This window comes from Carya illinoinensis, chromosome 2, assembly GCF_018687715.1.
Source record: "Carya illinoinensis cultivar Pawnee chromosome 2, C.illinoinensisPawnee_v1, whole genome shotgun sequence".
Taxonomy (NCBI): domain Eukaryota; kingdom Viridiplantae; phylum Streptophyta; class Magnoliopsida; order Fagales; family Juglandaceae; genus Carya; species Carya illinoinensis.
The window spans coordinates 11,472,476-11,602,500 of record NC_056753.1 but is presented as its reverse complement, the minus strand read 5'-3'; the positions used below and the strand labels follow the sequence as shown (position 1 = coordinate 11,602,500).

At 35.2% G+C, this 130,025-nt stretch overlaps 5 protein-coding genes across 8 annotated transcripts; 1 reads left to right on the top strand and 4 right to left on the bottom strand.

Moving 5' to 3' along the window:
• Positions 1 to 3,140: 3,140 nt before the first annotated feature.
• On the top strand, positions 3,141 to 7,571 carry LOC122300119. Of its 2 annotated transcripts, XM_043110535.1 has the most exons (6): positions 3,367 to 3,410; positions 3,524 to 3,573; positions 3,676 to 3,739; positions 3,836 to 3,941; positions 4,050 to 4,108; positions 7,277 to 7,571. In XM_043110535.1, exons 1-6 carry the CDS (start codon positions 3,382 to 3,384, stop codon positions 7,326 to 7,328), a joined length of 360 nt encoding a protein of 119 aa, XP_042966469.1. In that variant the 5' UTR covers positions 3,367 to 3,381; the 3' UTR covers positions 7,329 to 7,571. The 2 variants fall into 2 exon arrangements, with proteins under 2 accessions (XP_042966468.1, XP_042966469.1); XM_043110534.1 differs by lacking the exon at positions 3,676 to 3,739 and having other exon boundaries at positions 3,141 to 3,410.
• A 4,091-nt stretch (positions 7,572 to 11,662) lies between these two features.
• On the bottom strand, positions 11,663 to 60,832 carry LOC122300118 (calcium-transporting ATPase 9, plasma membrane-type-like). Of its 3 annotated transcripts, XM_043110531.1 has the most exons (33): positions 60,459 to 60,832; positions 50,124 to 50,240; positions 49,993 to 50,032; positions 48,683 to 48,792; positions 48,456 to 48,587; positions 48,295 to 48,384; positions 42,041 to 42,110; positions 41,527 to 41,597; positions 41,362 to 41,445; positions 41,197 to 41,274; positions 41,047 to 41,118; positions 40,620 to 40,703; positions 40,446 to 40,528; positions 40,256 to 40,364; positions 40,106 to 40,161; positions 39,942 to 39,984; positions 39,753 to 39,836; positions 38,265 to 38,402; positions 32,761 to 32,823; positions 32,579 to 32,677; positions 31,343 to 31,453; positions 30,396 to 30,563; positions 29,769 to 29,828; positions 22,306 to 22,470; positions 21,983 to 22,099; positions 21,238 to 21,336; positions 19,040 to 19,177; positions 16,668 to 16,768; positions 15,422 to 15,467; positions 15,194 to 15,322; positions 12,742 to 12,849; positions 12,559 to 12,650; positions 11,663 to 12,048 (listed from the first exon to the last, which is right to left on the bottom strand). In XM_043110531.1, the coding sequence occupies exons 1-33, from the start codon at positions 60,669 to 60,671 to the stop codon at positions 11,943 to 11,945; spliced, it is 3,276 nt and encodes a 1,091-aa protein (XP_042966465.1). In that variant the 5' UTR covers positions 60,672 to 60,832; the 3' UTR covers positions 11,663 to 11,942. The 3 variants fall into 3 exon arrangements, with proteins under 3 accessions (XP_042966465.1, XP_042966467.1, XP_042966466.1); XM_043110533.1 differs by lacking the exon at positions 60,459 to 60,832 and having other exon boundaries at positions 49,993 to 50,028; positions 50,124 to 50,219; XM_043110532.1 differs by lacking the exons at positions 40,256 to 40,364; positions 40,446 to 40,528.
• Positions 60,833 to 83,953: 23,121 nt separating this feature from the next.
• Positions 83,954 to 85,572, bottom strand: LOC122300116 (phenolic glucoside malonyltransferase 1-like). The gene has a single exon (XM_043110530.1). The coding sequence runs from the start codon at positions 85,494 to 85,496 to the stop codon at positions 84,120 to 84,122; it is 1,377 nt and encodes a 458-aa protein (XP_042966464.1). The 5' UTR covers positions 85,497 to 85,572; the 3' UTR covers positions 83,954 to 84,119.
• Positions 85,573 to 97,435: 11,863 nt separating this feature from the next.
• Positions 97,436 to 99,105, bottom strand: LOC122300115 (60S acidic ribosomal protein P1-like). The gene is made up of 4 exons (XM_043110529.1): positions 98,965 to 99,105; positions 98,724 to 98,820; positions 97,890 to 98,099; positions 97,436 to 97,673 (listed from the first exon to the last, which is right to left on the bottom strand). Exons 2-4 carry the CDS (start codon positions 98,790 to 98,792, stop codon positions 97,617 to 97,619), a joined length of 336 nt encoding a protein of 111 aa, XP_042966463.1. The 5' UTR covers positions 98,793 to 98,820; positions 98,965 to 99,105; the 3' UTR covers positions 97,436 to 97,616.
• A 17,647-nt stretch (positions 99,106 to 116,752) lies between these two features.
• Positions 116,753 to 123,276, bottom strand: LOC122300114 (50S ribosomal protein L3, chloroplastic). Its single transcript, XM_043110528.1, has 2 exons — positions 122,598 to 123,276; positions 116,753 to 117,165 (listed from the first exon to the last, which is right to left on the bottom strand). The coding sequence occupies exons 1-2, from the start codon at positions 123,163 to 123,165 to the stop codon at positions 116,876 to 116,878; spliced, it is 858 nt and encodes a 285-aa protein (XP_042966462.1). The 5' UTR covers positions 123,166 to 123,276; the 3' UTR covers positions 116,753 to 116,875.
• Positions 123,277 to 130,025: the final 6,749 nt, after the last annotated feature.

The following is a 130,025-nucleotide window of genomic DNA, read 5'->3' as shown; positions in this document are numbered from 1 at the left end:
TGTTCTCCAGTCAAAAGTCACGGCCCTAGAATGAAAAATTCTTTTTTATATGGTGTGACGGCGGAAAACCTTAAATCTGTCAAAATACGATATTGGCTCGAGCGGGGTGTCGAGCGCACATCGAGCGTTCGACTTTGCCTGACTTCGCTCGAGCGTCCTATTGAGCGTTCGACTCTGCCTGATTTCGCTCGAGCGGCCAATGTCTCCGCTCGAGCGATCTTTGTTTTTCAGCAACCCGCTCGAGCTCCCTATCGAGCGGCAGTCGAGCGTTTGAATCTGCCTGAATTCGCTCGAGCGGCCAAAAGCCTCCGCTCGAGCGAACTTGTAAAATCTGTAATATTAAATTTTGCAAGTCATCATTGCTTATGTACTAGATTGAGGATGACGTTAAGGTTATGTGTATGCATGTAGGTTGCCATCTAACACGTACATGAATGGACTACATGAAATGAATATGGCATGAAATCTAGGTAAGTATTACGTTCATACTCTTCTAGAGTTTTCTAAATATATGAAAATGAAAATGAAATGCTTTTCTTTTACGAAATGAAATGGACAATATTTTAAGAAAGAATGCTAAGTATAAGTTTTCAAGTATGAGTATGTAACGGCCCTCCTTGACAACCCCTTTTTTATGCACCCTAAAGTATTAAGTATATGCATGTGAATGGATGTTATACGCAGTAAGTATTGGATGTATTTTCACGAAATGAAATGTAAGATTGACGCCTCATGCTTTAAGCGATATTTTAAAGGACGTGAAGAAAGATTTTAAAATGCCCCTATGAAAAATGATGCTTTTAAATGATGTCATGAACTGATGTTTTAAACGATACTTATGTCATGATTTCAAAGGCTGCTTTTAAATGTCGAGATTTGAGCTTATACTTTTAAATGATGCTTATGAACTGAATGGATTGAAAAGAATAATGAAAAGCACTGAAAGGACTGAATGAATGGAAGGACTGAATGTTTTATATATGAAAATACATAACGGTCACATGAATGTATGTATGGGTACCGAATGAATGAATGTGCAGATTATAATGCTGGATAAGTAGTACTGGTAATGCACCTAGTGCTGTATCCTGATGGAATTGATTCCTAACCCGTGGTTATGGGTGGAATCAAGGTCCAAAAGACTGTTAACCCTCGCACACGGGGCATAACAGTGTACTACGGCCAATGAAAGTGATAAGAAAGAATGTATGCATGCTAACAAAGAATGTATGTATGCTCAGACTCTTTAATAAATGAAGTCTTTCTTAAATCATTTTCTAAAGGTCTCACCCCAAGGACAGGAGTTACACTGACTCCTCCACTTTGACAAATTATAGAAAATTATAACACTCCCACAATGGTTTTTACTGTGGTGGAATCATTATGGACCTGAGCCTTTTCTTCTTCATGTCTCTCTCTAAGAAAGTTTTAAAAATTTCTCATCCCAAAATGATTATCCACCCACATTAAAACATTGATCGCTACTTCTCATTTTCTTCCTTAAAACAAAACTAAACTGAATCATGAAATGAGAATGTGTTATCAAACTTCATCCCTCTTTCAACACCATTATGTTCTTAACATGCTAAATCTTCATCAAGTGAGAAGTATAATTATGATCATGTTATAAAAATGTTTTAAAAAGTTATCAAAATCTCTAAAGTTCTAGTCCAGTGAAATAGATTTAAGATCCAATTAGCATCCATTACTAATAAGAAAGATTTAAAGAAATTAGTTGAGGTATTGTCATAAGTTTCAAATAGTGATAATGAAGAAGACTCATCACTTCATCAAGGCAGATTATCTCTATCACAACAAGCTACATCATCGCTAACTCAACCGGCCTCTCCTTCTCAGGCCAATTCATCTCTCCATTCAATCCGTCTAATGAACTCTCAAGATTTGTTCAATCTGAATGATTATGACTCTCAGATTATGATGTAACTCTAACATAAGCCTTAAGACAAAATTACAAGAAGAATTATTGTTGCTCTCTCAATTATTCCAGCTAGCTGACACTTAAGAAAAAAATACTTTCGACTAAAGGAAGCATTATTGGGTCCACTCGTCAGATATCAATTATTCACCGACGCATGAAGACAAACAACTTTGGGTGTCCATTCTTAGATTACTGTGTATAAAGTTACTGTTTTAAGTGTATATAAGAAGGAAGTCTAAAAATAAAGGAGGGCATTCAGAAAAATCTTATCCTATGCTCTTTCCTTCTCTCCATCTCACTTCTGAAACAATTCCCTTGTATGATATTTTCTTTATGTCTTTTCCCTCAAATCTTTAAGAATTAATCTTATTGTAATTATTATTTATATTTTTTATGCTTATCTTTTTATTAATTAATACATATGACTGGTTATATTGCCTATTATTAATATATAAAATACTATACTTATTACCTGGGCTACTAATCTATGAGCAACACTATGAACAAAATAATTATGCTAATCTATATTTACATATTATCAGTAAACAATTAGAGATAATTTAAAAAAAAAATTAAATTATATAAATTATTTATAAATTTTAATATTATATGAATTATATCTAAATTTAAGATTTATAAAAATGCCATCTAAATAAAAAATAATAATAATAAAATTATCGCTAACTAAAATGAAAGGGAATGTAATTTGAACAAAATGACTTGGAATTAGCCGAAACGGATTTAAAGGAGTAGAATTTGAAATAAAAATAGCTTAGAAATAACAAATAAAACAAAGTAAAGATATATTGTAATAAAGAAGATGCTGTTGTGCCGCTCCATTTGTATTGTTATACTGTACTGCTGAATTTTTTTTATTTAATAATTAAAAATATATATTTTTTATATTTAATAATTAATAAAATAATTAAAAAATGTGAAAGAATTTTTTTTTTTTAAATTACAACTGGGTGCTACGCCCTGCGGTATACCTCAAGCGGCATAATAGCTGCTTCCATTATAATTAAGAAATATTCTAAATATAAACTCATACATCACACGTTATCTATTTTTTTAATTTTTTTTATTAAATTTTTAATATATGAATAATGGATAGAAAAATTGAATTAATTTAAAAGGAGTAAATTTTATAAAAATTTAAAAAAATAAAAACTGAGACGTGTGGTTTATAGGCTCATGAGTAGTAATGTATTGTATATCTGGTACTACACCTAAACTAAAAATTCTGTAGCAGAATTCAAAACTATGCTCCGGTCCAGAAAGCCTGGTTCTGAATAGAAAGGCATACATACTAAAATCCGCAATTCAAAAACCCGATCTCAAAATGGCCACTAAGGAGCATCTTCTTCTGAATTCATCTTCATCATCGTCTTCGTCTTCTTCTTCTTTTGTGGTTTTTTTAGTTTGCAATCTGCTGTTGTCTCATGCAGTCATCGCCAAACACCCCATCTCCGTATGCCCAATCAATCCCTTCTCCTTTTTTCCCCTTTTTGCTTCGATCAGTTTAACCTCTCCTCCTCTTTGGCTTATACTAATTTTAGTAGTTTTCTTATTGGGAATACACAGGACACTGAGGTTAGGCAGAAGAAGAACGAGTGCTATGCTGATATTGAGAGGTACCCTTTTTTGTAATATAATATTTTTATTTTATCTTCTTTTTCTTTTTGAATCTGTGTTTAATTGTTGGGTTTATACGCTTCTTGATATTCCACATGCAGGATCACTGATCCTGACATGCAGGATCACTGATCCTGGGGATAAGATACACACTTCAATAGACTGGTAAAAAATTAATTAAAGGTCTAGTGTTTAGAGTTGATCACTTCAAAGACAGTAATCGGTTGACTAAGTGAATTTCTTTGCGCTTGTGGGGATTAGGGGATTGTGGGGATGGAAATGCAAGTCTTCAATGATAGCCAAGGAGAATTGTGCTCTGCAATGCCTTGCTCTGCCTTGTTACGAACTCATTTATGCAAGCGATCCGGTGAGATTGACTATATGGGTTGACTCATTCCTTTATTAAAGAGAATAGGATTCTATGACCTTTGTCCAGTTTTTGCTTAAAACCGTTGATTTTGGTTTTGAAATGTAGCTCGAGGAAGGTGAGAAAGATCTGGTTCGGAGCCAAGAGTTCAAGTACTGCATGCACAAGTAAGTTAGAGATTTGTGGGAACCGTAAATTTTATTTGTAAAGGTGCATATTATTATATCAGTGACCCCAGTTGATTTGGGATTAAGGCGTAGTTAAGATATATACATGGTGCCCACCGCTCAGAGAAATAACCCCTCCTTCCTCTCCATCTCTTGGGTAATCTCTTGCTGGGTTATCTGTGAAGCTATTGGCTTGTTCAGAACTGTGCTCTGAACATTTTTTTTCATAAGCATAGATATGGTCGGAAGATTTCATTTTGGGTGGGTGTTAAATATTTTTAGCTTTTTGAAAACTGTAACTAAAGTTGGCTGTTTTATGAGAACATAATGGCGGCTCTCAAAACAGATTCCCATTTTCAAGGTGCTAAAAACAAATGATTGAAAATATCGCACTTGTGAATTTTACTTTTCTTATCTAAAACCTGGTTAAAACTATTTCTTGAACACTTTTTTTTCATAAGCAGAGATATGGTCGGAAGATTTCATCTTGGGTGGGTGTTAAATATTTTTAGCTTTTTGAAAACTGTAACTAAAGTTGGCTGTTTTATGAGAACATAATGGCGGCTCTCAAAACCGATTCCCATTTTCAAGGTGCTAAAAACAAATGATTGAAAATATCTCACTTGTGAGTTTTACTTTTCTTATCTAAAACCTGGTTAAAACTATTTCTTGAACACAGACAAACAGCTTCCATATATCCTAGAAGGGTTTGGCCTACTATCGTTCCCTTTTAAGTTTTGTTTCTTCTCCCTCCTCTCCTTTCCCTTCCCCAAAAAAGCTGTCACCTATAACGTATTCTCTGTTCTCTGTCTGAATAAACTATTTAAATATGGCATAACCTTCAATTTATCTAAGATTACATGTTGTAGCATGTAAGTCATGAGAGTCTTCCTGTAAGCAGTGGCTTGCATTCGGAAAGGAATACTGATGAAGCCTTCAAGTTTAAGGTCCAACCTTTGGGAAGAATACTCACCTGTTTAGCTGTTGAATCCACGAGGGGTCATCTTGAGCTGAATATTTCTTTCATGCCATAGACCAACCACCCCACCCCAACCCACCCCCCCCCTTCCTTCTTCTTTTTTTTTTTTTTTAATTCTAAAACAAACTCAAACTCAGTGACGCATATATGTTTCAAATAAAGTAAAACTTTTGGTAGACCAACGGCCTTGTTTGGCCCTATTGTGAAGTGTTCTCTCTACCTTTTTCTTTGCCGCTTCCGGCTTCCAGTGTCTGTTCTTTGGTTGGAAAGAAACCATATAATTTTCATGGTATGGCTACACCATGCTCAACTTGGTTTTGCTTGTGGTCTTTCTATGCAATTGTAGTAGCATTATTTTTTATGGAATCTCATTTAAATGGGTAATTTTAAGCCAACGATATGTGACATAGAAGTAATTTTTTGCAGCATATGTTTTAATAGTTGACTTTCATTGGTGAGTGCATTGTTTGGGGATAACAAAAACCTAAAAAATTAGTGTTCTTTACCCAATGCTACCCTTCTTGGGTTGGTTAGGAAGAACCCTTATGCCAATCTGGTGTGGAATGGGTAGATGAGTTGGGTTTCCTAACGAGCCCTAATTCCATGACAGTGTTACCTAACTGCCCTTACTATGAAAATTCCCTAAGCGATGTTGGGTGTACAAATACCAAATTGCATTACCACCTTATAGCTCGCCCTCATTTTCTCATTTTGGTGGGTCTCTTTTGTCCGATTAGTAGATTTTACAACAATTCTTGCAATGCACTTATCGGCTCAAAGGAAGATAACGTGAAAATACAGCCAAATGAGCTCCAGATGGAAGCACTTTTTTGAGTTTGATTAGGAATTCTTCAGTTAATGGCAGTCTTGCAAAGGATGTTGACAGGTTTATTATGTCTATACAATTAATAAATTTTAATCCACTTCTCCTTTTACTAATAAAAGAAGCAAGTTTTAATCCACCTTCTTTTTAGCTAAATAGTTTTGGCATGTGGCGTTTTGTATTCGAGGTTTTAAAAGAAACAAGTTTTAATCCACCTTCTTTTTAGCTAAATAGTTTTGGCATGTGGGGTTTTGTATTCGAGGTTTACTCCCTAGGGTTTTGTCTAAAGGGTTCCCCACCTTACCAAGGTTTGGCATGTAACACCCCAACCCATTGGCTAGGGACGTCATGTACTTTTATAATTGAAGCCAGGTAAGAGACTTGCATAAATAAATAAATTACCTCTTTATAAAAGGACTTCTTAAATAAACCAAGTCTTATAATAAAGACAAAATTCAAAGTTTTAGTAATGAAAAAATAATAAAAGGCTAACTTAAATATGAATTAAAGTAATTTTAACAGATGCATATATGAAACTAATGCTAGACTGCTCTGTCTAAGTCTGGCCCCCCTGTTCATCCTGGTTGTGACGCCCCAAATACCGCTTGGGATTTGACAGAACTTGAAGTGTTAGGATATTTAATACAAGGTTACCAGCTCCCATTCATAACAGTTAAGGATGCAATGTACCTAGCATGGATCTAGCAAAATGCAATGTACCTAGCATGCATCTAGCAATGGAGGAATGGAATATTCCATGGATTTTCTTTCCATCCCGTTCCACCTTACCAAGCAAGGTGTTGGGAGTTCTAGGGATTAGACTTGAAAAAGACGGGGGCTCTTGATTTTTGAAACTTGGCAGCAGAGGAGTCCATGCATCATGGTATCAAAGTTTAACTGATTCTTGTTGTAGTTGTTAAGGCAGATTTTCTTGTTCACTAATGCTGCTTTATTTGAATTTTCTTGACTCATCGCTTGAAAGTGAGGTGAACTCTTCTGGGCTTGAACTAGTTGTCAGCAAAGGAAATATAATCCATCTCGTTATGGAATTTGGTCTCCATTGTACAGGAAATGGCATACTTGCGTTTGTTGATTTAAGAATTAGAGCAACTAATGGGTTTATAAAAAATATATGTGGAATCAATTATGTGTTTTATGTCTTCTATGCTTTTCTTCTAAACTGAACCAAAACTGGGTTAGAACATCTGAGTATAGGTTGACCTTATAAATTTTTGGCGCAAAACATTTGTTGGTCCCATAATTTCTTAATGGATTGTGTTGTTTGTCCATCATTTTTTCAGTATGCCAACTAGTGTGCTTAATCTTCTAGTTAGATACCAATTTATTTGATCTTCATTTATTGCAGGCTATCATTGGGGGAGAGCCTTGAGGGCATCAAGGGTTCCTTTGAATATTGAAGTATTGTATTGTGATTTTGTTATTATACTCTGCCCTTCTGTCATGTATTGGGGAAGTGAAGCATGAATACAGGGGAAGTTGAGATTGAAGTAATTGGGAAAGGGGGAAGGATAGATCCCTGATTCTTTGTAAGAGAGTAATGGTGCGTTTGGATTCTTGTAATTTATAAACAGTGTCATTTCATTCCTTGTAATAGAATAGCTGCTATAAATGGTGCAATTGTAGTTGGTATTAGTTAGTCATGGCAGAAGGTACATGATCCTACTCTCAATTAGCAGACTCATTGAATCATCTCAGACAATAGCAAGAGTTGGCAGCAGAAGCAAATTAAGAGACCGTCACCTTTTTGTTGCAGCAACAAGAAGCAACTCATGTAGACTAAGAGAACCGGGACAAATAAATCAATTAAGTCTTGCAACAAATATCTAGAATATCAATTAATAGCTCAGTTGAAACTGAAGCAGTGGGAAGAAATTGCCACAATAATCATACCTTTGGTCGAAATGGGGATGTCAATGGAGTTATAGGAGAAGTACGTCATTGCGACATATTGGACAAGAGTTTTACGAAAGGAATTAAGCTTGAATTTCCAAAATTTGGTGACTAGAACTCTTCAGCCTAGGTGTATAGAGCTAATTAGTATTTCTTGTATCATCAGGTTTAACCTAGTCAGAGAATTTTCATAGCTTCTTTTTACATGGACGAGGAAGCATTAGTGTTGTTTTAGGATGCTAGTGAGGCAGGGGTCTTTCTTATGTGGGAGGAATTTGTATAGGCAGTTCAAAGTAGATTTGGTTCATCTCCTTATGATGATCCTATGGAGGCTCTTACAAGATTAAAGCAGATTAATATAGTGATTGCTTGTAAGGCTGCATCTAAAACATTTTCTAATAGAATTAGAGTCATTTTAGAAAAGAACAAACTTGGTTGTTTTTTAAGTGGTTTGCTGGATGAAATTAAGTTACTTGTTAGGATGTTGAATCCTACTAACCTAAATGACGCATTTGGATTAGCCAAGATTCAGGAGCAATATGTGTTGAGAGGAGGCCATTGACAAATTGGGTTCTTGACAACCATTAACAGGGATCAATGATGAATATGCACAAACCTAGTCAATATAGTTCCATTTTGGCAACTACCAAAACACAACCTATAGCATAGTTGCCATATCAAAAAGTCACTGATGATGCAAGAATCTAGAAAGAAAGGTCTTTGCTATTTTTGTGAAGAAAAATGGCATCAAAGTCATAAATGTATTAAGCCAAGATTATATTTGTTAGAAGGAATTGAGTTACTTGATCAAATTGTGACTGAGTCAAAGGTGGAAAGTCAGGAAGATGCAGCACTTGTGGAAGGGGCAATTGATGATTAAGTAGATATTGCTTCTATTTCACTTCATGCTAAGGTGTGTGCACCAAGCCCTAAAACTATGCATAGGGTGGGTCAATTGAAGAAGAAATGGGTAGTTATCTTAGTTGATACTAGAAGTATCCAAAATTTTGTGGATACTTTAGTAACTTCTAAGTGTAACTTATCTTTTTAGAAGTTACATGCAATCCATGTGAAGGTGGCTAATGGAGATGTGTGCAGTGAAGGCAAATGTGCTCAGTCGGTATCCATATTCAAGGCACAACATTTATTACTATTTTTTTTACCCTATCATTGGGAGGTTGTGATGTTATATTAGGGTGTAGTGGTTGTCGGTACTTTCATATGCCTAGTGGAAGATGTCAGTACTTTCATATGCCTAATGGAACATGAATCAGTAATGCATGCCATTTGGAGCTATCCTTCTGCACAAGATGTGTGGGCAGAAAAAGGAAGTCTTCTTCAAAAAAATTCCAATTGTAGAAAATGATTTTATGCAATTTTGGTGGTCTTTGAGCAAAAAATGTGATAGACAACAGTTAGAACTAGTAAGGTCGATCATGAAAGAAATCTGGTTCAGAAGGAATAAATTCCCTTTTGAACAGATTTTGCTAGTCCAAAGTTGGTGGTAGAAACTGCAGTGAACAAAGTGGAAGAATTTAAAGAGGCTCAGTTGCAAGAGAAAAGGACAGACATGCTTCAATCTGCAGAAGTAACAAAGCAGTGGATAGTTCCAGATAGAGGGAAGGTAAAGGTGAATTTTGATGCAACTGCGGATAAGGTAAATAAGAAGGTTGGCTTGGGGGTGATAATAAGAGATTGGAATGGGCAGGTTATGGCCTCAGCATGCTTTCAAAATCAAATGTTAATCACCCAACTACTGCTGAGTGTATGGCTTTGTGGAAGGTAGTCGAGTTTTGGAGATTAAAGTTCACTCACAGGGAAGGGAATGCGCACACCAGTTAACTAAATTTGCACTACAATAGCTGGGGGATCAATGTTGGATTGAAGAGGGTCCTAATGTCATTGATAGTCATGTTTTGAATGCCAGATTATGTAACTTATCTTGACTAATGGCAAATATAATGTTGGTTCCAAAAAAAAAAAAGGGAATTAAAAAAATTAAAAAAAAAAGCCTGTACCACCTTTTTTAATATATAATCTGTAAGTTTTTTAAAAAAAAATTAATTACCACTTAGCTTTCGTCCTCAAAATAATTCTATTTTGTTTTCCAAAATTTTTGTTTTAATTTGATTTTTTATTCCACGTTCTGTGTTTTTAAATAGTTGTTTGATTTATTTAATGTTATTTTCATAACCGTTTGATCAATAGAATTGATGTGTGAAATATGTGTCAAACTTCAAACTTCAATTGGATTTGACATGACGATTAGGGTTATTCAGGGGATAATCAAAGGACCATTACTGATCAAAATGTAAAAATCATAAATCAAATTGTTAATTGGTTGGATTTGACCGCTTGGGGTCTAATTGGCCTGGTTCAATTTGGTTTTGGATAAAATTTAGGATCGAATTAGTATACACCGATTTTATATTTTTCAAAACCGATTACGCACCGGTTACTCTCATAAACCAGTACTCTAGTTTTACCGGTTTCTAGTCTGGTTCGATCCGATTTTTCGATTTTAATGTACTATATTATAGTATATAATACTATAGTGATAATATATTTTAATATATTATAATATATATTATAATTGTATTATAAACTATAGTTATTATAATATATAATATAGTGATATGTATATTATAATATACATATCATAATAGTATAATTATTAATATGCACTATATAATATTAGTATAACTATTAATACAATAAACAAAATAATATAAAATTTTAAAATTTAATATTATATTAATTAGTAATTTATCATATAATACAAAACTATTTTATATATAATTATATATTATATATAATTAAAAAAATTAAAATATATATAAACCGGTTTGCTTCAGTTTTAGAAAAAAAAAATCGAAATTGGATTGATTTTGATCGATTTTCAGAAAAATAAAATTGATATCGGACTAAACCAAACTCAGGATAAGATCAATGCCATCGATTTGATTTGATCCGATCCGATCTGGTCTGGTTTACCAATTTATCAATTTTTTTTAACCCCTATTGATCACGATGCTTAATCATGCATTAACTTGAAAAACTCAAGTGCGCTCTCGACAAATCATGGATCGAGTGAAAACGAAGCCCAAACTTGCCATGCAAACTATTTCATGCCCCGTAGCTTCGGCCTCGAGTACTCCTACGAGCAGGTAATAATTTTCCAGAACTAAACTTTTATGAAAGAATTTGAGCCATTTCTCAAGAGAACTCGTTGGCTAATACACACCAATTGCTGCCACTTCCAGCGACAACTAATGCGTGAAGGCCACTTTCTGATGAGAAGTGATACCCTTACAACCCATTCACCATTTATTTACTACTCTTGATAATATAATATTTTTTTAATATTTATATCCATCAAATCAAAACAAAAGTCAAATTAAAATTTAAAAAATATATTATTTTAATCTAAAATTGTAAACAAATTGTTAAGTGGTTGGTAGTCTATTATTTTTCCTTTCTGATTACGTCTTTCACTGCCACCATTACCAATGCATTGGTTATGAGTAATACTATATTCAATAATGAAATATATAAATATCCTACAATCGCTTTAAAAAAAAAGTTGAATCCACTACTAAAAAAATTAATTTTATTTTCTTGTGGATCCTATTTTTACTGTTTTTTTTTTGAAAGAGATTCTATGGCACTTGTATGCTCAATAACTGCAAGTATCCTTACTCAATTTTTTATTAGACACTTTTCATAAGTTCAAAAAAAATAAAATAAAATAAAATTTCCTGAAATCCGAAATTCCATATCTATTCAAATTGGTAAAAATAAATAAATAAATAAAGTTTCAAGGTAATTTAAAGCTCATATCTTGGCAATGGAAAACATTACTGTTAAACATATACTTTATCATATGAAGAAACTCAGTACGCTTACGTACATTTTTCATACCCAAAAAATGGTACGATTGTCACAAATGGATTGTTTATTGCATATGCAGTTTCTTTACAAAAAGAAGACACAAGCTGCATGGTCAGTATTAATAATTGACATATTCCAGATATTGTAAACAAGTATATCATTATTTCTTACTTTGTTCAAGTGCTTAATGTGGCATTGCTTTTAACATCTCGCCATAATTATTTGTAACTCTAAGCATTACGACGGTTTCTGCATCGCTGGATTGGCAAGCGGAAGTACTTGGCGAAAGAAGTTCTGGGAACTGGGATGAGCTTCCCAACCATAGCCAGAGGCCAGCTGTCAGAATTACAAGGGAAAAAGTTCAGGACCATAGCAACTGGAGTAAAATAATTTTTAGTAGCTTGCATGCATGTTAACTTCGGATCTGAAGCTTACATACTTTATTTTGTTCACCTATAGTAACAAATGTAATATGAGAACTAGTTCAGAGGTCTAATTAGGAACTAGTTCGCAGTTATTTCCCATTTTCCCTTTTTTGCTGCAAGAAAGGATAGACTATACAGTTTAAAGATCCCTCTGGTTGGCAGTTCTAAGGAAAATATCACAAACCATGGAATAACATTGAATAATATTTCATTTTGGATAAAAAAAGGTTTCCTACAGTTTAGATTAATTAAATGGTGTGGGACCTAAGTGGTGTTGAATGTAAACGTGATGCCACACAAATACACAATATAGGATGCATTGCAGAGGTTTCAGAAATTAGATGAAAACAAGACTCCAATTATTTTCATATCCAGACTTGAAGTATCTTATCAATAGCTACTGACAAATGACTGAACTAACCTGACAAGACCAATAACAATGGTTATAAGCCATTGCTTCCCATTGAGTTTTACTGTTGATGTAAATTTTCCAAGGAATTCAATGATGATTATCTACAAAATTGTTAAACAAGCATTATTAATAGCAAGTGATTGCACATGTGAAATACTGAGAGTTTGTTAAAACATTATAGTGGCTGGTTACCTGAAGTACTAAAGTCATTCCAACTATAACCATGAAGAGGTGGTTTCTGGTGACTCCACTAAAGACGTTTATTTCATCTGGTTTCCGAGCATTGAACTCGTTGAATATCTGTATTTGAAACATTTGAAAACTAAATGTTGCAATTTATATAGATAAGGAAAGTAAAAGTAAGTTAAAAGTACACAATTACGTAAAAGGTCAGTTTTTCTTATTTCATTGAAATCCATCTATGATATCCGATTAATTTAAAACCTTTTCAAATTGGATTTAATTGGTTCAAAATGTTGAATTTGAACCCAAGACTGAATTCACAAAGCACTCTTGTCAATGCTTAGCTAACTACTTATTTGACTAGACTGGCCCAAACATTAGTTTCTACTTTTCGACCCTGATATTCTAAGGTTTAGATTAGTTTCATAAGGTTCTAAAACACAAAGATCACAGTTATTCAATTAAAATATAATTTCGACAAGATTTCAGAAGTCAATTTGTGTTCAAACCCTAGTTTCCGACTCGTCTTTGGTGATTTAGGTGAGTTTTCTTTAAGTTGTCTTACGTTTTTCCTTCAAGATTCACATGTAGTTCTTGAATGACCATCCCAATGGATTCTTTTATCTTCATGAATGGCTTTGACAACACCAGTGCAAGAATCGATCTTTCACAAAAACTAGTGTGATTCTGTCATGACAACCATTTTGGCTACTCATGGTTCTTTCATAGTGTTTTTTTTTTAATCAGAATTCCTTTCCTCTCCAGTTTGTTGTTTGATTGTGTTGATGTTAAGTCAAGACTTTAGTATAAAATAAAAATGGAGAAAGATGCATTAAGTGTGTTGTTCTGCTGTCTATACAATCTGCCACCAATAAGTTCTGTAAACAACATGATTATGGCAATGTTGCTTGTTTTTATGATGTATGATTTTTAAACATAGTTTTGAAGTGGCACGTTAGAAATTGAAAGAGAGCTAGAATTGGTGAAAACAAAGTTTTACAAGCCATGTTGTCACTTAATGTTAGAAACTCGTATCATCAACAATTTGAGCTGAATAGTGAATACTTGATTAATTTATATGTCTTGAACAAGAGCTCAAATCAAACAAAGTAAAACAAAGCGAGCTCGAGCTCGGCTTGAAATTGAATTCAGTTTTTTAGGAAGATAAGATGATTTTATGTCGATGACATTGTGAATATAGTGAGTGGCGGGGTTATCAGGCTGAAACAATTTTTTACAGCAGTGGTTTTCACACCAAAGATTTGGGTAAACTTGCATACTTCCTTGGAATTGAGGTTGCAAGGGCAAAGATAGGCATCAACTATCTTAGAGGAAGTATGTACATGCTCAAGGAAGCTGGAATCTTGGATAGATGGAGGAGACTTGTTCTTGGATCATAGCAGAAACAATCAACTAGTTGGGAAACTCAATTATCTCACAATCACAATATCAGATATCTCATATGCAGTTAGTGTGGTGAGTCAGTTCTAAGACTTTCTGAGATTCACATTGGGACATTGCCATCCCTATTATTCGAGATACCAGAAGAATGCCCAGGGTGAGGTATACTGTTTAGGAAAATTGGTCAATCTCAGGGTAGAAGACTTCACGGTCGCATGAATCTAGAGTTGAGTCTTTACTAAGTAGATGTACTGAGTGTTTGTAGCAAAGTAGAAACTTCATATTTAATATGCTATTTTCATATCAAAGACTGAGTTTAATGTTTAAGTTTCTTTGAGAGGGTGTAACCTCTTAGAGGTTTTCATGACATGGTATGTTGTTTAGTCTATTAATAAAGTTTGCTTTGATTTTAAGTTTTGGTAGAATAAATATTTTTCTCACAATCACATATAAATTGCTTATGCATTCACCGTCTGAATCTCCTATAGAAGCAAGTTGATCGTCATAATCTAAAATCCGTCCCTAGCAACGGTTTGTTGTTTTCTGAACATGATCCCTTCTGAATACAAAGTAACAGAAATGCATATTAGGTTGGATCAGCTGATTGCAAGTCTAGTGGTCTACTTCAGGATATTGCACTTTTGTGGGAGACAATTGTGACTTGACAATGCTAAAAAACAAGATGGTCACTAGGCCAAGTTGCAAAATCATTGTTCAAAGCCATGGCACATGTAGTTTGTTATTATAGTTGAACATACTGTTGAAGGAAGAAGGGTATGACTCTAATGATACCGTAAGATGGTACTATGAAAATAAGGCGGCAATTAACATTGCACACAACTGGCCCGATAACATGATTGCAAGCGAAATATCTTTGTCACAACTTAGAATATACTTTGTAAAAGGAAGAATCTATTAGCACCTTTCACACGACTTTATTGTACCTATCTTAGGCTAGTATAAATAACTGGTTATTGGAATGAGAACCCAATTATGGTTCTTTTCCTCAGACAGTCACACTCTCAATATCCCCCCATGGGCGCGGGAATGAATTACTTACTTGGCAAAGGACAAATGCATTGAATATCACAGTGTTCTTCACTTGAGTTGGATTTTCTACATTGTCAAGATGAAGAATACTCGTGCCACAGAAGTTGAGAACAAGGAGAATGCTAACTTGATACACGGCCTGCAATGTCAAGTATATAAGTAGAACAGAACAGAAATTTATTACACATTTTATGTGGTGCTATCTTCCAATAAAATAAAGCTCATTGAGAACAGATACCTGAATGATTAGGTTCCTCCACATGACATTAGTTATAAGAGGTTCCCTGGGAAAATAGACACGAGATATCTCATCACTCCAAATCATATGACTTAAATAGTGGGTCAAGTAGACAATATGATCATACAAATATAGAAAAAGCATTCAAATATCTACATGAGGCTTCTCCAGTTTTAATTTACTAAAGAGATCCTAAACCCCATAGTTCTAAAACAAGCACGAATTAAGGGAGGGTAAAGAGAGGAAAAGAAATTAAAACAGAATGGGCTATGATTCTACACCTCCTTTCCATCCTCTCCTAACAGAAAAAGCACTCAGCTTAATAATGCACTAGTCCGAGAATGATGAAAATTCATAATTATTCATAATGGTTCAGAAAGCCAAGCCAAATCAGTAGACCTGCAGATTGTGGAATCAAACATTTGGAAATCAATTTAACCATAACATGGATCCTGCTTCCTCAAGAAACCATTGTGATAATGAACAGTATGTAAAAAGCCATTTGTCTTGAAATATTTATAAGGGTAATCACCCTGAGTATTTAACAAGTACAGGCAAAACCTACATTAAGGGCATGTTTGGGCATTATGAGAATTCTCAAAATTCTCAAAACTTATCATAATTTCATTTCCAAACGTCACTCAAACACAAAAAATTTTCAACTTTTTCATCTAAACATTATCTAATCATAATTCAAAACAAAAATCAAAACAACTTTTACAAACTTTAAAACAAAAATAATACTATAAAATAATATTCAAACAATGTTTTAACTTTATAATATTTTTGTTCAACTTTTTCTCTCGTCTTTCCCAAAAACCCATAAAATATCTTCACTCAAACCATTTTACTACTATTCACAAAATTTTGAGATACTCCAAGTGTCCAAACTGTTAATGGACAGCAACGCTGTCCATTATTGTTCATTATTCTTTCCTTATACAACTCTTTCCTTATTTCTCTTGTTACCATTTGACAGATTATAGCTTCCATGTATAGGGCTAGAATTAGGCATATACTTATTTGTTTCCATGTATAGAATTTTTTGTAAAGATTATATAACATACAGAACTCTCAAGGCCAAAGCATTCGGCCCTAAACTGACAACAATATGAACTAAAATTTATAAAACAGATATCATGGCCATAACATTAAAAATATCATGAAACCAAACTACATAGAACTTGAAAAGCACTGAATCTATAACTATATAACTACATAATCAGTAAAGAACATTAGCACAAACCTTCGGCCAACTGGTGATCTATGCATAAGGTGGTCGGTTGGTAGTTCTGTAGCCAAAGCAAGTGCTCCAAGAGTATCCATTATTAGATTAACCCATAGAAGCTGTAGCAAAGAGACACATGGAAATTTCATTCTTGGTAACTTGAAGGGACAATTGAGCGATGACATAAAAATTGGCCAACTGCAAGCAATCCAACTTCATGGTGGCATAGACAACCAATAAAACCCAGAGTACTAAATTATGGTGAAAGATTATGTGCCAGATGTTGTGTACTTGAAAACTTCCCCAGTGAAAAATGAACAAATAAAAGCATTTATAGCTCATTGTGATATCGAAAGATCAGGAAATAGATATATACATACATATATATACATATATCTATATATATAGAAGATAAACTTAAATTTCAATTGTTCCATCTTTGCCAGCTCTTTGTGTATTCCAAATTTTTTATGCACTGAGATCATGTAATCATCTTAAGATTGACAAAACACATTGATGTGAAGGAACTAATAGAGTGTGGGGCCCAACAATCTATTCTAGGAATAAAACAATGGTATGAAAAAAAGAAGGTTTTGTCAGTATATTCATCAGAAACTGAAATTTTCCGAGAATGCTCGTGCCAAAAGTACTGATAAATGCATATATTTTGGACCTCTGTTTTGAAGCTGTTACAGGACTTAGAATTAACCTATCTAAGTCTGAAATTGTTCCAGTGGGTATGGTCAGGAATATTTTTGATTTGGCTAATATCTTGGGATGTAAGGTTGCCTCTTTACCTTTGAAATATCTTGGATTACCTTTGGGTGCTCCTCATAAATCACTTTCCATATGGGACGGGGTCATTGAGAAAATTGGGAGGCGGCTATCGGGTTGGAAGAAACTCTATATATCAAAAAGGGGAAGAGTTACATTGATTAAGAGTACTTGGTCTAATCTCCCCATATGTGATATATTTCCTTTCTCCTTTTCCTTTACCCGCAGGGGCTGCAAAAAAAAAAAAAAAAATAGAGAGGATTTTTCAAAATTGCTTGTGGGATGGTTATGGGGAGGAAAGAAAATTTAATTTGGAGAATTGGAATAAGGTTTGTCAACCAGTTTCATGTAGAGGTTTGGGTGGGAGAAATTTAAAACCTTTCAATAAAGCTCTACTCGGGAAATGGCTTTGGAAGTACCATTTTGAGAGTAATTCATTATGGAGACAAATTGTGGATATTAAATATGGGAGGATGTGGGGGAGCTGGTGCACAAATCAAGTTAAGGGGGTGTATGGGGTGGGCTTGTGGAAGTCCATCCGGTTAGTATGGGGGGATTTTATTAAAAACATAAAATTTAAAATGGGGGATGGGGCAAATATTTATTTTTGGCATGATGCTTGGTGTGGGGATTCAGCTCTTAAGTACATTTATCCTAATTTATTTAGGATTGCTAGAGATAAAGGGGTTGCAGTGGCTGAGTCTCATAAGATTTCTAATAATATGCTTAAGTGGAATGTGGATTTCAACAGAGATGTGAAGGTGAGGTATCTGATTTTTTGGGAAGATTATATGATATGAAAATTGATCAGAATAGAGAGGGACAGCCTGCTGTGGTTGCAAACAAATAACTCCAGATTCACTGTAAAATCTTTTTATAAGGCATTAATTAGTCAGGGAGTTAAAGACTATCCCTGGAAATGTATTTGGAGGGCAAAGGTGCCTGCCAAGGTTGCATTTCTTCGTTTGGTGTCTCTTGCGATTAATCACAGATAATTTGAGGAAGAGAGGTTTATTTGTGGTTGACTGGTGTTTTATGTGTAAGGATGGTGATTCTGTTAACCATCTTTTTCTTCACTGCGAGGTGGCGACAATATTGTGGAATTAGATTTAGCAAGGGTAGGCATTGCTTGGGTGACGCCTATGCATGTGGTGGATTTTTTGACTTGCTGGCAAGGTTCAGAGGGATGTAGAGGCAGTACAGCAGTGTGGAGGATGATTCCATTATGTTTGTTTTGGTGCTTATGGCTAGAAAGAAATGGAAGGTGTTTTGAAGATTGTGAATGTTCTATAGGGGAGTTTAGGGATTTTTTCTTTAGCACTTTAAGTTTTTGGGTGAAGAATCTTGCAAGGGATGGGAACATTTGTAATGTTTTATTTTAGTTCTGTTTTGCTTTACCATGTATTTAGGTGTACTCAGTTGTATACATCCTGTGTACTTGGCTATGCCTATTTACTTGGAATAAAGTTTTTTATTATCTATCTAAAAAAAAAAAGATTCTTCGTCCGGTCCACATGTCATATTTGAGAATGCTCAAAGCAAGCTCATAACCAATTATTACAGTACCCACTATCTGAGGGTTAGAGAGGGAGGGAGAGAGAGAGAGAGAGAAGAACCTGCACTGCATTTAAAGGAACATCACCAGAGGATACTGCCGCCACAACATTAATCGCAAGAGCTGCGATGTTAACGGTGAGCTGGAATTGAATAAATTTCTGAATATTTGCATATACAGAACGTCCCCAGCGGACAACCTAGCCAGAGTAAATAAAGAAAATCCATACACATTACAAATACGAGAGATTGGGGATTGCTATAACTTTTCTACCATATTCAATCACATAAAGGAGAGGAAAAATTATAAAGAAAATATGTGCAACATAACTTATTATTAGTCACCAAAAATCTACAAGGTATTTGCACTGGACTCATTGGATCATATATAACATCACATGACTTACCTGAGACCATAGTGATAAACCCCATGTGAAAGAGGCAGCTACTTATTCCTTGATGGGATAATAAATAATCAGTAAACTCAACAGAGTCCCCATCCAGAAGCTTAGGCTGTTAAATTGTAGCACAACCAGTCCCTCTCCCCAACAAGAATTATAAAAAGGTTGACAGTAAATTTTGAAACCATCTTAACATGGATCCCTTACACAAATGAACTGATAGGAGAATTTCAAAATAGCAATTACTTCCAAGCTGATTGAACCAACAACAGATTAACAAGTCTGGTTATAACACGCCCAATCTAAGCATGTTTTAACATTATAAATGCATTCACACCACAAAAATAAAGGTTATGGTTTAGATGCCTGTTAAGAAACATTTGGATTATGAATGATTTTCAAGAAAGGGGAGAGTACTGGAATAGGAAACTAAGTGCAGGGTAGGGCTTTATATTATACATCAATTCCAAAAAAAGGTTGTTTTACGAATCAAGCAAGAAAAGAATTGAATTTGTAACTAATTAAAGTTTTAGGTCAACCCTAGAACATTTAATTGTAAAGATGATTTTTGCATGGATTTTAAATAAACATCAAATGATTTATATAGAAACTTGAAATTTTTAATGTGAGAGTATTTTCGAAGGGACAACAAATTGAAAAACCCATTGACCATGTACTGGTTACCTAGCAGGCCATGCATGGAGTGGGCAAGTTATTCCTACTTAAGCTAGGAAGTCCTAACCCTAACCTATTCTCCTATAAATAAGACCTTCAGCCTCCAATTTTATCACACGCCATCCCACCATATTGAGAGAAAAAGAGGCAGAAAATATCTTCAAGAGATCCAACCCGAGCCATCCCCCTCAAGCCAAACCTACCAAACCTAAATTCTCTTTTCTATTTCCTGATTCATGGAGCACAAAATTTTGAGAGAGGATTCTTCAACATATCATTAAGTTTTGAGCCTTTTGGTACCATATGTAAGGGAAGCAAATTAGACCACATCTAGAAGCCAACATCAAGAGGGATAGGAGGAGAAAGTGGGAGTTTTGAGTTATTCAGCCAGTGATCCTTCGGTAAGTGAAACCCGTTTTCAGGCTCCCGATAATTCAAAGTTAAAAATTTATTGTAGGGGTTTTAATGCTGGATGGAGAGAAACAACTTGCAGAAGAGGATTTTCATGTATGGGTGAATAGAAGGCAAGACATCATTCTCCAAGAAATATCATACAACGGTTTTCATTGCCCCATAACCAGAAACTATTATCCAAAAAAACTGTAATCTGGTGTGCCCTTACACTAGTTTACGTTTTCCACATTTTTTATCAAGCCACTTAAGAATTAAAACACACATGCATGAATCTGTCTTTCGAAACTGTATATATGTTCCGATATCCATCCAACATTGATATCGAGACCCTCTTGAGGTAGAGAAATGCTTAGTCTACAAAGAAATCCCACAAAATTAAACTTACAAAATGATGTGGCTAAATGTGGTGCACTAGATTGTAGAGCTCCTTTTATTGACCTAACGTCTCACATTGAATCACATCCATTTGTAAGTTTGCTTTTGTAAGATACCTTTGTAGATCTGCACTTCTCTTTAGGTTATCCCTGCTTCCTACATGTAAATCCTCTCAAAACTATCCCGTGTACTAATTCATATCAATTTAATATCCAAAAATGAACATGCATCTACAGCAACACCAAATTCATTGAATAGATAATTGAAGAATTGAGAATGGTTAAGTATATTATTGCTAAAAGGAGAAACGGTATTCAATGTAAAGATGGTAAAGATGATTTAACCACTATCTAATAATACCTGTATAAAGTACAAATGATAAGATGCCCACTGACCTTTACAACAGAAGCAAAATTATCATCCAAGATAATAATATCTGAACTTTCCTTTGCTACTTCAGTTCCTTGAATGCCCATAGAAAGACCAATATCTGCCTATAGTCCAAATGGTATAAATGTGATCAACTATGATGAGGAAGTCATTCTTGTGATAATGGAAAGTGTAGTAAATAAAAATTTTCGAACTACAACAGGAACAGCAAGAAATTGCTTACACAATGGCAAAATGCACATGAACACAAGCCCAATACGTTCAGAATCTTGGACATTTTTGTCAAAGTCTTACTTCAAATATATCCGAATCTATGCTTTACGCACACTTATGGTTACACTTTTGAATTGTAAAAATCTCAAGTTGAATAAACATCTATGATTTCTGATGCAACTAGACGTGTTCTTATGGCTAGGAATATTAATTGGTATAAGATACATGCTGGGCTTCTCCCATTCACACAAACAATATGCACTTGTAGCATTAAATGCGGGATTAATACACAGATAGGATACTGATTGTGTTTACAAATCAGACACTGGGCATGTATATCTTCATATCCATGTAATGAGAAATTTCCTAGTGAGATATATCTCAATCCAAACAACTTTGAATTTACATTCTGACAGCATGTATATCTTCATAACTTGCCGTTATTTATGAGCCACTTTCGCATGCCTTTAAGGTTAAAAAAAAAGGACATAAAAATTCAAAGCTACTTAAATGAATATCTTGATAAAGAAGCCAAACCTCATGAAGTGCAGGAGCATCATTGGTGCCATCTCCTGTTACACCAACAACTTCTCCCCCCTTACGAAGTGCTTGCACAAGCAAGAGCTTGTCATTAGGAGAAGACCTACCCATCACCTATACATCAGCCACAAATGATCTATTACAACATAGTATATTCCACGAAACTAAGTAATTAAGGAATATTTCTAGTTTGCAATCAAGAGCGCGCGACCGTTTCTTTTTTTTTTTTTTTTTTTTTTTTTTAAGGGGGCGGGGGTTAATTTATACTTAATGAACATCCTGCAAATTAATATAGAAAAACCATTCTACTTGAACCATACCGCAATTTTCTTGGCAAGTTCTTCTCTTTCTTTCTCAGATAATGCACGGAATTTTCTTCCCTCAATAATGTTAGGCTCAGTAGCTTCCTCACTTGAAGCAAGTATCCCACACTCCAAAGCTATTGCTTTCGCTGTTTGAAGATTGTCTCCTGTGACCATTCTCACCTATAAATTACAAATATGGTTCCCACAGGTAATTTTGGGATTTTTTTTTCATTATAAGTTATCTAAAGAAATACACAAACAAATAATCATAAAACAACATTCATAGACAATTGGTTTGATTTTAGATTAATTCCAAGTTGGATACGCATCGGACACATTTTTGTTTCTAATCAACAGCTTTGCATCAACTTATGCCTTTCAATCAACATTCTTATGGGAAAATATGGATGAGATGCTTCTTCTTTTTCAGTCATGTAAGCTGTCCTTTAAAAGGCTATAACTTCCTCAGTCGATGCAGTGCGATTTTCTTAGAGAGGAAGGATTGAGTTTTTATTTTTCCCTTTTTTAAAAATTAATAAAATTTTTTTATTAAAAAACATAAAAGAAATAGCCCAAGTACACAAGAACTATACAAGAGGAACAACTAATTAGAAATAGAAAAAGATACAAGAAAACGATAACTAAGGTCATTAAAATTTATAGCAATTGCCCAAAGAAACAAAGCATTGAAGGGGAAAGTTTTAAATTCTTATGTTGTCTGATCTCGATCCTCAAATATTCTATCATTCGTTCCCACTAAACACACCACACTAGGTAGATAGAACCATCTTCCACACTTTTACAATTTGTAAGCTGCCGTATAAACTTCTCCAACTTGAAAAGAGGTCTACAATCCTTTGACATAACCCAAGCCAGCCCAACTCTACACCAAAAATTCAATCCCACAAGGCTCTAACTATCTCCTAATAAAGTAAACAATAGTGTACAAAATTCCAATCTTTTTGCACATACAACACCAATGTATGACAATGATGCGATTTTATCTTAAATTATCCATGATGAGGATCTTGCCCAAGGAGGCCATCCAAGCGGGGAAAAAAAAAAAAAAAAATCCCACTGTGGGCACCTTAGTTTGTCAAATTATAACACCCTAATGGAAGACCCAAATCATATGGCCTATACTCCAAAAAGACTAGTCAATATTGAAACCTTATAAAGAGCAATAACTTCTCCTTCCTAAGCAATGTGAAATGCCATACACCACCTACCCTTATCTTTATCATATGGGGGGTATCACAATCTCCCCCCCTTAAATTCCCAATGTCCTCGTCGAGCCTGTCCTTCGTGCACTATTACCGCATATAATAAATGCTAATTCTTACCATGTATATTTATCTGTTGTACCATTTCAGGAGTGAGGGTGTTTGGTTTTGCTATGGCTGGAAAAGCAGGAGTAGGAACAACCTGCGAGGCAGCAGGCAAAGCAGCAGAACTGGAGGCACTAACCGAGGCATTATAAGTAGTTCCCTACTTACTTTTAGGTCGAATGGGACAAGCAGAGATGATATGGCCTTGCTTCTTGTAATGGTTACATAACTTCTGAGAACAATCACGAGCAATATGACCAAAGGCTTTACAACTAAAGCACTGGACAACACGCATGTCTCTACCCTTATTCCTCCCTTGGGTTGCATAGGCCACAGTAACAGGTGCACTAACATTAGCCCGATGTTCCATGGAAGCTTGAGTTACTAGACGATGCTACTCTCGAAAACTTTCACTCAAACAAGCATCTAGAGATGGGACGGGATCATGATTCATCAGATTAGAACGTGCAATGTCAAAATCAGATGCAGTTTCATCAAAAATTGATCTCGCTTGCTGGTTGCATGCATTGCTTGGACAACAGAGAGAGCCGCAACTAGAACATTAGCTTAAACAATGTCTGAATAGTTGGCCCAAAGTTTTTCAAAATCAGAAAAATAGTCCTCAATTGAGAGACTCCCCTGTGTGAAATTAGCCATCTCATACTCCAATTGAAATCGCCTAGCCATGTTGTCTTGATTGTAAACCTTGTTGAGATAATTCCACATGCCAGCGGCAGTTTTCTAAGGCCTTAAATTGAGAAAAAGTTGAGGCTCAATAGAGCTAAGGATCCAAGTCATAACCCGAGCATCCTTGATTTGCCATTTGGACAAAGCCTCTACATCTCTAGGTGCGAGATCACTCCCATCAATATGACCCCACAATTCTTTCCTTTTGACAAATAATTGAAATTGAAACTCCCAAGCAAAATAATTTTTGCCAGTAAAACAAATATGGAATGAGTCCAACTTATCTGATGACATGATGAACCGAAAATAAAATATCCGACTAGAAGGTTGCGCACCAAAACAAAAAACGCCGAAAAATGAATCCAAACCAGGAACCAAAATAGAAAGTGCCAAAATCCAGAACAGACCCAAAGAACTCGCACAGATTGCACCGAAATCTAGAACAGAGGCAAAAAAACTTGCCCAGACAGTGTCAAAAGCCACAAAGAAACCAAAAACAAGCCCAAATGATGCCAGAATCCCCAAAGGAACACCCCTGAGAGAAAAAAATTAACAGGCAAGGAATTAGTAACCTGAGGCACACAAATACCCCTCAAAGGAGAAGGGTTAGCATTATGAGGCACAATGACTTGATAAAATGATCGAACAATGAACTTCCTTTTCTTGGAAGGGGTCCAAAAAAATCTAATCTGACCTCCAAGAAAAGTTCTAGAAGAATACAAGAGATTAAGAACTTCTTCTAAAGGCATCAACTTCCCAAGCATGAGCCGCTCTATAGAAGCCATCATTCCATTTAGGGGACAAATTGGAAAACTCCAATGGGTCAGTCGTTGAGGCTTCCTACACACCCACAGGGTTATATACCCTTGGGAAGGTTTCCTTGAGGGGACCCCCATCTTTACACCATAAATCATGCCAAAATCTAGTCCTGAACCCATCAACTACCTCAAGTCTAGAATGACTAGAAAAACCCTCACTCTTCTAATATATTTCTACAACCCCAAAACTTGCGGTCCATGCACCTCATTAGAACACCTCTCACGGCAAGCATATCCAAATTTAGAATCCACCGCAGCTTTCTACCAGGCCTCCCTTTCATGTTTGTAATGACAAAGCAAAGTGATAAGCTCAATTCCATAGTAAGTGACTTGATGTACAGGTTTCTGGATGTCAAAGGCTTCATATAAAATGCATCTTATCCTAGGAAAAAACATTGATTTTCCCTCCAACCTTTAAAAAGCCTGTCACTTTCAGTGATTTGAACCTTCTCGCTACAAAATGGTTCCATTAATGCAGAACACCATCAATCAACCAAGCATCAGAAACAGTATCAATGTTACAAGTCATTGATTAGTTTAAACTAGAGAAAAATCAAACAGATCTATTGATAAAAATAAACCCAAAATTTTGGCCACAGTCATGGGGACTACATTGACCTCTTGCTGTCTCAATCGTAACAGAGAACGGAGTGGACAGTTAAAAGTCTATGCTACAAATGATCGTCTCCTATTCTATCAAACATCTATCTACAATTCTTATATGTGAACAAGATGTAAAAAGAAAAAAAATCATAGAAAGAAGGCTATCAAGGCATTTTGTTTTGTTCCAGAAAAGTATTACAAGAGCATGGTAAGCCAATTTCTTTTCATTATGCTATGGAGGGCATGCCTCAATCACGTCATAGTATATATATGCATATATAATGCAATTCATTTCATTAAAAGCACAGAGGAACACAACCCTATTATACAAGATGTATGCAAGAGATAAAACCTTCAATGAGTAAAAGAAGAACATCCATAATTCAGAAAATATTATAAAACAGAGACATTATACATCCCTGCCCATGTATAAAGTGATTTGTCCACCAATTTCTTCAGCTCTTCCACTGACATCTCACGATCTTCAAAGCATTTACTTCGCTCTCCATGTTGTCCAATTAAACATAATATGGTCATCCCGCAAGCAGATAAAACTGAGCATTCTTCCAATTGACTCTTCAAAATCTAGTAGTTCTATGAACCTCTCAATGTTTGGGTGTGTTGAGCAGAATGTTGAAGGCGGCGGTGGATAGGGGTTTCATCTTGTGCTTCTCGGTGGGCAGTTCTTCATGGCAGTATTAATGTTTCCCATTTACTCTTTGCGGATAAAACTTTGATCCTCTGTGAGACAAATTTTGATAAGATTCATTCTTTATGGGCACTTTTGCCATGTTTTGAAGCTGTATCCTGTTTAAAGGTGAATTTGTCAAAGTCTGAAATGGTCCCTGTAGGTTTGGTCAATAATTTAGGGGATTTAGCTGATATTTTGGGTTGCAAGGCTTCTTCTTGATTACCCATCAAAACAAATTTGGGGTTGCAAGGTTTCTACTTTGCGTATGAAGTATCTTGATCTTCCTTTGGGGGCACCTTATAAATCCAAGGCAATTTGGGACAGGGTTATAGAGAAAATTGAATGTAGATTGGCTGGTTGGAAAAGGATCTATATGTCCAAAGGTGGTAGAATCACCTTAATCAAGAGTACCTTATCTAATATCCCAACCTATTTCCTATTTCTATTTCCTTTGCCTTATCTAATATCCCAACCTATTTCCTATTTCTATTTCCTTTGCCTGTAGGAGTGGCTAACACAATGGAAAGGATATTTCGTGCTTTCTTGTGGGGTGGATTGGAGGATGAGAAGAAATTCCACTTGCTCAAGTGGGACAAGACTTGTACTCCTTTATCTTTGGGAGGTTTAGGGATTAGAAAATTGAAAACTTTCAATAAGGCACTCTTAGGGAAATGGTTATGGCGGTACCACCATACCATCAAGAAGGGGATGCTCTTTGGAGGATTGTTATTGATGCCAAACATGGGAGTATTTGGGCAGGTTGGTGCTCAAACAAAGTAAGAGGGGCATATGGTGTGGGAGTGAGGAAATTCATTTGTAATGTATTGGGGGAGCTCTCAGAAATTTCAGATTTGAAGTGGGTAGGGGTAATTGGATCCCTTTTTTGCATGACTTATGGTGTGGGTATGAGGCCTTGAAAAATGCTTTCCCTTCTCTCTTTAGAATTGCTTTGGATAAAGGCACTTCCGTGGCTGATTATATGGACAACAGTGCTGGTTTTATTCAGTGGTTGGTAAGCTTTATTAGAGATGTCCAGCATTGGGAGGTGGGGGACATCACTGATTTTTATGGCTTGCTCCATGCTTCAAATATAAAATCTGGAGGGGAGGATAGATTACTCTAGAATCAGCTTGGTAATAAGAAATTCTTGGTTAGATCTTTGTACAAGGCCTCGGCGTCACATTTTTCTACTGATTTTTTCCTTGGAAAAATATTTGGAGATGCAAAGTGCCTCTCAAGGTGGCTTTCTTCAAGTAGTTGGTTTCTCATGGGAAAAATTTTACTATTGATAAGCTGAGAAAGCATGATATCATTGCAATGGATTGGTACTTCACATGCAAAAGGTGTGGAGAATCGGCAGATCACCTTCTTCTCCATTGTGATGCCTTGGGGGATGAGGATTTTGCTAAGCTTGGCAATGCTTGGGTGATGCCCAGTAGGGTGATGAATCTTTTGGCTTGTTGGAGAGGGATTCAAGGAACTAGGAACTCGTCAAATAGCAGTCATTTGGAAGATGGTACCTCTTTCTCTTCTGTGGTGTATTTGGAATAAGAGGAATGGGCGCTATTTCAACAATAAAGAACTCTCAGTGGAAGGGATTAGAGGCTTCTTTTTTCATACTTTGTTGCTTTGGGCTTCCGTTATTGTAATGGATGGGATTAATCTTAATGACTTTAGTGCTCTTTTCCAGCTTTAGCTTGTAATTAGGTGCTTTTCTCTTGTATACTTCCTGTGTACTTGGGTATGCCTAATTATATGGTTTAATAAATTTCTTACTTATCAAACAAAAAATCTGGTAGTTCTGTGAACCATCTAGGAATGACCAATTCTACCACAAAAATTCTTAAAATCATATTCACAATGGAGAAGAAAGTGATCTGCAGATTCTCTGCACCTCTGGCACATGCAACACCAATCTACAACTATGACATTTCTCTTTATTAGATTATCCGAGGTCAAAATCTTTGCAAAAGCTGCTGTCTAGCCCTACAATACTTGAACTGTATGTAACAGCGAGGCATGAACCTCATGTGTTATCCACAGGAGTGTAACCGGTCCGGTTCGGTTTTGTACAATTTTTGGAACTGAACTAGTTACACTAGTTTTGCATTTTCAAGAACCGATTCTGCACTGATTACCCTACTAAACTGGTACTTTCAATTTTACCGATTCCGATCTGGTTTGGTCCGGTTTTCTGGTTTTAGTATAACTATATTATTATAAGTTATAGTGATTTAATATAATATTAATATTACTATATAAAAGTGATTTAATATAGTACTAGTATTAATATTAAATCAAGTGATTTAATATGGTTTTAGTATTAATAAACATTAGTATACTAATGTATACCAATTAATTAAAGCAAAATGTAATTACTATACTAATATATACTAGAATTACTAATGTATTATCTATTTATCAAAAGGATTCAAAGGAATATGTTGAGAATTTATTAGGCCTAAAAATGTAATTGATATATATATTTTATATTAATAATATATGATCAAACAAATGTTCATGTTTAATATTATAATTTTATGTTATAAATTAGAGCATAAAATTATTTCATATATAATTATATATATAATATTTTATATGATATTAAAAATTATTCATATATATATAAACACGAATCGGTCCGGTCCCGAAGAACCAGAACTGGACCGATTCTATCCGATTTGTAGAATCATGGAATCAGTCCAAAACCAAACCAATGGGTTCGGGCTGGGCCGGTTTTCTAGTTTAAACTTTCATCCCTAATAAATATCAGCCATGATTATGACAACTAGTGTGCACTGCTCCTGTTACCAGTACTGCAATCATATCGAATTATCAAGGATTTTACTAGCATAAGACCGACAAATAGTTTGATGAGAAAGCAAAACATGTCTATTTCTGAATAAATTAAAATATTGGACGATTTAAAATGTAGAAGAAAAGAATTCATGGAACACCATATAGAGATAGACATACAGTTACCATTACCATCCTAGACATTGAAGTGGAGTGTACTGCTCGTATATGGCTTCAAGTAAAAAACCTAAGTTTGTGCAACACTCATGAAAAAAAATCTCATTACTCCCATCCCTTGACCGAGGATTGCAGAACAGGTGAATAACAGGTAGCAAAATAGAACATTGAATTTAGTCCTAGAAGGATATGAATCTGTCAACAATACCTGAAACTGGAGATGCACTAGATACTCTACAAGGGTACATGTCCATATGATAATGGTTTCAGTGAACAATACAAATCAAGACATCATGACTATAGATAGAAAAAATGTGAACCAATTATTCGAAAAGGAAAAAATGTGAACCAATTATTCAAAAAGATGCAAGAGACTACCTTTATACCAGCATCTGTACACACTTTGACTGCGTCTTTCACACCAGGGCGACAGGGATCCTACACACAATCCAAAGGACAAGTACGTCGTGAATTTGTAATATTTGATGAAATTAGAAGGCACCAAGGGAATAATATTAGCATCATATGCAGCAGAATTAATTGTTTGGACTTCGTTGAATGCTATGATCGACAGACACGACATCAACAGATGCATCAGCATTACTACATCACCAACATTAGACAGGATTGGTGACCACTACCAACAAAGAACAAAGAACATCATAGCCATCAAAAACTGTGAACCACAATCCCATTTTGAGTATCTTGGATAGCGCTCCTTTTTTTGATAGAAAATAAACGGAAGAGAGAGACTAAGTAAATTAAAAAAATGTCCTAACCTTGCCCTAATACCAAGTAGTTTTTTTGTTTTAGAGATGGGGTTTAGAGAAAAGAAGAATTGGAATAGAGGAAAATGGTGGGTTGGGGCAAAATCACACACTACCCTCTTATATCTAACAGTTGTACATTCATTGGATATACTTGATTATACACTAACAATTCTCATAAAGGAAAGCAAGAACAATAATGCATGGTAAATTAATAATTTTGTTTCTTGATGTTTACCTTTATACCAACAATAGCGAGCAAAACAAGTCCATCTTCGGGTAAAACCCATTTAGCTAAACACTCCTCATCAGTAGGAACTTTGTCCAATTCATATGATCTATATGCAATGGCAACGCATCGCAAACTGCTTGCAGCCATGTTGTCAATAGCTGCATTAAAGAAGTCCTGGGGAAAACATTTGAGGCATAGTTTCAAAATTTAAGTACAAGTTTCAATGCTTCAAATGACATTCACCTTAAACAAAATGATATCAACCCATGCTAAGTCATTTAGTGTAACATATATTAATCAACAAGGTTTTGTTGAGACTTATAGTCCAAGACAAACTTGTAAAAGTTACATCTCATATGAGCTGTCTCAATGATCACAAAATATCTGGTGTATAACCATATCTCATGGTCAACAAGCGTTTGCATCAATGGTCACATAACAAACGCATAGCTTAACAAACCAATTCCTAGCAAAACCAATAAAGATTTCTTACCGACAAGATTAAAATATCATTTTTTTAGTTAGAACTGAAACTAATAATTTCTTTTCTAGTTCACATTACCTTGACAATCATGTCTGTTTTCTATATATTGTGCATTACCACCATCTTAAAGGAAAACTTCTGTTCAAATACTTTGAATTGCTTCATGATCTTTTGTGACGGGATATGATTGTGTTTATGCAACTAATGGCTAGCTATTTGCACACTCTGAATTACCACCATATTAAAGGACAACTTCTGTTCAGGTAACCAAAAGCCACGAGTCATGTACATAAAATAATGTATGCACTCTTCATCCATAACTTCTTGCATCTACATTTTCACTTAATTTACATCACTTCTGCTATTTAAATCCTTTGGGTTTTTATTTTATTTTTTCATTTTTTGATGCCACTGCTTTCACAGAAACTTCCTTCAGAGGTATTGTAAGCAAGCAACCACTGTTCCTGACCTTATCTTCTTCAATAGATTGCAGGGAACCATTTGAGTCAAGATACTCTTTACATGAGGCTAGAACAATCTCAGCTGCTCCCTTCCAGTGTATATGAACTTCAGATTCATTCTGCCACAAAAGTTATTTAGGAAAGCTCATGAGCAATTGCTAAATTGGGTGAATTAGGCAAACAAGAGAGATGCTCAACATGTAAAATTAACATGCAATGATACTAGTCCAATGGTCAATCATGAATATCCATGAATTCCATCTCTCCCTAGTCAATCATGCCTAGGTGTTGCTCTTGTATATGTCCCATGTACCTAGACTATGCCTAGTTCTCGTCAATAAAATTCTTATTTACTGTTTAAAAAAATACTACAAATCTTTTATCACTTCCATGTAAACCTTTAACCCAACTTCTGGAGTTGCCAAAGTTTCAGAGTAGTTAATTTGGTTTTTTTCAGTTGGTTTAAGTGGTAAACAATTCCTCTAAATGTAAGTGACAAGGCATATTAAACTTGACATGAACATCTTGTACTCTATCCATTTTGAGCTTAGATTACCATCTTATTTTCAAGGTTTTGAAAAGTTTGTATTAAATAATTAAACGGGTATGGTGGGATTATCAATTATAAAGTCGAATTAGATTTTTTCTTTAAAGTCCAATTTGAGCTTGGAAGGCATCCTTCTTGAAAAAACCTTTTTCGACAACCATTTGTTACGTTTTATCACACATTAATAGCATGCACAGATGTATCAAATTATGGGTCAAAAATACCCTTGGGATGATACTGATCGACGAAATTGATAAATTACCAATTGTTCCAAAAGTTTAACCCGATAGAGAAAAATAAATAAATTTAATGTCTTAACAGGTCGTATAGCACTCCTCTTCAAGTGTGGACCCAAGTTCTCCCTCAATAGCGAGGCCCAACACGGAAATTTCTCCTTCAAATGACAGAATGGGATCTATGTTCAATCTGATGATCACCTACCTTAAAACCATGTCTGAGAAGCTTAAGCTCACAGGAAACTATGAATCTAAGCACTCCAACAAAGCCCAACACAGTGGATTGGTCAGGATTAGTCTATTCTAATTAAAAGATATCATTTAACAGTGTGGCTCTAAGTTTCTCCAAAAGAAAAAAAGAAATAAACTGAATGCAGTTTAAGAAATTAATGTTAAATTTCCTAATCAAACATGATGAACACAGATATGAAAAAAAGGAGATCTTGGTATAAGTCAATTACCCGTTTTACAGCAACACCACCACGCTTTTTCTCTGAATTGAAAGGGAAGACATGGAGAACAACTGACTCTGATCTCACAACATCAAATTTCATTCCCAGCTACAGCACAAATCAATGCTGAAATGAACTCTAGTGTATAAGAAGAAACAACCTTGGACACTAGATCAAGTTAACAACGATACCATGATTGCCCAAGAAAGAATAGCCTTTTCTGTAGGAGATCCAGAAACCTCTGTATGTCCATCCTGCCATGGAAAAGTAATAGATAGAATTTAATCCTTTAGAAACAACCGTATAATGAATAGGAAAAAATAACTATGAAAGAGCAACCAGATAAATTCATGCAACTAAATATTAACTCGAAAATAAGGCCAGGCTTAAAGATTAAAATTATGCTAATCTCCTTCAAAAGCAAGGATATTCTAAGTAAATCATTTGGGTGATTGTAACACGGCCACCGTCATTTTATATTTCCCAACAAGTTGCATTACTTAGGAGGAAAAAAGCATTCTTATTACCTCTATAAAAATAGGGCCTATATAAAAATAAAGTCAGTTCTTTCCACCGTTACAAGCACCATGCAAAAATCCTAGATCAATTTAAGCATTTGTTCTGAAATTACCTCTATCACTTCCATTTTTAAGTCCTAAATTAATTGGGGAAAAAAACAAACTTAAAGATCAAGGTGCAAGAACTCTAATCAGGATCTTGAAGCACAGCTCTTGATTCTTGTGTATATGACACTCTGGAATTTTCATGCGGTTAATCAATAATTAAAGGCTTTCAGTGTTGTCACCTTGGACCAATACATCACCATATTCAACTTATTTTTGGGTGGTCTAGTTACATGGTCAATATGAGCCAAAATACACACCTGCAAAACCCCACCCAAAACCATCATCCACATTCTTAAAAGAACAAGCCACCAAGTATTCCCCAACATATTCCTCCACCAAACTAACTGCTCTCTTACCCCACATCACTATAATACCACCCAAAGCCCCTTAGATGAAAGAGAGGTCCATCCTGCATAAGAAAACCACAAAGTTCTTAAAATATTTCTGTCAATAAAACTTCAGCTCGGTCTCTTGCAAATAAATGACATCAACCTTCCATTTCCGAATCAAATTTTTCACATAGAGGCGCTTGCATGGGTCATTCATCCCCGAGCATTCCATAAAATAATCTTTGGCTTCTTAAAACACCATTATTCACCCTGTCTTTGTGCCTTCCCCTACTAGCACTTCCTTCCCTTGCATCGTAGTTAATAGAGTCTCTTATACTACCTTTCTTTTTTAGAATGAGATCTGGCGAAAAGAGGTTGTCCCACCTCGATAGCAATAAGAACAGCTTTAAATTGATCTTCAAAGCCCTAACAAGAAATCCCTACACAATCACAAATTTCATCCACCTTCTAAAGAATCCAATCCGAGTGTAAACCTTCCCATAAATGAGTCGAAGGCAATATAGAGATAGGACTAGGATCCTCCAATCCGTTTATAGAAGCACCTGCCCCAAACTCCTTGCATATTAGCTGCAAATCAAGCACCTCCATAGACTAATCATCTGAGAACTGCTCATCATCCGAAAGGTCCTCAGCATCATCCTTCAAAATACACAAAACCCTGGATGAGTCCTCATCTTCATTCACCAAAGAAAGCATCCTCTCACCATTTGCAATTGCAGTGACTTTTGAAAATTTCCTCATAAAAATTTCAGCACCATTTGGAGATAACTTTTTTTTTTTTTTATAGGTAAATGATAGTATTAATATGAATAGGTATAGCCCAAGTAAAACAAGAAGTTATACAAGAGATAAAACCTATCTAAGATGCTAAAGAAGACAAAAGAAAATTGTGCATATTTTGGCCATTAAAGTTTACAGCGATGGCCCAAAGGACTATAGAAGTGAAAAAAAGAGAGCGAAGCTCCACTAGTGTCCGCTCCTTGTCTTCGAATATCCACTCATTGCGCTCTCGCCATATGCACCACATAACACAGATTGGAACCATTTTCCACACGGCTTTGATCTGCGGTAATCCACCCTGCATCCCCCAACTAGCCAATAACTCAGTCACTGTAGCAGGCATCACCCAGTTTAACCCGATTCTGTTGAACACTTTGTACCACAAGGCTCTCGCTGTCTCACAATGTAGTAGCAGATGATCCACAGTCTCTCCGGCTTTCTTACACATACAGCACCAGTCTGCAATGATTACCTGGCATTTTCGCAAATTATTTGTCGTTAGAATCTTACCCAAGGCCGTTGACCAGACGAAAAAAAGTACTTTGGGAGGTGCCTTATTCCTCCACAAACTTTTCCAAGGGAACTGACTATTTGGTGTGGTTATAAGGGATTTATACAATGATCAAACTGAAAAGTTCCCCTTACCCGCAGGTGTCCACCACAACTTATTTTCTCGCATACCATTCAACTTCGTGGAATACACTAATCTGAAAAACGCCTCAAAACTGTCTACTTCCCAATCTTGAGCTGCTCTACTAAAGGTGACATTCCATTAGACTTGATCCCCTGAACGCACTAGAAAATCCGCCACCGAAGCTTTTGGCTCACATGCCACATGGAACACGGTAGGAAAAGCATCCTTCAGCGCCTTCTCCCCACACCAGATGTCCCTCCAAAATTTTATACTGGTCCCTTCCCCCACCAAGAATCTAGTGCGGTTTGCAAAAACTCCTGATCCTCGCCAATGTGTTTCCAAATCCCCACCCATAGGGGGCATTCCCATCTCTAGTACACCAACCACCCCACGTTCTCCCATGTCTGCAGTCAACGACTAATTTCTATAATGCTTCTGGTTCCATATTGTATCTCCAAAACCATTTACCAAGAAGTGCTCGGTTAAACGTCTTCAAGTTCTTTATTCCCAATCCACCTGATGAGAGTGGTCTGCATACCTTGTCCCACTTAACTAAGTGGAATTTGAATTTATTCCCCATCCCACTCCATAAGAAATCCCAGTAAAGTTTTTCAATGTGTGAAGCCACAGAGGTTGGGAGTTGGAATAAAGACAAGAAATAAGTTGGTAGATTAGAGAGAGTACTTTTGATAAGAGTCACACGACCTCCTTTTGACAAGTATAGTCTCTTCCACCCTGCCAATCTTTTTTCCACTTTCTCAATAACTGAATCACAGATTTTTAGGGATCGTGAAGTAGCCCCCAACGATATTCCCAAATATGTCATAGGGAGAGAACCCACCTTACAACCCAAAGTGTTAGCCAAATGCTGAATACTACTGATTCTACCGACTGGCACTAATTATGATTTATCAAAATTCATCCTTAAACCCGACGCTGCTTCAAAGCATAGAAGAAGGGCCTTTTAATGCCCTAAGTTGTTCTTTATCTGCTTCGCAAAAAATTAGTGTGTCGTCTGCAAAAAACAAGTGAGAGATAGAAATAAAGCCCCTATTCGAGTCGCCCACTGAGAAACCAGCCATAAAACCATTGGCAACCAAAGCAGTTAACATCCTACTTAGGGCCTCCATGATGATAACAAAGAGAAGTGGGGACAAAGGATCTCCCTGTCTTAAACCTTGAGAGCTGTCGAAGAAACCCTTCAGGCTGCAATTAATAAGGACTGAAAATTCTGCTGTTGAGATACACCATCTGATCCACATGCACCATTTCTCCCCGAAGCCACATCTTTGCAATAGATATAGGAGAAAGTTCCAGTTTACATGGTCGTAAGATTTTTCCATGTCTAGTTTGCAAATGATCCCTGCAATACCAGATTTTAGTCTACTATCCAAACATTCTGATGGGAACCAAGGTGTAGCTATCCTTAAAGATCCCTTGCAAATTCCAAATGGGCCAATTACAAGATCAAGAGCCAAGAAGATCAAGGAAGCAATGCAAGGATTGGTGCAATCCACTTGGGATGAAGTTAGGAAGAGCCCAACACTCAAGATGGGCTTGAGGAAAAAGAACCAGTTTTAATCCACTTGATACAAGCTATGGAAGACATGACTTAAAGATTGGGCCCATTGTTGTTAAGGCTTTCAATTTGTTTAACGGTATTTTATTATTAGTTTAAAAGAAGTGGGCTTGAGGATGCTTCACCCACATATGTCTTATTCCTAATGGACTAGGGTTATTTTTGGGAAGGCCTTGTATTTTTGGCCAAGGGTTTATTTGGAAAGTTATAATTTTATGTCTCACTAGGGTTTCAGAAGTTACTGTAGCGCGGCGTATGGCACTGTTCACGCTACAGTACCCGACGCATTGTTTACTTAGGGTTTTTGGGGATTGTCTATTTAAACCACTTGTAACCTCCTCATCTGAGAGGCAGACTATATGGAATTGTGATTGAGAGTTGAGTTATCTCCTCATGTTCTTCTTGAACTTCTGAACTTATCAAAGGTAAATCAAAACCTTTGTGGCGTTCTTCTTTTGTAATTTAGGTTCTTGAGACGGGTTCTTCAATGGGTCTAGATTTTGATATAATCTAGGTTCTTTGAATGAGTTCTCATCGGGTCTAGATTCTCCATCCATATACCTGAGTTTGGCTTTCTTGGGGTTGTTTTTCCAGTATTTTTGTTGGGTCTCAAAGCAAATCTATTGGGGTTCACATCACATTCAGTAGAAATAATTTTTCCTAGAACCTCCCCTAGTCTGTTAGCCAACACCTTAGCCAGAATTTTGTAGATTCCGTTGATAAGGCTAATGGGCCTAAAATCCTTCACTTCCGAGGCCCCATATTTCTTCGGAATAAGAGCAATAAAAGTATCATTCAGGCTTTTCTTGAATTTTCCAGCATGGAAAAATTCTTGAACCACGTTCATGATGTCTTCTTTCACAACCCCCCAACATGTTTGAAAAAACCCCATCGAAAAACCATCTGGTCCTGGCACTTTATCTTTCTCCATTTTCCTAATCACATCATGTACTTCATCTTCTTCAAAGGCTCTTTCTAACCATGATGCTACTTGTGGTTCAATAGAATCAAGGTCAAGCCCATCCACTTTTGGCCTCCATCCCTCTCATTCTAAAAAAAGATTATTAAAAACACTCACCACATGTTCTCTGATCACTGGAGCTTCTGTGCAGTCTCTACCATTGATTTTCAACATTTCAATGGTATTATTTCTCCTATGTGAGTTGGCCACCATTTGGATGGTATTATTATCTCCAAACTCTCCAAACTCACCATTTGGAGATAACTGATGCAAACAGAGGAGAGAGAAGGTCGATCGTCTTGAAGACAAGCAAAACCTTCATTCTGAGCAACAGCTGAAGTAACCATTGCCTCAACACATCTGGCCACACAAACCGAGGCTGGAACCTGTTCCAAGGTACTCGCCGGAGCGTCACCGGCGACCCTTTCTGCAACATCCAAACTTGGGCCATGAAACCCATGACCCAAGCCCATAATCACGCCCAAACCAAATCAACTTGGTTCGTCAGACCATTCATCTTTCCATAACCGCCGACAACTCAGCTCTAACAGCCCAGAGAACCCCTTTGACTTCCCCCACCCCCGAGCAACCATCAGGATACCAACTGACCCCACTAATCATTTGTCAAGAGGGTTTAGGCAAATAAGAATTTGTAAGCATACATTTAATTTTTCTTTCTAAAAACCACTCACAAACAATAACTAAGATTACAACCTATAAATTAATCTCTTGCTAGATACTGTAGAACAAAAGAGAGGCACTAACCTTGGATATAAAAACATTGCCTATGGTATTCTGTGCAATTCCCTCAATAAGTAAAGAGGATAACAATGGATGCAACTGTGAAGAGTCACCTGGTGATTTTATCTTCTTTCTCCCAGCATATGCCTCAACAATAGTCATCTGCAATGCACAAAATTGGAACATGCCTATATAATTAAAAAATTTTAACAGCACAAAATTAGGAGAAAAAAATCCAATTAGTTGCCCGTAATAAGTTTCAAAAAGAAATATAAAAGCCCCCAATGAATATATCATGCTAGTATAAACTTATTCAATAATCACCCCAGCAGCAAACTATTTGAAAAGCATAGACTATAAAAAACAAATCTCTTATATGAGGGGAACCATTTTAAATATAAACTGCCGAAATCCATGGCTGGTTTGCCCATCAACATGGTGGTGTTGACTAATTGAACATAACTAAAGATAGAGTTCGTTATCCATTGGTACACCTGGCACATTTGGAACAAGATTTTTCATAAATGAGTAGATTTATAAGAATAGTCTGGTCCCACCAAGCCTTGATAGGTCACTTACTTGTACATTATCCACAATCACTCTCTCCCCCACACCAAAAATAGGCTATAAAATAAAGTACGAAGAGGAGTAAATATTAGATTTTTACAAGCCCCAGCATTATCTTCTATGTTATGACCTTAGAGCATTCCCAATGACATGTAAAATCCTATGTGAAATAGATAAGCAAAACTGCTTTATCTATTTTAGCTAATGACTTTTGAAATGTACTCTACATCACCTTATCTACTCTTTCTCCATATAATTTAGTTATTCTTTCTTTATTCCTTCTAAAAAAAACTTTTGAGTCTTATTCCTTCTAAAAATTATGATAACCTCCTCTAACTACAAATAAATTTGCAATATCCCCATAAATTTGCAATTTCAACAATATACTGATGTGAGTGCAATGTTTAGTAGAGTTCTTATCATGATTATTTTTATCTCTATCAAAATACAATGTTCTCATAATACTGTAGCTTTTATCATGTTTAATAGAAGTGTTATCATTTGTTTCTAACTTTTTGAAAAGAAAACAGTGTAACTGTGAGAAAGATAAAGGGGTGAGAGTGAAATAGTGAGATGTTGTTAAATATAGTGAAGGAAAGGAAAGAAAGAATTTTTTTTTTTTTTAAATTATTAGATGAACAGTGCTTATTCACATGTAGTGAATTACTTCAGCACAAATAGGTTTGCAGTTATTTTACATTATCCGGAGACCCTTTTAAGTTATTGTTAGCCATTTTTATAAATGTAAAATGGCTAAACCATGGTCAGTGCTCTTAGATTGTACACAGCATTCCCATCCTGATAAAAATCTATGACAGTCTAATACATTAAATCTGGGTACTTGAAACTACATACAGCATTTATCTGAGAAGTATCTGAAGGCATCAAATGTCGAATAACGTCAGAACACGTGGAATATTTCAATGCTTACTAATGAGAACACACCTGATTCAGGGTTAATGTTCCCGTCTTATCACTGCAAATTGTAGTTGCAGAGCCCATAGTTTCACATGCTGAAAGTCTACGAACCTGCAAGTCTCCATTATTAGAAAAGGGATTAAAAAAAAGTAAACTGAAACAAAATCAATTGTGTTAAAGCAATATATGAGGAGAAAAATAGATACTGAAACTTGCCAAAGCTTTATCATCCATCATTTTCCGCATTGAGTATGCTAGGCTGCCACACAATTGACATACAGAAACAAAACGAAAACAATCATAGAGATTAAGAATATGAATAGATTAGCCTTAGCTCTATTATATTTGCTGTCCGAAACAAAGTAGTTGCTCATACATACGTCAATGTGACAGCCAAAGGAAGCCCTTCAGGCACTGCAACAACGACAATGGTAACCTAATACATGGGTTTACAATTAGACAAGACATAATATAAAAGCAAATATAATTGTTAAAAACCTACATTAAAAGAATTTAGAAACTGCACTTACTGCAATGGTAAATATTTTAATAACTTCATCTACTGCATCACTAATGCTAGTCTTGCCCCGGACAAATTGAGCATTTCCATTTGAATCTTTTGTGTGTCCAGTGAAGTATCTAAAAGTATAAATTCGATTATGGTAATGGGGCCATCAATTCTTTTAACAGAACATTAATTATTTAATGATAGAGGTTTACCTAACCAAGAGGACAGCAAGCACAAAAACAGCTACTGAAAGCCCAACTATGCCAATAAAAGTTGCAACTCCGTTCAAGCGTACCTTAACCATCACCCAAAAATTGTTGAGCTTTAAAATATAAAACACCACAAGCTACAGAGAAGCAACAAAGTTTAAGGGGATAAAGAAAAACCTGTAAGGGGGTCTCTTCACCAGTATCCTCTGAGATGCTCGCCATCAACAATCCCCATTCTGTATTGATGCCAACACCAGTCACCTGCGGATAGCTAAAATAGTTGAAGCTTCACAGAAAGAAAGATTAAATGATCATAGAACTATGATAAAAACTAGGATCAAAATCTTGACGAAAGGATTCTGGACACTCCTTGCATGTAAAATTTATGTGCTACAGTTGTAATTCAATACATGAACAGCAAAAAATGGAATGGGTTTTCACTAAAATTGTGGACACTAGCATCCAAAACATTGTGCAGTACATATTAAAATCAATTAAATGACGTTGATCAGTTTTAATACAGGAAAGTGCCTAATGCTCCATTCTAAAACATGAAATAAAAACATTTATGGCACTACGCAAAAGAAAATGACAATAATTTTACCAGCATGGTACCAACACCATCTGCTACTTTGCAGCCAGACATCAAAAAAGGGGCCTTTTGATCTTTGGTAACCTGCAAGAGATTCCATACTTAAGAATAATACAAAATAGATATTAAATGTGAAAATACTAGAAGATAGAAGTAACTCACAATCTTGCTTTCTCCAGTCATGCTTGATTCATCTATGGACAGAGAATGACCAGCAATTAAGATGCCATCAGCAGGAACCTATAGAAAGCCCCCCAAAGGAGTAAATATTTGAGAGGATAAAATTTAATTTTCCAGCAGAAGAAACTTAACCATTAAGCTCTTCACCTGATCGCCTATTTTCATAGGTACAACATCACCAACAACAATATCAAATATCGAAATCTTTACTGTTCTACCACCTCTCTTGACCTGTACATAGTTTCAAATGCATACAAAGAATTAAGCACCCGAACATGAAGAATAACATTTCCATTCCATAACTGTACACACCTCCAATTGTATATTTTGCTTTTCCTGATTTAAATTCTGAAACTGAAGAGACTGTCGATAATCACTAACAGCTGGTTAACCAAAAAAACAAAATAGAAATAATTGAAGAGTATCAGTAGCCTTGTAACAACAGATATTGAAGTGAAGGAAAAGCCGAAGCTTGCAACTTTAGTACATATATGTTACTCTAAGCAACACTCATAAAGATCCAGTAAAGGACCTCTAATAACATGAGAAATGATACTTGCAGTCGTGAGTGCGCAAGCGCCTCACAATCACTTTGAAAAAAGTGAATAAATAAGGAATGTACATGAAAAGAAATTAATTTTTTAATAGTAGACTCCACTGTTTTTCATATTACTACACGATCCTTGCACACTCCACGATTATATGTATTATTACACATTAGCCTCAGAACCCCACAAAATCAATAATTTTTTTTACTTTCCTTCCATCCAAATGGCTCAATGCACAGCTTTAAGTGTGGAAACAATGGCAAGATCAAATTCCATACCTGTGACTATTATCACAAGAAAAACAGCAAAGGCAATGCTTGCCCCATCATACCATCCTTCTTTCAGACCCTGTGAGATATATTTAAAAAAGAAGAACACCCAAGTAAAAAACAAAGAAATAAGAGTTCGAGGTAAAAATATGCCAACATAACCAGATGAACAAGCAACATAAGTGCAAGGGAATGGAGAGAGGAGAGAGGAAAGGAGGAAAAACAAGTATACTTTAATTGCAACAAAGCAAGTCATATTATATAGCATTCATTCAAGTGTAAGACGACCAAAATGTTTTGTTATTTTGCAAGCTGGGTTTTTTGTATCACTTCATGTAATGCCCCCATTTCAATGACTCATTGTTAAGGAAATTCATCCAAATTAAGGGTTAGGAGTGAGATAATGATGGGTGATTACACAGTGAAGGAAGGATGGAAGGAAACCAAACAAAAATAAATGAATAAATAACTCAGAAAACTTACCTTTTGCTCAACCTAGAGGTCTAGCAAGTTTCTAGTGAATTGTTCAGAAAATGCGAGAAAATAATGGAAATTTTGGAAGGCTAAGGAAATTTTATACTCTGATCTTTCTGATTTCACCTTTAAGGTGCTCTGATATTCTAGAAGGCTAGAATTTCGAAATACCTCTAAAGAGTTAATGGCAGGACGTGACTGACATTATAGTTAAATTAGTTACCGAACAAGCATATCTTCGTATCAAGTCCTAGGTTGATATTGTTTCTTTCAAGAAACAAAGTTAGTCCTTCTCAAAAAAAGGAAACAAAGTTAGGCTTTATTGATAGATGTTTAATTCAGTCTATGGGGTTGTTCTTTGGTGGGTTGGGATTATTTGTCGTCTATGGGAACTTCTGAAGGTGTTCTTTTAATGGGAGATACAATCGTGGTGGAGTCAATGGAGAATGTATAGGGAATTTCTCTCTAGCTTCTTCTTTTAAAACTGTGGAGGATGGGTGAGAGTGGGTGTGGGTATTTATAGTCCAAATTTAGATAAGGAAATGTGCCTTCTGTGGGGAGGAATTAGTAGGTTTGTATTTTCTCTAGGATGTGTCATGGAGTATGTGTTGGGATTTCAACGTTACCCGATTCGGGGATATGCAATTAGGTGAATCTAGTATTTCTTTGGCAATGTAAGAGTTTTATGAGTTTATTTTTTATTTGGATCTCTTGGATCTTCTTTTTGTAGGGGAGTGTATCCACTTGGTCCAACAGTCATGGTCGGTCGATATTAGATTGATTTCTTGTTTCTCCTTCTTGGAAGGTACATTATCCAGAACTGTGTCAAAAGAGATTGTTTTAAGTGTATTCGGATCACTTCCCTATTTTGTTGGATGGTGATGGTATTCATGGGGGTCAGAGGTTTTTTAATTTGAAAACATATGGTTAGGAATTGATAAGGTTAAGATCTGGTGGTCTTCTTATCAGTTCATAGGTACTCCGAGTTTCATTCTTGCCGATAAGCTTAGAACATTAAAGTTCGACTTAAAGAAGTGGAAAACAGAAGTTTTTGGGAATATTAACAGTCAAATAAATTCTCTTAGTGGGTTGGTTAAAGATAAAACTCTTGGTTCGGATGGATTTTCAATGGCCCTTTTCCAAGTTTTCTGAGAGATTGTGAATGAAGATGTGACTAGGGGGAGTTCAGTTCGGTCCGGTTCCAGGAGTTTTTGTAGACCAGACCGCACATATTCGGTCTAGGGTTGGACTAAACTCCCTAAAAACCAGGCCGGTCTGGTCTAGTCAGTCCGTTTGGTCCACCATGGATTTTTTTTTTTTTATTATCTAATGGCATTTTGTTTAATACTTATGTAAGTATATTTTGATATATTTAATATATACACATATAAGATACTATTATATATATATTTATATTAGTAATACACTAATATTATTAGTCTATTATATAGTAAATTAGTAATAGTTATTAACTTATTTACTATAACTAATAACTATATGTAATAATAATAATACTATATGTAATATACTAGTATTACTATATCTCTTCAAACTCCACACATTTATTAATACTCTATGTAATACTATATTAAATAATAGTAATACTCTTATTATTAATAGTCTATGTAATTAGTGATTTAATACTAACATATTACATATTAAGTTAACTATACTAATACTGTTATAAATTTATACATATATGATATATTATAATTTATACTGTAATTCTTATAATATGTTAATATATTAATATATACTAGTACTATATATTATAGTTATACATTAAAGAATATAATAATACATTAATACTAAATATATATAGTTATATACTTATAATGATTTAGTTATTATGAATTTATGATTAGTATAACTATAAAATAGTATTAGTATTAGACTATTGGTAATTTAGTATAGCTATATTATATTAGTTATTTTGAATCAGTCAGTTAGTATAACTATATTCTACATTATTAGTATTAATATAAATATTAGTATTAGTTATAGCTATATAGCCTATATTAGAATTGAGAGTCTTAGACTATATAATAGACGAATAGTATTAGTACAATTGTATAAGTATATTGTATATATAGCTATATATTAGTATTAGTTATACTCTGTTATAGTGATTTAGTATATTATAATTTCTATATTATAATTTATACTATAACTCTTATAATATGTTAATATATTAATATATACTAATACCGTATATTATAGTTATATATTAAAGAATATAATAATACATTCATATTAAATATATGTAGTTATACTTATAATGATTTAGTCATTAACTTATTATGATTAGTTTAACTATATAAACTATAATAGTATTAAACTAATATAGCTATATATTAGTAATATTAGTTATGGTGAATCAATGATTTAGTATAACTATATAAGTATTAACTATAGTGATTAGTATTAATTATAGTGATTAGTATAACTATATAAATTATATAATAGTCTATTAGTATTAATTGTAGACTATTAATATAACTATATATTAGTATTAGTTATAGTGATTTAGTATAACTAAATTAATATAAGTATAACTACAGTCTATATTAGACTATTAATATTTTTTATACCATATATAATTATATAATTAATTATATACAACTATTATATAAATAATAATTTTTTTTAAATTTCCAATTTGTTCGGTCTGGTCTGGGGTGAAAAACCCCTGAACTGGGACCGGACCGAATGAGTTTGGTCCCTTGAAAATTGGACCAAACGGGACCCAATCCGGTCCGGTTGCTTTCTTTGGTCTGGACCGGCCGATTCTCAACCCTAGATGTGACGCAAGCTTTTCAAGAGTTCTTTTCATTTAAAAAGTTTGAAAATCACTCAATGCTACTTTCATTTCTTTCAAACCTAATTAGTCTTGTTAGTGGAGTTTACAAGAAAATTTTGAAGGTACTTGTTAATTGCGTTAGCCATTGTGTTTCTACTACCCATTTTTTGGTGTTGGTTAATGATCACCCTACTGGTTTTTTCCATAACTCTCATGGTTTGAAACAAGAGGATTTTTTGTCCACTTTCTTTTTTGTCATTATTATAGAGACATTGGTCGAATGGTGGAGACCATTGTTGGAAGGGGGTTTCCTTTCTAGCTTCTCGGTTGGTAATGCTAATAATGGGTTTATTACACTTTCTCATCTTCTTTTTGCATATGACACTCTTAGTTTCTGTGATGCAAAACATGGTCAAATTCAAGCCTTAAGGGATGTGTTATTATGTTTTGAAGTTGTCTCAAGCCTTAAGGTGAATCTTGGAAAGTCGGAGATGGTTCTAGTTGGGGTGGTGCATTACATCAATACTTTAGCAAGTTTGTTGGGTTGTAAATTGCTTCATTACCTTTGAAATATTTAGGCCTCCTCTGGGGGGCACCTTTTAAGGCTAATGCTTTATGGAATGGGGTTGTTGAGAAAGTCGAAAAAAAGTTGGCTATTTGAAAGCTGTTGTTATATTTATCTAAAGGGGGTAGAACTACTTTAGTTAAGAGAACCCCTTCCAATCTCCCTACTTACTTTCATTCATTGTTTTCATTGTCTGCAAGGGTGGCCAACTGGATCGTGAAGTTGTTTCGTGCTTTCTTGTGGGGTGAATGTGAGAGAAAACTAAATTCCATCTTGTTAGTTGGAATAAAATTTGTTCTCTTATTTTAGGTGGAAGCTTGGGGGTTCGTAATTAGAGGGTTTTTAATAAAGTTTTATTGGAGAAGTGGTTATGGAGATATCAATAGGAAGGGGAGTCACTTTGGAGGAAGGTTATTGATCTGAAATATGGAAGTGCTTAGGAGGTTGGTGCTCTAATGAAGTAATGAAGTTGGGGGGGGGGGGGGGGGGGGGCTTATGATGTGGTTCTTTGGAAGTTCATTACAAAGGATTGGGAGACTTTTGTTAGCCATGTTAGTTTGATGTTGGTTTGGTGTGGTGATGGAGCCCTCCAAGGGCATTTTTGGCTATTTTTCAGTTGGTTTCTGATCGGAATACTTCGAATCTGATCTACTTGTTCGTTCTAATGTTCTCTATAGTTGGATATTTGCTTCACTAGAGCTGTTCAGGATTGGAAAATTGATGGAGTTTCAGCTTTCTTCAGCTTTTTATACTCTTCGAGGTTTGATGGTAATGATGGGGATAGGATGTTATGGAAGTCCAAGGGGTGTATAAAGTTCACTGTTTGATCTTGTCATAAGCTGTTGACTTTTCAAAATAGTCCTTATTTTCCTTGGAAGCGTATTTGAAGATTATGATATTGTAGTAAATGTGGACAATCAGAGCTTGACAACTTCTAAGAAGGAGTGAGATAATAAATGTTTTTAGTTCCTCGATTTTTCAAAAAATAAAGCACTTTCCCACTTTTCATTTTCACTCCAAATTCAAAAGTATCAATAGAGGTATGCTAGAGAGAGGTGAAAAAAAGAGATGCATTTTAGATGACAAGGAAGTACTCTTGATTAACTTTTGCTACCCTTAGTAGGATCTTCTACACTTTATGTAAGCTCACTTAATTTAATTATTAATTTAGTCCTTCTCTTTGACATGCTGGCCGGTGAATCTCTTGTCGTTATCATTCTTAACTAATTTCAGATGTGCATTGATCTAAGAAGAAGTTTAGCTCTCCATACTTCTATAATCTTTTTTCAACAATAATCAAATTGCGTTTGGGTAGTGAGGTCATCTAAGATATTCTGTGAATAGTAATAATAAAATATTAAATACTAGTGAATGGTAGTAAAAAGTAATGAAAAATAAGTGAAAAGTTATTATAAAATAATGAATAATAGTGGAGTTTCTTAAAATACTCTAATAAAATAATTTTATTTCATGCTAGGTAATTTTATAAAACCTTGTACATAATACGAACAAAGTGGATTCATTTTATATCTTAATACTCTCTCTCTCATGTATAAGCCAGACTCTCCCCCTCAATAGATGACCTAACACGTAGAATATTTAATTAAATATGGTAGAGTGTAGAGTCAGGGTTCAAACTCAATACCTCTAATCTGATATCATGTGAAATCACTACTTATTCTAAATTTTTTTTTAAACTACTAAGTTAGAATATGAGACGGTATGTCTAAATGGAGGGAGTAATACCAATACGGGTTGGAATGTACAAGCAAACTCGGGGATGGAATGATTGCCCAAACTCTGTGTTTCCTCTTCATAACCAACTCTTCAGTGCCCTCCAACATATTTGATAAACAACATCAATTGATATTCTCATTGAACAAAAATAACATTCGAGTGTTAATATGGAAAATTTGCAGTTTGCATTGCTATGTTTGGTTGTTGAACCAAACTCAACTCATCTTAAACCAATTCTTGATGTGACCTACTACTTTTTCAATTTTTCATAAAAAAGTTAAACTCATCTCAACTTAAAAAGTTAAACACATCTCAATAGAATCTATAGAATATTACTATTTATAACTCAACGGCCACAAGTGAAAGGACCTTATATCATATCATGTAGGTAAACTTGTGAACACACCTTTGGTGACCTTTCACACTTTCAAGATTCTATGTACTCTTGGTTCAGCAGATGATATTACCACAATGTGTGGTTGCCCATACTTAAATTCCTAGTTCCCTTCTTAGTTTTTATACGTACAGTAAGTATGGCAAGTATCATCAACTTTTCATTAAATAGAGCCTATTAAATTCCCCCAAAATTTAGGAGCTTCCTTGCATGTAAGAGAGAAATGGGTGCTCCACAAAATCAAAAGAAAAAATAAAATGCTAATGATAAAAAATGCAAAAGGCCAAGCGCACCTCTGTTTTTAATCCGAGAGCCAATGAAACCACTGCAGCTACGATCAAGATGATAAGGGTTAAATCTTGCCAGGCTTCCCAAAGGAACCTCTGCAGAAAACAGCACATGAGGAATGAAGTGATGAAAAACAAAATTAAGAAAGAAAAGCAATCTTCAGTACCAGGAAACTGCGCCCTTTCTTCCGAGGATATGTATTTGATCCAAATGAGCTCCTCCGTTTTAACAACTCAGTTTCATCCCCATTAATCCCTTTGTCTAGATTTGTTTTCAGTAATTCTGATAAGCCTTTAACCTGATTGAGAATGTGATCATTGCCACGAGTTAACCTTAAAATGCATAAGAAAATCATATCATCGAAGAAAATTCAATTCATGATAGATGACTTGCCCCTCCATAATGTTGTAAAGCAGAAATATTATGATCCCTGGTCATTGAAGCAAGTTCTTCAAGACCAATTGCATAATCAACAGTTGTAGTCGAGGGTGTTGCTGTGGGACCTAACAATAAATAATTCAAAAACAATGAGCGATCGAACAATTGGATGATATATATGGGCAGAATAATACTAGTATGTCTCCTCATTTTGATCGTTCATATATTTATTTATTTATTTGAATTTTGATTTTTGCTTACTGATTAAGGAAGTGCTTGTTAGCCTATTAGTATTTTTTTAATTTTTTAAAAATATTTAAACATGTTTAAAAGATATTTGAAATAAAAAGCAAAAAAAAAAAAAAAAAAAAAAAAGGAAAAAAAAAAGTACAATTTCAATAAGGGCACATCAAGTTAGCAAATTAAGGGGGCATAGTAGCATGCATTATCAACTAAATAAAGGTATATGAATGGAAATAGTCCATGGAGATTTCTTGAATTCAAGTTCTGATCTTACTAAACTATGTAAAAATGTGTTTATATTTCATTAACTGGAGAGGAATATAATTTTCATAAATACGCATGGTACCCTGCTAGTGACTAACTTATAACAAGCAAAAAATATATATACCATCTTTAGCTTTAAATAAAACCTATAAAAACTATAAAAAAAAAATACCTATATTGCTCTCAAACCCACCACAACATAGGAAGATATTAGAGTGGTCAGAGGGAATGAAATGAAGGAGGCAACAAGTACACGATTGACTCAAAAGAAAAGGTGGATTCATTTTCAGTCATATAATCAGCTGTAAAGTCGGCACATATATTGCACAAAAGGTATTCCCTCTCCCATATATTTCCTCAAGCCTAGGTGTTTGGTAATGATTATGTTGTTTTACTTGCAGGATTGGCTCCTCGGCATGCTTCCGATATATGTGATTTCAACTTTTACTTACATAAACCTTATGCGTTCATGATATTCATGTCATTTTCTTACATTGATAGTTGTCGTCTTGGGTTTTAACTTATTGATATTTCATTAAAATATTGCTGTGGTAGTCCCATCACAGTTTTGCCCCTCAGAACAGTAGACTTTGATACAAATATAGCTCAAAAGGGGTTACTTTGAGGAGGGACTGGTGTAGCCCGAGGAATAGATCAGTGGGGGCTTGTCCCCATTAAATTTATAACCTTTGTAAATTTGATTTTTATTATATTTGGTTTACAGAGTTTCTCATTCTTTATAAGCTATGATATGAATGATATGTAGTATCTATTCCAAACGGGAAGGGGGTCACAAGAATATTCAGAGAGTGATATACCAATTTCCCTTTCTCCAGCCAATCTGAAAAGTAATGCTGCCTAATACAAGAAGTAATCATTAATTAGAAATAAGAAAACAAATCTAATTAAAACACCAAACAGAAACATTTGTTAGCATTAAAAACATTACTCTTATGACTTGTGCATGGGATCTAATCATCCTTCTTCTATGCTCTTTATCTTCTTCCTTTACTAAGTCCAAAGTGTACCGAAATCTACGAGAAGCATTTAGTACTAGAGTTGCTTTCTGTGAAGAATAAAAGTTCTTTCAGTCATATCTCAAGCAAAAGACAGCAAAATAGAGAAATTTTAGGAATGGCAGAGTTCATGATGATCTACTCATGTCTTCATGTATTACGCACAAAATATCAAGATAGACCACTAGTCACATGAATGAGCAAGCAATATCATATATAACACCAAAAAAGAAAAAAGAAAAACTATCTTACCATAAGCAAAAAGAAAGACAATGGTAAACCAAAAAACCGTAGGAAAATGGATTGAAAGATTAAAATGGAACCGAGTTCTAATCCACCCACAAGCTAGCCCAATGCTTGCTCATAATGAGAACTTCGTACTTATACTAGACTACAGTGCTTAGGTGAAGGCCAAATACTTAAACATTAAAATTAATTTAAACATCTGATATTCATTTCCAGGATTTTACCACCAGGTTAAGAATAATACTTAATACTTAGAGAAACAACATTTTGCACTCCAACTACCATCCTTTGGAAATTTGAACAGTTGATCACAATTCGACCACGAAGATTGTGCCACGTATAGTTTTCATTGATAATAATAGTCAAATCTAAAATGAGGGTTCAAATATATTCTTCAATTCCATATTATTTACTTGATAATATGATATTGTATAAAATGTGAGAACCCCAGCAAAGACCTTAGAAGAACATATAAGAACATATCACTTAGTGCCAATATGATCTTTTATAAATCCTCTAGGAAATCTTTTATACTTGAGGGTAGGATAGTAGGGACAACTGTATTGGTATCAAGCGAGGGGACATATCATTTATCATGGCAATTTAATCTTAACTTTTATTGGAAACCTTATCAAGCATGCATATAATTTTAGGGTATGAAAGAATCTAATCATGAAAAGAACTTAGAGTTTCAGCCATACCAGGGGACACCACTTGTCCTTCATGCATAAAAGTCTCTTAGGTTCTTAAGAGAAGCAATGATAAGAGGAAGAGGAAGGGGTTTCAATTAAGGCAAGAAAAGGATGCCAGTTGGTGCCCATGCATGAAAGGGATCAGTAAACTTTTTAGGTTCTGCATTAGAGTACTAATGAAAGATAGAGGAGGAGCTATAAATAAGGTCATTAATGGCTGGCACCGCATACAAAAGGAAAGTGGAAGGGCAAAGGTCATTTTTTAGCATTTTTTCTTTCATTCTTCTCCTCTCCATCTCGCCCAAAAACTAGAGGGTAGTTCCCTAATGTTTCTTTCCATCCAAATACCATTTCTATGCAACCATAGAAGGAAGAATCAAAAATATTTTTGGCCAAGACTGGCATAGGAAGAAGTTCAAACCGTAGTCTCCTTTTTTTCACACACACAAATACCAAATGAAGTTGTTGGCAGTTTCAAGTTGTAGGAACCAAAGGTGGTGTTGTGATTGTGTTATAAGAATCATGGAAATGGTTGAGTGGTTTTATACTTAATTAGCCACCATTTGAGGAAGCACAAGCTTGGGTGCCACACACTTTTCGGCCATTAGGGTTTGTTTGAGTGAAACCACATTTGTCATACACACACACACTTGGCCAATAGGGTTTCACACATGGATAAGAAAGATTGATACCATTCAGGCTTAGGGTATTCTCTTGACATGTGCTTATGTGTTCATGAGCACCATGAGAAGGGCATAGAACAAGCAAGAAAAGTCATGAGTAGATAAAAGGGACTTATAGCCAATTAGGTTTAGGAAGTCTAAACCATATTGATTAGTTTTAGGCTTCATTTATTTTCATAACTATTATCATCCCATCTCATCTAATTATTATAAATTTCTCAAAATTCAATGTAAAATAAATTAAACAATTCAACTATTTCAAATCTTAAAATAAAAATAATATTAAAAAATATATTATAATAATATTTTATTCAACTTTTAACTTTTATTTCAACTTATCGAGACCTTTGATTTCAAGATACTATTGTTTTAACATACATGACTTTCAGCTTGCTTGATCATTGAATACATTTGAAGCTTTGAATACGTAGCATTGGGCGAGCAAGACGAGAAGCAAACAAGGAATAGACGCACTTAGTATCGGACGAGCAACGTGTGAAGCGAGCAGGGAAATGGGCGAGCAAGATAGTAGGCGAACAGGGGGACAGGTGAACAAGAAGCAAGCAAGATGATCATACAAGTCCAAGCTTGTGCTCGGAATAATACGTTTCCCCACGCCTTAATGTAAGTCCGGTCTAGTACTTGGAATACGTTTCCCATGCCTTGCTGTAAGTCCGACCCAATGCTCAGGGACGTACGAGGTACCGCGACACGGATCTAATTGGAGAATTTTTTCATGAGTTTTATTTATTTTTTGAATCAAAGAAACTTTATACTCATTCATTGATAACTTCTCTGTTACAAAGTTTTTCCTTTTCTATACAATCAGATATACAGCTTGGCACTTCTTCCATCCAAACTAATTCAGTATCTAATTGTATTGCTTCCTTAGCTAGCCTATGTGCTAATACATTTGCTTCCCTGGGAACAAACTGGATCTTCCATCCTTGGTATAGCTGGAGCATTTTTTTAATATCTTGAATCACACTGCCATATAAAGGGAAATTAGAGCTCTCCTCTTTGACTGCTTTCACAATCAACTGTGCATCTCCTTCAAAAATGACTCTGCCGAAGCCAAGGTCTTTACACAGTTCCATAGCTCTCCACAAAGCCAAACTTTCTGCAATAGCTGGACTAGGTACATTTGATTTCTGACCACAGCACATAGTTAGAGCTTCCCCCATCTCATCCCTTATTGCTATCCCAAGACCACACTTTTTCTGTTTCTGATCAAAGCCAGCATCCCAATTTGCCTTAACCCAACCTCTTATTGGTTTCAACCATCTCTGCTGTCTTCTGCTCTCCCTGCAATGACTATTCTGTTCTGCCACAGTTCGAGCCATTTGAAATTGTCTCAACTGCTCACTTGCTGTTGTTCTAAGCTGGTTTGGAGAGATAAACTTGTTTTCAAACACCAATTGGTTCCTTCTGTACCAGATACTCCTCATGGTCATTGCTACCTCTTCCATTTCCACCTTAGTTAGAGCCAATGATAGTTTTTCTAACAACTCTATTAGACTTGATTCATCTGTGTTCCACTTCTGCACTTTTGAGCAGGACTCTGACCACACATCATTGGATGCCTCACATTGCCACAACACATGCATAACCGACTCCTTCTGAACCTTGCAAACTGGGCACCACTCGCTTTCCACTATTTTTTTGGTTTTGAGATTGCTCTTTGTGGCTAGGAAGTTGTTACCTGCTCTCCATAGGAAGATCTTCACCTTCTCTGGAATGTCTAGTTTCCATATTTTGCCCCATCCCTGATCAGCATTGAACTCGACAGAGGCCTCCCCTTTGCTCCTTCTTCTCCTATCCATCTCCAGAAAGTATGCACTTCTCACTGAAAATTGACCCTTTTCTGAAGGACCCCAAACCATCCTATCTTCACTCCCCATTTTGCTCACTGGTAGACTTAGTATCTGTTCCACTTCACTGTCTACAAATATTTCTCGAATCAGCTCTTCATTCCATCTCTTCTCTTCTTCCACCATAAGTTCTTTCACTCTTGCTTCCTTTTGCAACCTCTTTATTGGAGATTGAACTTTAAAGCTGGTTGGAACATTGAGCCACTTATCTTTCCATATCTTAATACTCTCCCCATTCCCAACTCTCCATCTCATTCCATCTTTGACTATCTCAGATGCCTTCCATATACTCTTCCATATGAAGGAAGGGCAACTTCCCAACTTAGCTTTTAAAAAGGAGGAGTCTCTAAAATACTTCTGCTTGTAGATCTGAGCCACTAAGCTTGAGGGATTTGATAGCATTCTCCACCCTTGCTTGGCTAGCAATGCCAAGTTAAAGCATTCAATGTTCCTAAAACCAATCCCTCCTTTTATTTTCTGCTGCCCCAATCTATCCCAACTCCCCCAATGCATCCCTTTCCCATCTTTCTGATTGCCCCACCAGAACTTGGCTAGAAGGCTGTTAAGTTCAGAACAAAGCCTTTTTGGAAACAAGAAAACACTCATGGTGTAAGTTGGGACAGCTTGTAACACTGCCTTGATGAGAATCTCTTTCCCTGCTGCAGAGAGAAAAGAGTTTTTCCAGTTTGTCACCTTCCTCCAAACTCTCTCTTTTATGCTCCTGAAAGTGAGGTATTTAGATCTACCTACGACTGCAGGTAAGCCCAAATATTTCTCATAAGATCCTATCATCACGGCTCCTCCTGCATTCCTTATAAGGGTTTGATCACTCATTTTTGTATTGGAGCTAAAGAAAACTGCTGATTTTTCTTTATTAAGGACCTGGCCTGATGCTTTTTCATAAATCTGCAACATATTCTGAAATCTGTTCCACTCCTCGACTGTTGCCTTTCCAAATAACACGCAATCGTCTGCAAACAGTAGATGGTTGATTCTACATCCTCCTCTAGCCACATTAACACCCCTTATGACCCCATGCTCACTTGAGAAATTAAGCAAGGATGAGAGGCCTTCAGCACATAACAGGAAGAGATAAGGAGACAAAGGGTCTCCTTGTCTCAACCCTCTTGATGGGTAGAATATAGGCCCTGGCTGACCATTCACCATGACTGAATAAGAGACTGTTCTTACACACCTCATGATAAGCTCAGTCCATTTTGGGCAAAACCCCATTTTCTCCATAACAGCCTTTAGAAACTCCCATTCTACTCGATCATACGCCTTTGACATGTCTAGCTTAATAGCCATTGTTCCAACTCTCCCCTTCTTTCTAGCTTTCATTGAGTGCAATAATTCATAAGCTATCATGATGTTATCAGTTATCAGTCTACCCGGTATGAATGCACTCTGATTTTGAGAGATAACTACATGCAGAAATTTCTTCATCCTATTGGCCACTACTTTAGACATGATTTTATATGCCACATTACAAAGACTAATAGGCCTATATTCATTCACATATATGGGGCTCTTAATCTTGGGAATTAAAACAATGAAAGTGTGATTAAGGGAAGGAGCAAAAGGATTACCATTTAGCCAAGAGAGCACTGCCTTACTGACTTCATCACCAATCACAGGCCAATGCTTTTGGTAGAAACAGGCTCCAAAGCCATCAGGTCCTGGGGATTTGAAGGGTGCCATTTGTTTTATGGCCTCCTCTATCTCCTGTCTTGTAAACTCCCTTGATAATCCTTCATTCATTTGGTTGGTGACTCTAGGTTCCATGTGAGCAATGCACCTGTCAATATCATCAGTTTTTGGCTTTGTAGTAGTGAAAACCTTCCCAAAATGCTCATTGAAAGCTGACTCTATTTCATCTTGATTGGACCAGCACCTTCCATCTTCCCCCCTTACTTCCACTATTTTGTTTTTTGCTTGTCTTTGAGTGGCACAGCAGTGGAAAAATCTCGTGTTTCTGTCCCCTAGATGGTACCAATTCTGTTTAGCTCGCTGCCTCCATTTCATATCCTTCTGTTCTAGTAGTCTTTCCAATTCAATCTGAAGGTTCTTGATTGCTATCACATTTCCTCTACTTTCATTCACTTGTAGCAGTCTCAGTTCTCTTGTTTTCTTCTCAATTTCCTTCTCTGAGTCTGAGCTCTTACATCTGTTCCATCTCATCAAGGCTACCTTGCTGTTTTCTAGATGATCCTGCAGATCAGAATCTCTCTCTTGTATCCATACTTTTTTTAACACATCACTGCACTCTTCTTCTAAGCCCCAGCTAGCTTCATATCTAAAGACCCTCTTTCTCCTCATCCCTTTATTCCTATTCTGATACATACACCATAATAAAGGTCTATGATCAGAACATCTTGCTGCCAGTACCTCTACCCAACTTTCCTGAAACAGAGATTTCCATTTTGCATTAACTACAGATCTGTCAAGTCTTTCTTTAGTGAATGTCTCGTCTTCATGCTTATTGCTCCAGGTAAACTTATCCCCCCTCCATCCCAGATCATACAATCCACCATCTTCCAAGGCATCTCTAAAAACTGCCATTTGATTTTCCAGCCTTTGCCTTCCTCCCTCCTTCTCATCTTGAGATACTATCTCATTAAAATCCCCAATGACTCCCCAACCTAAGTTTCTTTCAGGTTTAAGCAAGGAAAAAAACTTCCATGAGTCACCTCTCTTACTGCCATCTGGTTCTCCATAATACCCAGTTAATAACCAAATTTCCTTCCCCCTCTCATCAGTAATCCACAAACTAATATGTCGTTGAGAGTAATTTGCCACTTCAGCTGTGACATTATGGTCCCACCACATAATTAGTCCACCCTTTTTCCCCACTGGTTCCACTACAAAGAAACCCACCCCTTTCATCCTTCTTTTTACTTTTTCTGCTTTTCTTTTATTCATCTTAGTTTCCATTAAGAAAACTAAGTTGGGCCTCTTCTCCTCCACCAATTGGTAAAGGTCCTGAACTGTCCAAGGGTTCCCAAGCCCTTGGCAGTTCCAACTAAGGGTTTTCATTGATGTAGGTGGGGCTGCAAAGCAGCCTCCACCTTTTCTATGGTTGATTTCCCTTCCATCCCCTCTTTCTTTCCCTCCTCATATTTTCTCACTTTTTTCTCCCTCCCTTTTTTATCTTTATTGCTTTTCCCTTTCTTTTCCTGTGGACTAATCAGTTGCTTAAACTCTTCATCTATTACTCCTCGTGCTTTTCTCTTCCAGGATCCCACCCCTTTACCAACCACCTCCACTTCTGAAACTTCTACTTCAAGATGTTTCCCATTCAGTTCATCTACCTCTATTCCCTCCTCCCCCTGGACTAGCACTTCAGTAAGCCCATCCCCAGCCTCATTGCTCTCTACCTGATAATTGATTATGGCTTCCTTACCCCCTTCCTTCACCAGATTGACTACTATTCTCTGTTTTTCTATCCTTGTTTCATGTGTTTCACTTTCATATTGTACCTCTTCTGTCACCATCCTCTTATAACTCTCTCCCTCCCACCTTGACTTCTCTTTATAAGGTTTCGAATACCCTGTCTTTAACTCAGCTCTAAGCCAGGTTCCAAATTGGTCTCTACTCCCATCAGATTTTTCCATACAAAGCCCTTTATTATGGATTATACATCCACATTGAAAGCATAGATAAGGTAGTTTTTCATACCTTAGGGTATCCAGTGTTTAATGCCCTTGACTGAGATTGTTCTTCCCCTTGCTATTGGTTTTGTCAAATCCATAACAAGCAGGACCCTTAGATAACAGCCCCATCCACTACCATCCACCTAAGTCTCCACCTCAATCACCTCACCGATTGTATTTCCAATCCGCTGTCCTTCCCCTTCATTCATACATACTAGAGGCATGTCAAGCATCTGCACCCACAACCTTTCCTTCGTGAAATCCATCCTCTGAGGAGGTATGTCACCATTCAGTGGCATTAGGACAAACATATAGTTGTCAAAAAGCCACGGCCTCCCATCCATAATCCTCATTTTGTCTGCCTCATTTGCAAATTGTATTACAAACGTGTTAGATCCTACTTCTTGGAACCTTGCTTTCTGGCTTATCCTCCATACCTTCCCCATGGTCTTTTCCACCACCGTGGCACTCAGCTTCCTCTCCATCCAGATTTTGCCTACTATACTGCGCTCTGCCTTATGGCGCAGCTCCTCTGGTACTTCTTCCCCCACTGCTATATCACAGGTTTCTTCCTCCGTGAGACGCAACTTCCTCCACTGCTCCTCTATATCATTCATTTCCACTGCAACCACCGTGAATACTCGGCGATTTCTATCTCAGAAAGCGTTTCTTGCTCACCGGAAAAGTTTTCCTAGCTCAGTAACCATTTCCTGCTTCTCTCACCACCCTACAACGTACCTTCACTCCACCTCCCACTACCCGATTCTGTTAGAATCTGGAGTGGACCCCACACTCCACCTCGTTTCCTCATAGAGAAAGGAGAGGAGACTTGCTTTTTAATTGTTCCTTTTCATGAGTTTTATTAGATATAAATAAAGTCGCATATTAATCTGTATATTAATATTAATTCTTTCATATTTAAAATTTAAATTAATATTATTTTTAATAAAATTTATATTTTAACTAATTATAATAAATTAATAATGCACAAATATACTTACAATTAACTTTTTCTTTTCTCATTTCACCGACGCCACATCGTTTCGCGAGAAAAATGGTAGAAGTCAGAAACGGTCACAGACTTCACCACCTTCGCACTCCAACTCGAACCGACCACGACTAGGCGTCAGAAGCGTTTTCGACGCATGTCTTACATTCACAGAGGCAGATCAAAAGGACCAACCGCGACGAATGAACTCGTTCCTCTTTGGCCGAACGTCTCGCGCTCATGACAGGAGCATCATTACCTGCCTTTGTCCCTTCTCCAATCCTATGTAAACGTAGACTGAAGGATGCCAACCGACAGAGGGACCTATCACACGACTGTGCAAGGAATTCGAGAAGGCTTTGTTTCCCACTCTTCTCTTTTCGCCAGCTATATCATCTATCCTCTTCTTCACTTGTTTTGGAAAAGTTGTTGCTCCAGTTTACCAAGTTCTCTCTGTCAAAACTGTTCTAAAGTTCCTTCTCTTTTCTTCATCAGTTATATCATCCGCCTTTCTCACTTTGTTTCTGAAGACTCTTCTTCCAGTTTATTAAGCTCTTCCTCTTTCTCTCTTTTGTTCCAAGGCTCCCTCTCGACAACCATCTTTTCTTAATTTCCGAACACATACATACATATCTAAACTCCTTAGAACATCATTTTATTGAGAAGATAATCTCTCGGGCATGGCAGTTTCAATTCCGAGCAATACTTCCGATCATTCTTGGTAGTGTCGATTCTAAGCGAAGTCGCCGTCAAGCTGAGTAGTCTTGACTTTCGATCAAAGTTTCCGTGAACAGTAGTTGAGGACTTTCCGATCGAAGTTCCAAGCGAACTTAGTAGTCTTGGCTTGAACTTTTCCGATCCATATTTCCGGCAACATTAGCAGTTGAGGTAAGTTATCTCCATGACGATGTTTATGAATGTGTGTCGATCCAAATGATTGTAAGTTTAACTTTCTGCCCAGCTTACAGCTTGTATATTTTTTTCTTGACACCGGTGTAAGCTGCATCGTACATGTATTCCACATCATAACATTCCTCGTACATGTCCCACTATAGTTTTGCTCCTCGAAACAGTAGATTATTTCGCAGTTCAAGGTGGCTACTATACGAGCAAGAGGACCTGGCGCCACCCAAAGAATAAAAAGGGACTGGCCCTGCATCGGCCATCTGTTACTTTAGTTTTCTTTTTATGTATCCCTGAGTGGTGCCTTTGTAATCTGTTAGAAACATTATGGGTTGTAATAACGTCGAAGTTGTGGATTTCCGACGACTTTGGTGACTTATGGATGGCACTTGATACTAAAAAGCCATAGATTGGTGACTGTCTTTTCTTTCCGCTGCGACTTCGTTACACTTGCTCTGTTAACTCTTTTCCGTGCACCTCACTACACTTGCATCTCTTACCTCTATCCTTTTATAAGGCTTCTTAAACCCAATCATAAAACTCAATTCCCACTAATAAACAACCCTAGTAAAACTTAAAACGTACGATCCACCCACCCACGCCCACCATAAGATTGTAGCACCATCTAGGGTATAGAATCTATAGATCACAATCTCCCCAATCAAATTACAACTGAAATTCCATTGAACCATTCAAAAAGCCCAGTTCCACGTACTATACAACCAATGTAAGGCTTAGCATGAAATACATGCCTTCTATGTCTAACCACGGGATCCGAATCTACCCACAGGATTTTCTTGAAAATATTAAAGATAGTTTTTAGAGATTTTTTTAATGCAATAGGTCCCTGTGGATATAGTATATTTGAATTTACAAAGTTTTTAAAATGTATTTTCAATGGTATTTATGAAAGTGACCGTTTTGTAGAATCTGTTTTTAAGGTTTTTGTTGAAGTTATTTTATCATGGAAATGAAGGCAAACGATTAGATGGAAACATTTGATCTAACAATGCAATCTCTATATAACACCAAAATACACCTTGCATGCACAAGAACACAAAGAAAACATGAATACATGCACATTTTAGGTAAACATGCATCCGACACACCATAAATATATAGATGCAAATTTAAATGCAAATAATTGCACCTATTTATGTATGAATGTATCATGCTGTCAAATGTAATGTGAGGTGATAAGATTTTTTTTAATAAATTGAGTTATTGATTACCCTCCATCGCTTGAGCGTTTCGCGGGGTGCATTCTTGGTATGGGCAATATTGAAGGGATCAGACGACGGTTTCTCAATCTCTTCATCATCAAAGGTCTTGTTGGAGCGAGGGCCCGCTTCCTCATCATGGTGGTGGTGGTCTTGGTGTACGGAGGCGGTAGAGAGTGGCGGCAACAGGCTATTGGTGGAAGAATTGGAGCCACTCGACGCCATTGAAATCACCTCAACAACTCCAGCATGGGGAAGAAACTTTTGCAAGAGAGATGCACAACCCTCAGCACAGAAATCTATTACGGCTGTTTCGGGCCATATAACCAATAATGGAAAAATAGTATTTTTCGGAATCAGAGCAAAAATGATTGAGAGGCAGAGGATTCCGTCACCCTTTAGGAGTTGCGACAAAAAAGGGGTTCGTTTCTTGTTAATATATATGAATCTATGAATTCTAATTTTTTGCGGTGGGTACTGGGTAGCGTGAATCGGGGAATTGATAAGAAATCAAATACCGCAAGAGAAGCATCAAGCAAAACAGAAAGCACGAAAAGATCGGAAGAAGAATATTTGCAATTTGAGGTACATAAAATTTAATTAAAAAAAAGAAGAAAATGATGTAAAAAATATCGTCCAATACGGTAGAAGGCTGCAATTGAAAAATAAACTTTGTTTTTGAAAGGCTGCAATTTTTTTAATGCTCTCTGATTCACTGTACCAAGTACCGCAAAAAATTAAAAATCATAGATTCATATATATATATACACATTATATTATATATATAAAAAAGAAACGAACCCGTTTTTGGTGACGGAATCCTCTACCCTTCTATCATTTTGCTCTGAATCGGATAAAAAACTCTCTTTCCATTTTTGGTAGTATGGCCAAAACCATAATAAATTTCAGTGTGAGAGTTGTGCCATCTCTCTTGTGAAAGTTTCTTCCCCATGCTGGAGTTGTTCAGGTTATTTCAATGGCCTCGAATGGCTCCAATTCTTCCGCCAATAGCTTGCTGCTGCCACTCACCACCACCATGACGAGGAGGCGGACTCTCACTCGTGCAAGAGTACCTTTGTTGATGACAAGATTGAGATCCCGTCGTCTATTTCCATGGACATTGCCAACACCAAGGATGCGTCCATCGAGACTCTCAAGCGATATTGGGTAATCCATAACTAAATTTAATTAAAAAAAAAAAAAAGCAAATCTTATCACCTCACATTAAATTTGACACTATGAATACATTCATACATAAATACATCACGTCTACACATATACAGTACTAGTGGCTATGCAATTGAATCAGTCCATTGAAATGCGCATCATATGAATAGACATTATCTATTAATACGCGCACATAGGGCTGAAAGACCAAATTTATCATGTTTATCAACGAATGGTATGTGCAATTGTTTGCAGTTAAATTTGCATCTATTTATGGTGCGTCGGATGCATGTTTACCTAAAATGTGCATGTGTTCATGTTTTCGTTGTGTTCTTGTGCATGCAAAGTGTATTTTGGTGTTATATTGAGATTGCATTCTTAGATTATATGAATATATATATGTGCCCTCGAAAGGTTTGTGAACAAAATCATATATAAATATATATATGTATATGTATATTGGTTTCCATGTAATAAACGTAACACCAGCTTGGTTTGAAGTTAATTATAAAGGTGATATTCTTATATTTTTAGTATTCTATAAATTAATATTATTGAAAGCAAGGAGAGTAAGGATCATATAGTTTGACATACATTTCATCGTCTAATGGTTCAACTCGTAAAGATATATGTATGTACGTAGTCTTATATCTTAGTATGCCGTGCATGTGCACTAATTACCGTTAGAAATGGCTTTGCTCAAATATAATTGAAAAAATCTATTCATTTCTATTTTTTGATCATCCTCGATCTCTTTATCCCATGATGTATAATATTTACCCTACATTATGCATAATATTTTCCTATCTGGAATTAAGAGCATTCACATTGGCTTGGCCAAATTTTACATAATTTGGCTCAAAAATCCTTCACATTGGATTGGGCAAGTCTAAAATAATTTAGACTTTTGCTACAGTGGTTGGCTAAAGATGGAAAACCACTACTCATTCATCAAACATTAAAATATTAATTTATCATTCCAAACAAATAAATTAAATTAATTAGAATATAATTAACATTTAACATTTAGAATATAATTATTATTAACATTTAATAATATTTTTTTAATATTAATTTAATTAGAATATAATTATTATTAACATTTAATAATACTTTTTTAATATTAATTTAATTATAATATAATAATATTAATGTAATATAATATAATTATTATTATTAACATTTAATAATACTTTTTTTAATATTAATCTAATTAGAATATAATTATTATTAACATTTAATTGGTAGAATTACAAAATGTGAGAAAATAAATTAAATAAAAAATTTATTAATTTAATAATATTTTATTATTATATAGAGAATAAATGGTTAATCCAATGTGGGGATTGAATTTTGATAGAGTAAGAAAATGTAAAAAAGTATTGATATTGATCAAATTTAAAGATAAATTTAGCCAAACCAATGCTAATGCTCTAAAATTACTGCAGCTTATTAACCTCCGCGTAAGTGTTTTGGATATCTCTGTCGGCCTTTATGCCGCAGATCGAGTACTGCGGGGCTCAAGAAAATGTACTGGAGTTGATGACTTCGACAGGAGATCATTGGAAGTTAAGAGCTGGAGCAGTTCCCCACAAGCATCTCCGGAACAAAGGTTTGCTGATATGGAGAGCTCAATTCATGAGGCTGTTCTTCATTGCAAGAGATCAACAGGTTTGCTGATGCTTTATATCTTTCTTTTTTTCTTTTTCTTTTTATTTATTTATTATTATTATTTTTTCCTTTTTGGCTCCCTCAAACAGATAATTCTTAGTAATTTAACGTGCCTGACGGTGATCGTATCAGTTTGTTTATTTTCCAACAAGTGATATATGTATGTACGTAGTCTTATATCTTAGTATGGCGTGCATGTGCATTATGCAGCTTAATTACCGTTAGAAATGGTTTTGCTCAAATCTAATTGAAAAAAATCTATATTCATTATCAATTGAAATTAATTGATAATGAATATTATAGATTAATTACTTTGTAAATTGAAATTAACATACCATCCACAGAGACCTATTGCATTAAAAAAATCTCTAAAAACTATCTATAATATTTTCAAGAAAATCACGTGGCCGGCTGGTAGATTTGGCCCTATTTGGATTCATATTTGATTGCAACTCATCTGTCTCATCATTACGTACAACTTTGTCAAATTTTCACATAAAATATGATAAACAATTTAATTTTTTCAAATCTCAAAACAATAATAATATTAAAAAATAATATTGTAACAATATTTTGTTTAATTTTCATCTTAACCCATTTCATTTTAACACACTATACAAACCTAACCTTGGATCCTGCAGTTAGACATAGAAGGCATGTATTTTTTGCTAAGCGCCCCACATTGGTTGAATCGTCCTATGGAATTTCATTGTCACTTGTAATTTGATTGGGGAGATTGTGATACCCTAGATTGTGCTACAATCTTATAGTGGCCTGGGTGGGTGGATCCTAAAGGCATGCATGTACATGTTAAGTTTTACAAGCGTTGTTTATTAGGGGGAATTGAGTTTTATGAATGGGTTTAAGAGGTCTAATAAAAAATGGTTTACAGTTATAGAATGTGCAAGTGCATGAAAAAAATTGAGTTTTATGAATTTCAAACATAGAGCATGAAATCAAATTTATGAAATGATATTTGCAGTCATAAAATGTGTAAGTATTGTGCATTCTTTTTTAAAAAAATAAGTAAATATGAGATCCATATAAAAAAAAAATTAAATTTTTAATGACAAACCACACTTATTTCAAAAGAAACTAATTATGAATGTATTTATCAATACTCAAAAACTAATTATGGCAATAAAGACTTCTAAAGATTATTTCTAGACATTGTCTAAAATGAAAATTGATTTTTTTTTATCCTGAATCTTATCATTATTAATTATATAGTTAATATGTTACACTTCAAATATTGTTTTATTCATGTAGTTAACTAGTACTTATAAAAAAACTTAGAACATGTCATATTATCCGTGTTACTAGAGTTCATAAAATTTAGGGTGAAAATTAATATTATATTAGTACAAACTAGACGTTTGTAGATTTTGAGAAAAATAAATATATGAGTTTTCTTCCTTTGTAAAGAAAATAAGAAAATGGTTGAATTGCAGTATTAGTGCATGTTTGGATAGTGGTGGTCTCCCAATAAATTATTTTAAAAAGTTTTGTTATATACAGTCAGTACTTTTACGTATTCCTTATATATTCTATTGATGTGATTGGATAAAATAATTATTTTATATTAAAAAAATAACATAACTAATTGTATTAAAAGAATGCACAATAAATATACAAAAATTACTGCAAATAAAATTTTTATTTTTTAATCGGTGGTAAAAAACGTTTTAGAAGTTTTTATGGACTCTCTTAAAAGTTGTAAACCGATTGTGAGTTTATATGGATATAAAAAGTTGTTTGCAAATGTCTTTTTAAAAATTTTCCCAAATGATGTTGATATTTTTTTTTTTTTAGTTTGTTTTATTGTACTCTGACGCTGACTCCGACTCTAATTCCGTTCCGATATTGTACATATTTTTTAAAAAATATATTTTTTTTTCTTACATATATTAATCATATAACTATAAATACAATAACATCTAATAATATAACGTATAAATACTAAAATGCATAATAACATGTAACATTGTAATATTAATGTACAATAACATGTAACTCTAATAGATAAACACTAATATATAAATAATAAATTTATAATAACATGTAATACTAATGCATAATAACTAAAGCATGATTATATAGATTTTATATAACTATATCTTATTTAGTTAGTTAAACTCAATAATATACTAGTATTCCCTCATGGGTTAATTATTATAAAATAATATATTTATAATATATATACTAAATTGACTAATTATAGTTTAGTATATATAAACATCATGCTAATATGCTATTTCAATGTTACTACCATGTAACACTAAATTACTAATGTATAAACACTAAAATGAATAATAACATGTAATATTATAATGCTAATGTATAATAACATGAAATACTAATGGATAACCACTAATATATAAATAATAAACATATAATAACATGTAATATTGTTATAATAACTAAAGTATTGATTATATAGATTTTATATAACTATATCTTAGATTCTTATATAATTAGTTAAACTCAATAATATACTAGCATGGCCCCATGAGTTAATTATTATTATTATAAAATAATATATTTATACTATAATCTATAGATTAAATTGACTAGTAATAGTTTAGTGCACGTAAACATCATGCTATTTCAATATTACTACCATGTAACACTAAATTACTAATGTATAAACATTATTTTTTTTTTAAAGAGCCGAAAATCACATGTCCAATAATGACCTCGTCCCAGTTTTATTAATAACCATAACTTATGGCACAGGAATATTGTGGTAACAAGACAGGCACTTGGGATTTATAGATAAGACAAGAAAACACCATCCCATGCATCATACCAAAATAAAAATAAAAAACCAAACGAAACCAATAAAAGAATCTAAACAGGCCTACAAGGAAAACACAAGAGAATTCTAAACAAGCCTATATGGAAAGTACAAAGAAATCTACACAAGCATATGAAAAAAAAAAAACCAAAACCAAAGCACGCAACCAACTAAGTTCTAATGGTCGAAAGACGCACTTTATCAATCTAAACAATGCTCTTTAACATCCTTGACAAATGGTGATAGTTATCATAAATAAAATTAGAGCCAAAGTCACCTTATTTAGCTAGAAAATTTGTAGCTTGATTCGCCTCATGATATTGATAAAGCAATCTGAAAGTAACCCCTTGAAGTTTAAACATTAGCACTTTTCAATAATCCCATAAATACCACAAAGTACATTTTCTTGCTCAAATCTAGTCCATAATAATTTTTTAGTCACTTTCGATAATCACTCTAAAACACAACAATCTTTTGCATAGATGAACCCCCTCTCCAATAGCCTTTAACTCAGCCACATTATTAGTACCAATGCCAAAATGATTTGAGAAAGCTCCCTTCATATTACCCTTCACATCCCTAAGAATGTCCCCGCTGCCCTAACTGACTGAGTTGTCACGACAGTTGCCATCACAATCCATCACTATCTTATGATCTCTCGTGCCAACAGCTGAAACCTACAATTGAAATTCTTCTAAGATATATAAGTCATGTACAGATAACAAACGAGGATTGGTGATTTCACCCACAAGAATCCTTAGCCACACCCTTACCGACCTCCAAACTTGATCAATACTCTCTTTCACACCCTCCATACACGCCTTACATCTTCTTTTCCACAAGTTCCAAGTAATTATGCATGGCATGATACCTGTTAGAACACCAGTGATCGACACTTTTCTTGCACAATTGAACCAAGCAATTATTCTTGCCTTCCAAAACCTTTACTGCATGCAAGGTATTCCCAGTAGTCTAGTAGCATGATCTCGAACCCCTTTTGCAATTTAGCCCGTGGCTAACATATGATCAATAGTTTCCAAAGCTCCTATAATGTAGCAATCACACGCTAAAGCTAGTAAAACATCCTTATTCTGCACCCTCTCATCCACAGGGAGCCCATTGAACCAATTATGCCTTCCAAATGTACATAGATATCCTATTTGGTAATATACGAATCCAAAACCAATCATACCAAGGCAGCACCTCTCCTTTTTTCCTACTCGTCTCCCATGCAGTGGCAGTAGAAAAATTCTCATCTAAAGATAGCTTCCATACACACACATCTGGGCCTTCACGGCCAATAAACCTGGTCTGAATAATTTCATCAGTAGTAGTATCACCTACTAGCTCCTTCAACAGTTCTACATCCCAAGTCTGATCAACCCAATAGTCTTGAATATGAAGTTTTTTTTTTTTTTTTTTTTTTTTTTTTTTTTTTTATTTTGAATATCCGTCACTCCCACATAAAGAGGACCCGAAACCTACCATTAGTCATACCAAAAGGAGGAATTGTCACCCCTCATCAAAACTAGGATATTGTCTATCACCTCCGGCATAGTAGATAAAATAGACCTCTAAAAACTTGAATCAGAAGGCTGCTAAACATATTGCATAATGTGACCGTCTTTTAAATATTTAGCTTTGAAAAAATCAGCCCACAGACTCTTTGACATCAAAAGACGGAACACAAATTTCATGTAAAGAGAGCATTGAACTTCCTTAAAATCTCTCACTCCCAAACCCCATTCATGTGTTGGTTTACAAACTTTCAACTAGCCGCGCCAATACACTTTTCTTTTACCTTCCATATCTCCCCATAATAAAATTAGCCAAGATGGAATTAATATAGGAGATAACAGCCACCGAAATAAGATGAATAGGCATACTAGACAATACATGTCATAATAAAATCAAATGACCTCTTTGAGACAATAATTTCAATTTCCACCCAACCACCTTATTTCTAATTTTATCAACTAAAGGCTCAATTATCTGAGAAGTCAATCTTCCCGATACCAAAAGGGCTCCCAAATAATTCACTGGAAATTTTCCTTCCTTAAAACCGGTAAGCCGCAACAAACCACGCTTTCAAGTTTGAGTGAGAAGCTTATAACGAAATAACGCCGATTCTTTGTTGATTCGCTGACCAGACCATTTTTCATAGGTAGCAAGAGTATCAACAAGGCTTTTAATAGATTTCTTCCCACCATTGGCAAAAATCAGAATATCATCTATATACAACAAATGTGAGATCATGGAAACCCCAATGGGATGATGAAATTTTCTAATCTGTCCATCCTCAAAATTTTTCTTAAGTAATCTTGTCAAAACCTCATCCATTATAATAAACAAATAGGGCAATAATTGATACCCTTGCAGTAAACCTCGAGAGGACTAAAAAAATCATTTAAAAGTCTCATTCATTATCACAAAAAACCATGGTGATTTCACACATTCTCCAATTAAATTGCAAAATTTATTTGAGAATCTAAAGGCATGAAGCACATTCAATAGAAAACCCCAATTAACTCTGAGATATGCCTTGGACATATCAATCTTTATCATCACATTGCCACCAAAGATTTTTTTGTGCAAAGAGTGTACCATTTCCTGAGTGAGAGTTATATTTTCAAAAATGCTCTTCCCTGGTATAAAAGTGCCTTGTTCATGAGAGACCAACTTATAAATAACCCATGTCAACTGAGTAACAATAATTTTAGAAAAAGTCTTATATGCCATAGAACACAAACTAATAAGCTTGAATTTTTCAAAGCTCAAAGGATCAAGAATTTTTGGAATTAATAAAATAAAGGAAGATGAATAAAACCTTGGCAATGGCGAGCCCTGGAAAATTTCTCTAGTTGCCTCAATAACATCCTCTTTTATAACATCCCAACAAGACATAAAAAAAAAAAAAAAAAAAAAAAAAAAAAAAAGAGACCCAAATCCATCAGTACCCTGGCTACTTTGTTTTGGAATGGAAAAATATGATTCTTTAACTTCTTCCTTGGATAGCTTTAAACATGGCAGACTATTATCCTCATCAGAGATAGATTTATCAATGAGAGCCCAATGCTCCACTTCCATGGGCATCGTAAAAAATTCCTGAAAATATTGAAAGGTTTCAAAATGAACATCTTCAGCATTTTCCAATATCCTGCCATCCAAATGACCCATACAAGAAATATATACATGTTTCTGCCTTTGATTAATAATTAAGTGAAAAAACTTCATATTCTGATCACCTTCCATAAGCCAATTTTCTTAGTTATTTGCCCCAGACGAGTAGCTTCTTTTTTTTCCTAGGCATCAATCTCTATTTTAGTCATCAAATACTCAGCTTCAATCTCTTTCGAGTACCCCAACTATAATTGATTTTCCAGAGATACCAACCTTCCCTCAAGAGCTTTAATATTCCCCTCAACATGCACAAAAACATTTTTATTCCAATCTCGTAAGGCTAGCTTAGCCCTTTTCAATCTAATTGCAAGTTTTAAAAGGCACAATGTCGAATCTTGCCTATGCCATGCCTCCTTCACACAAGATAAGAAATTTTCATGTGAGCACCACATATTAAGAAGCCGGAAAGGAATAAGACCATATTTATAAAATGGCCTATCAAGACAAACCACCATTGGGCAATGATCTGATGACTTACGACTCAAATAAGTTAACCATGCCAACACAAACTGATCTGAGAAGGCATTGTTAATGACCACTCTATTCGATTTTGCCTAGCTGCTTGTCACCCCATCATGACCATTACACCATGACATAACTCTACCACCACCATAAAGATCAAACAAACCACAATTATCAAGACATTCATTGAATTCAGCCATAGATATCAACAGATAAGAACTTCCACCAATTCTTTCTAAATCCATGCAAATAGCATGAAAATCACCCAATACCACCCATAGTTGATCAGTTAACCGCCTCTCCTTGAATTCGTTCAATAAATCTCTTCTTTCCATGTAAATGCATTTAGCATACACAAAAGTGACAAGAACCTACTGATTGATCAAATTAAACCAACCAGTAATCAATTGTGAGGTGCAAAGCAGTACCTGAAACACATTAGCCTCTTTCCAAAAAAATCCATAGCTTCCCACCTTGCTCTTCATTAGAACTAAAATTATTAAAACTCAAATAACTTTCAAGAGAAGTCATACGATTTGCACCAATAAATGGCTCTGCAATAGCCAAAAAATTAACACTTCTCTTGTTCAATAACACTTTTAGCCTACTTCTAGAACGACCCAAACTTCTGATATTCCAGTAGAAAATTATGTCAATCATAGATTCAATTTTCAAGAGTGGGTGTGAACCTTTTGTGATTTCCTCACTGCCTTGTCCTCCATCAATATTTTTTTTCCAGCATCAGACCGAATGTCTCCATCATATTCATATATTTTTTTTTCCTCTATCATTAAAGGAATTTCTCCTTCCTCTTGATCCGAAGAATAGGCAAATGCCAACTTCTCATGATGTTTTCTTGCATGAAATTTCTTGTTAGGAGTTTTTAGAAGCACCCCTGTTTTCTTCTATGCTATTGCCTCAACTGAGATGGCCTAAGCAACTTTCGATTCTTCATCATGCCATACTTCGTCACACTCTTCATCACTGGACATGACTCTTTTTCATCACCACAATGATCATCTTGATCAGGATTATCAACTACATTTTCACCAACCTGATCCCCTATTTTATTTGCATTTGAACCAACCAGACTCGAATTTTCAACCACATTTTTAGCTGTTTCAACAACAATTTCTTCAACCTGATCAGTATTTCCAGAGATAACAACATTATTTTTCTTCTTTTCCGTAATTTAAATTACCTCTTGAATCACAAGAAATTTTTCAGATGTCTCAACATTATGAGCCATGACAACCTCTGCCTCCTTTGAACCCGATGGCTCGCCCACTATTTTATTCACTTTTGATTGCCAAATTTTTTTGTCTTTTGATTTGCCATCTTCCATATGCTTCTCACCCACCCTACAAACAATAGTAGTATGCCCTTAGCAGAAACACTTCTTATAATAAAATTCCAGTTTTTCATATTTAGCCTCCTACCAAATACAAGTCGTTGGAGATACCACTATAGAAAAACCCTTCACCGGCTCCATGGTTTAATACACATCCATGCAAATTCTAGCCCTCTTTGCTCTCATCCTATTCAATGTTGCATTATCAGTGCCAAGATAACGGCCAAAATGAATTGCAAGAATTTGTAGACAATCCTGTCTATATAAGTGCATTATCAATCCTGGCAAGAAGATCCATTGAGGAGCCAAATGAAACTCCTTTAGATTTAAATCTCTGGTCCACTTGAACAGCTGAAAGAATTCCCCTACAAAGTCCTTCCTTCACGTGCCCAACCATGCACAAAATCATGTTCATTTTTCATGTGAATCAAAACATGATAATCTAATCATTGAAATCTCTAATAGGCCCCATTTTTCACCACATTCAAACGTATATTATCAATTAAAGGCAAACTCAAATGAATTTCATCACCAAAGCAAACTTAAAATTTTCTGCAGCCTTCACCATCTCTTGTTCCTAAAATATAAAGCCCGACTCCCCATCAATATCGACCAAAAAATGCATAGGTAACTAGAAGGATGAAGTCTCTGCATATTTTGAAACTGCCTGAGCATAAGAATTAATCCTTAGAGCACTAGGAACAGTGTTCCCCACCAATGACAAGCCATCAGAGGGGCAGCGTACTCCGTCAAGAGGCAACCCTACCAGCCACGAGTCAAAGATCACCCAGAATAGGAAATTCATAATCACTAGACTTTGTAAAATAGAACAAAAGAAAGGAAACAATAAAATCACCAAAAATCACCCCAGACCCTCTAGCAGAGCATTGCCTAAACCCTTTTTCTCCAAAGAGCAACTATTTGATCTTTCTTTTGTGTGTTCTTATCATTATTGTTATAAACACTAAAATGCATAATAACATGTAATATTGTAATACTAATGTATAATAACAATTAACACTAATGGATAAACAATAATAAATTTATAAGAATATGTAATACTAATATATAATAACTAAAGTATTGATTATATAGATTTTATACAACTATATCTTATATAGTTAGTTAAACTCAATAATATACTAGCATGGTCCCATGGGTTAATTATTATAAAATAATATATTTATACTGTAATATATAGACTAAATTGACTAATAATAGTTTAGTGTATGCAAAAATCATGCTATTTCAATATTACTACCATGTAACACTAAATTATTAATGTATAAACACCAAAATGTATAATAACCAAAATGTATAATAACATGTAATATTGTAATACTAATGTATAATAACACATAAAACTAATGGATAAACACTAATATATAAATAATAACATTTATAATAACATTTATATAATAACTAAAGCATGGATGAAAAAAAATTTATATAAATATATCTTACATAGTTAGTTAAACTTAATAATAAACTGGCATGACCCCATGGGTTAATTATTATATTGAGTTAATAACATGTAATACTATAGTATAATAACATTGTAAATTGTAATTTGAAACTAATTAAATAATAATTGTTAATAATTATTACAAAAGAAGATGATACCTTTTATAAAAACCCTAGTACAAGCTATAGACTATAATATGTAATTAATTACTATAGTATAGGTCTATAGACTATATAACATGTAATACTATAGTATAATAATATGTAATTGTCAATAATCAATACTATAATACAACTACAAGATTAATAATTTTCATTAATCAATACTAACAATTAAATTAACTATTGAGTGATGGGAAAAATTATAATTATAAAAATCATAAATAGAATCAGAACGATAATTATAATTATTATACAAACTTATTATTAACAATGTAAAGGAGAACAGTGTCGTTTACTAAAAATATTCCCATAATCTCATTTCCTCCTCCCCCTCCCCCCTCCAGTTCCCGAATCTCATATTCCCAATTTCCATTTTTTATTTCCTAAAATGAACCCTAGCCTCCCTCAGATCCACTTGTGCTGTCACCTCCCCACTCACTCTCACGCTGCCGCTTCCCACCCTCTAGCCTCTCACTCTCACGCTGTCGCTTCCCCTCCCACCACATGGTCGTGGATATTTTCTTTTATTTTTATCTTCACTTCTTGACTTTTCTTGTCTTTCATAATTGAGTTGGTAGTCTGGTAAATTGAAAGGGGAAAAAATGAGAAAATGAAGTCCATGCAAAATGATTAAGGAAAAACTTCTTTTCAAGTATAATTATAATGGACTCTACCATTTGTATAAATAAATAAAAATAAAACATGAATTTATATGTTGTACATGAAATCATAATTGTAGAACCCAAGGAAGAAACCCAAAATAAAAAAGATAGATTTTTTTCTCATAGCCATGGAAGACACAAATTTTCATATAAATCTCTTTTATCTCACTAATAGTCACTTCTTGGCTTTCCCATTACTGCTTTCTTTTCCATACTATAGAAATCGATGTTGATGGGTTCAGTTCAAAACAAATAGGAATAGTACTTTAAACCCTTCTTTACTTGGAATTGATCTTCATATGGATTATGGTTAAAGTTTCTAATTATTATAAGATGTTGTTGGATTAAAGGAACGATGGTGTTTTTGGGGCTATTGGGGCTGCGTTGAATACTCATTTTGGGGCTATATTTACCTAACTTGTTTGAATACTTAATAGTGTTATTATTTTTATTAATGATCATGTGGGTTTTGGCTTTTAATATCTCATTCTCATCATTTATTTATGATGGATAAATCTGGTCTGCATTTTAGCTTTTAATTTTCTACCACTCATCATGGTATTATTGTCATCATTAAAGCGATAGATTATGAAAATTTGGTGTACATAATAACTGTTTTATTGTTTCCTCCTAGCTCTAAATAATCATTTCAATATTTGATCATGCTATTTAAGTCTATCTAAATAATCATGCTATTTATGCTGAAATGAGATCATGTGTAAATACTTAAAGATGCCAAATATCTTTTTTGAAATCAGTTGATCTCAGGTGAGGGTGAAATGCCAAGCTTCTAATTAAATGCCAGCATTGTTGGTGTTTTCACTTATGAAGTAATTAGTATCTAGTGAATGGTAGTTTATTGATTGAGCATCCTTTCTATTTGAAATTGGTTTTATTTTTCTATATTTCTATTTGTTGTGAAGTGCACACTCTTGGATGAAGAATAGCCCACAAGATGCCATTCTCCTAAGAAATCAATTGCTGGATGAAAAAGTATTATTTAATCACAATAACAATGTTTTCTCCTACATTGACAATTATGACATATGCTCCTATATCTTTTCCTTATTAATTTTTCTATTTTTTTTTCAAGCACCAACTTGGAGGTAGGGCTGTTAGAAAGTTTGTTACATTTACTTTATTGTCATTGGGAACATTTGTTGAGTATTCGGTTTGTAATTTGGAAGTTTGTAATTTGACTTATTTTGGTGCATTTTTAAGTTTGTAATTTGTTGTTGAACTTGTTGGGAATATTTAATTTGGTTGACACTTAGTACTTAAAAAATGTTGGATTTCTTTAGTTGTTAGAAACTTAGAAAATGTTTGTTGTAGTAGTGGTAAGTAAATATTATTAATATATTATGATGGATGTGGATGTTTATTATAATGAATCAAATCATTAGTTGGATGTTTATTTTTAATTTTTAATTTTTGACAGCATGAGCATGTTAGTATGTTACTTGTTACTTGTTTTTAATTAGTTGTATTTTTTATTATAATCAAAAGTGAATTATTTTGTTTATATTGTAATTTTTGAAAAAATTAAAATTTGAAAGCCCAAATAGGTTTTTTTTGTGGGCCAAATATAAAGTTAAAAATGAAAGAAAGAAAAAGTCCAAAATCCGACTCTACTCTAGCTTTGCTCGGACAAGTCAGAGTCAGAGTCGGAACGAAGTATATATATAGATCGAAGTCGGAGTCGGAGGTTGGCCATTCCGACTCCAATCCAATCAGTGCTTAGCCCTATAGTATATATAGATGAAATCATCTAAAATACTGTTAGTACACGTGACACTATCAGCAATTTAGTAAAACAAAACTTATACAACGCCCGCATTGTGTAGCTTAAGTGTAACGTATATTATTTTAATTTTTTATTTAATAATTACGGAAGTGATTTTTAAAGTATTGATGTATTTTATATTTTTTTAAAAATATTTAAATATATTAAAAAATACTTTTATATATTTAAATATTTTAAAAAAAAAAGTAAAAATGTGCTAGGCAACACACCTAGCGATCATAGCTGGACGGTAGTCTAGCACAACTCTCAGTAAAATGTCAGGGCATGTGACCCATGTCATCTTTATTAATTTTTATTTTAGTTTCAACTTTAGAAAAATATTGTGAAAACATGTTTAATTAAAAAATCAATTTAACTAAATATAATTTAAAAAATATACATTTTCAACTTAAAAAACCTGAGAAAAAATCACTTTAACAAGAAGATTTTTTTTTTTTTTTAAAAAATTGTCTTTAATTTTATTTGAAAACCGGTTTAAGTTTTGACTAAAAAATTATAAAAACCTCTTTAGCTGAACAAGGTTTAAAAATTTATTTTCACAAAAAATTATTTAAAAAATCTAGGTCGAACCTTAATAGAAAAATATGTTTAATTCATTTAACTAAAAATAATTGTGGAAACAAGAAAATCCTATAAATCAATATAATTTTTAAATTTTCTAATGCATAATTTGTGAACAAGTCTAACAAATTATAATATATATATATTTATATATACACAATTTGTAAAATATAAATATATATTTATATATATAAACATATATTTATGTTTTTGTATATATAAAAATTTATGTTTATATAGATAATATATATATATATATATATATATAGGTGAGGGCGGGGTTGGGTCCTCCCCGCCCCCCGCCCCGGCCCATGCGGGGTAGTGTACCCCGCCCCGTCATGCGGGGGTGGGGTAGCGGGGTGTAGGGTCCCGCTGCCCATCCTTAGTTTTCACATCTTTTGAGATAACAGTATTTTTATAATATTTTTAATTAAACCAGTTTTCTTTTTAAAAAATCAGCTAAACATAATTGTTTTGAATTAAAAAATTAAAATTATTTTAATTTTTAATTTTTTTTAAGTTGAGCAGATTTTTAAAAAATATTTGTATCTGAATTTTTTTTAACTTAAATATATTCTTAATAATATTTTTTAATTCAAATAATTTTTCATAATTTTTTTAAGTTGACATGAAAAAATTTAATTTTTTGATTTGCTAACAAGTGCCACTTGTAAAAGGCTTCCTTAACTGACAAACATGCTGTCTTTTTATCGAAGTTGCCAATTGCAAAATTTTACAATCTGTACAAGTTGAAAAAATCGAGTTTTCTCCAAATTGACGAAAATTGAAGTTTTGAATTTGCAATTAACCCCAAATATAAATTAGGATATTGTTGTTCATTAGAAGATGATAACATTAAAATATAGCATCCCTGGTTAGCTATTTTGTCTTGGTTTTAAAAAATTATTGCTAAATGTTTGGTACCAAAGGATTTTAAAAAAATAGCCTTTAATTTGGAGCTTTGATGTGAGTGGAAAGTAACGTAATTCCTTGGAAAGTAACGTAATTCCTTGTTTGGAATTTTCTTCTTCTTACTTGCATCAAGGTTTCACCTTAATAGACCATATGTTAGGCAAGTTTGCAAATCAATATGTTCTTGTCTCTCTGAGTAAGGTTTTCTCTCTGCTTATGTCAGAGTTTTGTCTCTCAGCTTGAGGCTGTGGAGTTTTGTGCATGCATGGCTACGGAAAGGTTGACATCCTTATGGGAGGGTCTCAAACTCTCGGATGTGGAAGAGGAGGTGATTGTTTTATCTGATCATTCTATACAAGAAGCATCATTGAAGGGGAAACACTGTCTTCTGTCTTTGATCTCTTCTGATAAACCTATCAACACAGAAGCTTTCAAAACAACAATGGCTATGGTTTGGAGGTTGAAGGGGTGGGTGGAGTTCCTAGTGGTGGGTGATAATTCTTTTCTTATTGAATTCCAGTTGTTGACAGATAGAGAAAAAGTTTTGCAAGGTCGACCATGGACCTTTGACAGGTATTTGGTTGCTTTGCAAGAAGTTGATGGCAGCCTCCCTATCAATGCCATTTCTTTTACACAAGAGCCATTCTGGGTGCAGCTTCATAATATGCCCCTCGCAGGTATGAATCAGGAATATGGCAAGCTTATTGCTTCTGCAATTGGGGAGGTTCTTGCTGTGGAAGTGAAAGAGGATGGCACGGGTTGGGGCAGGAGTCTTAGAGTTAAAGTCTGTGTTAAGATCTTTGAACCTTTGATTCGTGGTAGATGGGTGCAAAGTGGTGAACAGAGGATTTGGATTGCTTTTAAATATGAAAGGTTGCAAAATTTCTGCTTCAAATGTGGAGTCCTCAAACACAAAGGTAAAAACTGTCCTCTTATGCATAGAGATGATAGTGAAGAGCTGCAATTTGGTCCATGGTTAAGGGCTACCTCAATCAAAAGTAGACTGGCTGATGTGAAAAAATATGGTGGTGAAGGTGGTGGTTCTGATCAGTCACGGGAGGAGGAAGGTGGTGGGATTTCTGTTGGGCAGAAAAATGGAGGTCACTCTGAAGAGCCGTTACAAAAGGAGCCGTTATTCAAGGCAGTTACTCCTAATAAAGGAGAAGTTACTTTCATGCAGCAGGCCTGTCACTCTCTAGTAACTGAAGGCAGCAATGATTCAAATTTAAAGACCAATCAAACTGAGTTATTGGCGCCTATGGAGATGGTTACACATGGACCTGAAGCTGGTGCTGATCTTTTTACCTTTAGCTCCCCATCACAATCTTCTTTAATGAAAAGCAAGTCCACCTGGAAAAGGAAGGCACGTGAGGGACCAGGTAAGGATCTTATTTCTGATCCATATTTACAAGTTAAGGGTGACAAAAAAAAAAGAGCTTTGAGGTCTAATTCTGTTATGCATGTGTCTTCTCTCCATGAGAAGAAACAAAAGACAAATGTGGAGTCTTTTATTGATAATATGGTGGTGGCTGCCTCGCAGCCCCACCAAGCCTTATGAGTTACTTAAGTTGGAACTGTCGAGGGCTTGGGAACCCTCGAACAGTTCGTGAGTTGGACCACCTGGTGTGTTCTAAGTGCCCAAACTTTGTTTTTTTAATGGAAACAAAGTGTAACAGGAATAAGGTGGAAAGTATTAGAAATAAAATTGGCTACCAGCACAGTTTTGTTATTGAGAGTAGGGGTTTAAGTGGTGGGATCTGTTTCTTGTGGAAAGATCATGTGGAGGTGGAGTTATTGACTTATACTCAGCATCATATCTCATTAAAGGTGTCTGCTGAGGGTGAACAAAGTCCTTATTTACTAACAGGATTTTATGGATTTCCTGATGCTGCTCGAAGGGCTGCTAGTTGGGAGCTTCTCAGGGCCATAAAGCCTTTTGTTAATTTGCCCTGGATTTGTATTGGAGATTTTAATGAAATCCTTCATAGTTATGAAAAATTTGGTGCAGCAGACAGGCCTTTCAGAATGATGGAGGATTTTAGAACTGCAATGGAAGATTGTGCTTTGAGGGAAGTCCCATTCCAAGGTGATTTCTTCACGTGGAGTAATAAAAGAGAAGGGGATTCTTTTACTAAAGAAAAACTGGATAGGGCATTAGGTAATCAAGCTTGGTTTGATTGCTTTCCTGATTGTCATATATCAACTCTTGCAGCTCAATGCTCAGATCATGCACCTATTCTCCTTTTATTGAGCTGTGAAAATTTAACTAGAGCTTCTGGTTCAAGGCCATTCAGATATGAAGCTAGTTGGTTTTTAAGGGATGGCTGTGAGGAAGTGATTAAAAGAGCATGGGGCAACACATTACTTCAGCATTCAAGGATAAAAGAATCTATGCAAGGCTTGAAAAGGTGCAGTGTGGAACTGACCCAGTGGAGTAAGGCTTCTAGCCAAAGTACTAAGCATGTGATCCAGTCCAAAAGAAACCAAATCAAACAGTTGCAAAGTACTAATAGAGGAGACAGGAATGCAGAGATTTATCAACTCAAGAGGGAAGTTGACACATTAATGGAAGAAGAGGACTTAAGATGGAAGCAAAGGGCAAAGCAACAGTGGCTGAAAGAGGGGGACAGAAATACAAAATTTTTTCACAAATGTGCTTCCCAGCGAAGGAAAGTCAACTCTATTAAAAGAATAACAGATGATGAGGGGCGTATTATTGATAATCCAGAGGAATTGGGCTCTATATTTCATTCTTTTTTCAGTCATCTATTTACTTCCACAGTGCCTGCCAACTTTGAAGAATGCCTTCAGAATATACAACCTATGGTTATTCCAGAAATGAATGCTATTCTTACAAGAGGAATCTCTACTGAAGAAATTGAAAGGGCTGTATTTAATATGAATGGTCTTGGTTCTCCAGGTCCAGATGGTTTTCCTGCCATTTTTTATCAAAATCATTGGGGTGTGATTGGTCCTGATATATGTTCAACTGTCAAGAATGCCTTTCTAGCTGCTGAATGGCCGATGGACTTCAATGCAACTTATATTGCTCTCATTCCCAAAGTTAAAAATCCTTCAAGGGTAACTGAGTTTAGGCCTATAAGCCTATGTAATGTCATATACAAGATCTTGGCTAAGGTTCTGGCCAACAGGCTTAAACTATTCTTACCTCAATTGATCTCTAACACTCAAAGTGCCTTTGTTCCTAACAGGTTGATAACTGATAATGTGGTGGTGGCTTTTGAAGCTATGCATTCTATGCAAAATCAGATCAGAGGAAAAGAAGGGTTCATGGCATTAAAGTTGGATATGAGCAAAGCATATGATAGGATTGAATGGTCATTTCTTCAAGCTGTCATGTTAAGGATGGGATTTGATTCTAAATGGGTTGATGTTATTCTAAAATGTGTATCTACCGTGTCTTATTCTGTTCTTTTAAATGGAATTCCTCAAAGTTTCTTTACTCCTTCTCGGGGAATAAGGCAAGGAGACCCTTTGTCTCCTTACCTTTTTATTATTTGTGCTGAATCTCTAAGTAGAATGATCCAACATGCTGAAGGGATTGGTGCTATTACAGGTATTCCATTGGGAAGAAATCAGGTGAGAATAAGCCATCTGTTCTTTGCAGATGACTGTCTTCTTTTCTGTAAAGCAAACCCATTGGAATGGTCCAGATTATCTCATCTTCTTGACACCTATGAGCTGGCAAGTGGTCAAAGACTTAATAAGGAAAAAACATCAATTCTGTTTAGCAGAAATACTAAAGATGAAGTTCGAGACCTAATCATTCAAGTGGCAGGTATTCAATCCTCTCTACCTTATGACAAATACTTAGGCCTTCCTGTGGAAATTGGAAGATCAAAAACCAAGGCATTTAGAAGTATTATTGACAAAGTTAGAGGGAGGATTAGTAACTGGAAATTGAAGTTTTTATCTCAGGCTGGCAAAGAGACCCTTATCAAGTCTATTATCCAAGCTATCCCTACTTATTGCATGGGTGTATTTAAAATTCCTAAGTCTCTTCTACTAGAAATTGGTAGATTGACTCAACAGTTCTGGTGGGGTCAGAAAGCTGAGGAGAGGAAGATGCATTGGTGTCACTGGGAAAAGATGATTAAGGCCAAAGCAGTGGGGGTTTAGGTTTCAGAGATCTTGAACATTTTAATCATGCAATGTTGGCTAAACAAGGATGGAGATTAATCCATTTCTCTCAATCTCTTGCAGCAAAAGTTCTCTCATCTAAATATTATCCTGATGGTCAGTTCCTAGATGCTACAATCCCAAGGAATTCATCTCTTGTATGGAGGAGTCTTATGGCTGCTAAACCATTGTTGGAAGAAGGCTTATTTTGGCGTATTGGTAATGGAGCAGGCACTAAGATATGGCACCATAAATGGCTGCCTATTCCAACTTCTTTTAAAGTCCAAAGTCCTATTTCTTGTCTTCATCCTGAGGAATCTGTCTCTGCACTTATTGACCATGAAGCCAAAACCTGGAAGTCTGACTTAATTGATCAAATTTTTCTACAGAGTGAAGCTGAAATAATTAGACAGATTCCTATAAGTTTATGTAACAGTCCTGATAAAGTTATATGGAGATGTACTTCTAATGGAATTTTTTCTGTTAGAAGTGCATATCATCTTCAACTTGAGCTTCATTAGAGAGCAAAAGGCCAGCACTCTCAAACTCCTGTTGGTAGTGAAAATTGGAACAAGCTTTGGAGAATTAAAGTTCCAAATGCAGAGAAATTATTTTTGTGGAAAGCATGCCATAATAGTCTTCCTACAAAACTAAACCTTTTTAAGAGAAAGGTTGTAAATGAACCTTGGTGTCCTATCTGCAATCAACATGAAGAATCTGTGGAACATGTCTTATGGGAGTGCGAGGCAGCTAGGGATGTGTGGTGCCTTTGCTCATTAAAACTGCAGAAACAATGTTTGAATCAGTTTTCTTTCAGGAGCTTGCTGATGCATATGTTGCAGAATCTTGAAGATGAAGTCTTAATGGAAGTTGCTGTTATGGCATGGAAAATTTAGAGAAGAAGGAATGATTTTGTTTTTAACCAAACTTTTTCCTCTCCTCAACTGATTGTAAGACAGGCTTATCAGAAAATTGATGATCTCAATGCTCTTCTCTCTCAACAGACAACTAATTCTCCAATCATAACTCAGACGATCCAATGGATTGCTCCTCCTCTTGATGTGTACAAGATCAACTGGGACTCTGCAGTGGATAAACTGAATTGCAAAGTGGGTGTTGGGACTTTGATTCGGGATTGGGAAGGAAGGGTGATTGCTTGTATGAGAATGTGCATATCTTTATTTCCTGACCCCTACTTGGCTGAGGCTATTGGAGCTCTACATTCTGTCAAACTGGCACTAGACATTGGACTTAAACAGATTAGTCTTGAAGGGGATGCTATGAATGTAGTGAATGATATCAAAGGCAACAAAGACAGTTGGCAACATTCTGGTTTGATTATTACTGATATCAAACAGCTGCTGCTGAGTTTTGACTCATTTGCAGTCGATTATGTTCCTAGAAATTGTAATGGCTTGGCTCATTGCTTAGCTAGAGATGCTTTACACATCAACGATGTCCTTATTGACATTGAGGATGTTCCTTTATGCATTGCTTCTCTTTTGTAATCGGGTGTTATTGAATACAAATGTTCCTTTCAAAAAAAAAAAAAAAATATGTTCTTTCCAATATAATATACAATTATTTGAGCAATCTTGTATCTTTATATAACTAAATTCAAAATCATGTTCAAGTTTCCTTAATTTATGGTATGAACTTGGTAATAGAGCATGAGAAAATGTATCATTCAATAATTGAAGAATCATATCAAACGATTTTACGGTCTAATCACCAATACTTTTAATAAAGAGTATTTTAAGAGTAAATGATAATTTTGAAAATTTTACACAACATGGATATATTGGACGTCTACATCTTTAAGTAATTAGTCAAAAACTGTTTGATCGGATTGAGTACTTGTGGGTCATCCATCGGGTATCACCATTACTAGGGAGTACTTGTGGGCCCTTTTATGAGCTTGTGATCTTTTAAAATTGGACTTTGCTAGATGCCGTCGGTAAATACAGTCGGCTATACAGAATAAATAAAAAAAATTATAAAATATAATTTTTTCATGATTGTACAGAATGAATAAAAAAAAAGTTATAAAAATAATTTTTTTTTCATATAGGTCCCATATTAATTCATTTTTTTCAAAACGACTACACGCCGACTGTATTTACCGACTGCACAGATCATTTCTCTTTAAAATTACATTTCTCAAAAACTTTTGAGAGAATCTTACATTAATGTCCCTAAATATTCAGATAAAGATTAATAGCCTTTCGCTAAAACTGTTTGAGCTGCTTTTGTTTTGTTTTGTTTTAATTTATTGATCAAGAGAAGAATGATGGATACATATATCATTGTTGTGAAAAGATAATATTTAATTGAAAAATATCCTTCATCCTCCAGCTACCATATATTAATTTTATATTATGATAAATCAAATTATAAAATATTAATTTGCAAGCGGGTATCCCACGATTAGTCAGATTTGACTATTCTTTCTTCAATTATTGGACAGATATTGTTCTTTTTCTTCGTTACATAATACACGTGATTACTTAATTTAATATATCTTTAATTAGTCAATATATTTATTTTATATTAAAAAAATAACATAACCAATTATATTAATAAAATACATAAAAAATATATAAAAATGATTGTATATAAATTTTTTTGATATAATTATGTAAGCCATATAAAAATTAAAAAATATTTTTTTTTTATCTAACTTGACATTAATATTTTGAGACTGTAAATTAAAATTTGTTAAGGTGAAACAAGATGGGGAATCTTCATCAAGCTAGCTGAGTTCGTGCTAGGAGCGAGAAAGATATAGGATTAGAAAATCAGGGAATTTTAAGGCCTCTCTAAAAACCCCTACTCAGAGAAATCTAAACGCACTCATGCATATATGTAATTTGCTTTGGATGATGAAGCCAATTAGACAAATTTTAAACCTCATGAGTGCGTACGATGGTCTCTATCAGATCACAAACAAATAGATTTGAAAAATTATGGTCAGAAAAATTGAAATTTCTTGATTATATTAATTGGATGGAAATAAGAGTTCAATGTCTCCGTTTATCCCTCCATTCCTTTCGAAATTTTGAGAGAGAGAGAGAGAGATAGAGTGGGAATTAGTTTTAGGAAAAATATATCTTCCTCATGACATATAAGCGTAGGTATCATGAATCAGCACAAATATTAATTAATAAACGGAAATGAAGAAAGCTAACAATAGAATAAACTAACCAAAGATCTTACAATTTTGGTGCACAATCCAGCTTAAATAGATCATGAGATATCCATAAAAAACGACACCTAGCTTCCATCTGAAAATGATGGATGCTAATGACTGGAGTTGCAATAAGGTATATATCATTTGGCTTTAAAGGCCTTCAAGACCTTTGGCAAAAAGTAAAGCAAACACTTCCATTTCAGGTTTCTTCAAAACCAAACCTACTTCGATTTCTCCAGCACCATCTCTAGTTTCAGAAAGAGAGATGGCCCCTGTTTTATCTATGGATATCATGTCCACCTTCATTGGCTTTCCCCACCCAAAATCGGTATTGTAAAGCTCAAATCGAGGTGAGCCCGCAACGCCAATTACTCTAGCATTCTTTACAGTGAACACTGTTTCCAACCATTTTTCAGCCCCACTTAGGACACCATCACCTAAACTTCTGATAGCTTCGCTTATAGCCTTTACCGCAATCGCCGTCCCCTCTTCTCCCAAAAGCTCGTTTCCCTCTAAACTGGCCGTACGAGATGCTACGCAGTTTCCAAGATAAGTCCCAGGGATAGGATCCTCTAATCGATGTCTGGCGTCCACAGTAAAGGCAAAAAGGTATTTGGTGTCCCTTAGTCGTTCTGCCTTCGCTAGACAAACAAACGTATAAGCACAAGTAAGTGTATACGTCGACAGGTGCAACGGTTGCTTTTGTTTATTCTTCTCCTCCGGCATGCTTTTCATGATCAATTGCTTGATCTTTTCCAGGTTGGTACGAGTCAACTTGAATGTGCCTCGAACCGTATCCGGTGGAGTTTGTAGTTCCCATACCATTAAGCTCTTGTTGTTTGGACCATTCTCATTCATCCATTGGTCCAGGTAGATTGCTTCCAGCCCAGTCGGGTCCTTGATGACCATCCTGTCATAGCACGGCGTTAGCTCCGGCACCAAGGACAAAGCATCTCCTCCAAGTTTGCATATGCGAGCCCATGACTTCATAAACATGGTCGAACTTCTCCCGTCAAGAACAGCATGGTGTGCGGTGATTCCGATACAAAACCCGCAGTTTGAGAATGTTGTGACTTGTAAAGCTAACACGGAACAAGCTTTGGTGGAAGTTGCCAAGTGGGGTACTAGAGGATGGTATTCGACAGCTTCGACAAAGTTGTCGCCTGAGAGATGGTAGAAGTTGGCATTAGACTCAGCTACAGAAAGTGAAATTGCATCACCCTCAGCGTAATTTATGATCGGTTTATGGGAGTTTTTCGGCCAAATGAGGGTACCAGCAAGTGGAAGATATTGTTGGAGGGTGAGGGACAGTGAATCTTTGAGTTGTGGAAGAATGGTATCCAGGAAAGGTGTTTGAGTGTGTGAGGTTTCGTAGAAGAAAACACGCTGAACTGGATCAAATCTTAGCCAGAGTAAATCAAAAAAGGTAAGAGGAAGAGTGGTTGGAATGGCCGAGACACTACTGGTGTTCTGTGGGGGAGACACCCTACAAACCTCAAGAATTTTAACTGAGTTTTTGGTTGCCATTAAAGGGGAGAGAGAGAGAGAGAGATGAGAAACCCAATGGTAAAGGTGAACCCAACGGTTACTCCCGAGACTTCGATGAATGCCAACTTGTAGAATCAGTTCGACATGATTTATTGCGATGCTTTTGACTGACGAATAATTTCATGCCACGTTAATACGGGCTGCAACAACTACTGTCCTTCCATCCTAATTTCAAAGTCAAAAAGAGGAAATTAATGGCTGTTAATTTGAAACTATATGGCTGACGTGAATTCCTTCCAACAACTTTCGTGAAAAAAAGAATCCTTTCATTTCATTTGACTAGTGCGGCATAGCCTTATTTAAATCTCTTTAAAAAATTTAATAAATAATTTAATTTTTTTAATTTTAAAATAATAATAATAATATTAAAAATTATATTTTAATAATATTTTATTTAATTTTTAATTTTTATTTAAAATCATCTTAATTCAACTCATTATAATAATAATAATAATAGTGAAAGAGGCTGACAGTCGGATACGAAGAAAATCTAAATTTTACACTTTTTAATAGCACAAAACCACGTCAGCTCTTTTTTTTTGTTTTTTTGGGTTACAATGGATGTAAAGAGTAATGTTACATACAATTATTTTTAAGCACTCCCTGCGCACTCCACTGATATGATTAGCTGGATTAATTTTTTTTAAATACACAACTAATCATATCACTGGAGTGCATAAAGAAGTTTGCAAAAATGACTGCACATAAAATTTTCCGGATGCAAATGCATCGAATCTCAAGCTCTAAGACTGTTCTCTCAAGCACTCTGTCTTCCCTCTTCGCTCGCTCTCGCTCTCTTTTCAAACGCAAGTTACACAACTCATTGGTCTCCCTAGAAAAAAGAATTGAAGTTGTGAAACTAGGATTTTGTATAACATGAAGAACTTGAATTTCATATATAAACTTTGATCTTTTTAATAGTTTTTCCCGTAGTTTTTTTTTTTTAGGTATTTAAATATTTTTATTCATTTTCTGAGTAACCAAACAAATGACAAATAGAAAAAGCTAGAGTTAATAAAAAAAAATTAACTGATATAAAGTCGAGAATTAAAGAAATGACTTATGATGAGGTAAAAAATTATTAAAAAAAAAGGGAAAAATTTTTTTGTTTCCATTTCCTTTCTCTCTCCGATTGACTGAGAAGAAATCTAAACAATATAAGAAATTTTAACATAGGACTGAGAATAAACAAGACCAGATGAGGTAAAGTGCTAACAAATGTTAAAACAAAAAAATTAATAAATTATCTAATAAGTATATAAATATATTGAATCTACTCTTGGATTCCTCTATCTCACCTTATAATAAAGATATTTACAAACTTAGAAAGAAGAGTTTTGCTACATATAAATACAGTCGCGCACTAATCTGTGTACCAATATTGATTTATTCATACTTAAAATTTAAATTAATATTATTTTTAATAAAATTTACTTTTTGACTAATTACATCAAATAGATTAGTGCACAATTATACTTACAATTATATTTTTCTTAAAAAGAATACGGGGGAGTTGAAAATTACAGAAAAATTGAACGACATTGACAGTGTACATGGGCACAGACGAGAGATACAGAATCTTCTTTCTTTCTTTAAAATAATAGAACTGATTCGGTAATGCAGATGAGTGATGGAGTGAAACTGTCACTCTCTTGCTATCCCAGCCAAAACTTGTGAAGATCTGGTTTACTTACAAAGAATGCTCTTTGTTAGTCTGATAGGTTAGTCTCAAATGGAAGATGAAAGAGATCGATTTGATTTTAGTTTAATTTTGAGCCCCTAATTCTGTACGTCTCTTTTGTTTCTAAAAAGAATGGAAGGCTGATGTGTCAATTTGTTATTTGGTGGTGTAAAGCAAGTTTTTGCACCCAATCCGATTTGAAGGTCATCTCTATACAAATCTCACCTCAAACTCTTGTTTTATTTTATTTTATTATTATTTAAAATATATACAGCACAGAGAGCAAACGTGCTGAAGTTGAAAAATTGTACAAGTTAATGGTCTTGCAATTTGTCTGCTTTCATCATACAGTTTGTCACGGGCATACATAGCTCATAATTATAGGAGCCCACCCAGCTCATAATACTTGTCTAAAATTTTGAATTCAGGTAATTGAAATTGATATTCATTTTCAGTTTTGATTGTCTCGGTGGAAGTGGTGTTTAGGCAGATCATGAACAAACAACTCCTTGATTTAATTGGAAAATTTGAGAATTTTTAAAAAAATTTCTAGCTTTATTTTTAAAAATTATCTAAATATAAAATACTTCTAATTTCAATTTTTTAATTTAATCATTACTTAATCAATACTTAAATATAAAAATCAATACAATTTTTATAAATTTTAAAATAAAACTAATATTAAAAAAATACATGTAAACAATTTTTTAATTTTATCTATTCGTTCTCACAAATTCTAATATAATACTAATTTTCAAAAACATTTTTCAAATTTTTTAAATATATTTTACTCAAACTATTCCTCCATTATTCATAAAAATTTTAATATATTTTCATGCGATGCATGTGGAATAAGATGATATGAGAATTTTGTGAATAATATTAGATAATTTGTGAATAGTAGTGAAATCATTTATGTTAAGGATTTATTGGGTGTTGAGAAAAGAGAGAAAAAGTTGAATAAAAAATATTATAAATTTAAAATATTTTTATAATATTATTTTATAATATTATTTTGTTTTGAAATTTGAAAAAAAATTAAATTATTTTTTATTTGAAAGTTTAGGAAAGTTGTTATGATTAATTTGAAAGGACAATGCTATAATAACAACCAATGTATCCACCAAATGTGCACACTAACACAAATGAGTTTTTTCTTTTTTTCTTTGTCTTTAAGTATTTTTTAAACATCCTTAACAATTAAGAAAAAATAAAAAATAAAAAATCACTAATAGTCACTTCATTAACAATTAAGAAAAATTAAAAAAAAACAAAAATATATGAGCGGGTATATTTGGTAGCCATACTATTATTTTTTAATTCGAAAAAGTTGTAATAATTAATTTGAAAATGTTGTAATGATTAATTTGAAAAAGTTGTAATATTAGTTTGAAAGTGTTTGTATTTGAATGGTGTTTGTGAAAAAGATGAGATTAATTTAGATGTAAATTGTTTTCAGATATCCCCAATCACGAGATGAGAAATTCTCAACCCTTCTAAAAATTTATTACACTTTCATTTCCAAACATTAGCCAAATATAAACACTTTTCAATTTTAAATTTTCCATCTGATCATTATATAATCATTACAACTTTTTCAATATAACTTCTTCAAACTTTAAAATAAAAATAATATTAAAAAATAGTATTCAAACAATTTTTTAATTTTATAATATTTTTTATGGTTTTAATAAAAAAATTATAAATTTCTTACTATTATTTTATTTTAGATTTTGAAAAAGTTGTATTCTTAGATGAAAAAGTTTTATTATTTTTTATATTTCATTTAAAAATTTGTAAAAATCATAATTATTAAATGAAAAAGTTAAAAATTTAAATTTAAAAATATTTCATATTTGAATTATATTTAAAAATAATATAATTAAAAATATATAAAAATATTTAAGAATATATAGTTGATTAAATAATAATAATCGGTGTTTTTTCGTAGTATTCTTTAGGGGTGCGCAGCGGGGCCCTGCACCACCCCATTCACCCAGCTCCTGCCCATGCGGGGCTGGGTTTCCACGCCGCATATGAGGGGGTGGGGGGCCCTGCCCACATTTGAGTCATCCCGCAAAGACGAGGGTCGGAAGAGGCGGGGTCCTGCTCTGAGTTCCCCCCCCCCTCCCACTTCATATATATTATATTATAATATATATATATATATATATAACTCTCCCAAGATTGAAATGAAGTCGTTACAAAATGACGTCGTTTCATGCCTGGGGGTTTTTTAATAACCTCCAATATGAAACGACATCTTTTTGTCATAACACTGAACGACGTCTTTTCGTATGGAGATTAAGAAACTCCCCCACCCCAAGAGATCCCCCTTCTTCGAATCCTTCTCTCTCTCTCTCTCTCTCTCTCTCTCAAACTCACATCTCCCTTGTCATTGCTTTGCTTTGCTGTGCTTAATGTAAGACTCTTTACCTTCGATTTCTCTTATTTTCTCCCCCCCCTTTTTTTTTTGAGTTTTGGATTGGAGATTGAAGGAATGATGGGTTGAATCGAAGATGGAGAATGGGCGATGATTGTGAATTGTGTGCTATGGATTGTGATTGTGCATGTGTTTGAACTTTGAATCGTTGATTGTGAATGTATGTCACTATGTTTAGTGTTTACCATTCTTTGAACTCTTTTATGTAATTTGTAGGGTTTCATATTTGGAACCCTAAATTAGTTTAGAGTCTAAATCTGAAACCCTTAATTGACTTAGGGGCCGGTGTCAATCATTAAAACCCCTAAATGATTTAGGTTTGGGTACTAAAAGTACCTCAAATATTCTTAGAATACTCCACTACTATTTACAACTTTATTATTTCTTTTTTATCTATTTTTTACTACTATTCATTACTTTTTATTACTATTCAATATTCTATTATTATTTTTTCACTATTGTTTACAACATTTTTTAACACTTCTCACTACCCAAACCCAACTAGGTTTCAGATTAGAACCCTTAATTGATTTTTTGAAAATATATAATTTTTTTTATTGTACAATATGAATCTATGCAGCCCAAGCCTCAAATCTCAATGGGTTAATCCTAATGCATTTCTTGAAAATGTATCCTAATTTTTTTTTAATTCTTATTTCTTGTTTATAATTCTAATTTATTTTCTTATTAAATTGTTAATGTTATTTCAGATTTTATGATCTCACACAGTCACACTCACAGTCACAATTGTGCAGCACTAATTACAACTTTGATGAGCCCTTGACTTACCCCCCGGACCACCCCAAATGTCATAGTCAAAGATTCAAACAATTCTCTTGTATTATGTATTTAGTTATTTGTAATGTTGATACAATGTCCCTTGAATTCTTTTATGTTTGTAATTTTGTAATGGTTTAGCCTCAAATTTTGTAATAGCATAGTTATTATTATTAGTTTATTAGGTAGTAAACTAGTAGTCTATAGTAGTATTTCATTAGTTCATTTGTTCTAAATTTTATCATGTATATATTATTTTTATTCATATAACTTCTTTTTCTTTTTTTTTTTTAATTTGGTTTTTAAACTGTTTTTAACTTCTAATTTGATGGGCCCAAAGCTATTTCTGGGCCATTTTAGGCCCATTTTAGCAGTTTATGGGCCAAAAATGGCCTAGAAACCCCTTCTGGGCCAAAAAGCCTAGTAGGGGGCAAGGAGGCTGGACAGATTGATCTATCCACACCTTGTTATCCTGGATGGGGTACCCTGCCCCCGCACTCCCGGGGGGGTGCATGGGAGAAAATCCGTAGCATTGCCCAAGGAGGGCAGGGAGGGGGTACCCGCCCCTTACAGGTGCAGGTAGTACCCATAACTATCACTGGTGTCCATAAATCTTCCAAAATAGACGTCATCTAACATGTCTTCCATGTCATCATCGTAATCTCCATGCTTATCGGGGATGGTCATTATTGTCGTGGGTACTAACTGTGGCAAAATCATCAGTCTCACCATAGAATATCCACCATGTGTAATTATGGTCAAAACCTCAAATAAAAAGATGTTATTTGATGATACAGATGGGATTATAATAGTGATTAAGACATCTTCTACAAGGAGATCTAATAACATTATTTCCAGATGCATGATCTCGTGCCATTAAGAGAAAGTTTTGAACTCCCACACCATAACCTTAATCTCTGAACCTATCTATTATATTGATCCAACTCTTGTCCATACTCGGGTCCCTATACAAGAGTTGTAACGAAACATTATAAGTGTAACAGTGGCATGATTGGTACAAAATGGTACTACAAGATACGAAAAAAGAAGAAGTAAAAACATAGTTCATTTAAGTAAAACATGTATGCTGCAAAATGTTTTAGTAATTGTTGGGATATTATGCTGCTGGTGACAATAATTGTTAACCAATATAAACCAAGTTTTATAACTTGTACTTAATTAGGGTTGAGAAATAAATAGTTAATCGAGGCCGAGGAATAAATATAATTCTTATATTTTATATGTGACTGTCCATATATTTTGTATTAGACAAAATATTAAATAATTAGAGGGCTAAGTTTTGTATATGGCAGCTGAAAGGTAACTTGGTTAGTTAGATTACTTTCTATCAAATGCTTGGAAGGTTGTATGTAGTTAATGACCAAAACTATTAATCTCCTGATTGGGTTGACAGCTTGAGATTAAAAAAAATCTCCACCGTCAATAAAAGCATATGCGTGGAAATCTAGCTGACTAGCAATGGATTGAGTCAAAGTTAGGCACTATTTTTCATGCATATATTGTACTGTAAAACAAGAGTAGTAGGTAAATAACAGTTATTGTATTCATTATTAATTAAGCAAAAATAGTTACAGTACATCACGAAATTTGTTCATAGGAATTGAAGAAGTCCTGGGGGTCCACAGGAGAAGACTTAGCTTCAATATGATGCAGGCTTGCCCTGGATGCAAGAGAGTATCTTGAATAAAAGCAGATTTTGGTAATGAGTCAGATCCAAGAATGGGAAATAATCTAAAGAAAAAGAAAAATTTGCAAGCAACAACTTGGCCCTTTGATCGAGCATTCAGACTGTTATCTCTCTCATATGCAGTATATTTAGGTGAATACCTTAATGGAGGGTAGAATGAAGTTGGTAAGAAAGAAATTAAAGTATTAGGATAAACAAGGCATTATATTTACCATTTTGCAACGAAATACATTCATTGCTAATCACTTATTAGCAATAACATTTTGGTAATATAGATTTGTTTACAAGGAAATGATAGCCATTGGTAATTAATTTTTCCAAGGATAGAATATCGTTGGTAAAGTATGTTTGCAAAGAAATACTTTCGTTGTTAATTATTATTTTGCAAGGAAATGGAATCGTTGATAATTTCTTTTTACAGGAACATTATATTGTTGCTAAAATGTTTTTGCAAGGAAAGAAATGCTTTTTGTAATGGAAAAATGTCGTCGGTAATTAATTTATATCATTGTCCCCTCCTGTCATTTGCAAGGAAATGAAATCGTTACTACAATGTTTTAGCAAGGAATTTACCACGTTACTAAGATAAGATTTGCAATGAAATCATATTATTGCTAATTTAAGAATAAAAAAATATTCTTTCTTGCAACAAAATTGAAAATGGTTGGTAATTAGTTTTTAGCAACTAAATCATATCATTGCAAATCATGATAGCAACGAAATTGTTCGTTGCCGCATCAATATTTGCAACGATTGTAATTTGTTGGTAAATGTTACCATTTTGCAACAAGATTAATACAGTAGCAATGAATTTTTTTCGTTGGAAATGAGTTAGCAATGAAATTATTTCGTTGCTAATTAGACCTACTAAATTGCAATGAAATAATTTCGTTTCTTATGTGCATTTCACTTTTTGTAACGAAACTAAATAGTTGGTAATGGGTAGAAACTTTTTGCAACGAATCAATGTCGTTGATATTATCTCAAAATTGTTGCTAAATGAATTGGCATTCCAAATCCTCCATTTTTTGCAACGATCATTTTGTAAGGAAATATTTTCATTGCAATTGCATCCATTTGCATAGAGAAATCTAGTTTCATTCAAAAAGGGTATATTTTTAGCAAAAAAAAAATTTTGTTGCAAATTTTGTTGGAAAAACCCATTCTTGTTACACACGTGGGAGGAAATTGCAAATTGGTAATAGAAAGTGAGTTTTGTACGAAATGGTAGAAAGGGGACATACTTTGAATGTTTTAGGTCGTGGGATATCAACATTGTGCCGTAGAACTGGACAAACGTACGAAAAAAAGGATGATGTGCGGTACAGTGTTTAAAGGAGAAGGCAGCTTTAAGAGTGTTTAAGGGAGTGCCAACTTTATATAATGGAGTTTTAGGAGTGTTTAATCTTTTCAATGAAGAGATCGAGTGGGATGAGAGTATCTTAAGAGCGCGTTTGGATACAAAATGAGCTGTCCAAAATGAGGACCTAAGAGAGTGTCTTAAGAGTGTTTTATCCGTATGAAAGCATCTCAAAATTTGTAGCTGTCCAAAATGAGGTATAATCTTGAATTATGAAATGTTTTGGAGACATGGTTTGTGTATATATATATATGTAAATGATTGATATTACTTTTACGTTTATGGTGTATTCTTTGTAACGTGAGTACTTTATGGTGATTACGAAAAGTTTAAATTTAGATGTAATTTATCTGATACAAGTTTTATTTACCTTTCCTTTGTGATTATTGTATTTTGTTAGTAAAACATGCTAGGCTCATGCATATTAGCTAACATGAACGAATGGGGAGTGTAACCATCATTACATATCCCGATACCATGTGAATGATGGTTGTAAGTTGTCTTCAAAATCCACTCTTTGATACTATGTGAATGAAAATTAGTTCAGAGGACCTAAGATCCTTTATAGGGGCTCAGGATTTGGCAGAGACACAAATGGCTTCTGCATTGAACAAATCACCAGGGAGGAATCTATCAGAGCTCCTCATTTTTGGTGGGGTGGTTGTACTTGCTTGTAGTCTTGATCAGGAACTCTTGACTAATGCATTTATATTCGGTACTGCCAGAAGGTTTGCAAATGTAGGAATTGGAAAGTGAAGTGCTTGCTCTTATTTGAGAATGTGAAATTGTAACTCTTCTTGTAAGAGTTGCCTCTACGTCATTCTGTTCAAGTGGCAGAGTTTATCAGAATTGTGTCTGGCAAACACTATATAGAGAGGATAAAGGGTTGTATCTTCTAGTATTTTTTTTTTTTCCAAATATTTTGGAAATTTGGCCACATGTACCACTGTTTACACTTACATATTAAGTGGGATGAAAATTTTAAGTTTAAGATGAGATATTAAAATCTTATATTTTAATATTATTATTGTTTTGAAATTTGAAAAAGTTAAGAAAAAGTTGAATTATTTATTATATTTTGTATGGGGATTTGGAAAAATTGTAATGATGAAATGAGAATTTTGAGTTTGAGATGAAAATTTTTTGTTACCAAACCCAACTTAACAGGCTTCCCATTGCAGCTAGTTTGGGGTTTATACCAATGTTGTTTTCAGTGTTTTCATTGCTTATGTTCATCTCTCTCCATCTTCATATGAGCATTTTCATAAATAAATCTGATATGACCCTGAAATTTGAGATCTGTTCTTTTTCAGTATTATTTGGAATAATGCTTGGGAGGTTCTAGCACTAAGCTTTTGAAATCTAAAACCTGACTCATAAATTCTCTGTGAAATAACAAAATGGGCATGTAATATTCATCCCAGTTATTAACAACACATTTTACTTTTGGGTATGTGATTTTTAGTAAGCATTCTGTATGTATCTCAAAACGTAACAAAAAGAAAATGCGAAACAGAACTTTTCATTCTGTGATTTAAAGGCAATTGTTTCCCAGAGCAATATGAGAAGAAACAAAATAACAACACATTGAAAAACCAGTACTCTGTTCTTTTGGTTGGAAATATATTTTCTACCTTATTTCTTAATTAATTTCTCTTCCTTTTTAGGACCTTCGCTAATTCAAGAATAAGGTAGACAAATCTTAGTCTTAGATGACTAAAGAAATAATCTTTGCTGACCAGTTGTTACAGAAACTAAAGAATTGTGATCTGCAGCACTACTTTTCACACAGCAGAACTACTTGCCCACCAAAGTTTCAAAGCAGTGCAATCCATCGAACTGTGGTGCTAACTTTGGCATCCTTGAGGTCTTCACCTCTTCCTTTGCTTTTGTCACCATATTTCTGATATATGCCCCAATCCCACCTCCATGTTCCTGAATGTAAAACAAACACAGTACAGTTTTAAAATTCCAAAGAAAAGGAAGTTGGAGTTGCAGGATGAAAAAAAGCTTAGAGATGGCACTGGATAGATGTATGAGAATTTGTTACCTGCGGTTGTTTAGAGGGTTTTCTATCCAAGAAATAAATAGCAGCAGCAGCGATAAAAGCAGGCACGGTTGCATAAATGGTACCCAAAGCCATTGCACCCAGGAAGAGAGCTTCTACGATTCTTAGAAGAGACACTTTGACCTTTTAATGGCAGGTATATATAGGGAGGGTGGGGGGGAGGGAGGGAGGGAGTAAAGGTATTTAGGATGCCTTGGTGGTGAAGTTAAGCAAGGAATAGTGTGAAAAGGAGGAAAATGGTAGAAGCGAAAGCAAAGCGGAAAAGATTAATGTTAAACTATAACACAATTACACCATTATCTACTGTGTCGGTGTCTATAATCTTTGGATTTTAGTCTTTGCAAATGAGAATAAATACAAGGAATATTGAGCACTGTCTCAACAATAGAATGAAATGATGCAAACTTTTCAAGTTTTTTTTTACAACCTATAACAATTACAGAATAAGGTAATACTTAAGGCATCTTCAATTGACGCCTCACAAGGTTACTCGTTGGCATGACAAGCAAAATGGAGTCTAGAAATGAGCCTTTTATTCCATTTAAAATGTTAAAAGATATGCTCATAACGTAGATGATACTGTTTATGGTGATACCAATGTCCTAGTTTTATTTATAATCGCGCCATTCTAGATGCCGCCAAGTAAACTCAAGGCTTGATGGATTGAGAAATTCTATTTTTCGTCTTGAATTTTATTATTTATAATTATACAATTTAAAAAAAATAGGTTTTGAATAATTTTTATGGAATTAATTAATCCGTAAAATCACTTAAAATATATAATACTGGTGGAAGTGATGAAAAATTACAAAATCAAAGATGAAAGCAATCATTATTAGAAACATCTCTTATCCAAATCTATCTGAACCCATTTCAAATTTCATGGCCTGGCGTTGACAAGAAAATGATAACCTTATCTGGGGGAATAACTGTACATATAATTAAAGTAAGCCACGTCATATTAAGTGCGCCAACCACATAGGATTAGCTAATATCTATTATTATTATTTATCTTACGCTTTCATATTCTTAAAGATTTTACGATCTTATAGATGTTTGTAGATTGGATAGCGCTTGGAATAGGGGCTGAGAGTGGATTAGTTAGGATTTGGGAATCTGTGTCATCATTTCATTGTTGCTTGCAAACCTAAACATCATCAATGGATGCCTTTTCCGGGTTCTGCACTACTTTGGATGAAAGATATGGAGATAAGAATGAGTATATAACTGGAAAGAATTTTGCTATATATAAACACGGTCGCGTATTAATTTATGTATTAATATTGATTCATTCTTACTTAAAATTTAAATTAATACAGTTTTTAATCAAATTTACTTTTTGACCAATCACATTATATTAATACATAATTATACTTGTAATTATATTTTGAAGCTTGGGGCACTATGATGCATACAAGCCTTGTACCTAAAATTGATCTAAATTCAACCGACCCATATGCTACCTCAGTTCAATATTCATTGATGTTACACGTTTCCGTAACTAATAATAACGTTTAATAAACCACAATTACAGCCTATATGGGTGCAATGTACAGGACTTGGAATAAACAAAACAATAGATGATGCAAGCCACCATATTATTTGTTTTAGTTTTCCCGTCATACAAAAACACTCAATGCCAGTATGGCTTATCACAAGAAAAAGTTAAAACACAACCGGAAAAAAGTAAAAAAGCAAGCCCAAGATTTCAAGAACTCGATAATTGATCTGCTGGGAAAATGGTCAGCGACTCAGCACAGTAGAGGATTCAGTGGCCAAACCCACCCTTCTGAATTTTATAGCAAGCTGCCTTTGCACATAATTCAGTGCGAAGTAAAAATTGATTTCATGGCTGAGAAGATTAAAGAAACAACCCAAAACTTAACAAAATCATAAAACTCCACCTAGCTGTGAATCAGAACTCCATAAACATATTTTATAGTCATTTCTCAACTTACAACACTTGAAGGATAACTATCAAAAAAGGCAAAAATTCAACAAGGTCGCCACTCAAGTCTTAAACTGCCTAACAGAATAGAAGACAACAAACTATTAGAATAATCTAATCAAACAAGCTGAATCCCATGTCGTCATCCTCGCTCTCATCCTTTGGCTCTTCCTGTTCACATCATTCAAAAAGGGTATTTGATCAAAATCAGATAAAAAAATAGAAAACTTCTACCCAATTCTTTTTTCAAATTTGGCAGAGATTCACAAGTATCAATCTTTTCTTCTATGATGTTATATTTTACAAGAGACATTGTGCGAAATCCAGCAGTCAGTATAGAATAATGCAAGCCAGGCCCCAAACCATCAAGACCAGATCTGCGTATACCTTCTTTTCTTCAACTGCAGGAGCGGCAGCAGGTGCGGCGCCACCAGCAGGAGCAGACAAAGCTACTGGAGCAGCACCGCCACCAGCAGCACCAGCATTCAGAATGAGATCCTCAATGTTCCTCTTCTCTGCAAGCTTTGCAAAAAGGCTAGGCCAGTAAGACTCAACGGGGACGCCTGCTGCTTTTACCAAAGTCGCAATCTTCTCTGCCTGTCAAAGAATTATTCAATAATTAAACAGTAATCACAAAATCGCATTAAATTAGCATCAATGCATACAACACAGACTGAATTAAAATAAGGGTTTCATCTTCCAGACAAGATTCAATTAAAAAATCGACTGACAAAATAAAAATAAGACCTCATCAACTTCAATAATGTACAGCATCCCTACATATTCAAGAATTAGTTTAACGATACTAATTAACGCAATAACACAATTAATATAAAAGTAGTCCAAAAAACTAATCAACAAGATGTACAGCTTCCCAACATACTTAATATACACAAAAATTAAATATAATTATAATAAACACAATAGAATACCAAGGGATCTTACATTTATCCGCCTTTAAAAATAAACATATTTGTTAGTAAAAACTAGAGTCACCAAAACACCATGACGGAAGTTAGCATCGATTTTTTCAAAAGACAAAAAAAAAAAATAAATAAATAAATAAAAAGCGGACTACAATGGATCTAATCTAATCTGATATCCCTAGCCCATATAAACAACATTCAGATGTATACATTCAATGAATCTAAAATCCGACAACTTTGCACCAAACGAAAGAAGAAAATCCCTTTTTAAGGGAATAAAAGAAGCTGGACTTACGGTGATTGCGATCCCATCGTCGTGGAGAATCAAAGAGGCGTAGGTACAAGCGAGCTCACTGGAAGACATTGTAGCAGCACTGAGATTCAATCGCAACCTTCAAATAATAGAAGATAAAAAAAAAAAACATAATCAAGATCTGTTCAAACAGATGATTAAAAACAAAAGAGAATGAAGAAACCAAAGAGAGAGAGAGAGAGAGAGAGAGAGAGAGAGAGAGAGAGAGAGAGAGAGAGAGAACCTATAGGCTATACAGAGGCGATTGAGGTGGAAAACTTTTGGCTGAAGGGTGCTAGGGTTTGGGAAACTAATATATATATAGGATGGGGAGGGTAGGGCTTTGATGGCAAAAACAGCCAAACGGACTCCGGAGGGCCTGGACTTTGCGTTACCGATTAGGTCAATATATACCATCAATTCTTTTTATAATTCTTTTATAATTTAAATTAAATAATTAATATCATTAATTTAAAAAATTTATTTATTTTAATAAAAACATGTCATTTTAAATAGAATAATAAAATAATTATAAGTTTATTATTTTTCTAAACTTATAATAGAAAATTGAATAAAATGTTCTTAAAATATTATTATTGTTTTAAGATTTAAAAAAATTAAATTATTTATTATATTTTATATAAAAATTTGAAAAATTTGTAATAATGAAATGAAACGAATTGAGTTGAGTTTAGATAAGATGAAATACTTCTTGTATATAAACAGAGTCTAAACTAAACTCTACCGTACCATATCTAATAATCTAAACAAAATCATCAAACAATACTACTAAGAAATTTTAAAGCCTCAGTAATATAAAATAAAAGGCATAAAAAAATCAAGAAATTTAAAAAATTCAAAGAATTGGAAATTTAAAAATAACAATAATTTTTAACAAAAAAAATATAAATTAACAAACCACAGTAATTAAAGATCTTAAAATAAAAATTTAAATTTTGAGAGAAAAAACTTCAACTTAACATAACTATTTTGTAAGCATGCTCAGAATTTACACCAAAAATAAGAATAAAATTTTAAACGGTAGGCAAAAACATAATTTCAGAGTGGTTAATGGTTATATATTATGTGTGTTGATTTGGAAAGGAAATAAATCACTTAAGAAGAAGAGGTGAGAAAGCTTGGAGCATTCCGCGGAAAATAAAAATAAAAAATATAATATAAATTATTTATAACCCAGCTGTATTATCTTGGATTACAAATTAATTGCTAATGCTAGATTACAAATAATTAAAATTATGCAAATAATATAAATTATCTTGGATTACCTTGAATTATTACTGATAACGATAATTTAATTCTTTCCTCAAATCTTAGAGACTCAATTATCAAATTATCAAGATTTACTTTAAGAAGAAAATAATTAACACATCGAGGGTAAATAGTGCAAATATCTCATTGTTTACTTAGGAGTAGGTATCTTCGATCGGTAACGGTTACCATATTTATCTCCTCAGGCATTGTGATGGCGACGAGCATAGTACGCTTGTGATCTTTTAACTCGTTGGGCCTCCTATATGGCTCCTACTCGGTATAGTTAGGGCCATCTGGTGAAGATAAAAGAGCCTCTCTAGTTATCCAGTAAATTCCTATCATGCTGGGGTAGTGGAAATTTAGTAATTATAAATTATTTTTTCCCATCTCATCATTAGTCTTGGTTGGTTGTTCATACTATTGTGCTCAAGGGGTTGTAACAGCTCCACGTTTGTACCTAGTTACGTTACCAAATCATGAGATTTGTCTGAATGCGATCATGTTGCTAAACCACTCGCATTCTCTTTGGGAAATTTTAACATTCATGTCTCCCTTTATACATAGAGTAATGCTACATATAGTTGTGTAGTGTGCAAATGTCGTACAATCGCTTTGAAAAAGAGTAAGGTTCATGATGACTTGCAAAATTTCATATTGTAGATTTTACAAGTTCGCTCGAGCAGAGGCTTTTGGCCGCTCGAGCGAATTCAGGCAGATTCAAACGCTCGACTGCCGCTCGACAGGGAGCTCGAGCGGGTTGCTGAAAAACAAAGATCGCTCGAGCGGAGACATTGGCCGCTTGAGTGAAATTAGACAGAGTTGGACGCTCGATGTGCGCTCGACACCCAGCTCGAACGAACATCGTATTTTGACATATTTTAGATTTTCCGCCGTGATACCATATAAAAGCAATTTTTCACTCTAGGGCCGCGAGTTTTGACTGGAGAACACTTCTTGGGAGAGAAAAACATACCTAGAGGGATTCAAATCATCTATTTTTGGAGAGGAAATTCAAATTATTGCATGTACGTTGGAATCATACATGAGCACGGACGAGAGAAAAGCGTTGAATCGTTCCCTTGAGCTTTTGACGACGAGTTGAGGCTGCAAGGAGGATTTTTCAGTGTTTATTTTCTTCCCATCTTCTCAGAACAATTATGGTGAATTCGTTTATGTTGAATTCCATTTCTAGCATGAGCTAAATTTTCTTCATTCTAGGAAAACAATGTAACCTATTTCCGAACTATGCTTGATTGTCTATGCTAATTTAATGCAATTCTCTCTTTGTTTATCTGATTTATTCTGAATTTATTGCTTCTAATTAACTGGCCATTGATTAGATGATAAGTAATCTTGTAATTTGCTATCGAAAGAGGGAATCATAGGGTAGATCTTGAATATTTCAGGATAGGTAAGTATAGAGATCGAAAGACTTGTATGAACCTATGTAGTAATTAAATCATTGGTCTTATTGCGTTCTTGATTATTGAATTTGCATATTCTTGTGTGAATTGATAACCAAGAGTCAATTCCAATTGACTATCGAAATAGGCTTTTGGATGAATTAGAGATTTGCTAATAGACAAAATAGATTTAAATTAAATTAGCTGGATGAGAAAAGCATAGTGAAGAAGTAGGTGAAATCGATTTCCTAGAAGTTTTCTTCCCATTAATTTGATCTTCGAACGTCAGTGTTATTTCCTTTGCACATTTTTCTTTGAGTTGATCTAGTTTAGATTGCAACCACAAAAATCTTAGTGATTCCTCTAGATAAAATCAAGTTTAGTATAATTTTGGTATTTGGCAAACGTAAGGTACTAATCCCTGAGGACGATACTCTTTTTATTACTTTACTATAAAACTACGATACTGTGCACTTGCAGTTTTGCACCGGTCAGTTCACGATTAAAAAATTTAATTTTTTTTATGTGGATCTCGTATTAATTCACTTTTTTCAAAGAGACTGCGCGACGCTTGTACAATCACGACTGCAAATATGATTTCTCTTACACATAACTGTATCCTCTTTTCTATTGTTTCTTTCACTTTTGCTTACTCATCTTCTTCAATGCCTATATTTTGTTGAAACCCTAGCTTCTCCTCCCCCGTATTACTTGTTTGTGTTTTATAGGTGACAAGCCTCGTGACTGGGTTAAATGGCTCTCACTTGCAGAATGATGGTATAACACCAATCTACATTCTTTTACCAAATTAACTCCACTTGAATCATTCAACGGCTACCCACCCCCAAGGTTGGTACCCTATTCACTAGGAACAACTTAGTTTCAGGCTATCAATGAAGCTTTACACACAAGAGGAATTGGGTAAATTTACTACTTCAACATAATTTACATTTAGGATAGAAATGCATAAAAAAAATATATATATATATATATATGAAGCATACGGAATGAGTATTGAAAATTGGAAATATGGTTTACTTGAGATTGCAACCTTACAAGTAACAGATTGTGGTTCATAGGAAAAATTTGAATCTTTCACCACGTTTCTACGGGCCATACAAGGTGCTGGAACGTATCAGAATTGTCGCATACCGATTGGATCTTCCCCCAAATGCTTCTTTCTTTCTAATAAAAGAACCGTTCTTCGCAAGCCGTTGTTTGGTTGAGACTTACATCAAACACAAAGTTGTTGTCACTGCTTTTCCATTAAAAGTGCTAAGACTGTTGTGAATGGAGACAAGAGTGGTGGGTCATGCATTGCATGTGCTCGTTTAATGCACCGAATGCACCGAATTCAAAAGGTGCTGCTGCACCTTCTCTCAATTGCACATTCTCTCAATTGCACCTTCTCATCGACGACTCCCAATCAGTATTATAAATAGAAGTGTTGTGATGAGGTGAGAGTGTGAATGCAGACAAGTGTAGAGAGAAAACAGAGAGTGTGTGCTGCGTGTAGCGCTGTGCAGAGAAGATAGAAATAGAGTGGGTGAGCAGAGAGAGTTTACAAAAGAGGTTTTTTGCAAAAATTATTTCATAGTGAAATTACAGCAATTGTGGATATAGGCAATTGCTGAACCACGTTAAATTTTGTCTCTCCTTTATTTAGAATTATCTCTGTCTCCGACCAGCTCCCAACATCTGGTATCAGAGCTCTGGTTCGAGCTGCCTGAAAATTCAAATTGGTTGAAATCAATTTTTGACAACTCCAGGATATTTCTTGCGTCAAGACGAATCCGTTGCCACAAACGGAATCAGAAACGGAGGTCGGAGAAGCCCACACACGCCCCGAGAAAATCGGCGCGTGCATCTGCTGCAACTCACGCGCCCCACGCGCACCCGAGGTTGAAGACGCGTGAAATCCACGCTCCCACGCACCCTAGAAGAACCCGCGCGTGTACTGCACTCGCTGAGCCGAGCCGAGCCGCATTCCTGAGCCGAGCTGTACCGAGCCAAGTTCCTGAGCCGAGCCGAGCTGTGTAGCCGTGACTGAGCTGAGCCGAGCCGTGTTCCTGAGCTGAGCCGATCCGAGCTGTGTTTTTGAGCTGAGCCCTGTTACTGAGCTGAGCCGAGCCGTGACTGAGCCGAGCCGACGCCATCCCGCCACTTGTCGCACTCTGGTTGGCTGAAACTGTTTTGGCCTGTTTAAACTCAATTTTGATCCAATTTTGACGATTCTGGACTCATTTCCAGCTAATTCGAGTGTTTCAGACGCAACGGTGATTTTTGTTTGTTTAAATTTGAACTCATTTGTAAAGTTATGGCTGGAAAAGAAGCTAAAGGTGCTGGTATCGAGAAATTTGACAGTACAGACTTTGCCTATTGGAGAATGCAAATAGAGGATTATCTCTATGGGAAGAAACTACATCTTCCACTCCTAGGAAGAAAGCCAGATGACATGAGTAATGAAGATTGGAGTTTCCTTGATAGACAAGTGTTGGGAGTCGTTCGACTAACACTGTCAAGATCAGTTGCACATAACGTGGGAAAGGAAAAGACCACAGCGGATTTGATGAAAGCTCTATTAGACATGTACGAGCAGCCATCAGCCAATAACAAAGTGCATTTGATGTACAAGCTATTCTACTTAAGAATGGCAGAAGGAACTCTAGTTATTCAGCATCTGAATGAGTTCAACACCATCATCAATCAATTAGTTTCAGTGGGGTTGAATTTGATGATGAAGTACGTGCACTGATTGCTCTGGCTCAATTGCCAAAAAGCTAGGAAGCCATGAGAACAGCTATTAGCAATTCTTATGGCAAAACAAAGATGAAGTATCAAGATATTCGGGACCATATTCTTAGCGAGGAAGTTTGCAGAAGAGATACAGGAGAATTATCAACTTCCAGTTCTGCCTTAAACCTCGAGATGAGAGGTAGAGGAGCTAGTAGAAGTTCAAATCGAGACAGGTCAAAGTCCTGAAGAGGCAGAAGTAAATCTAGGTCCGGAAAACAAGTACAGTGCTGGAATTGTGGCAAGATTGGCCACTTCAGAAATAATTGCAAGGAAGCAAAGAAGAAGAATGAGCATGACTCTGCTATTGCCACAACAGAAGATCTCTAAGATGCCTTACTCCTTTCAGTCGACAATTGCCGAACCACGTTAAATTTTGTCTCTCCTTTATTTAGAATCATCTCTGTCTCCAACCAGCTCCCAACAAAGACTACACAAAAGATTTTTAAAATCATGCCGACCAACCAAGTGGAGAGCAAGCATTGCACTCAAAATGGAGTCCTCTTGTATTAATGGAGACCAAACACAGAAGCTTTGTGTCCTGCATATTTAACTCTTGTGGACGTAGACGATGGCATTGAACTGTATAAATTCTTATCTCATTTATTTTCTATTGTTGTCCTTTGTCTTCTTGTATTTACAATTTCTCAGTCCTCCATCTCCACCGTATATGAAGGCTATCTGACTATCACCTTTGGATTAAAAAAAACTCATATCTACACATCGTATGGACACCAGATCGTTTTAACAAATCTTCAGCTAAATAATAAATTTGCGTATAGGTTAGTCCCAATTTTCATCCTCATGTCATTTGCATGTCGTAAACTAGCCCTTGTTATGGTAATTCCCGTGGGTATGTCATAGTCCTTGTTACTCTTATGGCAAATTAGAATGGGGCACATGTTGTATCTAGTCAGCTATTAAAAAAGTTAATATATATATATATATATATAAATAATTAACGAGCCCAATCACCTAAAATATTATAAAAAATACACAAATAAAAAATGGGCAGCTACCCATTTCAACAATCGAGATTTGAAACATGGGTGGCTAAATCTTGGTTGTCCAAGTAGGTGACCCTTGCAAGATGGGCCAGCGCATGGTGGCCACCCCCCAGTCTGGTCCCTAGGTGACTACCCTTTTTTAAGCGTATATATTTGTAGCTTTAAATATTTTTTATAATTACACTTTTTGATTGTACATTTTTTTAATTTTTAAAAGTTGGCTATGTATGATCATGACACGTTCCTTTTCTTATTAGTTAGAATGCATTAGATGTCAAGTGTTTTCATCATTATTAACAAAATTGAAGGGACTGATTTGAAATATCTAGGGTTATGCAAAAACTTCTACCAATATTCCTTCTTATTCTAATTAAAATTTGGAGTTTGGAATAGGAGTCAAAGATAGAATCGGAGTTCGGACATGAACAAGATGATTGGGGTATAAATTTTTAAACCCAATATAAATATTCTAACCCCAAAGGCCACAATTCACAAGACCAAATTACCTCTCCTCTCCTCTTTTTTTTTTTTTTTTTTGTTTTGTTTGTTTAAAGAAAATCTTTAAAACGATGTCATTTTCTCTTCATATATATTCATCATTTTCTTTTTACTAATCCTAACCCCTCATTTTGTTCTACTTAAGCCTTAGTCTCTTTCTCTTCTTTCTTATTCTTTTACCAATCGTATGAGTCTCACCATTTTTGTCTTCAAAGACACCCTCGACAACAACTTCATTTCAACAAAGCCTCTCAAGAGACGAGATCAAGGGGAAAGCCTTGATCAAGAGAAATGTTTTTTTATTTTTTTTCTCATTTAGACAACAGCTTCGTTTTCTCTCTTTTGTGAAGCTTCCTTTTCCGATTCTTCCCTTGTTGTTGTTGATGCTAGGAAAGCATTTTCGATCATTCCCTTGATCTCGTCTTTGATACGAAAAATCCAATAATTTTTTTATGTTGTTTATTTTTCAATTTGTCCCTTGATGTTGTTTATTTATTTATTTTTTGTATGCTTTGTATTGTTTGGAATCTTTGGATGTTGGGAAAGTGATAAGAAAAAAAGAAAAAGAAAAAAAAAAGCCTAGCTTTGAGTTGGACTCCAACGCTCTGACTCCAACTCTGGCAACTCCGATTCGGAATCTACTTCAATTCTCCATTGGAGTCGGAGCTCAACTTGGCCTCCAACTTTGGTCATTGAAGGAGGAGGTCAAAATTGGCCATTTCGACTCCGTTGGAGTTGAAACCCACCCCTAGAAATATCACCTTAGAGAGAGGCTGTGAACAAGACGTGGTATAAAGAGAAGGTTTACACCTTTGTAACATACGAACCTAGAATAAGACTTTAGATTAATTTAGTTAGAATTTATTTATTTATTTACTTATTTGATTTATTCATTTTATTATTTACTTATATTTTTGTCAGATGCTTATAATTATTTATTTGTTAAATGAGATAATAAACCAGATTAATTAGAGTTTTAAGGTGGTTTCCTTTATCTTGTATTCTATGTTATTATCGGATGGGTTTAAAATTTTTTGAAAAGATTATAAGATTAGAACCAAATCAAGTCTAGCTAATCTCCCGAAAAACTCACGTAAAACCATTTCCCTCACCTTTATAAAATCTCACCAAACCCTCAGATTAATCATTCGGAATTTTAGTCGACAAAGAGGGAAAAGATACACATACCAGCCCAACGTAACAGCCCCTACAACCTGGAAAACCACTCTCACAGCCAACCGAGGCAACCGACTTGCCGGAAATAGCCACAGAAAGTGCCGACCAGCCCTTTCCCGTCAAACTCACTCCCTTTTGGTAAGCCCATGCCGGAATCTTCCCTCTCTCTCCATTCTTTGTTTCGGTTTGACATCTCTCTCTCTCTCTCTCTCTCTCTCTCTCTCTCTCTCTCTCTCTCTCTCTCTCTCTCTCTCTCTCTATTGTATCGCACCACCTTTCCGAGAAGGTTAGTAGTGTCGCCGGTCACTCCCAGCCACCTCGAGTCGTCGTTGCCTCAGTTTCCTCTCGGTAAGCATTGCACGGCCTTTGTTTTCTTTTTTTCTGTTTGGTTCTAGACTTCCAATGATACGTATGTGAGCCACTCCCATAAGATTTGTCCTTCATTTTAATTGTTTTGTTCTAGACTTCCCAAAAAGCCCATTCATTGCTTCCATAATACATGTAAGCCCTTTGACCCTTAGCCTATACCCTCCTGAACCAGATTCTTTTATTACAATGGCCTCTGGACTTTAAGCCTTTCGACCAAAAGTTTTCCTTTTAAGGGTGTTGAGCCTAGTTGTTTTTAATAAACCTATTAGACTTAGTTTTTAACTGGACTTGTGCTTTAAATTGTGCTTTATTTTATTATATTTTAGCAACTGTTTTAGTAGCTTTATTGGGTTGGTTATATTTTCAGAAGAAACTTCACTTTTACATGGGCTTTATGTACTTAAATAAATATATTAGTCATAGACTTGTTTTTATAGAAAATATTTAATTTAAGCATACCTTTAAAGTATTCTTTTATATTGTTTTAGCTTGTTATCTTAGTTCATATTCCAATTAACCTTTAAATAGTTTTTATAAATTATTAAGTTATATGTTTGCACAGAATATGAAGTAATATGATATGAGTTTTAGAATAGTATTAATTTATGTAATCTTTTTATATTTGAATATTTATTAAATTATCTCTATAACAAGATTTTAAGTAATTAGATTGCTACGACACATTTTCTAGAAAGTTTAGTAACATCTAGTGCCTCGTATAGGTCACGAGCTATGACGTGAGATTTCGGAATTAGCACTAAGAGGTAAATAGTATGATCATATAAATATATGCGTAATGAAAATATTATAATTGGGTATGATAATATGATATGGTTTTGATGGGTATCTATGTTGCACTAAGAGCCAAGTCAAGATTAGATCGCTTTCACGAACTTCTATGAATTACGATGATTTACATGAAAGTAAGCTTATATATGTTATGCTATTATGGATTGTTGATTGACGGATTGAATGTTACTAAAATCACGTGGAAGCCATTGAACTTATAATAATTTAAGATAAGTATGCTATGAATTAAAATAGCCAAAACATGCATGCTATATTCATGTAGTACTTAGACCATGTATATCACGTATTGTTCATGCAATAAACTTAAGTCAAGCATGCCATGTAATAAATAGCCCGATCATGTATGCCATGTTCATGTAGTTCTCAGATCATGCATGCCATGAAATGTTATAAAATGTTTAGATCATGTTAGGACATTTCATGTTATGCTACGCTAAGTATAAGAAAATACCATGTACAAGTTATACAAGTTAATTGAAACACGAACTCAAGCGTGTTTCACTCCATGTTATGCAAGTTAAGTAAACACATGGTCTCAAGCGTGTTTTACTCCATGTTATACAAATTAGGTGAAACACGGATCCAAGCATGTTTTACTTCATGTTATACAGGTAGGTAAAACATGGACTCAAACGTGTTTTACTTCATGCCATGCAAGTTAAGTGAAACACGGACTCAAACGTGTTTCATTCCATGTTATGCAAGATAAGTGAAACACGGACTCAAGCGTGTTTCACTCCATGTTATGCAAGTTAAGTGAAACACAGACTCAAGCGTGTTTCACTACATGACAAGTTATGTGGTGCCATGAATTCAAGCATGGTTCACTATGTAATAAGTATAATTCAAGATAAACAAGTTACTCATGCATTTACGCTTCATGTTTGCCATGATTATGTATGTTTCCGCTCATGTTAATGAAATATAGATATGTTATGAGAATTTATGAATGTTATATGTAAGTTATGATGAGGTTTTAAAAATCAAGTGTATGCTAAACTAAATAATATTTTATGCTATGATGTACTATTTACTGAGTATTCGACTCATTTTTGTTGTTTGTCTTTTTGTTTTCTTATATGTTGATTGTCACAGATGGTGATTATGATGATGCAAAGCTGGATGGCCAGGAGTAGTTTTAGTATAAAGACTTAGAGATGAATAATTGTCTTTTACACAAGGATTAAGTTTTCTTTTATGTCATTTCAATAACTAGTCTTGTTTAAGACTAGCTCATGTTTTGCTTTATTTCAGCTTCAAGTTTCAAGACTATTTATGTCCTTTCAATTAAGTTTTTTTTTTCAATAAATGAGGTATTTCAGAATAATGAGTATTTTTACCGAATATTTAGTCATGTATGTTAGTAACGTCTCTATCCTATGAAAACGGGGTGTTACAACCTTCTAATTACCAAACGACGCGTCACCATTTCAAGAAACTTAAAATGAAATAGGTTATAGGTAATTCACGTCAACCCTCTCTCTCTCTCTCTCTCTCCCTCTCTCTCTCTCTCTCTCTCTCCTCAAGCAACACCCCTCTAAAGCCATCACAACCCAAAACTCATAGGGCACTTGGGCAATAGTGGCAAATTGTCTAGCTACAATGCGGGTTAGAGATGCGTGGATTGTTTACCAATTGTTCAAGATATAGGAATTTTGAATTCATGTCTCCAATCCAAGTGCGATCATCTAAGGCAGTTGAATTGCGAGGAGCCACAATTGAGGAGAATTTGGTCAATGGGTGTGTAAGGAGACAACGATTCAACAAGACCGTGCAACACTTAAGTAATTTGGATAGCATAATTGAGACTTGGAAGCCAAGCAATTTGTCCTGCATCTTTGGTGGAAAGGGACCCTTTGGCCTTTGTTGTGTGGTGTAGGCCATCATTTGCAGACTATCTTCATCTTAGAATAAAATTTTGCATTTGTGAATGTTCAATCAGGGCTACTTTTTTCAAAAAATGAAACTACTTTCACTACCTTTCGAGTAGGGGTGGGCATTTCCTCTCAAAGTCTACCTAAGAGTTTCAGGCTGCAATGACTAGTAAAAAGACTAGGAGGTGTGGCTTGAGAGAGAGAGAGAGAGAGAGAGAGCAGAAATTCGACGAGAGAGAGACTGGGAAATTGAGTGGATTACCTATGGCTAGTTTCATTATAATTTTCTTGGAATAGTGATATGTCGTCCCATCATTGGAGGGTGTAAATCCTCTCTTTACACCACATCCCATTTGAAGTTATTCTCCATCATTATATATAAAAATATTGCAACTAATAATTCTAAAACAAATAGGGTAAGTTCTATTTTCTCGAAACCACACGCTAGGGGTGTGCATCCGGACCGGAAAAATTCCGATCCGGTCCGGAAATCCGGAATCCAGGTGAATCCAGGTGGTTATCCGCTCAGATTACACCCGGGCGGTTGAGAAAAATCCGGATCCGGTTACGGATCCAGTTTTATAACCCGGTTATCCGTAACTGGATTATAACTTTTTTTTTTTTAAACCTTCTGAAAACGACACCGTTCTTCCTTAGGTTGATTTCCTCTCCACTTTCAGACAACTCTCGAATCCTATTCACTGCTTCAGACTCTTCAGTCTTCACTGTCTATCTCTCATCGCTCATCTCTCAAATCTCGACTCAAATCGTCTCTCGTCTCAATCCTTGTCTCTCATCTCAACCATCATCTCTCGTCTCTCACGACTCTGAAGTTTGTCAAATCCAAAACCCCAGTCGAAACTTATGGTACGTTAATCTCTCTCTTTCTCTCTCTCTCTCAGTTTAGTTGGATTCATTTTTTCTGGATTTGTGTTTGATTTTCACTTGGGTCTATTTGGATTTGTGTTTGATTTTCGCTTGGATTTGTTTGGGTTTGTGTTTGATGTTCTGGGTTTGGTGGGTATGTTTGTTCTATTTTTGCTAGTGACTGGCATTTGGGTTTGGTGGTTATGTTTGTTCTGTTTTTGATAGTGCCTGTCAGTTCTATTTTGACTTAAATTTTATGTTAGACCTTTTGCTAATCCGAGACTGATATTATCATTACCAAACATCTGGCCATAATGAATTTGTAAGGTGGAACCATAAAGTGGCTTACCTAACAACCACTAGTGTGATGCAAAGAGGGTTATTGTACGATTATTTGAGCTTTTATCTATTCAAAGGTTCCTTTCAAGGCCCAGATTCTTAGTTTTCCTACTTATTCCTACCTTCTCTGGCAAATATTCTCCTCTCAGCGTCTCTTTTTGGCAGTTGGCCAAGAAAAATATAACAAGATCAAGACCTAGAGTGTTCATTAAGTTAGCCCCAGAGTATCTAACTTCCTCACTTTTTAACTGCCTATATCACTCATAAATCCATGTATATATGGATAAAAACTTCAATCAAGGGGCACTGCCAATTTCTCTTTCTTTTTAATATCAGGTAGACTCTTCACAAAGATATCATATAGATCTCCATGTCATGTCATAAGACAGTTTAACACATGTTTAAAAAATTAGGGGTAGAGGGGGGTTAGGTTTAAAAAATTATTCCACCACCTAGTGAGATAAGTTACTATCAGACAGATGTTGCTCCAACTATACGAGTTTTATATGATAAACTATGAAGTTCATATCCATACCCTTGTTATTCTTTTCAAAACATGAGACAAATGGCCTATAGCCAAGACTCTCAAACACTAACCTGCCTTTTCCCAATTACAAAGACAAATCAATTTTCTTTTGTGCTTTTCTTTTTGTTGATAGTGACACTGCCTTTTCCCTCTTTTTTGCTGAATCAAAGTTTGCACAATATTTATTAAAGCACAATATTTATTAAAGCGCTAAATTGACAAATATTTATTATATATTTTTTTTCTTATGCTTAAAACAGATGGAAGGTAGTTTAAGTGATAGTGTTGGTAGTTCTAGTTCAGCTCATATTTCATTAGACATGGAGGAAGACACTAGTCCTTTAGTGCCTTCCTCCATGAATACCCCAAACCCCAGCCGGCACCATCTCTTCCCCCAAAGCCAAAAAGGGCCAAGAAGGCTACCAACAAATCTCATGTATGGGATCATTTTACAAAGATTGAACCTGTTGATCCTATTGCACCGAAAGCTCAATGCAATTATTGTTTCAAGATTTATGGATACCACTATAAAAATGGTACTTCATCAATGTCGCACCACCTAGGATATTCTTGTCCTGAGTCTCCCATTAGACAGGATAAAAATCTTGAGAAGGATAAATCACCATCACACACTGGAGTTAGAATGGATGGTAGAGGATCTAGTCCTCAAATGTTAGGACAATATGATCGTGAAAAATTAAAAGTGATGATTTCTAATTTGTTTATCTAGTGTGAATTGCCATTCAAGGTTATAGAGCATCCGGCATTTGTTAAACTCTTGAGTTATTTAGAGCCTAGACACAACTTGTCATCCCGAACCACCTTCCAAAAAGAGTGTATTGATTTATATAAAGAGGAGAAGCAAAAGTTGAAGGCTTTATTTAGCAATCAAAGAGTTTGTTTGACCACCGATATATGGACATCGGTGCAAAACAAGAATTATATTTGTGTCACGTGTCATCATGTTGATCAAAATTGGGTACTATACAAGAAAATCATAATGTTTTTCAAGATTCCTAATCATAGAGGTGAGACCATTGCTTGGATGTTAGAGTCTTGCTTGATGGATTGGGAGATTACCCGCCTTTGTACGATCACTGTGGATAATGCCACCTCTAATGATGTTGCTATTGATCATGTGAGGAGGAGCATAAGACATAAGGAGTTTACAATTTTAGAAGGTGAGTTTATACATGTGCGATTTGCTGCACATATTTTAAACCTCATTGTTTGTGATGGTTTAAAAATTATATATGATGCTATAAATAATATTAAAGAAGTAGTAAGATTTGTGAGGTCCTCACCGACAAGGCTTGATATGTTTAGAACATGTGCAAAGGAGCTGAATATTATATGTGGAAAAATGGTGTGTCTAGATGTTCCCACTAGATGGAACTCCACATACCTAATGTTTAATATTGTTGAAAAATATGAAAAAGCTTTTGTGTTAATGAGAGTGAAGGAGTCACAACTTGCGGCACCTCCATTTGAAGATTGGCAAAGGGCTCGTATTTTTATTAAGTTTCTTAAAGTTTTTTATGATGCTGCTTTGAAAATCTCTGGCTCATCTTATGTGACATCTAATATGTTATTTCAACAAATTTCTACAATTGAGCACAATTTGAACAAAATGGGTCAGAGTGGGGATGATTTGTTGAGGAAGATGGCGTCTAATATGAAACTTAAGTTTGATAAATATTGGAGGAACATGAATAAGATGAACATGATTGTTTATGTAGCTTTTGTTCTTGACCCTCGATATAAGATCACAGCCTTGTCATATTGGTTAAAAAAGTGCAAAGGGGATGAATGTGGAGATAGAATTGAGGCCAATATAAGATTGCTCATGAATCGTTTGATTGAGCAATATCACAAGTTTTATGGGTGAGATAGTGGAAGATCAAATATGGCACAAGTTTCAAGTTCCTCAAGTATTATTGGTGACGACTTGGAATATGAAGATTTTGATACATCTCTAGATCAATATCTTGAGGGGCAAAACAATTCGGTATTTAGCTCAGACTTAGAGAGGTATTTATCGGATGTGATTGAACCAAAAGTACTTGAGTTTGATATTTTGGATTGGTGGAAGATGAACTCATTTAGATATCCCATCCTTGCGGAGATTGCACGTGATATATTGGTCATCCCTATTTTGACTGTCGCATATGAGTCCGCATTTAGCACCGGTGGACGTGTAATAGACCCATACCGAAGCTCATTAGCGCCGGAAACTGTCCAAGTACTAATTTGCACGCAAAATTGGTTGAGTTGTGAACCACTTAGTTCTTGGGAGGTGGAGGAGCATGTAGAAGACGTTGCCATCGAAGGTAAATGTTTTTATTTGTTAATTTTGATTTTTTATTGCTAGTTTATCCATTTAACTTAACCTCTACATTTTTTTCTTCTTAAGGTAACCCTCTTCCTTCAACTTCAGCAACTTAATTTTTTGTTATTGATGGTGTGAACTTTGGAATTTCTTTGCATACACTGCATATTCAATCATGGTATGAGACTTTACTTTGTATACCATTTTTTCTTGCGGGATTTTAATTTATATAAGTTGACTGATCATGTACACTGCATTTTCCTACATATGCAGTGTTTATTGTGCTTCCACTTAGAAAATAAAGAAACAACAAGAGGGCATTGTTAATTTGGGGGAAAGTAAGGTTCATTTCAGAATTCATTAATTTGGATACTACTGTTAGACTCATAGCAGTCCAATAAGAGAAAAAGTAAATAGAAGGCATTTCAGTAACTTCTTTCATAACTTCTTCTTGTTTATAGAGCAGGCACCATTTGGTTACACGAGGAAGGATGCTTTACTAATTGGACTTGGAGTTACTGTCCTGGGCATTGGCTTGAAAACTGGATTGGAGGTATTAGCCTCTCTTATGTAATCATTTAAACTTTTTGGTACACTTGATGCCTCTTTCCTGTTTTTAATTTGCCTTTTTTCCTCTTACAAATGTTTGCTGAAAATAGAGACTTCAAACTTGCCAATACTTCATTGATCGTGCGGGTCTTTTTCAACAATTATTGGCAGTACATTATTCCAGGCAAATACGTTCTTCTCTGCTATTTAATTCTGCCTTAATTTACAACCCTTTGAAGCTTGTAGGCCTTAAGAACTTCATTACCTATTTGGAAAAATTACGTGGTCACCCATTTTTTGTTATGTTCAGCTAGGACAACCATGGATGTTGTTGGCCTGTCTCAACCAAAATATCATAATGCTAAAGAAGACTTATGTCAGTTCAAAGGTGATATTATTTCATCTATCTTGTTGCTTCATCTAGTGTTTAAGAAGCATGTCACATCCTTGCATTTGAAGCTTAGTTGGAATTTTGTTTATTACAATGAGAGGTGACGCAATTGGTAACTGAAGTGTTACGTTTTAATTATATGCGCCAAACACCTTAACATTTTTAGTAGTAGAATTAATACTGCCCATCACAAAAGTCATGATTTCATGTGCAGTTTATAGGAGTTGATCCTCTACAAGCAGGGAATGTAGTTCAGCTTTTCTGAGAAGGCTAGCTGAATGCTTAGTTGGGACATAGAATTAGGTCAGATTACAGGCCATCCAATTTGTTGATTACAGGCCTAATTCTGTGCTTAAGCCCTTTGCTTTTTAATTTGTTGATTATAGGCCATCCATTTAACAGATCAATGTGAAAGAAATCAAAATTTCCCCCAAATTCAAGATTCAAGATGTGAAGAGTTATGATATTGTATTAGTTTAATTAGCTGCTGTGATGTATTATTATTTATTTTATTCTTTGTAAATTTATATTTTGCATTGTGATGTAACAACAATATTATCTAGTTTGCATTTTTATTTATTTTTTTCTTCGATTAATTTTTTTAGAAAATTCTTTTAAAGGGTTTTGATTATTTTTTTAAAAAAATCTGGACAATTTAAATATGAGATCAGATTTTTTTTTTTTAAAAATGATATAATTTCTTTTTAAAGTTATAAAGATTTTTTTAGATTTTTTTTTTCCAAAACCCGGATATCTAGGATTAAAAGCTACAAAAAAAAAATCCAGATATCCAATTATAATCCAGATTGAATCCAGTTATTCGCCTGGATTGAGTCCGAGTTCAATCCAGGCAAATAACCACCCGGATTTTGAAATCCGGATCCGGATCCAGTTATGGCCGGATACCCGGATTCGAATCCAGATGCACACCCCTACTACACGCACATCAAACTGTCATATCAGCATTTGATTTTAAGAGCATGTATTTATCCTTAGTAGCTCAAGTGGTAAGAATTTGGTCTTCGGAAAAATATCTCCTCGTATTCGGATCTTGAGTACAAAAAATTTCCAAGATCTGCATCCCATTAATGAAAAGCTATTAAAAAATGGTACATCATCTGTTTACGTAAATTTTGGCAATGATCTTTATATTGGTGAAACAGAAACCCTAAAGCTACAAACGGGATCGGGATCCCAACAGTGGTATTTTTTTTTATTTTTTACGTAGTAATTAAGGTAGTATTGTTTAATAATGTTGTCATTTTTTATAAATATTTAAAAATATTAAAAAAATACATGAAAAAAATTTTGTTTGCACTGCCGGGATCTCCCATGTGTGTCTGTAGAGCCACTCTTGGTGAAAATAGACCCCACAGGATAAAACAAATATCATTTATGAAACATCAAGTTCTAAAATCAAATTCATCCCAGAGCATATGGAAAGGAGAAATGTAATCAAGTTTCTTCCCAAGACAGCATCTATTGCGTTAATAAATATGCCATTCAGCCGATGGCATAAACTTTTATAAACAAGAGTTATCAGTGGCTGTGTGATTGCATTTCTCGAAGGCATGCTTAACTCATTTACTGGCATGGCAAAGACGCCATACTGGCAACCGGATTTCTAATTTCTTCCTTTTTTAAAACGAAGGTGTGGGGTTATGGCCCATGAGACTCGTTTCACGAACACATCTCATGAGAGTGAAAATAAAAATTAAATTTGTAAGCCAAGCTGGTGTGGACTCATCCTCTACACTGTTGAGGATAAATTGAATCCTCAACGGTGTGGAAAATGTGTCCTTCAAATGTCGAGAAATTTGAGAAGCAAATACCATCAAGACCATTGGCTACTAATTTCTACTTGAGAGAATATTTAGAGTGACTTGACAGTGCAAAAATGAGGGAAATCAAACAAGTCAAATGGAAATTTTAAGTAAAGAGACAAAAACAAACTAATTCTTTGGAATGTTCTTCCCTACAATCTTTGCTGGAGCTAACCTCAAAAGATTTCCTGGCTTACCTGGGACAGCACCTTTAATCATGACTACATTAAGATCCTTGTCAATTTTGACAATCTTAAGCTTTCTTATCTTTCTATTCGTCCCTCCCATCCTACCAGGCATCTTCTTTCCCTTGTACACGCGACCTGGTGTTGTCCCAGCGCCAATGGATCCAAGAGCTCTATGACTCTTGGAACCATGGGTCATTTGACCCCTTTTAAAGTGGTGCCGCTTGATTCCGCCTGTGGGAAAATTAAACAAAAGAATTCAACTTGAGTCAAACTGTTAGACAATTAGACTAAATGGCACTGTCAATATCTATAATACGAGCGCCACATTGGACACTAGAAACTTAACATAAAGACAAATTGAAGCTGGAGAATATTTTATTTAACAGTGCCAAGAAATATTCAAGATCTAATGCTCAACTCCATAAAAAAATTATTAGCACTCACTCAAAGCTCCTTGTGACATTATAAATAAACATCGATATGCTTTTTATGACGATAAAAAACATGATACTTCTATAATGAATCACACTCTTTCACAGCAGTATGTACTTATGAATGTATCTGCCAATATATGTTGAACAAAAAGAGGACAAGAGAAATGATATATTGTGAAAGTCTGGCAAGAACTACGATTTTAGGTACAACCTCTTTTGTGATTCCAATAATTGAAACTTTTGGGCTAGAGTAAATGGAATAGAGGCTCTTGAAACAACAGTTTGGAAGCCACTGTTCTCAATGTCAACATCTTTGTGATATTAAAGTGCAACTTTGGACACATATATTGAGTCCAAGTTTTAAATAGGTTACAGGTAACTAGATGCTTCCAGAAATTGTTTCTTATTTGAAAATTTTGGCATGCTTAAATCTCCTATGAAAATTATCATTTCAGACCTAACAAAAACAAAAAAGAAAGTATAAATGAGAACCTAGAGGCATAACTGTAATTTCCATTCAGTGATAATTTGTTTGGCTGTCCTTTCAAGAACCAAAAATGCAACAGGGAAACCGAAAGCCTTGTGTGTTAAACTGGTTTTTTATTTGAAAGAGGAGAATAAGAAACCAACATTTTTTGTGTTCCACTGGGCTGGTTTGGCTACACAAAACCAAACTATCTCATCTCATCTAATCATTACAACTTTCCTAAATTCCCACACAAAATATAATAAACAATTCAACTTTTTCAAATTCCAAAACAAAACTAATATTAAAAAATTATATTATAACAATATGTTATTCAACTTTCTACAAAACATTTAATCTTATCTCATTTGAACTACGTAACCAAACGAGACCTAAGTTTCATACCTTCTCAGAAGCAGCAAGAGACAGAAGATACAGGTTTTGAATTTTACTTCCATCACATTTCCCAACAAAGGGAAAATGTATATCGTCATGAAGAGGGGAAGACACAATCATAAAATGAAACATAACTAATATGCAGTATGGTATGAGCGAAACTTTCTAGTACAATGAAAGCTAATAAGCAATTAAAGCGAAGATCGGCAAAGATCTGATGTTGCTCTACTATCTTTTCTCAGGCAATCTCAATAGGGGAGAATGCAAACCACATCTCGAATAAGCCATTAGCTACACTACCTGTTTAGACATGATCCACGCTTATCCTAAACAGGCAAAACACCAATGCCCACAAAGCTCTAGTCTCGTCACAATGCAAGTGATGGTAAATGGCATCCTCGTTCCATTTGAACAAACAAGACCAATTCATCCTTTTGAAAATCTCTCAGATAATCCATAGTTAGGATCTTCTCTAACACTGTTGTCCATGCAGATAAACAAAAAATGCCTTTCTAGGCGAGAGGCCTCCAGTGGGGTGCATGGTATTATAAAAAGTTTGAGCCTTGAATTTCACACTTTTGGAGCGGGTCCACTAGATTTTGTCCTCCCCGCCTCCTCCAAAGATTTGAAAAACAAATAAATTAGGTCCACACTCCAATCATGTACCGATCTAACAAAATGATATTCCATTGTCAAGTATTGTTAAAAGTTTTAAGTAATTTGCCACCACAGTTTCCAAACAATTAGAAATGATGGATAAATCCGCCAATCCTACCTTCATTGGTTGATTGTAGGACCACACATCATGCCAAAGTGTGATTCTTGTTATACACGAAGTGGTGTACATTGATTCAACGAGATATACTTTGCCTGCATTAAGATTTGAACTTATCTGCTCACCTTCTCTAGGTCCAATTTGCATAGGACACTTTCGATTTTTTTATCAATTCTATTGTCAAGGCATTCGTCGGCCATCTGACTATGTCTAAAAAAATTCTTTCCTTGATGAATGCATCCTGAGTTCTAGATATAATCTTTTCAAACGCTGATCTCATCTTGTTGCCTAGAACTTTAGAAATAATCTTCCATACACCATTCAATATATGGATAGATATGTTTGGATAGTAGGCTTAAATCAGGAGATCTAGGTTGCTTTGCAGGTTTGCATTGTGAGGTGGCAAGGGCGTCATGGGATGAGATTTTTAGTAGATCTGGCATTGCTTGGGTGATGCCTTTAGGGGTGGTGGATCTCTTTTCTTTTTATAAGAAAATTTATTGATCCTAATAATTCGGCATAGCCCAAGTACACAGGTGGTATACAAGAGAGAAATACCTAATTACAGCCTGTGAACAAAAAAAGAAGCATACAAGTCAATAAAATTAAGCCCCTCAAATACAATAGCCTTAGCCCAAAGTAACAAAGATTGGAAAATGAAGTCTCTAATTCCCCCAATGAGCGTTCTCTATTTTCGAAACCTCTTCCACTCCTCTCAGGTAGCTGGAATGGTCTTCATGGTTGTTCTCAGGTGGCGGTGGTTTGGAGGATGATTCCTTTGTGCCTTATGGGGTGTATCTGGATGGAAAGGAATGATTGTTGCTTTGAAGATAGAGAGCACACTTTGGATGAACTTTGAAATATTTATGTGCACAACTTTTTGCTTTGCTTTTCTGCCATTATGCTTAATGGAACTAGTGTTCATGATTTTCTTGTATCATTTTCAGGTTCCTAGAATGTATTTATGTGTTTTCTTTTGTATACTCCCTATGTACATGGCCAAAACCTATTTCATTCGTACAAATAGAGTTTTTTACTCATAAAAAAAAGAGTAGGACATGGAGAAAGCCTATGGTCATGTCAACTGGAATTTCTTGCTTTACATGCTAGCAAGGATTAGCTTTGGGGGAAATGGCATTCTTAAATAGCATTTTGTATTTCCATACTCTGTTTTTCTATCTAGGTGAATGGCACTTCAGTGAGAATCTTCAATACTTCTCAAGGTTTGAAGCAGGGTGATCCACTATCTCCATTACTCTTTGACAATATCATGGAAGCTCTCTCAGCAAAATGATATCAAGTTCTGTGACCGGTTTCTCAATCTCTCGCATCTTCTATTTGCAGATGATACCCTTATCTTTTCTGGCTCAAATCAACAATAAATTCAAGCTTTAAGAGCACTTCTTTTATGCTTTGAGGCTATAAAAACTGTAGCACTTGACAAATCTGTTGGGATGCAAGGAATCTTCCCTGCCTATGAAAAACCTTGGCCTCCCATTTGGTGTCTCATTCAAGACAAAGGCTATTTGGGATGGGATAATCGAAAAGATGGAGCGCAATTTGGCTAGTTGGAAGAAGATTTACTTGTCCAAAGGGGGAAGGATTACCTTGATCAAAAGCACCCTGTCCAACTTGCCCACATATTTTTTGTACTAAATCCCACTTTCTACTAAGGTGGCTCAATGGTTAGAGAAGCTACAACATGATTTCTTATGGAGTGGGATGGCTGATGAGTTTAAATTTCATCTAGTAAATTGGGCAAAGGTATGTGCTATGATGTTTGGACGGTTGGGAGTTCGGAACTTGTTGATGTTAATCAGACCTTATTGGGAAAATAGTTGTGGCAAAATCAACAAGAAAGGGATTCTCTACGGAAGATTGTAATAGATTCAAAACCTGGAGGGACTTGGAGCTGTTGGTGTTTGAATGGAGTACATGGATCTCATGGAGTGTGGTTGTGGACGCATATAAGACACTAGGACACTTTCTCAAGACACACTTGATTAGAGGTTGGGGATGGCTCTTGCATAAATTTTTGGCATAATCTATACCATAGAAGCATGGTCCTTAAAGAAACTATTCCAGTAGTGTACGAGATTGCACAGGCGAAAGATGCCTCTACAGCAGACCTTACGGAAGTCTCCAATGGTTCCTTGGAGACTGAGAAGTGGAATGCTAGTTTTTCCATAACAGCACAACACTGAGAAGTGGAGGCCGTCGCAGAGTTTTTCAACTTACTATATTCCTCAAGACAGACAGTGGGAGGAGTAGACAAGATCCTTTGGAGTCCCAAAATAGAAAAGGCATATACCTAGTTAGATCATATTATCAGGCTGTCACTAATCAAGATACTAAATCCATTTCCTTGCAGGAACATTAGGAAGACTAAGGCACCTTGAAAGCAGCTTTATTTGGCCAATGGCCTGTGTGCTGACTGGCATCTACCCTGGTCCTTAGGGACATGGGACTATAACCTGGAGGGTTCAATCCTCCCTAGTGGGGCTCTGATGCCTCTAATAAATTGCCAAGCCAAAAAAAAAAAAAAAAGAAAAGAAAAGAAAAAAAAGAAAAAAGGAAAGTAGCTTCCTCTGTTTGGAGGTCACTATGGAGATTCTCATTACAGATAATCTAAGGAAATGGCAGATCATTGTGATGGACTGATGCTCTATGTGCAAGAGGAGTGGAGAAACCGTGGATCAAATGTTATTACATTGTGAGGTAGCTAAAACCACCCTATGGAATGATTTTTTTATTAGAATGGGTCTAGCATGGGTCATACCAAGTAGATTGTGGACTTCTTAGCAAATTGGAGGGGTCTATTAGGTAATCCACAAGTTGCAGAAATATGGAAGATGGATACCATATGTTTATTGTGGTGCATTTGGAGGAAGAGATATGAAGAAAAGTTTATAAGACCGGGAGAGGACAATGGAAGAGCTTATATTTTTTTCTCAACACTTTGTTCCTCCGGGCATTTGTAATAGATTTGAATGTGCATGAGTTTCTTGTATCAAATGTAAATCTTAGTTAGGTGTTTCTCTTGTATACGTCCTGTGTACTTGTGCTATATGCATATTGTTCTAATAATGGAATGAAAGTCCTTAATTTCTACAACCCTGACTTTCTTTGAGAGAGTGAAATATAAGTAGCTTTAAGGCTCCTTTCCAATTTACCCCAAGCATAGAAATCCTTGAAGACATTCAGTACATCTGCTTTGTTAGCACTTAACATCCCAGAAAAATCTGAAAAAATGGCAAAGAGAATCCAGAGCCTTATCACTGATCAACCGTTTCAACACCTCCTATACCTGAATCTCCACAAACTCTCTTTAGTCATTCCATCCCCTTAGCCTCCTCGTCATCTATAGAATCAAAGGTAAGGACATCCAATTTAGGTGGCCAAATGAATTTTTCATAATAAAGATGAACCAGGTTTATTGAAATCCATTGGGTCCACCATTGGCTCAAATTTTCTCACAGTAACCAAAGCGTAATTCACATAGGATGAAAAAAAAAAAGTAAGGAAAATGGGAGAAAATGCAGTCATATAACCTGAATATAGAGCAAAGTGGGAAGAGAGAAAGAGAGCGAACCTTGGAATCCCTTGCCAATGGTGGTGCCGGACACATCAACAAAATCACCCTCCTTAAAAATATCATCAAACACAAGCCGCTGGTTGGGTTCAAAGCCATCCACGGACAACAAGCGAAACTCCTGAAGGTGGCGCATAGGAATAGCGCCCGCCTTCTGTAAATGACCCATCTCCGGCTTGGAGAGCTTCCGGTCCCTGACCCTGCGGTACCCCACCTGGACGGCATTGTAGCCGTCGGTGGCCTCGGTCTTGAGCTGGGTGACGATGTTTCCTTCTTTAAATCCGACGACGGTGACCGGTACGACCTTTCCATCGGGCTGGAAGTAACTCATCATGCCCAGCTTGGTACCCATGACCCCAATGCCTGCCTCGTAGCTCATTCTGACCACCATAGCCTTCCCATTCCCGCCGGGAGGTTTGAAACCCTGGGACTGGTGCACTCGAAAGAGGAGAAGTGGGTTGTTTTTGTTATTGAAAAAAGAGCACTTGATAGAAGAAAATGGATGATTGTGAGAACTGTGGGCAATTGGAACTGTTGCCTTGCACATCGATACTGATAGGCCTGACATCTCTTGTTCTTTCGGAAGGGGCGAATCAACCGCTCTCTTATCTTTCTCTCAACCTTCAGTCCTTTCTTATCCTTAGCAAGTTTGCAGCATTCTGCTTGCTTACTGCAGCTTAGTCCCACCTTCGGTGGGCCCTTTATTAGTTTGCTTATAGCATTTTTATTGAAATATGCACATCTAAATGATAATGAATATAAAATAAATTTAAATTTTAAATATTTTATTTATATTAATTTTTATATTAGAATAATTATTTTTTATTATATAATAATAAAATAATATAAAATAAATTTGAGTTTGATTATTCGCATTAAATTTTTACATTAGATATCAATTTATTTATTATATAATAATGACAAATTAATAATTTTAAAAATATTTAACTTTTTTAATTATAAATTTATTTTATTTTATCATATTTTACTATTCTACCTATTACATTTTATTAGTAATATTTATTTGATATTTTATCATATTTTTCCAAGTTTTATTCTACCCAAGATCATTATCCTGAATTTGGTAGTTTTTTGCATATTAGAAATCAAGAAAGAGGGAGAGTTACAAAAATAATAAAATAAAGATTTACTTATTAAATAGTAACTATCAAATTTGTTTTTATCTTTACATATATTGTAACTTAAAGCTAAAATATTTGACTATAAATTATCTATTGTAGTGACTTTTATTTCTAATGGTTGAAAAAGTAATTTTATTTTTACATATCTAATATCCGGTGAGGATGCTTGGCTCTTTTCCTTGTCGGCTCTATATTTTATGCATTCATGATGAACCCGGACCCCTTACTTTTTTTTGTTTTGTTTTTGAAATAGACTTCAATTTATTACTGAATAAAAAAAGTTACAACTATGACCAATAATTACAGGTACCAAGTCTCGATTACAAGCCAACGACCCATCGGTTGTACGCTCCCTCATACACAATTTTCATTGTGCCGGACTGTGTCTAAAACTTCTAAGCTCTCCAATGACGACGCCATACTGAGATGTGAGACTCTGTAAAAAATAAAAGTGTCCATCGCGGCTCATCTGAGAGAAAACAACACTAAACATCCTCACCCTCCAAAGGAGGAGAGGTACTACCCAACCTTCACCCTCTATAAGAGGAGATGACTCACAACCCTCATTCTCAAGGAGGAGAGGTATTTGCCTATTTCAAAAATTTATTAAAAAACCTAATTAAAACACTCATAACAGACTAATAAGAAACAAACTGATAACAATCTATGCTCTCCTCAACGTCGTACGTTCACTCCCTTTTGCCCAACCACTTTTTGCGCATCTGTCAGCCTGCACCACGCACTGGCAGCCTGCACCACACACGGATAGCCTACACCACGCATTTCCTGCACAAGGGTTTTTCACAACAAACCAGCCAAAACAACCACTTTTTGCATCCCGTCACCATCGCCAGCCCATCATTTTGAAAAAGCAAGATATACCGATCAAGGTCACAAGGGCTTCTCACCGTCGCCGGCTTCATCCCCGTAACCATAACCAGCCCACCAGCCCATACACCACTTCGGCTAGATGAAAACGGAATCAAAAACAAAATCAGAGATCAGCATAGAATTTATTCCAGAAGCAAACCATAACCGAAAGCAAAAAAACCTCAAACAACTGCGTCTCCCCTGCTCCGGCCGCCACCCAAAGAGTCTCCACGCTGGGTTACGTTCGGACTCCACCCCAGAAGCTCACCTAATCCTCCCATGCACCTCAGCCTAAATCCCGAAAACCACTCTATTTTCCATAGATGAAACAGAGCACCTTAAACCCCACAGGATTACATCCAAGCCTGCAAGAAACCAAAACACCTCTGGCGGCAAAACACCCAGACTCCGTCCACACCGGAGACTCTCTGTTTTCCACCACGCCCAGCTACGTGGTATAAAATGGTGGTCAAAACTCAGAAAAACACACTTCAGACCACACCAAGCCACGACCAAAGACGCAGACGATGCCCTCCTCCTCCACCGTGCAACCACCACTCCGCCAACCGCGAGATATGTTGGAGAAAGACTTCGGGCTCCTTGACCGGGAGGTGGAGCTTTCGACCACCGAAACCACCGCCCAAACGACGCTTGATTGAAAACAGAAAAACTAAGCTATACGGTAGAAAATAGAGGAAAAGATAACAGAAATGGAACTAAGCTATATGGAAAAACAAAGAGATGGAGGGAGGGGAAGCCTAGGCTCCCACCTCCCTCGGACATAAGAAAGCTGCCTTGTTTCTAGAGAGAAGAAGGAGCTTCTCTCACTAGGGTTTGAGAGGAAATATGAAGCGGCCAAACTGATATAATCTTTTTTACCACTTTTTTTATTGATTTAATTTTAAAAAATCTAGTTATAAAAAATTTGAAATTTATATAATTTTTTAATATTTATAATAAATTAGCTTTTTCACAAAATTACTTGGAAAAATAATATTAATAATGTACAATTAGTCTATCGAGGTTAATCCAATAGAAATGTCGAAGTTAATCCATTTTTTCAAAATTTAGATTTTCTTGAATTTGGGTATTTAGAATGAGAGAATAACCCATAAAATGGACTTACGTCAAACTCTTCCGTCTAGCTTGACATGGCACCTAAACATTGCTCAACCACACCCTATGAGATTTGACCCATTTGACTTTGTTTGATTACACAGTTCAGATAAGATGAGATAAAATATTTTGTTAAAAATTGAATAAAATATTATTATAATATAATTTTTTAATATTATTTTTATTTTGATATTTGAAAAAGTTGAATTGTTTATTATATTTTGTATGAGAATTTAAAAAAGTTTTTTTTTTAATTTTATTTTTTTTATAACAAACAACATTTCATTCATAAAACGTACTAAATGGTTACATTTTGAGTATCAAGCCAATAGTACTGAGACAAGAAAGGAGGAATTGATCCCATCCACAATTCTGTATCCAAAACTGACCACGCATGCTTGGCAAGGAAATAAGCCACCTGGTTTCCGCTTTTAATAACATGTTGAACTTGATGGTCTTCAAAACAATTTAGTAGACTCTTAACTTCCTTCAACAAATTACCTTGAAGTGATAATAAGGCTTGGTTGGCATTTAAGGCTTCCACCATCAATAAACTGTCACTCTCCAGAATAATTTTTGATATACCCAGATGTAATATGAACTGAAGACCCCTTAACATAGCAATCAACTCTATGGATTCTAGATCATGAAGTTCATGTTCGGCCTTACTCACAGCCAATATCACCTCTCCCTTTCCATCCATGAGTACTGCACCCACCCCAGCCTTTTTAAGATCAAAGAATAGGGTAGCATCTACATTAAGTTTATAAAACCCCGAAGGGGTGCTTGCCAACATCCTACTTTGTGCATTGAAAAGCTTGGCTCCACTTTGACTGGGAGACTCGGCTTGTAAGTATTGATAGCATAGTTAGCAACCTGAAGAGGATCCAGCAATACCTGCTCAATAGCCCATTTGTTTTTCCTGTACCATAAAGACCATGCAATTAAGAAAAAACGGCTCAGCATTCCTTGGCCCCCTCTGTGTAGCAGAAATAAGGCTGCATCAGAACTAGTTCTAATGGCAGATAGATCAGTAAAATTAGGCATCAATCGCAGCCACACATTTTGAACATCCTGGCATTTTAGTAAAGCATGAATACAGTCCTCAACAGGGAAACTACAGAGAGAACAGGTTGCACATTCAATGATTTTCCGCTTCAACAGATTTTTCTTGGAGGGGAGACTATCCTGACATGCTCTCCATGCAAATACTTTAACTTTGTTTGGAACCCTCATATGCCAAATTGATTTCCACAACTTATGCATGTCTCTGGTATTGGAACTTTCAGCATTGACAAGATTATGTTGAGATGTGAATACCCCGAAAGATCTTTTTCCTTCTTTGGTTAGTGGAAAAACCAGAAGTATTCAGACATACCGGAATATGGTCAGAGTATGAGACCGTCCCATGGTGAACTCTAGCCTCAGGGAAGTAATCGACCTAGTTGGACGTTGCTAAGCATTGGTCCAGTCTTTCACTAATTCTTCCTCCACCCTCTCTTCTGTTACACCAGGTAAAAGCAGGCCCAGAGAAGCACAAATCCAACAACTGACAGTAGGTAAGTACATTTCTAAAAGCCTCCAATTGACTATGTGGTCTCATTTGACCACCTTGCTTCTCATTGTAATCTAAAATTTCATTAAAGTCTCCATACACCATCCAAGGCTTATTAACTGTTTTGGCCAATGACTGAATCAAATCCCAGGTCTAGTTTCTTTTGGTGACATCAGGGTGACATAAAACCCTATCAGACACCAGCTTGTTTGACTGTTTACACTATCCGTAATAAGAGCATGAATATGATTATCTGAATAGCTAAGCACACATAGGTTAACATCTTTATTCCATAGCAAAACTAGCCCACCACTTCGACCCCGACAATCAACAATAAAGCAATTCAAAGAAGCTAACCTAGCTTTGTACCTCCCCATCGCATATGAGGTCATTTTCGTCTCCTGTAAGAAGACCACATCAGGAACTTCCTTCTTGAGTAAATCAAGAAGGGTTCAGAATCCTCGTGGGTTCCCAAGCCCACAAGGATTCCAACTGATCAGCTTCATTGGACTCGGCGGGGCTGCCTCATAGCCTTTGCCGTTTCAGAAGTAACACTCTCTCTCGCCAAATCCACAGATAAGCACGAGGAAATCTTTTATGCAGCCCTTTCATCGTCCTGTTCCATAGGGGGAGCCACCCTCTTTCGCACCACCTTTGTTGTATCTTCTACTAGTGTCACAGGGGGACTTGGGCGCTTCCTACCTCTAAACTTCTTTTTGGGCCTAGCCTTTGCCTCCACTGGGCTTGGGGTAGGGCTTGGGGAAGGCCATATGAAGGCGCTTTGGAGGCTTGGTCCAGGAGCATAACTGGTTGGAGGTTTGTCACAGCATCCTCCTCCATCTCCAGCCTTCCTTCTTCCTCAAGGATAACCCGATTGTGCTGATCTTCCCCAGTTGCCAGCTCTGGTTCCACCCTTTGCTCATCCAAAATCTCAATGTGAATTGGTACATTGAATAACTGACTTTGCTCAATATTTTCCTTTGTGCCCCTTGCATCTGGTTTTCCTCCTTTTTCCTCCGATAGATTCACAACGTATTTCGGAGGACTTGGTTGCTGTCCTGAGCCGTTGCTTTTAGGATTAGGCATTCGGGAGTTACCCGCCCATCTTGTCGGTGCCTCCGCCCTCAGCCATGGCCCATAGGGTAGATTGTCACCTTCACTGTCACAGTTTATCCACAACTCACAATCATGCTGAGCATGCCCCATCCGCCCACACTAGTAATAGAAATCGAGTAGCCTTTCATAAGTAAAGCTCACCCAGCAATCTTTCAGTGTATCTAGGGAAACCTTTTTTCGTCTTATCAACGGCTTCGTGGTATCCAGAGCTATATGGACCCGCATATACTCTCCCCATGCTAAATTGTCATAATCCACATCCACTTCAATAACTTTGCCCAGAGACTCCCCTAAGAACTTTCCCACATATTCGTTACGTGCTATTAACGGGAGATCATGGATCCGAACCCAAAAGTTTGCTTCGGTTAGGGTAACTTCATGAACTTGCAGGTGACCCTCAAACTCCTTGGTCAACACTAACTGTTTGTCAAAAGTCTAGGGTCCATCATTGAGAATGCGTACCTTGTCTTGTGGGTCGTCAAATTCCACCAGCAGCAGTCCAGGATTAAGGTCCCAGAACTTAATACTCCTATTCGGTCGGCAAATTTGTCGCACATAGCCATGATGGTTATTCACATCTCAACATAATCTTGTCAATGCTGAAAGTTTCGATACGTAAAAAACCCCCTTCAAACACCTACAGCAGCGAGACGGCACAAAAGCGGCCACTATGTGACCTACACGAGGGTAGGGCGATAACCTCTACTCTGTTTTAGAGAGAAAATAGAGAAAGGATGATCAATTTTTTTTTTTGTCATGCACATTTTAGAATTTGAAAAAGTTGTAATAGTTAGATAAGATGAAATAAAATAGTTTGGTTTTGTCTCCATTTACTATCAGAATTTATAATGTGTAAAACTCTTTTTAATTCAACTTAAGTGGAGATCAACTCTATCACCTATACAATGGCAAACCCATTCGAGGCAACTTTGGATATATATATATATATTTATGCAAACTCAACTAGTGATAATTGTTGTCTATTCAATAGTTAAGATGGATTTGAATTTATAGCATATTCACCACATTAATGGACTTGTCCTTTTTTATAAAATTAGAAGATGTAATGCATATGGAATTTTGATTCAAAGAGTTTCACAAGTGTTGTCTGCAAATTTTACCTATCTATGTCTCTTTGTGTATGATTTGTTACTTTTCTTTTATTTCACAAAGAACTTGATTTTTTTTTTAACACGAATAATGTATTATTGTTCTTTGCTACTTTTATGCTATCTATTTTCTAGCTTTTTGACTCTAGAGAGAGAGAGAGAGAGAGAGAGAGAGAGAGAGAGAGAGAGAGAGAGATCGACTTTTCCCTTTTTTGACCTAGAAAAGGAGAGCATTTAACAAATAATGGATGCCATGAGGCTCAAGTTTTAGGGCCGTTTCCACAACAGTACTAGGCATGAAATTGGATTGTAAAGGATATATACCCTAAAATGGCCTAGAATTGTAAGGAGATTGAGTTTTGATTTGTTTCTCTTTTGATCATGAAGTTTAAGCTTGTGTAAATATGATAAAGGAAAATTCTAATTATAACTAGCCCCGCGCAACCACAGCGCACCAATCCGACGTGGCAAGTCAAAAAGTCAGTCTTATATTCCTTAATGAAACGGTGTGGTTTGAGGT

Excerpts from the sequence above, each read along its gene's own strand:
- LOC122300115 (XM_043110529.1), bottom strand. The coding sequence starts at position 98,792 with ATGTCTTCCAGTGAGCTCGCTTGTACCTACGCCTCTTTGATTCTCCAC. Across the intron at positions 98,100-98,723 it reads ACGATGGGATCGCAATCACC|GCAGAGAAGATTGCGACTTT; the intron begins GTAAGTCCAGCT and ends ATTCTTTGACAG. Across the intron at positions 97,674-97,889 it reads CTGCAGTTGAAGAAAAGAAG|GAAGAGCCAAAGGATGAGAG; the intron begins GTATACGCAGAT and ends TGATGTGAACAG.
- LOC122300118 (XM_043110531.1), bottom strand. The coding sequence starts at position 60,671 with ATGGCGTCGAGTGGCTCCAATTCTTCCACCAATAGCCTGTTGCCGCCA. Across the intron at positions 39,837-39,941 it reads TGATGGATGATAAAGCTTTG|GTTCGTAGACTTTCAGCATG; the intron begins GCAAGTTTCAGT and ends GGAGACTTGCAG. Across the intron at positions 30,564-31,342 it reads AATCTATTGAAGAAGATAAG|GACTTCTTTAATGCAGCTAT; the intron begins GTCAGGAACAGT and ends TGTTTTCCCCAG.
- LOC122300119 (XM_043110534.1), top strand. The coding sequence starts at position 3,282 with ATGGCCACTAAGGAGCATCTTCTTCTGAATTCATCTTCATCATCGTCT. Across the intron at positions 3,942-4,049 it reads TCATTTATGCAAGCGATCCG|CTCGAGGAAGGTGAGAAAGA; the intron begins GTGAGATTGACT and ends TTTGAAATGTAG. Across the intron at positions 4,109-7,276 it reads TTCAAGTACTGCATGCACAA|GCTATCATTGGGGGAGAGCC; the intron begins GTAAGTTAGAGA and ends CATTTATTGCAG.
- LOC122300116 (XM_043110530.1), bottom strand. The coding sequence starts at position 85,496 with ATGGCAACCAAAAACTCAGTTAAAATTCTTGAGGTTTGTAGGGTGTCT.
- LOC122300114 (XM_043110528.1), bottom strand. The coding sequence starts at position 123,165 with ATGTCAGGCCTATCAGTATCGATGTGCAAGGCAACAGTTCCAATTGCC. Across the intron at positions 117,166-122,597 it reads CATTGGCAAGGGATTCCAAG|GCGGAATCAAGCGGCACCAC; the intron begins GTTCGCTCTCTT and ends ATTTTCCCACAG.